We start from the raw sequence: 143,543 nt of genomic DNA on the forward strand, positions 1-143,543 counted from the left end.
CCTATCTATTTTCAGCATCAGCTCCGACCTTTCTTTTTCTGTCTATGGCTCCGATGTAAGCGCACTACCTACTCCTAAGCTGCGGGTGTTTTTTTTTTTTTTTTATATGCAAAGACATGAGGCTGTATAACGAAGGCTTAAGATACCTCCTACATTCCGAACTTTTGTTGATTTATTTGAAACTTCATAGATAACATGTAAAAATATTGAGTATTGAATCGTATCGAATCGTATCGTGGGGAATTCTGAAGTATCGAAAATAATCTAATCATTGGCTTAAGAAATCGATATTGTATCGAATCGTCATGAAGACTCCGATTTACACCCCTAGGCAGCTGATAGTTATGACTTTGGGACAATCTACTGCTCAACCATTAAAAATATGCGCAAAAACATTGCATTACCCGTCGAAAGCCCAATATCCATTGTCGAAAGAGGCTGAGCAGGGGATAGAGCCCGTATTCAAATCATTATTGGACAGGGGAGCTATTGTGCGTTGCAGTTCCTCCCCAGTTAACACCCGTTGCCCGTTAAGAAGTCTGATGGTACTTTTGGTAGATGGTAGATTTGTGCAAGATTTAAGACTTGTTAACGACGCTATTCACCCGAGGCATCCTATTGTGCCAAATCCTTGCACAATTCTCTCTAGTCTGCCATCCACTGCGAAGTTTTATTCTGTAATTGATATTAAAAATGTGTTTTTTACGATAAGAGTACATCCTGCCTCTCAATTTTGGTTTGCCTTCACCTTTAAAGGTCAAAGGTATACTTGGAGTCGTTTGCCTATGGGATACACAGAATCACCTTCAGTGTTTAATGAGGCATTAGTGGCCTGTCTGACACAATTTACTCCACTGGCAGGAAGTACTGTTATTTCTTATGTTGATGATTTTTTATTAGGAAGTCCATCAAAAGAATCATGCCTGATTGACACAGTGGCATTGCTGAAATACCTGGCCAGTGTGGGACTTAAAGTCTCTTAAAGAAAAGTTGCAACTCTGCCAAGAGCAAGTTAAGTACTTGGGTCATATACTTACTCCTGGCTGCAGGCCCTGGATGCGTCACGCATCACTGCATTTACTGGCTGTCCGAGACCCAGGACAAAGCAGCAATTGTTAGGCTTCTTAGGAATGATTGGTTATTGTCGTGCTTGGATTTTAGACTTCTCAGAGAAGGCACAAACTCTCCGAACGTGTGTAAATGCTTGTAAGAGTTTGACTGACATTGTAAATTGGACTGACGACTGAGACTGCTTTTGTGATTTTGAAACAAGCTTTAGCTTCAGCTCCAGCTTTGGGAATGCCTAATTATGATCTTGATTTTCATTTGTTTGTGTGTGAAAAAGGAGGTTACATGTCTGGGGTATTATGTCAGTTGCATGGTGGACAGTATAGACCAATAGCCTATTTGTCAAAGAGACTGGATCCAGTAGCAAGAGGCTGGGTGCCTTGTTTGAAGTCTGTTGCAGCTGCTTCAAATGCAGTAATGGCTTGTGCGGATCTAGTATTAATGCATCCTTTGACTGTTCATGTTCCACATGACGTGGATGCATTGCTTTTACAAGCAGACATCACATCTGACAACTGCCCGCCTCCTCTCGTACCAACATGTGTTATTGACTTTAGCACGTCACACTTGTACGTTGTACCACCCTCAATCCATCGACATTATTACCTACCGCGAAGATGGTGAAAGCCATGATTGCTGTGATGTCATAACAATTTGTATTAAACCTCGTCCTGATATATCTGAGGAACCCCTTACTAACCCTGACTTCATTTTTATGTCGATGGTTCCTCATTACGCTTGGAATCTGGAGAGGTAGGGAGTGGCTACGCTGTGGTGAATCTATTTGAAGTGGTTGAATCTTACTCGCTCCCTCCAACTTTTTCTGCCCAATCTGCTGAGTTAATTGGACTTTTTTGAGCTTGTGTGTTGGCAGCTGGAAAATCTGTTTGCATATACACTGATAGTCGTTATTGCTGGGGAATTGTTCATGACCATGGAGCAATATGGAAAGAAAGAGGCTTTCTTTGTTGTACGGTAAACCTGTACAACATAAAGAGTTCATTGTATTGTTGCTGGAGGCAATTCAGCTTCCTTCTGCTTTAGCAGTGGTTAAGTGTGCAGTGCATATTAGAGGCGCTGATGAGGTCAGCCTTGGTAATGAGAGGGCTGACTCGGCTGCTAAAAGTGCCGCGAAGGGGGGAGTTGAGAGGAGGATACCATCAGAGTTTTTTTAAGACTTTCGAACAAAACACAATTGTTGACAGATATAGTGACATCAGGTCAAGCTTTAAAGGAAGCACAAAAATCGGCAGATACAAAAGAAAAAAGAAAATGGAAAAATTGTAAAAAGAATAATGATGATTTGTGGCTACATACTCCAACAGGCAAGCCTGTTCTACCAAAATCATATAGTTGCTAAAGTCACTCATGGTTTAGATCATGCGAGTTCAACAGCTATGGTAAAAAACAATAGAACAACTTTATTTTGCACCAGGATTCACCACCGCGGCAGCTGCTTACTGTGATAGGTGCATTACCTGTCTTAAACATAACACCGCACCCAAAGTGAGAACCCAAGGAGGGCATCACCCACCACCATCAGACCCGTTTGAATATATTATAATGGATTTTATTCAATTGATCAATTAACAAAATGCAAAAGTTATGAATATTGCCTTGTAATTGTAGATATGTTTTCAAAATGGCCAGAATGTTAATGGAATGTTGAAAGATAAATTGACTAAAACAATGGGATGGAATTGGTTGACTGCTCTACCTTTGGCTCTCCTCTACCTCAGAGGCTGTGCATCAAGATCAAAAGGTTTAAGCCCATTTGAGATTTTGACTGCCCGTCCCATGCCAATTCCAGGTTTACCTAATCCTAACCTAATGTAGTTGGTACTTTGTCTGGTTACATGCGAGAACTGATTGCTGCTCTATCTTTTGTTTCTTAACAGGTGCAGTTGACTTTGCCTCAAAGTTTTCTGGATACTTTCTGGATACATACCCAGTGGAACCAGGCTCTTGGGTGCTTGTTTAGGACTTTCGAAGAAAACGCTGGAATGAAGAACGGTGGCGCGTATCAAGTTCTGTTGTCTACACCCACCGCAGTGAGAATTGCGGAAAGAGACTCTTGGATTCATCTGTCACACTGCAGAGTGGTGAAAGAACCGGAACATTATCTCAATGGATTGTGACTTTATGCTTGAGGTTGACCAGTGGAGGTTTTGGCAAACTTCGCCAGTAGGCCTTTGGATATATGTTCCATCGGGGATAAGGGAAGTGTTGCAAGATCCTGCTGTTTTAACCTGCATTACAACTAGAAAGTATTCAAGTCAAGTCAAGTCAACTTTATTTCTATAGCACATTTAAAAACAACTGAGTTGAACCAAAGTGCTTACAAACAAACATAAAACAATGACAATGGTACAACAACAATAATAATAATCACATAACATGGGGGGGAAATAAATAAATAATTGAAATAATAAACAAATTGGTCAAAAAATAAAGAATAAAGAGTGTGTGTGTGTGTGTGTGTGGGGGGGGGGTATTAAGGTAGATTAAAAGCTTGGGAGAAAATGAAAGTCTTTAAGTTAGACTTAAAGCAGTCAATGGTTGGAGAGGACTTAATATGTACAGGTAGACTATTCCAGAGTTGGGGGGCAACAACAGAGAAGGCTCCATCACCCTTAGTTTTAAGGCGTGTTTTGGGGATATAGAGAAGATTCTGAGATGAAGACCTAAGTGATCTTGGAGTGCTGTAAGGAATTAGTAGGTCACCTATGTAACTAGGTGCCAAACCACTGAGGGCTTTGAAGACAAAAAGTACAATTTTAAACTTAACTCTGTGCTCCACAGGTAACCAGTGCAGCTTAGCCAACACAGGAGTTATATGCTCACGTTTCTTAGAGCCACTTAATAATCTAGCTGCTGCATTTTGATCTAGCTGAAGTCTGTTGAGAGTGGAGTGGGTCAGGCCTGCATATAAGGAATTACAATAATCTAGTCTAGATGTTATGAAAGCATGTATAAGAGCTTCAAGATCGGAGAAGGACAAAAAGGGCTTCAGTTTTGCAATGGTTCTTAACTGGAAAAAGCTGCCTTTGACCACACTATTTACTTGCTTATGAAAATTTAAAGAGGAGTCAAAGAAAACCCCAAGATTCTTTACTTCACTGTGGCAGTTTGCAGAGAGAGGTCCTAGTGCATTTTTCAAGATAGAAACATCGCTTGGAGGGCCAAAAATAATTATATCAGTTTTACTTTCGTTCAGTTGAAGAAAATTTCTTGCCATCCAGCATTTGATGTCACTGAGACAGTTATTGGACTGCAAATGAAGGGAAGTATACTCTGATTGTTACACATTTTACTAAATACACATGTGATGTCATTCCTTTGAGGGTAGGGAAATCAATTAGTGTGGTACACCAGTGTCCATTTAAATTAGTGGATTCAACCATCCATCTTCCAAAATCAGTGGTGGAAATTAAAAGTAGAAAAAAGATATCAGTATACACTAAACTAGCACGGTTTTATTTCCAGTTTAGCTAGATATTTAATCATCGCTGGACAGTGACCTGGGAAGGTCCTAAAAAACCCAAGCCAGCTCTGCTGTTGAAGATAGAATAGAGCTTTTGTTGTTTTGTAACTGGGAGTAGAGTGGGGCTAGTGTTGCTATTCTGTGTGTTCTTACTGATTATGCCCACTTCTCCAGAGGAGGAGATCTGTGGTTCTAATAAAGCCTGTGAAGTGGCTTTCCAAGTTAGAACAACTGTAGCAGGGACGAATGAGACCTGCTGGGTGTGCCAAGAAAAGTCTTTTCAAATGCGTGTTTTTCCCTACAGGACTTCTGATGATTCTGCATGCTCTGCATCGACTGTGTACTAGTAAAGATTGCCTTAACATAGTAGGTGTGACAGGGATAGAACAATTTATAGGTGGTTCGTCCTTGAATATTATGTTAACATGAATGGATTCTGTTTGGATAAATAAAACTGGACAAAAGATTTGATAGAATGATATTAAATTGTGAAATGAGTTTTACCCTGATATGATGACCCGGAAATGTTTTTGGACAATGTTATTGGAAATTGGATTTTTCTTTTTTATTTCTTTTTGAGTACTAAAATTTCGTTGTGGCCTTAAGCCCCAAAGGGGGGAAATGAAGGAGAAATTTTGGATTACTAACATTTTTTTATATTCTGTATATGCTTTCTATACATTCAATACTGTGCATCAACTTTGCTTGGTCTGTCATTTGCTCTCTCCATGTCATGATTTTCTAATAAAGGTCATGCGACCTCCTTTGTCACGAGTTAAGGGTATTCTGCCTGAGGCAGTAATATTAGCAGTGTTTCCCCTACAATGTATTCATCAGCGGCGCAGCGCCGCTCCTGGAAATCAAGCGCCACTGCAAAAAAAGTTGCCTAATTAAAAAAAAATAGACTTAAGTGAACTTCAGGAACAGTTGCCGTTCGTTCAGGTTTTCTGTCAAAAAATAATAGTAGGCTAACGTTGAAGGCGCAGTCAGGATTCCACAGGAGATCATGTTTGTTTGTGTTTATGTTTAAATTTATTAGCAGACGCAGTTTTGTGCAAAAAAAACGTAGCCTACATTATGTTAACCAAGGAACCAAATTAAACACGCCAGCGAGATAGCTCGCCCCTACCTTCAGTAGCCTGTTCCCAGATAAATTCCACGCATTGTTTCGTTTTTGTTTGATACAGGCAATGCTTTCAAGCCGTGTTGCTAACATACCTAGGCTGTGAAACTAAGGTCTAGCTAGCCTATTGGTGGGTATAATTGAATTTGAGTAATAGGTTACGCAACCATTTATATCTGAGATAGTTCATAGGCTAATTCCTGTAGAGTTCACCAAAATTATAGATATTATAGAAGACACTTATCTGCTATAATCCAAGATAGATTTTCTTCGAGTTTTTGAGCATTTATTTTACCAAATGACATGGGAAACATAATTCATATCATCCACATATTCTTATGCACCCTGCACAACAACCCTACTAAGTTAGCTTAAAACCGTGAGAATCAAGCAAGCCGTCACGGCATTAAAGTGACAGGCACTCAATTCGACTTGCACAACACCAATAATGACATAAAAGAGAAGTCTAAATAGTTTGTACAGTGCTGTGCAAAAGTTAAGACACTCATGCTGAAATTGACTAAAGGGATGAATAAAAAACATACTTTGCCTTTTGTCTTAATGGCTTATTTTTTTTAAAAATAGGACATCGATTATTTTTTAATGTATCATGTATCGTAAATAAACAAATGTTATTAAATAAATGTCTTAACTTATGCACAGCACTGTATATTCTAAATTGTAATAGTTTGTACAGTGGCCTACAGTGTAGTTGTACAGTGGCTAATTACTAATAATGTAAATGAAAAAGGTGAAAGAAAAACATGAATATTCCTGTTCAAGTACTGCAATAACCATGCTTTGTAAATGCTTGAGTTGATGGTTAGCCTATGTCATAATTTGTAACTCAATCTGTCAGTTTCTTTCACAAAATCCACCAGAAGTCACCATTTAAGGAGTCTTTTCTTTTTTGGGGGGGGGGGGGCTTCCTACGATCAACAGCACCGCTGCTGGAAAATGTTTTAGGGGAAACACTGATTAGGAATATCCCGACAGGAACTAGACTATGGCAAGAGAATGCTGAAGGATGTATATGTATTGTATTGACCAATTATCTACTTACTTGGAGTAGCCACATGACTTGCGTATGGCGCATGGATCACATGCTATGTCCAATTTTCTGCATGTATGAGGATTTTTGGAAAAGACCATTGTACTCATGTGATTTACCAATGTAATTAACATGTATAAGATGGGGCTTCGCCCTAGAGAACTTTGAGTAGTGTTACTGGAACATGCTGTTGCTAGTGACCTGCTCCCGGTATCGTGAATAAACCTGCAGTGGTTCCTCACACCTGAGTATTGCCTGGATATTTTTGACCACACTACAGCTCCTACATTTTTCTCAGCGACTTAGGGAGACGTGTCCCTCTTATGACGTCAAGGGATTCGTTTGGGGGGAGGGGGAGTTTTAAGTGAGTACTGAAAATAACAAACTTTTTCATCTTATATTCTGCCTTTAGGTATCGAAAAACATACAAAACAATACATCAACTTGTCAAAGGTGTATTTCCCCTAATTATTTTGTGTTAATTATAATTACAAATTTAACCTGACATACACACTTTAACTAAGATGTAGTGTTGAATCAGGCTCCTCAACACCCAATAAATGAACACCGAAATATTACACCACCAAAGAGTTACCCTGAACACAAGCTGTAGTTAAATGTAGAGAATAAACTCCCAAAATCTAACACTTTAACACTTTTTTGTTTAACTCCAGATTTTTGAACTCCAGAAATTTGCTGTGATATTGATCATCATTAATCATGAATATTAATCATAACATCAACAGAAGATTAAAATAAAGAGGTTAAAATATACTCAACGATAATTAAATCTCATACAGTATTGGTAATGCATGAGATGGTTTAGGTCAGTAAAGCTCACAGAATAATTAAAATAGCAGATTATATAGTAAAATAAATATATTCTTATTTATATCGTATTTACAGGCCATCAAGATTCATTTTGATCCTGTACTGGATAGCCAACAGGGACTTCTTGCAGCGGCCACTTGTCCCAAGTTCAAACTTAGATGGCTGAGAGATGAGCATAGGAGAGAGCATGTGAAGGAGCTTCTGATAAGAGAGTGTCGTAAAGTTGCTCCTGCAGCTGACAATGCTAATGTGCCCCAACTTCCAGCCAGCCCAGCTGAAATGGACTTTTTTGATTTTGAGAACCAACCCACAGAAAGCTTCTCAGCAGAGAAAGAAGTAACTATTTAAGGTCTGGGTATGAGCTTGAGATTCTAAATCAGTTCTAGGGCTGTAACGATACACCAACTTCACGATTCGATTTGTATCACGATTTTTGACCCACGGTTCGATACGAATCTCGATTTTTCTTTTTTTTTTGGGGGGGTGGCTAGACATTTTTATTAAATAACATTTGAATAGCCTCCTTTAGAACACCAGAGGCTTACATATAATATATCTATCATTTTATATCCTGATATAAAGATATTTTTCTGAATGACTGATATTTATGACAGAACACTTTATGCAGATTAGCCTATAGCCTAAGGCCTACTATTTTTTATTACAACTCTACCTCTTTAATTCAGCTGTCTGGTTGAAGCCTGGAAATATTGTAAACAAAGTAGCATAGTTGGCTAGCTTAGCCTATCATAGTCTACTGATTGGACTGTTCAGTTTCCCCATGTGTGTTTAAGTTTCAAGGTAATACTTGTTCTCCTTGGGACAGGCCCTTTTGGAAAACGTTGGTATTGAGATGATCAGTCAACTTCAATGCAAGCGTTTTAAAAAAATATGTGCAGCATGAGAGGGAGGGAGTGCGAGAGAGAGCGGGGCAAGGAAAGGGGGTTTACTTCTATACGTAAGGGATAATGTATAGAACGCCGGTCATTACTGTGAAAATAAGTCCCGACAGGGCGAACCGGACCCCGACGCGCAGCGGAGGGGTCTTGTTCTGCCCTGAAGGGACTTATTTTCACAGTAATGACCGGCGTTCTATACATTATCCCGCTTATTATACGGCTACTTGCCAAAACGAAATAATAAACTCCCCACGATAGCACTTTAGCCTACATAACCTAGCCTATTTGTTACCGTTCATCGTGGCATTTGCTGAGAAATAAATAGTTCGCAACAACACACGCTGCTGAACTTGAATCAAACATTCTTTAGAACACAGCTGATCAACCGTCTGCTTTCACGTTTGAATGAAGTTCCAGTCCTTGCGTAGTGATATGAAAGACGTATCAGAAGCACAAAACCCGTTGCCATTGACAGCGGTCATTCTTGTTTTCAGAGGTCCTTTCCCAAGAAATAATGACCGCTAGAACTTTCGGAAATCCCATTCAAGTCAATGGAGCATTCTACTTGCATTGTGAAGAGCCGTATAATAATGTTTGGTAAAGTTGCACATATAGTCTACAATGAAAGCAAGGAGAGGTATGAAATTATTATTTATTTACTTATTTGTTTGTTTTTTGGACAACGTAGGCTACTGATAAGTAAAGCGGGAGATGTGGGTTGCTTTTGAGGCCGCGTAAGCTGCAAAGCACTTTGTGAAACAGAAAGTGTGTGTTGCGATTCTGCCTTCACACCGCGACACAGTATTGTGGATATGAATGTCGCGATTTCGGTTTCGAATCGTATATCGTTACAGCCCTAATCAGTTCCCAAACCTCAAAAAGATGTACATGAAATACAACTCTCCAACTCCATCCAGTGCACCAGTGGAACGGCTAGAGTGGTGCTTTACTAGGGTTGGGTATCGTTTGGGTTTTATCCGATACCGGTGCTAAATTGATACTTTTAAAACGGTGACGGTGCCGAAACGATGCCTGAACCGGTACTTTGTTTTTAAAATGTTTTAAATTAAAATGGTCTAAAAAATAAATTGCTTTTTTTTAAATTGATGGAACAAATTTGAACATGAAATTGAACTGTTATATTCAATTTACTATCAATATCTCATTGCTACTACGAATAATACATTTAAATGTTAAAACAGCTTGCCATGCATGCACACACAATGGTAAGCTCTGATTTCAAGTTTCCCCAGTGTAGGCGGTTTGCCATAAGGTAGGCTATGTTAAAACCGCTTGCCATAAAACTGCCAGGTCATGGACAACGGCAAATCCACGTTGTTATTCGATGCAGTTACTACCGTTTGTGTCGGCACCGGTGCCATATTAGAACCGTGTTTCGGTGCCCAACCCTATGGCTTTACCCAAAAAGGAACAGGCTCTCTGATTGGAGGTTTGAAAAGCTTCTGCTGATGCAGTATAACCACTGTTTCACTCCGAAAGAAAACAAAAACAAAAACATAGGGCCTTGTCATAAAATGAGACTGGACTAACACCTGCAGATACTCTACATACATACAAATCACATACGTAGAAGCAAATCTCAATCTCACACACACATAGAGGCAGTCCCTTCCATACACACACACACTGACATTCACATCCACTCAGAGAAACACATCCTTCTACACACACACAGTTCAAACACTCTTCTTTGACATTAGAACAGCCTAAAGGTGGCATGCAACAGCATTTTCTGTTTTGGTAAACACATTACTCCTCTCTGCACTGCAACTGTTAAAAGATGTAAATGTTATAGAGACTTTGGTTTTAATTATTTTATTGCTGTATTTTATTTACATCTATTCGAATGAATTAGTATACACAGCAAAAATATTTTTATTTTATGTGCTGGAATATGCAGATATAAATTAATCAACAATTTTCTTTAAATCAGAGACTTGCATTTAATTAATTTGTTTTCTTTGATGCAATGTGCATAGTTAAGATTGAAACTAATAAAAAAAAGTTTTAAAAAAGCGTATTCAGGTTGTGTATAGCTAGTGTGTTTTTGAAAAGTAACTAAGTAAAGTCATTATTAAAGTAACTAATTACTTTTGAAAACTAGATGTACCGCAGAGCGGTACAAAATATGACCGCCGCCCAGTCCAGAACATTTTTTCCACAAAAAGAAATCATGCTGAAAGGCCTATATGATTCTAACTGTCTCACTAAATTGCATTATCAACACTCAATTCTCACTGGTATCTGCTAGACAACAAGTACCAAAACATGATTAGTTCATAGATTTCACACACTCTAAAAAATACTGGGTTATTTTCTCAACCCAAACGTTGGGTTGAGGCTGTCAGGGCATTTTGTGGGGTTGTTTTTACTCATGTTGGGTTATTTTCTGTAACCCAGCTTGTTGGGTTGATAGTTTAGGACAGCGCCCCTCCTCTCTCCCACCTGACGTGGAGTACACTACCCAGCACCTGGGTGACTTTAACACAGCTGCATAGTTATTTGAGAGTTCGAAAAAACATCGTTATTCTTCCAACCGTCCAGTCCACCAGCTGTCAGCAAGCAATGGAAATCTGGCGATTTCGTAAGGTATGTATCTTTAACTTTTTTTAAAATGTTTTATCCAGACTGATTTTAAAAGTCCACCCAGAGATGTAGACGCTACCCTTCATGATATGAATGGATATTCTGCCTGCCAATTTCGTTCAGCCTCAAACAGGTTAACAATTGTGTCATTCATGCTAACTAACGTTAGCTAACATTAACTTACAATTACTGTTCATGTTAAATATACACAAAGACAGACTCATAAAAACATAGTTCTTTGTTCACTGGGTATGAACTGCTGACAGAAACAAAACGAACTTTTACAACGAACTAAAATGAGCATACTAAGCTGGTTGACATTAGCAGACGATATAGCTAGCATCAATGCTAATTAAATATGCTTCGTGGTGGTTGTAGCCTAGACTACGGTTGCAGCTAACGTTTGTCAGCTAATATTAGCCAACACAGTTGAAGGTAATGTTAGTCTCTTCACAAGCCACACATACGGTAATAATAATGGCAAACAACATCTTATTAATTTATTCAGGGTAGCTTCATATTATAGCCATGTAACTTAACGTTACTGGGTGTTTTTGGTTGTAGCAGAGAAGACGGTCTCTGGTTGTAGTAGCACTATCAGACGTTTAGATAACGTTATTTAGATAACGTTAGCTGCTACCCGGTAGTTAGCATCTAGAACTAGAAGCTACAAGTTATTATAACTGCACAGGTGGTCATGGTTTCCGAGTGTGTTGCGCTAATATTTTGTCTCCTGGTGGATTTTTAATGTTTGTCAACATCATTCAATGATAATGGTTCATGAAAATCTTGAGATAAAGTTCTGTAAATAACAGTGATTAATGCACTCTTTTTTTTTCTTTGATTCACAGGGGTGATCCCCAAAACGGACGGTGGAATCTGCCTGCCTTCATGGAAGTATCACAAGCTTTTTCTAGCTATCTGTTCAAAAAATAAACTGCCAAATAAATAAATGTCGAACTGTTTTATTTCATTGCATGGCTATTGTTGCCCATTGGATGGATTTTAAAACATTATATTGTAACATTAATGATTTGCAAACATTTATTTGAATTATTATCAATTAATAGTGATTGGATTAAGGAGAAAAATAAGATACTTAGAATAACCCATAAATTAGGTCAGCATAACCCAGAGATGACAGTGAAAATAATATAAATCCTGGGTTGTATAAAATAGCCTACCCAACAATTATGTAGGTTTAACCTAACAGTTTTGTTACGATAACCCAATGTTTGGGTTAGACTATCAACCCAACTCATTGGGTTAACCGAACAACCCAATTTTCGGGGCTAATATAACTCAGTGCTGGGCTCGACCACTATTTACCCAGTGGATGGGTTGAAATTGGGTTGTTTTTAACCCAATGTTTTTTAGAGTGCATGTAAAATTCATTTTATACAACCCCTTCTCCATCTTGCCTGTTCATAATTCTAAGAAATTCTTGATTGTTTGTGTTATGTTTATGTTATGTGCGTGGGTGTGTGTGTGTGTGTGTGTGAGTGTGTGCCTGCGTATGTGCCTGTGCAAGCGTACATATGTCTACTGTGTGAGTATGTGTCATACACTCTAAAAAATGCTGGGTTATTTGTTCAACCCAAATGCTGGGTTGAGGCTGTTGGGTCATTTTGTTTGGTTGTTTTTACTCATATTGGGTCATTTATGTAACCCAGCACTGCTGGGTTGATAGTTTAGGGCTGTGCTCCCTCCTGTCCCCCACCTGACGTGGAGTACACTACCCAGCACCAGGGTGACTTCAACACAGCTGCATAGTTATTTGAAGGTTGAGAAAAAAAATCGTCAGGCAGGCAGGCATATTCTTTCAACCATCAAGTCCAGCAGCTGTCAACATGCAATGGAATCAGGTGATTTCTGAAGGTATGTATCTGCTTTTATTTATTTATTTATTTATTTTTATTCATACGGATTTTAAAAGTCCACCCAGAGACATACCCTTCGTGATATCAAGGAATATTCTGCCTGCCATTTCGTTCAGCTTCAAGCAGGTTAGCAGGTGTCATTCCAGCTAATATTAGCTACTGTTAATGTTAAATCTACTAAAATACAGACTCATAAAAACATAGTTCTGTATTCACTGGGTAGGAACTGCTGAACAGAAACAAAACAAACTTTTACAACGAACTACAATTAGCATACCAGCAGCTGGTAGGTAACGTTAGCAGACTTGGAAACTTTATGCTAAGTAAATATGCTTCGTGGCTAACGTTTGTCAACTAGCTAACACAGTCGAAGTAGTCTCTTCACAACACGTAACTTACGATAATAATCATGCCAAACAACATCTTATTAAATCATTCAGGGTAGCCTCATATTATAGCCATGTAACTTACTGGGTGGTTCTTGGTGGTAACATTAACTTGGATTCACTAACTGAATAATTTGTTAACATTAGCTAGCTAACGTTAGCACTGCTGAACTTAGGTTTGTCAGCCTAATGTTAGGCTAATGCTAATGTTAGTGTTATCAAGCTCATCTGACATAAACGCACGTTTTGTAGGCTATTAGCTATTAAAACAACTCCATAATATTAGGTGGTCATGGTTTCCGAGTGTGTTGCACTAATAATTTGTCTCCTGGTGGATTTTCATGTCTGTCAATATCATTCACTGGTAATGGTTCATGCAAGTCTTGATATAAAGTTCTGTAGGCTAACAGTGATTAAAATGCACTCTTTTTTTCTTTGATTGACAGGGCTGACCCCCAAAACGGACTATGGAATCTGCCTGCCTTCATGGAAGTATCACATGCATTTTATACTAGGCCAGGGGTGGGCAAACTTTTTGGCTCAAGGGCCACATTGGGTTTTGAAAATTGGCCGGCGGGCCACACAAACCCCCCCCCCACGACACACGCCTAAAAAAATACATTTTTTATAGCCTATAATTTAGTATGAAAAGTATTTGTTTTAAAATACTGCTAATTTGTTTTAAAAATACTGCTAATTTTATGCTGTTAAACAAATGTATAAATTGTACACTATCGCTTTAAGACAGTCGCTTTAATTCACGTTTATTTCTCAATGATCTTCTGCCTGCTCCACTATTGCTAGTGCTGTACCTACGGCTGGGCCCTCTCACAGTTTTTAAATGGTCAGTAGTGGGAACTACTGTTGCCTTCATGATTTCCTTTTAAAACTTTCTTATAAGGAGGAGATATCAATTATCAACAATCACAAGCCAGCTGGAACCTGCGGCTCTCTCTCCCTCTCGTGAGCGCAGTCGCGTTCCCAATTAAATGGATTGCATATGTTCACGTTAGATCTGCTGCAAAGGAGATAACTAAGAGTTAAATTAGTTTAACATGATGTTATCTCTATTTAACATGATGTTTTGACATTGACATTGTAAACGTTATCTAAGGAGAGTGAAAAGCAGTTTGCAGTGAAGCTAACCAACGTCTATCGCAGGAAAAAAATAGCGAGCAGCCTGATAACTAGCCTAAATGAAATGCTCGGCGGGCCGGATGAAAGTGCTTGGCGGGCCGGATCCGGCCCGCGGGCCGTAGTTTGCCCATCCCTGTACTAGGCTATCTATTCAAAAATTAAAAAAAAAACTATCAAATAAATAATTGTGTTGAACTGTTTTATTTCATTGCATGACTTTTGATGGCCATTTAATATAGACTGTTTATATCAGGCCTAAAGCTGTTAACAGAAGGTGTGACTTTCAAGTAAGTAAATACAAACTTTGAGTTATTAAAAGTTTGTACCAGCAGAGTATTTTAAAAATCAACCAGTAGTTTTTGGCGATTTGGTTACATAACCCAATCATTACATAACTTTAACTAAACAGTTGTGTCAACATAACCCAACATATTGGTTAAATTTCAACCCAGTTGTTGGGTTAAATTTAGTAACCCAATTTGCTTGGTTAAGATAACCCAATGCTGTGTTGGACCCCATTTTACTCAGCATTTTTTAGAGTGTACATATGATTACTGTGAATGTATGTGTGTGTGTGTGTGTGTGTGTGTGTGTGTGTGTGTATCTGTTTGTGCACATGTGTGCACATGAAATGGGTTAACATGACCCCTGGAGGCAAACATACGGAAAAAAATGGTCATCCTAGGCCCTACAGTTCTCAAGATATTCACAGAGAACTGTGTCTGCCCTACCCTCCTTTCGGGGGGTCCAGTCCAGCTGGGGGGCTACAGATCAAAACGAAAAATGACGGTTCCATGCTATCCATGTGGGGGTACATGCCCACCAAGTTTCGTGTACCCCGGTCTTTCAGTGTCCCGGGAATCCTTGTTGGTGTACGTCACTAAATGTACACATAAATTATTTTATTGTAAAGCCCCCCCATGAACGAAAATACACAAAACTTGGCATGCATTCGGAGGGTGTCATAATGATCCAACACTTTTAATTTCGTGCAGTTTTGACCTTGTCAGCCAGAGATATTGTGATGAAAACACCTAATTTTTTGCTTTTAAATTTTTAACTAGGTGGCGCTATACATGAAATAAGTGGTAATGGGATGGGTTGACATGCCCCCTTAAGACCAACATACATAAAAAAGGTGGACCTCCTAGGCCCTACGGTTCTCGAGATATTCACAGAAAACTGTCTCCGGCCACCTACAGGCCAGTTGGTGTATAGTAACATAAATTAATTTATTGTGTGGCCCCCCATGAACGGAATTCCACAAAACTTGGCGTGCATACAGAGGGTGATCCTACACTTCCAATTTCGTGCAGTTTTGACTATGTTAGGTCACAGATACCTTCAATTACAACACCTAATTTTTACTTTTTTGTGTTTAACTAGATGGCGCTATACATGAAATGAGTGGTTATGGAATGGGTTGACATGGCCCCTTGAGATCAACATACAAAAAAAAAATGGTCCTCCTAAACCCTACGGTTTTCGAGATATTCCCAGAAAACTGTGTCTGCCCTACCCTCCTTTCGGGGGGTCCAGTCCAGCGGGGGGGCTACAGATCAAAACGAAAAACGATGGTTCCATGTGGGGTTACATGCCCACCAAGTTTCGTGTACCCCGGTCTTTCAGTGTCCCGGGACTCATTGACGGAAATTTGGGCATGCGAAAAAGAAAAAAAAAAACTGACTAAACCTATATGACCTTCGCGGCGGTCATAATAAGTAATCAGTAAAGTAACTGGATTTCATCTTGGATCAGTAAACTAATTACTTTTTCCAAGTAACTTGACCAACACTGCCCATCACTGTGAAGCACTTTGAGTGTCGTGAAAAGCGCTATATAAATGTAATGTAGTGTTGTTTATCTACTCCCCAAGACTGTGGACCCACACTGTTTAACAACACAGAGCACCCTATGTTAAGACCCATCACTAACATGACTCTATGATATTAGTACTCACCAGTGCAGGTCTCCGGAAGCCAGAAGCCCGGGCGTGCTGCATTGAAGGCCTTAAGGTAGTCTATAACAGACACATGTACACAGATGGCAAACAATGACAACTCAGATCTATGGACGTTGCTTTATCTGCCCCCCATGACTGTGGACTCATACTGTTAACCAACACAGAGCACCCTGTTTTAAGACCCATCACTAACTATATTAATACTCACCCGTACTTCATATGGAAGGAAGTGACATAAATGGTTGGTAAATTTTGTCACTGGCCAATGTGATTGGATACGCTCCAGGTCAAGAAATGCCTTTATGGATCACATTCTGTAACCCTTTTCAGTTGCTATTCCAAACAACTGACAGCCATTTTTCTGTTGTTAATCTCCTTATTTTCAAAAACTGTCACTGAAATGTCAGACCATACATCTGAACTGAAATGTTTTTTTGGCCAAAATCACTGAATTTAGCCGTCACTGCAGTGTTTAGCCACATTTTCTATCCCCTCAGCTTCATCCCACATCTGTGATCTTCGATTGAGCTTGTCAGTATTTCTTTTTTCCATGGACGCATTGCTGAAGAATGGAAAGAATGTGGACTAAAAGTGTCTGATTTGACCCTTATATTATGGACACTTTTTTTCAAAATTAAAAAAAGTTCTAGATTTCCCACAATCTTCCACCCTTCCAGTCTGTTTTTTTTTTTTGAAAGGTCTGGTTACAATATGACAGTATGGCAGCATCAGAAGGAAATATGGTTGTACATGGTGGTGCACACAGTAAAAAAAAAAAAGGTTTCGGTATGACCGACAACAAAAGGGTGCAACAAACCTTCACCATAACATTATTCATTTATCACCAGCTAGGTACTATTCTGTAAACAGGGTGTGCTGTGCTGTGGTTGTACACAGACTCCTGTTGGGGGGACACAGGAAGTTTTCAGGGTTCTAGAGAAAACGCAACTTATGCTTTAACCTGGTGTCATCATTGTCTATATTATTAGACATAACCCTAACGTAACATGCCATCAGAAGTGAAGAATTTGAAGTCGAACTAAACCTGAATGTTAAAGAAAACCAGAAAAAGAAGGAAAAGGGAAGGCAATTGTGAGGAAATACACAAGTGGCGGCCTTGCCCGCAGTGCCACAGCTAGCGTCGCCAGGCAAGTTCGATTTCAGCAATGTGAATGAATGGCCGAAGTGGAAGAAGCGCTTCGAGCAATATAGAATAGCGTCATGAGTGGATAAGCAGATGGACGAATTTCAAGTAAATGCACTCATGCAGAAGGAAATGGAGCCATTCATAGGCAGCAAAAAGTAAGATGGAGTCACTCCCATATGTAGAGATCAGGAAGGATAGCATTGGCTATTGGCAGGGTTGGGTCAGATTACTTTGAAACGTAATCCATTACTGACTACAAATTACATGGCAATTTTTGTAATCAGTAACGTAATCAGTTGGATTACCAAAAACATGTAACGTAATCTGATTACTTTAGGATTACTTTTAGATTACTTCAATAAATATGCCCATTAAGTAAAAGACACCACCACAGAATTGATGAAAGATGCACAACTCAGCTTAACCTTTATAAGAGCACACCTGGACAAAGAATTTAGCCTTCGCTGGATTTTTTTGACCCAGGGACATGGCCTGAGATTGGCATAAAAAAGGGAAGCTTTAAACCCAAATGACACCATGTCCATTTCAATTGTGGGGGTGAGAAAATTATTATTTTGGGATGTTTTTCAACCAGGGGGACCTGGTGACTTTCTCAAAGTGAACGTTAACACTAAAACAAGAGGCTAGGAGGAAAAGATCTGGCAGTGTGCCGAGAGACCTGCCCCAATAGTATGTAAGTTAGTAAGTAAGTACAGTATATCTTTTGATTGCGTGAGCGACATTTGGTCTCTGCATTTATCCCAATCTGTGAATTATTGAAGTTGAACCGGCAAGTCCAAAGGCTGAAGCCCTAACCAGTAGGCCATGGCTGCCCCAAAAGGTAGCATTTGAACAATAAACCACACAATGATCCAAAACATACAGCCAAACAAGGCAAGAAATGGTTAACAGAGAACAATATCAACATTTTAGAGCCAGTAGGCCATGGCTGCCCCAAAAGGTAGCATTTGAACAATAAACCACACAATGATCCAAAACATACAGCCAAACAAAGCAAGAAATGGTTAACAGAGAACAATATCAACATTTTAGAGCGGACCTCAATCCGTCAAAAAAGTGAGCACAAGGCCAAAGTGATGGCAAATAATCGTTCCTGCCTCAAAACCCAGATTGCTGCTAAAAAGGCGCAGTCTACAATCATTGTGGAGACATGAAGAGGCTTAGTGGGTATTATATGAACCATTTTGAAAGCTGTGGTGGTAAATAAAGATGTTTCCAGTGATTGTTTAAAAAGGGTATGAATAATTTTGAACACGCAATTTTTAATAAAAATGTTAAAAAAGATAAAAACATTTTTTTTGATTCCATGTTTTTACCACATTGTCTTGCAACCTTTTGGTATGTGCAAGTGTCATTTTAATTAAGAACAAACATATTGGTCAAGAGAAAATCAATATTTGCCAGGGGTATGAATAATTTTGTTCTTAACTATATCTTAAAAAAGTCTAAAAAGTGAATACCCGAATGAACTGCTTGTCAAATTAAAAGATAGCTAGGCTTTCCTAAAAGAATTGCATTATTTGCATGATAAAATGTAATCAGGTAATCCCTAACAATGTAACTGTAATCTGATTACACATTTTTTTTATTGTAATCTGGGTTGATTATAGTTACTTGATTTTTGTAATCTGATTACGTAATCCAGATTACATGTAATCCGTTACTACCCAACCCTGGCTATTGGCCACTGGCCTTAGTAGCAAGGTTGATGCAAAAATGACAACTGCCCTAGCCAAATGTGCATAGTAACAAGCGACATCCAGTACCCTCCAGAATTATTGGCACCTTTTGTAATGTTGACTAAAAACAGGTATAAAAAATAATCTTTTGATGATTTATTGTACTCTCACAATGAAAGCAATGAGGAAAAATACACCCTTGAAGGGAAAAAAAATATTCTGAGAAAAAGGAAAATCTCTAGCCTAGAAATCTAGACGCACCCTAGCGGCGGCAAATTAATTTGCTCTTCCTGTACGTCTAGATGTATTTGCCGTTTTGCTCTGGCCACGTCATCCTGCTCTTTGTTCTGATTGGTCGTAGCGCTGGCCTATTGCATGCCTAGGCAGTTTGAAAGACAATTCTCTGCCCGCCCCTTGGAATGGGTGAATGGGTCGATTCCAGACTATACATTTCAATGATATAGGATGGCCCGCCAGGCTAGAAAATCTCATAAAGAAATAAATATTTTTAACGAAAACATGTTGCTCACGATTATTGGCACCCCTAGAAAAATCTTAAATACAGAATCTAACAAAAGCATTTTCCTATCTAATTTCAACTTATTTAAGTTAACCAGAGTGTCTGTAAACTTTCAGAAGTAGTTTATGACTTTCTTTTTCACTAAGGTATGAAAATAAAGTGACAGATGCTAAATCCTCTAGTCATTTTTCAACATCAGAAAGACAAGAGAATACACATTTAAATAAAAAGAAAGTGTGTTGACATTTGTAAGTCATGGAATGTCTATACAAACTGTACTTTGTTGAAAATGCCTATATTTACAGTTAAAACAATGATTAAATGGTTCTAATCAACTGGAAATGTGACAAACATGCTTGGACAAAGACCCATGGTTATCTTGCCCCCACATAAAGTATGGAGGATGGTAATATAGGCAAAAAATTCCATGAGAACCACTATTGGATACTTACAGACAAAGGTGTCATCTTGGGGTCACAAAGTCCCCCCAAAAATATTCAAAAGTGGCCTCATTGCTAATAGTTTATTTAGAGGGCATGCTGTAACAGGTTGTCCAGTAATTTAATTACCAATGTAAACGGCAGGAGTTACTAAATGGTATAGTGGTTTTGTCTGGAAATGTGGTCTATTGTCAGATGAAATGAAAATTGCGCTCTTTGGCTAGAAACACGTTAGGTGTGTTTGGCATATATAGAATGACTATACAATAGCCATCGGGCTGTGCTATTGTGGGGCTGTTTTTATTCCCAAAGGCCTTGGGAATCTAATTAAGGTGCATGGTATCCTGCACAACAAGAAAAACCTGAACATTTTCAAAGGAAATCTGTCAATCTCTGACAAGACACTAAAAGTTGGTCATGATTGGATCATTCATCAGGTCAAAGAACCAAAACAATCGTCCAGATCAAAACCAATATGCTTTACTGAACGCAAAATCAAGCTCTAAACTCCATAGAAAAATAGTGGGGTGAGTCAGAGGAGAATGCACAAGTGTGCATCTAGAAATCTGGACGATTTGGGGAGATTTTGTAAAGACGAACGGTCTAAATCTCTTGCCTTGTATTCTCCAACATGGGGTGTCATAGGTGAATATTACATGCTGTTTTATTGGCAAAGGGAGGTTTACAAAGGTATTATAAGCAGGGGTGCCAATAATTGTGAGCAACATGTTTTTGTTAAAAATATTTATTTATTTATGAGATTTTCCTTTTTCTCAAAATACATTTTTCCTAGAAATTATTTGTAACTAAAAATAATCTGTACAAGTAATTGTCGATATTACAAATATACCCTACTGTAGCTCTTTCCACAACAACACAACGGGGAAAGGTTCTTTGATACAGGTGTTTATTTGGACACTGGATACACCGAAGACTCCACACTCACCTTCACGCCATGAGAACCGTTAGTAATCACCAATAACATCAGTTACATCAGTGTACAGTGCACAATTGTAACAAAATGATACAAAGAAACAAAGAAAAACAATGTAAAACAAAGTAAATACCTCGTTGGCCGCTGGTTATTGAAAGAGGTTGAGCTTACCTTAATTCTTGTCTTGTGGCTACAAGTATACAAGTATGGTTGGCACTTTATACAGTAATATACAGAATGAATAAAACAAGTATTGCAAATAAAATTAAATAAACAAAAGGAAATAAATACCTTGTTGCTGGTAATTCTTGTACAGGGTTAGATTAAGCACTATGATGCTTCAGATGCTTAATGCTGAATAAAGGCAGAGCCTAACTTAAATGGCCTGCCTCCACTGTGACAATGGCAATTAACTATGCGTTCTATCAGTAGCCAACATAAAGATGCGCCTCACGCACAGAGTTTATTCGGAAACAATAGCAGGTTCGAATGCAAATAAACATGTATATTCCTTGTTGATAAGGAAGTGGAAGCTGATTACAAATGCTATATTGAGGCCAGATTCTATTGAATTATTATTGACATAACAAACAGAATATAAAATATCAACTTAACATTTACACCTACACTTACAAATCTACAAATGACTATCTAATCTAACAATGACAGAAATCTACAAATCTATTCTACAGGTACAGATCGGATTTACGGCTACAAATCATCCTATAGTTACAAATAACAAATATTTTACCATTACAAAATTATTCTACAATCAATATTCTTTTCTTTTTTTTTTTAAAGTATATTTTTTTGGCCTTTTTATGCCTTTAATGATAGTGACAGTGGGGAGTGACAGGAAGCGAATGGGAGAGAGAGCAGGGGTGGGATCCGGAAAGGACCACGGGGCGGGAATTGAACCCGGGTCGCTGGCGTACGGTGCAGGTGCCCCAGCCAGATGCGCCACAGCTGGGGCCACAAATCAATATTCTACACACAAACACTATCCTACAGTTACAAATCTTTTCTGCAGGTGATCTTTTTCACCACCTTAGGAATGAGAGGCATCTCATATGTATTGTGTTTGTGTATCAGGATTTGTAACTGTAAAACTGGTTTGTGACTTCACAAAAAAATAACACAATATTTTGTATTTCCCGTATGTCCGTCACTTTCAAATATATTCCACAGGTACTAAACCTTCCACAATAACTGAAAAAACACCACTACTTATGGTGCTGGGGTGATTTGGGACTGGTGCTGGGGTACTGGAGCGGGTTGCACCAACAGGACTTAGGACCAGTCTTAAGCTTAGACTGGCGTAACTCAACGTTCTATGTCTAAAATGATGTTGCGCCTGTTGCACCACGCAGACTTGGGCTGCTCTCTCTAAGTCTAGTCTTAAATTTTACGCCCTGTCGAGAGGAGACTTATGTTAAGGCGGAGACCGTTTTCTGTGTTGGTTTCTGTAGCCTAATTTTCACAAAATCATTGAGTGCAGCTTAAACGACAACAAATTGAAGTAAACGATAGCACGTCTTATTTATACTGTACAATGGCCGTGCTTTAAGGGTAAGAGACAGAATGAAGAATGATCTACAACGACGATGAATTAATTCAAAGGTTTCGTTTTAGTAGATTTGAGATTTTTTTTGGTGTGATTGGCGTGCATAAATCTACAGCTTGTAGAGTAATTTGTAGGGTAGGCCTACGTCTCGCTGGCACTGAGTCACCGTCTACCATGATACGTCAACTTACCTAACAAGGCCGAGGCAAGAGCTGTCAAGCAGCGTTTCCGTCAGGCCTCTTCTGGCATTCCTGATATCATCGGCTGCATTGATGGTACCCATATTCATATTAAGCACTAGCCTATCAAAATACGAATATCTTCATCAACAGAAAAGGCTAGGCTATAATTCATTAATGTACAGCTCATTTGCGATGTAAACTACCAAATAATCAATTTGGTGGTGCGATGGCCTGGCTCAACTCACGACTCAAGAATTCTCTGGGAAAGTGAGCTATTCAATTCATTCTTGCGATTTTTTCTTCACTTCTTTAACTGTACTGAAGTCCGCAGAATTTTCGAGTCTCTTTTTTTCGTTTGTTGGTTATTGTGTTACTTTGTTTCAAAGTTAAAATATATTTAGTCATACTGCTCAATCAATGTTCTTATTTCCGAATCAGAGAAATTACTCTTTTTTAGCTCCATAGCTAATTAGGCAAAAAAAAGTTGCAAACTGAATGAATGAAAAGTAATAAATGAGTATCCTGGCAAGGCATGTTCCATTCTAGAATTCCACGGGCACTTTCATGAACGTGCACCGTTGCGGCCATACTTAGTTAAGACAGGTCTTAAAGACAGGTCTTAACAAAGACTAACTTAGCACTTATGACAGGCGTAGCAAAAACTAGTTGGTGCAACCCACTCCTGGTGCTGGGGTTATTTGGGATGTAGTTGTCGGGTCGTCATTCCATCATGTGTTATGCTGTGGATACAACAGGAGTTTCCATCTGGGGTGCGTTTCCCAAAACTAGTTGCTAACCAGTTAGCAATTTAGTTGGTTGGCAATGGGAAATTGCATTGCAACCAACAAAGTTGCTGAATTAGTTAGCAACTCTAGTTTTGGGAAACGTGCCCCTGGTCAGTATGTTGGGTTTCGACCATCGCTTGACTGACGTGGGACACATGACGGGCAACCAACTCCTCTTTTGAAGCCTCAAACCGATGACAGGTCAGGAGGGATGGGGATTTTTTGCATCTCCTCTACAAATGGTGTAGGGTCCTCAAAAACCTCCTCAATCACCAACCTCATCAGTTCTTCCACATATTCTAGAAAATATTAGTCATATATTAATCTTTTTTTTCATATGTTAAGTGTAACCACAACACTAATCTGTAAATACCGTGTGTATGATTCATATATTTAAAAAAAAAAAAAAACTTACTGTATTTAGAGTCTGTTTTTACGGGCTTTGCAATGCCTTCCCCTGTCTTGGACTTCGGAAAAACAAGCTTGTACACAGCCTGTCCAGCAGAGGTCACAGCTTGCTCCTGGCCGGCATTTTCATTATAGTGCATGGCCGCTAGATACAGCCTATTGTGATAGAGAAGTTCAGTTATACTGTGGTTGACCGTCATTGCACAAGAATGCCATTAATCAGTAACTTTGTAATAAATAAAATAAAACAAAAACAAATGATCGTGTACTACCTGCACAACATTCCCATGAATGGGAAAACCACATTCTTGGGTGCAAAACGCAGGATCAAGCTGTGGAAGGACTCCAGTGTTGAGGTCGGGTGATGGTGGCTGAGCTTTTCCACATCTTTGAGAACTCTCTTATTGTTGAGAATTTTTTCCGCTTTGTATAGCGCCACTGACCCTTGAGTTAAATGGCAAGAAGTTTGGGTGAGGTAATATCTTTTTAAATTATTTCAAAAATGAATGGTCACATTGGGGATTTTTTTGATTAATGTTAATTTAGCACATACCAGGTTGTAGCCATTTGTTTGGATCCTTTGAAACTCTGTCAGGATGTAAACACTTTGGGAAAAGGGGGTCTTCATGCACATGAACATTTTGAAGGTGGTTGAGCAGAGACGTCCACTTTGCCACCTTTTCTGGTCCTGTACTTGAAGAGGTTGCACACCAGTAAACATGGTTTTTTATGCTAGGCAGCCACCTCTTCAAAACATTACAGTCCTTGTTCTGTAGTTTCTTGGACAAACCTGTTAAAGAAATAAAATACACAATCATATAATACTCAAGACTTCATGATTAAGTGTTACAGTGACTAAATGTACAGTGTTTGTTTGACAGCCACATTGTATGGGGGGAAAAACGTTTAACCTTTTTCAAAGTGCCACAAGTTATAGAACTGTACAATGTTTCGTTCCCTCAGATATTTCTGTATCTGTGGATGACGATCCGTAACGATGTAATCAACCGCCAACCCGTTTGATTCCAGAAGATCTAGGCATCTTCTGAGTCCCTCTTTCTCCATGTGGTAACTGCCACCTACTTCATTGCTCTGGTGGTTAATGGATAAAGTAAATAAATACATAAATAAAACAAATTGTGAGGCTACACACACACACACACATTACAGATGCAGTGTTTCCCATACATTGAATTATTTGTGGCGGCCCACCACAATATCAACATTGACCACCACACATTGATTTTCCAGGTTGTACTAAATTGTGCTTAAATCTGGTTAGCATCATAACCACGCTGTGCTAATTTGTTAAAAACTGTTGCATTCAAGTTAATTCTGCAAACCAACCACCACAAATGGAATTCAATTCTGTGGGAAACACTGAGATGCATCAACATACTGCCATCACCGCAAAAATAACATCCAGAAAGAGAAACCCACTTGAACAAGCTGGATGTCCATAATGGTGTTGCTCTCCAGGTTCATCAGAGTGTAGCTGCCAAACTTTGCTGAGTGCCCTAAAAATGCATAAGAGAATACTAGCAGGCATGCAAACTGGTCAGGGGTGAAAAAGGTGAGAAGGACACGCGAAGTGACAATAGTGCATAGCTTCCACGGAGTATGAAATGGCCCAAAACCAGAGATTTACAAAGAAAACAAACTATAAAATCACTAAAAAATTTGTTGTGGCCAAAAATATCATATGTATGATAAAAATAAGTGAATATAAAAAAAAAAGTGTCTTCTCCTATTTCTCCTTAAGTGTGAGGGGCCCGTTGCACTGTTTGGCAGCATGATTCAGCATGGCCCTCCTCTCCTCCTAAGCAATCTACATGAGTTTTCTTTCTTTCTTTTTTCTCTGTGCCTGAAGTTCAGACATTTCTGAAGATTTCAGGCCTATTGGACATGAAGACATAGTAGGCATAGTATTAGAATAAAGATGATAAGTTTGAATATTTGTTGAACCAAACCAGGTGAAACTTGCTTGAGACACACACTATTTCAGACTAACATTATATAAAATAGGGTAGACTAGACTAATTTGTAAAATCGATTTGAAATGTTTTAACTTCCTATGGAATGGGCATTTCTTGTGAAGCCGTGTGCAAAAGTAAATCAAAATAAAATGAAAAATGAGTCATTTAGACCAGGGGTTTTCAAATTGGGTGAATGTGAGCCTCCCCTTAGAGTAGGTAAGGACAGCCGAGCCCCCCCCCCCCCAAAAAAAAAAAAAAAAAAAAATCCCATCTGCCTGCCCTAACCCACACATGCCTCTGCAGTAGGTCTAAAAGGCATCTTTTTTGTGTTCCAAGCAATGATGACTTTCAATAATTGATTGAAGACATTTTATTTCCACAACTTTTGTGCTTTTGTACTTTTATTTCCACAACTAAAAAGTGCATTCATAAATGATTATTTGCAACAGCAAATAATTTCCAAACTCATGCAGGCCTAATTGAGGCTTCAAATTACTGAACATTAGTAGGCCTATCCACAATTAACAAGTCATGCTTAACATAATGTAATCGGCGCCAAAGATAGGCTAAAACTGACTACACCCGGCGACTGAAGTCGGCGCGGTGTGCCTGGGCCTTAAGCGCACTTGAAGGAGATAAACACTGTCTCGAACAAATGGACAATGGACAGCTCTCTGATCAATAAAAAACAACGCTTTTTGTTCACGGAACACGTAACATTTAACGGTCAACTGCATTGAAGGCATGTTTTCAGATCGAACAGATTTGCATATTTTCATTACACATTTTTTAACGATTTCAGCCACAAAACCTTAATAACAAACCCCGACCAGGTGAAACCTAACTTTAAATATTCAGAATCATATTTCCTACGTTTTTTGCTGGGTCCTGTGACTGTCTCCTCCCTTAATGCTGACTTCTGTTGACTTGGGACAAGGAAACGATGCATTTTAAGCCCAATACACGCACGCACAATTACCGATATCAATAGAGCGGCATACAGATGTGTACCGTTATTTTTTCTTCGCGTGTCAGGCCTCCCTTGTGGCTCTTTGGCGCCCCCCAGGGTTTTGTAAAATGCCCAATGGAAACTCCCCATAGGACTTTTGGTTACCCAAAATGCATACTGACAATAAAAGCCTTACTGTGTGGTTTCTGGACTATTTGGATTGTTTGTCAGAGGTTCTGATGGAATGACTACACTATGGAATAATTACAGAAATGTCTTTGCATTTTCTTTGTTGGTTCAATGGGTGTGGATAAGATGGATTATACATCTGCACAACAAATATTGGATAAAACAATGGATAAAAATATGGATTCCTGTGACTATTTCAATACCCAATTTGCTGCATCTATCTTATTGATAAGGATACACAATGCAGCTCGAAGGTAGGGAAGCACCGGAGGGGGAGGAGGGCAATTTGATACAATTTAATTGAGACATAGTAAGATTAATCTGATAATGTAAAGCACTATACAGATTGTACATGAAAAAGGTTGTCATATATGGATTCCCAAGTGTCCAAGCTTTCAAATGGTGTAGAACATTACTATGCTACATAGCAATATGGTGCAATTGATTTATAATGTTGGGGGAGAGGGGGGTGGGTGTGTTGTGGAGGGCACACTGTTTCATAACAAGTGTTATCCTGCAGCCTAGGTTACTTACAGATTGTGGCATTGTGCTAGTTAGTTTGTTTAACCAACCAATAAAGTTGTGTTGTGTGAATAGTGTTCACACTACATGTTAAACTGTAGCCTACCCTATAGGCACAGGCTACTTCAGATCAGGTCACTGAACGTTTCTTAAAGACATGTCAATCAACACTGATTTGGTCTCTGAGCAAGATCAGTATAGCAAAGATCAGTATAGCAAAGGCTAATGTGAATAATTGAGTTAGATGTAAATAATTAACGAGTTACACGTTTTGCACAGCCCAGTTTAGGAGACATTTAACTCTTTAGGTTATTCACATTAGCCTTTGCTATACTGATAAGGTCTGTGTATTTGCTTCACCTTTTGCTGATCTAGACCAAGTACAGCACGTAACCTATTCATCAAATTAACTCGTTGTGTCTATATTTCTGTCTCGCTAACTTTAACAACATTAAAACAAAACCGCCAATGCTACGTTGCTACACTAATCTCAACGTCTTTTGCTAACAGAAGTTGAAAGTTTCAACTAGCCCACCTGTGACATCTCTAGGCACCTCTCCTCGCCGTGCTCACATTCCAGCTGACATTTCAGACGCATCTAGACCTATCTGCGTTCACAAAAGGAGGCTATACCTTGCCTCTGCAGCAACAAGCTTCCACTGATGTTTAGTAAACGCACATAGCCTAACATTCGTTGCTGAAATTTGTAATGGCACTCTGGCAACACCAAGATGTGTTTGAGTCTGCACAATAGCAAACTCAGCTCACGTTGACCCCCCCCCCCCCCCTAAATATTTTTTCATCGGTTCTGCACAAACCATGTAAGTCAGTCATTTTGGATTCAAAACGGCGAAATTCGCCGAAAGGTGAGGAGTTTGCATGCCTGACTAGGGCTTTTCAGCACAACTTCAAGGGATATATTGGACGATTTTAGTACAGACCAATGACTCTGTTCTGTCCGAGGTTCTACTTACCTGGCAAGTCTGCCCTCATATCTCCTCCCAATGCAACCTTCCCACCCTGGTGTAATTGTTGATGGAAAAGATTCTGCTGATCCATTTTCCATTTGTGAATAATAGCAGGCTCCAGGTAATTCCTAGCATGTCTCCTGAAGGTGTCATACTGGAATATCTGGAGCTGCATGGCCTTGAATACCTTTAAATGAAAGAGAAATAAAAAATGTTATAGGTAAGTCTATTGCTGGAAAATGTAATAAGATATACTGTGTGTTAACTGCAATAGATTTACCTTTTCCATTTGGAAGAAGGAAGAACCTGTAAAGTATGTGGCAGCTGAAAGTTGTAGGTTGCCAACAGGGGTGCTTCCAACTATGGGCTGACTCTCCCACTGTCTGAAGTAGTTGCAGTGTGGACAACACTGAGTCAAGGCCACATAAGTCCCCATTCTTCGTCGTTGGACATCACAGTTTCTCTTGCACACCGGACAGTTTTCAAATAGCTGTTTGAGGCAGCTTTCAAACACAATATACTTTGCCTCATCATAGGTGACCTGTGTCTCGAACCTAACATAACAGAACAATATTAAATATACATTTTTGCTCAGCAATATTTCCTCAACTCTTATGAACATAAATAGTATTGCGTAGCCAAATACACAAAATGTACAATATAATACACAAAACATACAATGCATCCGATTCTTCTGTAAGTACTGAATCTCCCGGGGTGTAAGTAGAGTCCAGCTCCATATGATATTCATTTGAGGTGTCACCCTCCTCCAACTCAAGTGGAGGCTTCTTTCTAGATTGCAACCCAGGACCCCCCTTTATTAGTGTAGAGGTCACTGGTAAGTCTGGAAAATGTGAAGCTGTTCCAGTGCCAACACTGAGGAGAGGCACTTTTGTCTGGATGCCTAACAATGACAGAAGAAATACATATACTTATGGTTATTTCTATGACATACAATTACTGTTGAATGTTGATTAATTTGACATTTTGTTTATTATTGATATTCTCCTTAATGTAGTCAATTAAGTATTCTATTGTTTTGCATTTGTATGTCACTTTGGACAAAAGTGTATGCCAAATCCCATAACGGTACTTTTTATCAAATACAATACCTTTGCTTCGAATGTGTGCCACCTTCAACGATCCCCAGGACAACTGTGTGCTAACAGATTTCATATTTAACGGCACACATTGTGTTCCCATAGATCGTGTTTCCACAGAATTAGTCTGGGCTGCTGCCGAAATGATCTGAGGAGAGTCGGTTTGGCATCCAACATGATGGAAAGAGGGGTGTGGTGGCTTGAGGTCCTGCTGTGATGCACCCAAAATCGGTCATGAAAATGTACCTTTATAATTTACCAGATGACAACAGTCAACGACTGTAACACTAACCATTGCCGTTAAGATCAGTAGCAGTTTTCTGCTACTGCCTCTCGTTAAAATTGTACCCCATAGCTAAGAAATGTTTACAAGTTGCTTGCGACGCCGCGAAAAAAAAACAACCCTTGAGCTAACATACAGCTTGCAAGATGAGCGTTCCATTACCTCAGCTCACACACCACTGCTTTGTTAGCTAAGCTAGCGGTATAATTTCGCATTTTGTGTGCTCACTCATAGTTATGGTTATGGTTATGGTTATGGATTTAGCAGACGCCTTTGTCCAAAGCGACATATAAATACAAAACAACATAATAATATTTAAAAATGAACAGGGAACAGATTAAAATCTAGGTCAAATATAGTAAGGAGAATAGTTGTAGTACACAATAATATCAATTCAATCAATAGCCTAATAAAAAAGCAATGTAAAAAAGGGGAAAGGCAATAATAAAAACAATAATGTCAATTCAATCAATAATATAAAACAATAACATGCTAAGACTACATTAAGGAGAATATCAATAATAAACAATAATGTCAAATTAATTAACAGCCCAATTAAAATAAAACAACATTATATAAACCATAACACATAAGCGCTTAAACAACTAAGTATATGTTGAATAGGAATGTCTTTAGACCCCTCTTAAACGACCCAAAACTACCACAGGAACGGAGACCACTGGGCAGTTCATTCCACCAACATGGAACCACTGAAGAAAAGAGTCTGGAATTAGACCCAGTTTTTATGACTGGTCGACACAACATACGCTCACCAGAAGACCGCAGTGGGCGGTTGGGGATGTAAGGCTTGATTATTGAATTAAAATAACTAGGAGCAGATCTAGTTAGTGTCCTATAGGCCAAAGTGAGAGATTTAAATTTAATTCTGGCTACTATAGGGAGCCAATGGAGAGTAACTAGGAGAGGAGTTACATGTGTCCTCTTTGGCTGATTGAAGACCAGGCGTGCTCCAGCATTTTGAATCAGCTGTAATGATCTTGTTACACAAGCGGGTAAGCCAGCTAACAGTGAATTACAATAGTCCAGCTAACGGTGTGTTTCCACACAACGAAATTTCGCGTCGCTCTCATTGAGGTTGAATGGAGACGAAATTCGCCCTAGTTGGGCGAAATGAAAGCGAATCGCCGAGGCAGGCGAAACAAAGTTGGCCAAAGTTTAACTTTATTTAAATGAGGACCAATCGAGAACCAATCAGGTCCGCGTCTTTGTGTTTGGAGGCGGGAGTTACAAAAAAGTCTGACCAAGATGGCGGAGACTACCTGAGCTGTAACACGAACATTTGTATGTGATTAAAATGTTTCTACACGAACATTGGCACTTGTATCAACACGAATTGTGGTTTATATGCCACACGAACTTAGTCAGAGCACATACACCACTAAATAGACCACTATATATGTTAGTTTAAGCACTCGATCTTTTTAGCTAGCTGACAGGCGAAATGCTAGTATTTTAGGACATTGGATTGCATTGTAAACCTAGCTAGACAGCTAGGCTACATGCTGCAACACAGGTATGAAATATATTATGTCTTTGTGACCTTGTTGTTTCTATGAACATGAATTGTTGTTTATAGGAAACATCAACTTAGTCGAGGCATAAAAACCCCTGGATATCTTCATTAAGTACTTAAACGTTTGAATTAGCTGATTAGCCTAATTAGCTCGCTTGCCACCACTGGCTAGACACTGCAGTCTAGGTTAGCGGTTTCGCCGTCACGCCCCCGAGGCGAAATTTCGCTGGCCGAAAATCGCGAGGTGTTTCGCTGTGTGGAAACACACCGTTAGAGATGACCATGGTCTGAACAAGAAGTTGTGTGGAATCTTGTGTCAGATAAGGTCTAGTCCCTAACTTGTTCTAAAAGTAACGTTAACAAACGAAAGCACAAACAGTAATGTTTACTTACATGTTGTGAGGATATATCTTCTACCATTGGGCCACACAAAGTTGGAACAGCCTCTTCATTCAGAGCTAACAGCTTCGAAAATCCAGCAGTGAACAACCCCAGGTTCTTGAAGCAGTTGTCCGTGAAGTGGTTGGGACACAGATAAATGTTTGGCAAAGTCGCAGGAATAGAGTTAAAAATAAACTCTAACCACTGGGTATGTAGTGGCTCTACCTTTGGTAAACCATACAAGGGAGATGGCCCTTCACAACGAAAAAAACACCTTCTAACCATGGCTATCTGAAACGTTTACTTGTTGTGAAAAACAATGCTGTACTGAACGAACGTTACTGACTGAGCGAGTGAGGCGGACCATAGACTGTTCTATAGAGTCTATGAGGCGGACTAAAAAAGGAACATCGTGACGTAGAGAAGTACCGGAAACGAATCCACAACAGAGAACTGGTCCATTTCCCGTTCGCGAACCAACATTTGAACTGCCTGGTCATTGCATTTCGACCTATTTTTTACAGTCTATGATTTCGACCAAACAAAAAAGGGTTCGGAACGTGGCACTTTGAAGCTTGAACCTTGTTTTTTCCTGCGAACTTAAGTGGGCATGTCACTTTAAACTTCAGAGGGGGAACCATGAGGTTTCCTTCCTTACTAGTCAACTATATTGCTCTGAAGACGTTGACTAGCATTTTAAAAAGCTAAGTTCTGACGTTTTTACGGGACAACTGTTCATATAATTCTCCCGTTTATGCATCTTCTAACTTTTGTTTTGCATGCAACACCCATTGTTGATAATGCGTCCTGTGTTCAGTACTTAACTGGTGGAAATGTGGGCTTGTTCACTAGCTAGCACCAAGGTTCAAAGAATTCTGAACAGAACCGGTTCAAGAAGGGGTTCGCTGTTGGTTGAAAAATGCCATAGAGATATTTCTTAAGAACCAGGTAGCCTTGAAATGCTAACGCTAAAAACTACAAGCTACTGTGTGACCACGTGGCTGCCGTCACGCTCCTACTACTGTGCGCGTGCGCGAGTGTGGATAACGGGAGCAGGGCAACTGCAGACAACAGCTGGTTAGCAACGGGGACGGGTCAACATCATGGATGAGTTTCAAACAGGAGAAGAGGTAGCTAACTTTTCCGTTAACAATAATGTTAAATCACAGCATTCTTGGATTCACAAAGTCTGATTTACGAGTTCCGTTTACTGTTAATATAAGATACCTGGCTAGCATGAATTTGGATTTGCAGATCAACCAGGCATAATAATTTACCGTTAGATGTTGCCTATTGTTTACGTTAGCGGATTAGCTTCCTAGCTAGCTAGCTGTCAGCTAACGCCAACACTTAATTAACCTGGTCATACTTCATTTAAATAAGTGCATTTGTCTGGCCACACTTAAACAAGGACAGTATGAAATAGGCTATTAAATTGTGGTTTGTAGTGGCCAACATTTGTTAGAAAAACTTAACGTTAGGCAGCTAACGTTATAACTTATACCATGGCTGGGTTGGGTAACGTTAAGGAAGGGTAACTTAACGTTAGCTGTGTCTTGTGTGACCTCCTTAATCATTGCCAAGCAAACGTGCAATATCATGCGGCAGCGAAACATAATTGCTGAACTTTATGTAGCTTTCCAGATTAGATTTGTTTTTCTAAACTCGGTCAGCTATTGTAGTTTATGTTATTTTAACGTTAAGTCAATGCAAAGCCAAAGTCATCTAACTCTAACGTTACTGCTGCTGAATGCTGATATGTTCTCTCCCAAAATGTTATCTGTATTTTGTTTTGACAGACAACCTTTATTGTGGATGACGTGAGCACAATCATTAAAGAGGTATGTTGTGCGCCAAGCATTAAAGAAGAGTTTCTTATTCGTTGTCGTTCTATGCATCCCCTGTTTTGATGTTCTGGTGTTCTCCCTTGCAGTCTGTGGAAGCAGCAATTGGAGGCAATACCTACCAGCACAGTAGGGTGAACCAGTGGACCACTAATGTTGTAGAACAGTGCCTCAGTCAACTCAGCAAACTTGGCAAGCCTTTTAAGTACATTGGTATGTTAATCAGTTCATGTTTTGTGTAAAGAATCTCTAGCTTGTAAGTGTCTTTCTTCCACCCCAAGACTATGTAGTAAGGGTGGACGATACAGCCTTAAAACTATATCACAATATTTCATGGTAATTTTTTGCGATAACAGTATAAATTATATGAATAGTACCATTTGCCACAAATCACATCAGCTTGCAGTCTTGACGATGGTGCAGACACAGACACACACACAAAATGACCATAATCAGTGATCAACTCTTCCTCACATACGGTTTAAATTCTGCCTTCTGCTATGCTGGTTGACCTAGTTGCTAGCTGCCCACCTTATGGTGCATAAATGCAATGTCATCAACTGTATCATTAATATCACTCTGTGACATTCTTGAGGCAGAATTCCTCTGGTATAATGATACGATATGGCCCATCACTACTGTGTAGGCTGAGTGTGGTCTGAAGGACTGTGGTAGCAAAGTTAAGGAGCTGGACTAGCATGCAGTAGCCTGAAAAGTTGTGGGTTCAATTCCCGACTTCCACCATTGTGCCCTTGCAAGGCACTTAAAGGAAAATTCCGGTATTTTAGCACTTTGAGTCAGAAAAGTCGAGACAGGACCAATCGTCAAATTTCGTTGTCCACCACTCTAGTTCATCCAAAACAAACCAGAAAAGGGACTCAAAGTGCTAAATACCGGAATTTTCCTTTAACCCCACATTGTAATATAATCCCAATGTAATCCCTTGTACATTGTTTTTTTTTGTTGTTTTTTTTAATAATCGCGTCATCAAATAAAAAATAAAAACGTATTTGGAGATAACAATGTTTCAAACAGACAGCAGCGATATATGTCACTTTGAATAAAAAGTGTCTGCTTAACGAATACATGTAAATGTGCATGTTGCACCTACTTACCCATATGCAATGTCCATTGAATTACTTCTAATTGTACCTCATGATTTTACCAGTGACGTGCATCATTATGCAGAAGAATGGAGCAGGATTGCAGACAGCCAGTTCATGCTTCTGGGACAACAGCACTGATGGTATGTTACAGATGGCCATAGATCCATCAGACATTTTTACTGAATTATGTTGTGGCTACTGAATGACCTCACAGTATGAATATACCACAATAAACAACACATTGAAGGCTGTAATTAATAGTGTGACTGATATAAGAGATGCTGAAATATCAAGCAGAGGTCATGCAAAACATGTGGATGTACATGGAGGATGCTTGTAGTACATGCTATGTCAGCTATAGGGCTGATTCAGACTGGCTGCGTGGCATGAATGTGACATGTCTGTTGAGCGTCAGTTGCGTGGTGGCTGCGTGGCGTTTTCTGTGTCTTTGCACACCAAAAACATGTCTGACGATGCACTGCAGCGGCCCCTCTGCCTATTAAAAGATCTCTTCACTCTCTGATTTGATTGGAAACGCTTCCAATGCTTGAAAAATAGGCGTCTATTTCTAGCATGCACACTGAGACGTGCGTGTCACGCAGGCAGCGTGCAAGCTCTAACCTGTTAACGTAGGAGCCGAAATAAAAACGCGCACGCTCACGCCACGCAGCCAGTCTGAATCAGCCCTTAGATGAGTACTATTCAATTTACTTCCGTCTAAATATATTAGTGCAGTTTTACTATTCCTTTTAAATGAATTTCAATTTTCTTTCTCCAGGAAGCTGCACTGTCAGATGGGAGAACAAGTCGATGTACTGCATTGTCAGTGTCTTTGGGCTTGCCATTTAAACACTACCTTTGCTAGATTACTGTATAAGTTATCACCTGGTGATTTCTTTGTGCCTACTGTTTTCAAGCAAAATCCCTTTGGACCAAAGGTTTTCCACCCATGTGAACCATTGTGCTGTTTTTACTTTTCATGAAAAATGCAAATAAATTATTTCTGTTTTCAGCTTCCTGATTTTAGCTTTTCTTTTGAGAGTAGCTCATTTGCCACATACTCCTTGATCTTTCTCAAACATACTTGTGGGATTTCAATTTCCATTATATTACAAATAAACATCATTCATTACCCTTTGTGGTAGTACAGGCAACACTGGAACTACTTATACACAAAATGTGTAGTTAGAAAAAATAATTTGTTCACACTCCTCAGTACAAGCCTATTCAGGCAAGCTTTTTAATATTGAACTTTAATGACTACTTGACATCACAGAATTATATTTACAAGTGATTTTATTTTACAAACTGTAAGAAGAATAAGCCTTTCAGTTGGTGATTAGTATCCCTTATTTCCTTAAAGCCACCTAACTAGCAGCCTTCGTACCCATGGGGAAAATGGATAAACAGCCACACGAAGAATGTTTTTCGTTTTAACCAAGAACCTTACAGACAGATCAGAGGTCTAATACTGTGCAAAATTTAAAGGAAGGCACGTTCATTTTTTCCAAAATGTATTCATTTATATTTTCTACTTTATGATAACTAATGTATAGTGGTGTACTGGTTATCTTGGATACAGGGACAAATCCTGGTGGGCTCCAGCAACTGAGAACCATCGATACACAATCTATGAAGTTTTTCCCTATATACCTCAATGCAGGCTATCTGGCTGGTGTTAGCAGAGACAAGACAAGCCTGATTTCATTACCAGTACACCCCTGTTAATGTATATAGAGTGACAAAAAGTAAAATATTTGGTGGTTTACATGTCTTTAGATACATATTAACAGTGTTCATAAACGTCATCAAACAGGTCACTGTTAGTGATGAGGTCTGATGGTGTACTATATGAAAATAAAAAATACACAAAACATCACAAAGTCAGAAATGGGCAAACAGACCTTACAGCAGAATCAGGAGTTCCCACATACAGCCTGATATACACAAAAGGACAAAACATTCAAATCAAAAGTGCATACAAATCTGGAATGTGACATCACAAGCAAGAATTTAAAAAATAAATAAAATAATTCGGTCAACCCTTGAAGCACATTAGGCCCAGTTAGCGGCAGAGTGAGAATTGGAAGAATTCCTGGCCAGCCCGTAACGTTTTGAGGCCGGACTGATTACTGTGACTACTTAAAAAGGGCATGATATCTGTTGGTATAAATTAATTTTTCGCTGCGCCCTACAGCAGTTTGGTCTGTGATTGCAGACCCTCTCTCACTTCCTGGGCCTCTCCTCACAGCTCTGGTAGCCTAATAACGTGGTAAGAACAACGATGACCTGACATGCAGGTTGGGAGATGGGTACCGACTACTGAAGATTTGACATGTCTAAAGTAGCCCCACTCGGCCCAGTAGAACAGATAAGCCTGTTTTAAGTCATATATAAAAGGAATGAATTGGCAAAACGTACACAAACATTTACACCAAATTATAGATTTACAACGTTCTTCCTGGCAAAAAGCTAATTCAAATTTACATCCAGATATAACTAGATATTCTGGCATAACTGAAAACGAACTGAAAAAACACAAGACTTCTTCAAACCCTCTGATGTTTATCATGAGAGTAACTGACATAGATTGCTGGAAGTGTCTTTGGCACATATATACAGTATGGGGAGTCATCCTCTGGAGTTCATATGCATTACATTAGAAGCATGAGAGTTCAGAAAGGATCATTTAAATTGCCATCAACATTACCGATACTTTAGAACCCTTCAACCCATTGATTTATTTTAGTATAGTGTTGACGTTAGTTTTTAGCACTTCTGTTCCGTTAAAATGTAAAATCAAAACCGTAAGCATGATAGCAATAAATTGAAAATAAGTTTACATTCAGTCAATACCACAAGGAGGGAAAAACTCCTTAAGCATGTTGTTTTGTTTTCTTACATTCACACAAAACTTGTTTGTTTTCTTTGTTTAAAAATATATATTTATATATTATAATCTTTTCAAAGACTATATTTACACTGTATGGTTCTGCAGATGTGCAGTCAGATAGTCAAAAATCATGAGAAACCACAGAATGGATCAGTCACTGTCACTTTCATCTTGGTACTTCGAAGTGGCTTTGATGGCACGACCATTTTGAAGTGGCATCTCTTCATAGTCGCTCCTTCAAAACAAATTTCAAAAAGTAAACACTCAGAAATGCACACAATGCAACACACAACTGAGACTGCATTAGGGGTGGGCGATATGGACAAAAAATATCTCGATATTTTTTGTGATTTTGACGATAACGATAATTAGGCGATATCCTTTAAAAAATTGTTTTGTTAAAGTCTGAGTTACTTTACAGCTCATTATTTATTAATAGAATCATTACAATAATAACCAATAACCTAACCTGTGACTTCATAGGCGGAGTTTGACATTCGAGCCAGGGGGGGGCAGACAAAAAATAAATAAATAAATAAATGTAGCAGCTGAGACTTGGGGAACACAGCATGAGCACATATGGAGAAAACAAATATGCTAAATAATGATATATATAATTACACTGTAACAATTTAACAATTCGTCCTCATGAAATCCAATGCAGCACGGTTGTCTTGAAACGCAATAGACAGGGGTGTCGCCTAGCAGTTGAAAACATTCGGGGCTTAGCCCATAGAGTTGCTGCTCACTTTTGATAAATTAATCCACCGCCTCTAGCCTCATTTGCCCCACATTGATTGAATATTTTGTACAATCATATTTTGTCAATTAAAGAATGTAATGACCTGTTGCCATCTTGACACTTCTGTTTGCTATTAAAAACGAACTATATAGCCTAGTGTAACGGATGCCAGCTAGCTTAGCTGTGCTTGTGGAACGTTGGTAAACCTCCGACGCCTCAAGAATGCTGCTGGCATGCGAGCCACCTAGCAGAGTGGAGTTTGAAATAACAAGATGCATCGGTTCATGCATGCTTAGCTTAAGGAGAACGAGTCATTGAAAACTCAAATTCGATTCTACAAAGGCAAAGTAAGTAAACTGTAGGCTATTGAGTGCAGGGCAGACTTAAATCATAGCGAGAACTCCAAGAATCAAAGGAAGTGTTCACCTACAGTCTGATGCCTCTGCAAAAGCAGAAACGAAGCGCAATCACAGCATTACGTTAAGACATGTTAAGAAAAAAAATATTCATATTTTGCTGTAATCCAATGACACGAAAGAAAGTAATCCACATCGATCAGTAGGCATAGATGCACTAAAAAAAGTAATCTAGCCAGGCCTACGCGCGTCACATTCACCAGCCAGTTCCAAACAGGTGAACAAGGCTTTGCCACTTTGCTGTTTAAACAAAGTGGAATAAAAAGTCCAAATCTACACACAACGCAAAATCAATTAGTAAGCTGACAGGACATTTATATACATGGCATTTAGGCAACCTTTATTGCAACGTTGGCACGGCAAGATGTCCATACTAGTGCAACAGTAATTTTCACGTTTTTTGCGTCCTTCGTCAGGTTGGCCGTAATGTCACTTTTCAATGTAAAGGATCGCAAGAGAAGAAAACCTGGCTGCTCCCGTTCTCTATTGTTGTTTTGTGTTATTTAAATTATTTTAAAAATATCTGGTCATGCCAGACGTATTTCACTAATTTTTGAAACAATGCAATTACCCGTTTCCACCAGGGGGGGCAGTGCTCCCCCTGCCCCCCCACTAACTCCGCGTATGTGTGACTTTTTAACCAAATCAACCAATGCATTGTCACTCTGACACATTTCCAATAGACCTCTCCGGAGACCTCCCGTCTCCGTAACTTCCGTATCCATCCAACTTCCTGGCGTCGATTGTCTATGGGAAATAACATGGCGTTTCGAAATATCATACCGGTAAAACATCTGTAGGTAGTGAAGTAGAAAAAGCTGGTGGGCAGATTGGCCTACACACTTCTGCCATCTAGTAGGCCAATCTGCCCACCAGCTTTTTCTACTTTGTCACCTACAGAGTTTGACAGGTACAATCTTTCAAAACGCCATGTTATTTCCCATAGACATTTGACGACCGAACGTTGGATGGATACAGAAGTTAGGAGGCGGAACTTATTCTGGAGAGGTCTATTTTGCCCCCGCTTGTGTGTGTGGCAATGACATGGTCTCAGCTACATTAGAGAAGATGAATAGTTTCCCAAGAGAAAGTCTGAAGCTGAAGTTCCTTTCAAACCTTTACATAGGATTCACTGTAAAACTAAGCAGACCAACAGAGTACATCTCAGTTATTTCCTTCTGTTTTGTTTAAGAGCAATCATGTAGGCTAGCATTCCAAGTTACAGAATAGAAACTAATGCGTTAGCTTATGGCTAATGTATATGAGAAATCCCATAGAGATGCTAACGGTTAGCATAATCGGTAAACGTAGCTATTTAGAGCGAACTTCAGTCCATTTACAAAAGAGTTACATGAGAATAGTTATTTGTTTACAACTGACGATTAAAATACTCAAAGGCTAATGTTTTCTCTACATATAATACCGTGTAGGAAAAAACGTGACTGTCTCATCAATGCTACTTGAACAGAAGTAGCCGCATAAAATCCCAAGTAGGCTACTCTTGCTGCACAAAATAAACATTAGGCGTGCGTGGGACAACGTTGTGACCCACCATAGATATATACACTAGATGTCGCCTTCTGCTTCTCAGCATGCGTCAACACCGCCGCCATCTTGGTACAGGGATCTGAATCGCTAAATTAGTTCTCCTGTATTGTCAGCGTTACCTATTTAGCGACGTTTGGCCATCCCCAGCGATAGAAAACCTTTTTAGCGATTAGCGACAAATTTGGGAACTTCTCACAACGATGGCAGATCGGCTTCTTTGTTGTTGAAACGTAAGAAAATCACCTTTCTCATGGCTTTGTCATTTATGAATTCAGCTACATCTTGTTTGCCCATGACACTGACCCATGATTATAAAAGTAACGACTGGCGTAGCCTATGTAGTAGCAGAGGTAAATGTTCTACAGATCTACAGCAACTTCTGGTGAGATTACAACTTACATGAGTAAACGAGACGAGGGGTATGTGGCCTCAACCAGAGCCTGTCTACGAAAAGCCTGTTTACTTTCATTGTATCGAACCTGGTTGCAGTTTACTCATTGTTCCTCTAGGGGCCGCCGCTAGCTAGTGCAGAATGAATGGGACTCTATGGGGCTAGACGGGTAAAATGTATCTTTATTATCGTCTTAAGCCTAGTTTACTCTAGACTCAACCATAAATACATGCCTGTCAGTTGGAACAACCCAAAAAACTAGATGATTGCTTGAGATTTTGACGATTTATGGTGATTTTATTTTCGCTAGATCTTTGCCCAGATTGAAACTAATGCATTATAGAGGAGTGGATCACTGAAGCAAGATGGCGTCTCGATTGACGCATTCGTTCCAATCATAGATATATACACTAGATGTCGCCTTGACTACTGCTGTTCATTGGAACGAATGCGTCAATCGAGACGCCATCTTGCTTCAGTGATCCACTCCTCTATAATGCATTAGCGTCAATCTGGGCAAAGATCTAGCGAAAATAAAATCACCATAAATCGTCAAAATCTCAAGCAATTATCTAATTTTTTGGGTTGTTCCAACTGACAGGCATGTATTTATGGTTGAGTCTACAGAAAACTAAGCTTAAGACGATAATAAAGATACATTTTACCCGTCTAGCCCCATAGACTCCCATTCATTCTGCACTAGCTAGCGGCGGCCCCTAGAGGAACAATGAGTAAACTGCAACCAGGTTCGATACAATGAAAGTAAACAGGCTCTTCGTAGACAGGCTCTGGTTGAGGCCACATACCCCTCGTCTCGTTTACTCATGTAAATTGTAATCTCACCAGAAGTTGCTGTAGATCTGTAGAACATTTACCTCTGCTACTACATAGGCTACGCCAGTCGTTACTTTTATAATCATGGGTCAGTGCCATGGGCAAACGAGATGTAGCTGAATTCATAAATGACAAAGCCATGAGAAAGGTGATTTTCTTACGTTTCAACAACAAAGAAGCCGATCTGCCATCATTGTGAGAAGTTCCCAAATTTGTCGCTAATCGCTAAAAAGGTTTTCTATCGCTGGGGATGGCCAAACGTCGCTAAATAGGTAACGCTGACAATACAGGAGAACTAGTTTAGCGATTCAGATCCCTGTACAAAGATGGCGGCGGTGTTGACGCATGCTGAGAAGCAGAAGGCGACATCTAGTGTATATATCTATGCGTTCCAATGAACAGCAGTAGTCAAGGCGACATCTAATGTATATATCTATGGTGACCCACTAGTGATCACGTGACACTTGCTCTGCTGCAGCCAGGGGCTTCTCCCGCATACACCTCCTGGGAATGTAGGAGTCTTCAATGCGTGATTGAGTGTTTTTCCCCATAAGTAATTTAAATACTCGATAATGTCAATTTGCACATTGTTAAAACAACAATCACGATATTATCGCAGACGATATATATCGCCCACCCCTAGACTGCATCTTTAGCGTGTACATTATTAGAACTACATTATGTATTCTTATTCAAATGTTGAAATTGTGAGAACCTACCCATAAATGACCTCATCTTCAGAGTCATTCAACATGGAGAATGCAGGGTTATCCTTCAGCTGGGAGTCTGGAAGTACAACGAACAATTGAACAAAACACACCCTCCAAAGAAAGCAGTCAGATGGCTGAAATATGAATTACATGCAACCATATGTTTTTCAGTGAACCAGTACTTACCATACATAGCATTCTTGGATGGAGAGTACACAAAGGCTAATGTGTACAAATAAAAGTTGAGTAATCCGTAGAAGGATAAAAACTCAGCAGGTGCAGGACGTGTTAAGGAACACAATGTAGAGGTCAATAGAGAGAATTTCATAAGCTGGCTATAGCAAGATTCAGAGTAAGAAATGTATGGCAATAGAGGTAATGAGAACCTTAACACTTTTTAACGCTGATGTGGTTTAAGATCAAGTTTTCCCAACCAACATATTTTGACAGGAAAATGTCTTCGGTGTTGTGAGGGATGCATACAGCAGAAATAAAAAAAGGATATAGTTCTGGTAATGGGTGGACAGCTCAGCCACAAAGTTGTCTTGCAGAGCTTTGGCTCCAAACCTCAGGTAGAGGATAGCCATGCTGGTGGAGAGAACAAGGACTGTTAGATACCAACTAGCCCAAACTACCATTAGTTCTGTTCTTACCAGGAGAAAACGGTTTGACTAAGTAGATAGTTACAAACAGGGAGAAGAGAAGAACAAAAGCAAACAACAGGAGCGTACCTAATCATCAGCACAACAAACGTCAGGGCAGTCAGGAACTTCAGACGAAGATCTGTGAAAATAAAGATGAGCCATTAAATGTGCGTTTGTATGTGTGTGTTGACAGAATATATATATTATATATATATATATATATATATATTTATAGTCTCTCTGGTAATTACCTGAGTAAGGCATGTGCTTCAGCTCTGAGCACGCCCTGACCACCAGAAACACAAGGTAGAGAACATAAAGGACCACGACCAACAGGAAGAAAATCTTCATACCCTGTAAGTAAATGTATAGAAATTATAAAGTCAATGTAGTGGACACAAATTTTCTATGTGGCTAATGCCCAGAAATAAACACAAAAACACATCAAAAGGTCAGAGAAAGGCAAAGCACTAAGTATCCATTCAGCCGGTCTGCTTTACCTGGAAGTTGTCGATATCTACTTTGTATTGGTATGTGGGATCCTGCAGTTCATTCACCCTGTAAAACAGAAGCATCTCGATTTCATATTTTCCTTCATTTGGGCAATCACTTCTGATAGCTCCAACCAAAAATACACACAGCACAAGGCTTAATTTTAACAGACTTACGTTTGCCAGATACCCAGTGTTACAGCTGACAGCCAGATTAGCCCAACAATGAGCATTTTGGGCAGGTAAAATGTCAGGCACTTTCTCTCACCCTACAAAACATTAATTTAAAAAATAAGATGAACATAAAGAAAGCAGGGCAAATGTACTGGTCACTATTATGGGTAGCTGTTGTAAAATGTCTAGAGATAGGGTTTAGGTCAGGTCATCTGGTGGCGTGCTGAATAAATACTACGAGGATAGGGGGCGATCAGGTAGAATACCCACCTGGACACGTATGCCATGATAGACACAGAGCCAGAAGAGCAGCAGGGCACAGAGGAATAGGGCCTGGAAAAAGGCATCCAGGGTCCCAGGGAACCAGCTGTTCACCAGGAACGATAATGGGAAGAAGGGATCTGACCTCAGCAAAAACGGGAAAACAACAGATACAAGCAGGGGAGCATGGGAATAACACCGGGAGAGAGTGACAAAGAGGGGAAAAAATAGGCGTTTCATTAGTATGGCTAGTGACAGACACTGTTTAAATATGCTGTAATAACATTTTGAAAGAGATAAAATGAGCTGCTACACGGATTTAATTAAATGCGTGAGATTCCGACTCACCATTATAAAGCAATAACAACGGCAACAGAATGGACATCCACTTCTGCTCAATTCCCCAATCCCTCATGGAGAACTTCCTCAAAGAGTGGGCAAACATGCACTGTGGAACCAAGAGTCCAAAACAAGAGCTTCTTTTAGAATGATAGTTCAACAGTTCTTGAATCTTAAATTTCCCCTTGGGGATCAATAATCATTCAATCTATCTATCTATCTATCAGTGTGACTTTGTATATCCACACAAATAACACTGAGAGTATGACTTCCAGAAAGTTCTGTAGTGGTATAGACATTGAAACCAAGTAATAAACACAAACTACATATTATCTCTGCTCTATCAATATGATGGGTTAACAAATTTGAAATTGTTATGTCCTGTAACCTTACCGTTACCATGAAGGTCAAAACGACAAACACAAATCGAAACCAGATTTCCCCTTGTGAAAAGGAAGGGTTGTACCTCTTCCACTGTGAGAGAGACACACACAAAACACACAGAATTTAACTAGAAGCAACTGATTTAAAATAAATAAAAAAAAACAGCATCAGCCAAGGCAACTGAGAAGCAACACAGAAGATCATCAAGAGTATAATGGGTTCTTATGAGCAGACTCGGGTCTTACCATAAATGTGACATTTCGGATACCATACGTGAGGTTCTCCAGGCCTTTCAGAGCCACGTTCACCTGGTACTGGGTGTAATTCAGGTAGCCCAGGTGCATTACTATGATCTCATCACAACCTCTCTGTGGCTAGAAAAGGCAAGTAAGGGAGCATTAGTGAGTTACTGGATTCTGGCACACAGAAGCTTCATGTGGGCTTGAAGGCATTTTAAGTCACATTACTTAATTATTTACCACTAAATCACGGGGTATACTGGGCAAAACTGGGCAAATTCCTCAGGAAACATCACAAAATATGAATCACTGACTGCTAAATCATACATCAAAAAGGGTTTTGCTTCCATAACTAATAATTCTGGGATGATGAGTGTTATGCTGTCACTGCAAGTACTTTGCTCAGGGCAAATGTTTGCCTTCCTTTTCTTAGCTTGTAACCTAAGGATGCAGCAAACACTTTTCCCTAGAGTTGAAGTTAAAAACGCAACTCCTACGTAATTTATATGTAGCTGTCTACTAGAGGTAGACTATATAGGCCACCGTGTGTGTGTGTGTGTGTGTGTGATGGAGAGTGTGTGTGTGTGTGTGTGTGTGTGTGTGTGTGTGTGTGTGTGTGTGTGTGTGTGTGTGTGAGTGAGTGCATGAGAAATAGTGTGCGTGTCGAAGGACCTGTGTCCCTGTTCCAAACGAATGCACAGATGCAAATTCAACTTTTCACACTCTACATTCTCAAGACTTTCCAAGTCCAGATTATACTCAAATCACTCAACATACTCAAACAAACTCTAGACAAAAATTCAACAGGGAATAAAGCACATCTTCTACTTTCCATTCACCCTCAACAAGGTTAGCAGAACCAATGCAAATGTAGATGGACAAACTGGACACATTTCTCAAATTCCACTCAAAGCTCTCTATACAAAGGTTGAAGTTTTGAGAGTCACCAAGCATATTCCTGCTTAACAAAAGCATGCCTCATATTAGGGCTGAAAAATGTGGGGAATAAATCTAATTGTGAAAATTTCCTCAACAGGTATTGCGATTGCCATTTGATTTTGCGATAGAATTTTTGAAAGTCAAGCTTCAGTTCAGTGTTCTACAATCACAATAGTTTGGCCACTTGGCATGCCTAGTGCATGAGGAGCACAGCAATCCTGATTGGTGAGCATCACTGTCTGTCACACAAGGAGGATGACATGAACATAAAAATCATAAATGTGACCAGATTAACCATTGGGACAGAGTTGCAAGCTGTATGATTAATTACCACTTACATTAAAAACAGATTAGCTAATTGCATGAGTTTGCAATTTGATTAAAAGCCCTACATTAGTCATACATCCTATAATAGTCACACTCACAGCACAGTGCAGCATGCGTAACCTCTGGTGCACGTCATCAGTGATATGCATCACGCTGGCATCCTGCATGACTCCTTTTAACAGCACATTGATCTGGAAAGGCTGTTTAAAGTCTGCCACTACAACAAAAAACAAAATAATAATAATAATAATAATAATACACAGAAAGGTCAACAGAGGAGCCATCATCAGACTGAAAGAAAATGTATTTTTTATTATACAGCACTTCTGCACATAACATAATCATATACCAAATTCATTAACAATCAAATGGGGGGGGGGGGGGGGGCTCACCGTCACCCTGGGACACTTGGATGGAACAGGTTAGCCATAACTGTTGGTTGTATGTGGAGAGTGGTGGGGAATATAAACTAAACGGCCCAGTCTAAAAGAAGAGACATTAGAATGTTAAGTAGTAATTTTCCCCGTCCACTACTACAGGCCAAATCACACAGACACACACTCATCACTCATTCCGTGCCCAATGACAATACAGTCACCCTTAAGTACAGATTTGAAATATAAGAGTGTTTCACCTTTGAACCGTTTGTCGCTGCATTGGTAAAAACAGGGTATTTTGTCTCTTCTATGATTCTTGGGCCTACAAGGGGTTGATGAAGGCAAACAAATATACCATTAACTTGACTATCTAATACACTGGCTCTGAACCACATTGTATAAACTTATATTATATATTACCAACTACTTTACACTTAAAATGCCATACATTCATCTTTCTTCCGGGTAGCACGATGTGTTATTAACATCCGACAACACCTACCTGCTATTCCTATGAAGACTGTGAGTCCAAAGCATATCAAGAAAAACACGAAAACCAACACGAAATGTCTCTTGGAGAGTGTGTATAGCCGCATGGGGGCGAGCCTAAAACAGGAGAGAGACGGAGAAATACAGTCAGTGAGGCAACCGTGCATTGGATCATTTGGAAAACACGCACACCCTGACAAACTCAAGAAAATAATAAGACAACCCACATAATCTAAACATGGTTTTAATGATGCGTTGGCTTTACTGATACCGTTACCATCCAGAAATATGAGGTGATGTGAGTTGCATCGCTGAAACACGAAACAACTTGCAATGTTTTTTGTGTTTGCGTTAGCTTCGCTAAATTAGCTGCTAACCAGCTGTTCCATTTCTTGTTAATGCATCCTGTAGGCTAACGTTACCGCAAACTGTATAACTTTGAGACTAGCTAGCTAACGTTAACAGCCAGCGCCTCGATGAGAAATATAAACGACAAGCATCACTAAACTACTGGCAGTGTTTTACATAATAGCAGTAACATTAACGTTAGGAAATTAACAAGAACAATACTTTTCAAGCTTTCCTTTCGACACTGATTACACACGGAGCAGGCAGGTTTTCTTTAGCACAACGTTAGCACATCTGTAAGTTAACAGCTGTGCCGTTATAGGCCTTAAATGTTTAGCAAGACAAGGCCCCGAGTAAGAATAAATACTTTTTACTTACATATCCATTTGGTAAACTTCGCCGGCAGGGCGAAATGTTTTTTTTTCGACAGCTGCAAATCACTTCTAGACACATCCGTATACATCAGACTATGCGACAAAATAAGCGATAACTACGTCATTATTCTGGTCTGAGACCAAGTCACGTGATATTCGCAAAGGGAGGAGAAGAACCCTGGGTGCGTTCATAGGCCTACATCATTGGATTATAAACTATTTAACGGTGAATTAAAAAAAAAAACGATGAATTAACGGTAAAACTAAAAAGAAGTGGCCATGTGAAGTTGATAGCACGACGTGACTATGTTAATCAGACTGAACAGTTCAATAACGCGCAATCTGTAGGTTAGGCCTACTGTCTAACTGAAAAAGCACTGAAAATGTCAAACTCGAGCCATGAACCATTACAAACCTGTCGAGTTACGAGTTTTCAAAGGTGCACAAGTACATAATACGTTCACAAAAATGTAGACCATCTGCCTAGGTTGCTAAGAAGTAGAAGATAATGAGAACACTTGTAGCAGTGGTAAGGGAAATGCAAACATTTTCACCTGGACCTAGTCAGCCAACAGGCTACGTAACCTAACCCAGACCTAACTACGGTCTAGGCTATATGTAATTTCACGAAATAACTGTGCCGCCATGTTCACCACATCACCATGGTTGCTGAAGATTACATTTTGCTAACATAACAGGCCTATTTATTCGAGAAAAGACAAGCCGAACAGTAGGCCTACATGGACAATTCCGGTCTTTTGATGGTTTAATGTATATCTCGATTCACTGAGAGATCATTAAAATACTCCATCACCCGTATATGACCTACCTGTAAAACCGATCGTCTCTGTACGGAGTTATGTCTTCCATTAGTTCATTATAGGCCTCCTGTATCTTCTTGCAGAAATATTTGAAGTCGCTGTAAAGCGGATTCTCAAAGTTGGTGTAGTCGGTGTCCATGACTATCCATAAATGGTGACAAGTGAAACACAAGCCTTCCTCTATTTCGCAGCGAGTCTAGTTAACTGATACATCAGTCTTCATGCGTAAGGTTTGCATGGAAGCAATCCGTAACGACAGGGAACTGGATGCGAGTGCCACGTGATTTCAGCACCTTGGATAGAGACGACCGCTATTTGTACACAGCTGATATCGTCATTAATTTCATACACTGAGTAGGCTACCGTAAATTCGTGTCAGTCTAAAAAAGCTTCAATTAAGATACGATAGCCTACTATGCCCACACTTAGGAATATATTCAGGCTACTGTCCCCGCAGTTTAGGACATTTACATCACACGCTGCCTCAGGAACACAAGTCGCAACATGACAGACAGCCAGACTAGCCACACTGCACTGGCACGTCTCTTCTTGCTACCATCTGGTAAATGGCTCGGGGCTATCCCCACATTCACCATGACTTTCAGGGACAGCTTCTATTCCCATACCAGAGTTTAATTCACAACACATTCATTAACATGCACCTCTTACTGCCGTTTCTGTTACATGTATCCATTTATATTGCATTGTATTGTTATCTATTGCTATTGCATGGTTAATATAATGAATAATTAGATTAGTTATTATTAGTTAATTAATAAAAATAATAAGAATTAGAATATACACACACATGCCAGCAGGAACATAATTAATTCATTACACAAGAAGCCAATCCATCCATTTTATTTCTTCCAAACCAGCACAAAGTTTTGAAATGAGTGACATATACAGTGTAAAATAATTTACATGGCATGCCTGGCTACCTTCCACAAAACATTCAGTCACCAAATTAGTCTCCCATTTTTTTCAAGTATTTCTTTTTTTTTAATCATCGTTGCCTACAACTATGTGTACAAAGCATATCTGTTCAGTTAAACACTTTTCAAAAATGCTACACCTTCCCATACAGTTAATCTAAACCATTCATCAGGAGTTTAAGATCATTCTCCTCAAGTGTTGGAATTAGCACATACAGAAGACCGAGTGTTACACCATATCAGAATGGAAAATGTGATGTCTCCTTGCATGAACAGATGAGCGAAAACAAAAAGAAACAGAAACGTGCATCTCATTGACAAATAAACCTCATATCTAGCATGGGAAGATAATGAGAAGGACATGTACTTAACAGATTCATCTGTGTTGAAATCGGTTGACTTCACAACTGTACACAAACACATCTGACATGATACGCGACCTATACTGCACTTGACTATACTCTATTAACATATACAAACTCATTCCCTTCTGTAGCCCACAGCCATTCTGAAACACAGCACCTCTATCCCCCTTTACAAACACGACAGTAACACATCTTCTCAATACAAAGAAATGCTCAGCAACATCTACATAACTTATATACAGCAATGGGAGTAAAATGTCCTTAGTATAAATAAAAAAAATTACAAACCAGCACTGCATGATGCGCTATTTCATTTTACCCCCACCCTGCACTACAATAAATGTGTGCAAGTTTCTCAGGAAAACATTAACGTTAAAAGATAGGATCTTTCAAAATATTGCACAAACAAAAATAACACAAAAGAATTTATGAGCGTGTTCCATTTTGGCTTCTCAACTCAATAACATTTTTTTTGTCATTCTCAAAACAGTCATGCTTCCATTTAATGCACACCAAAGACACATTTTCCTGGCATTACATCTATATGACACCATCATTGCCTTCATACACATAATGAATGCATGAATTACCTTAAGAAAATTTAAACAAGCTCTTGTGGTTTAATCAATAGACAAGTAAGAGCTGAATCATTTAACCCAATGACTGCTCTATGAGATTGAAAAGTGGAGGAGGGGTTAGACCAGAAGAGCAAAACGGTACAAGAGCGACAAAGAGAGGAAACAGTCACCTGGTCCCATCTAACAGCATTAAGCTTTGGCACACAGACTTTTTTAGGTTTGGAGGTATTAAAGAGCAAAAATGTAAAAATAACTGTACTAATAACTGAATCATATATTGCAATCTAGACTTCATATGCGGATGGCAACAATTATATCCATACAAAAAAACACACACAGAGAAAGACAAACACACACACACACACAGTGGAGTTATGGAATACAAACCAGAAATCCCACTGTGCAAAAGCAGGCCAATCATGTCACCTGCTCATAATACTGAAACCTTTCATGGTTATCACACCATGTCAGTTCAAACCTGCTCGCAGTAACCAGCAGGCTACCACATCTCATAGCACAATGCCAGTCCACTTGACTTACTCAACAAATATGCAATCAGATTATAAGATCCTACATAGAGGCTTCATGCACTTGACTCAACACCTCCACTGAACATAAGGCTACTATGTCTCTAGTTGTCAGTCAGTGTACTTGCACAAAGAAGCACTTATTTCAGGGTGTTGGACACATACAGCTTGTTGTTGTTTCTATGAGGGGTCTACATTGTAATGCATGAAGTTTATGACAAATTTGTTATAATAAAAAAAAAAAAAACACATGAAATGACATTTATGAGACATAGAAAAATATCCATTGTACCTTGCTTAAACCAGGCATTAGCTTTACCTGCACAACTTACTTCATAGAAGTGATGGGTCATGGCTAATAACGCGCCATTTTTTATTTTACTTTTGAGAATTTTGAATACTCAGATTTAGTGTGCCATTTTCAGTCTCAGTAACTGATGCCCAAAACAAAACATCTACAAAGGTGGTGTAAACAAGGTACAACAACATTGTTTGACACACCTACATAAATATATACAATTACAATTATAATGCTGATAGTGATGACCACAAAGTGTTATATAGGTTATAATAATTAGGAGAAATAATATTATCCAACATAGACGGGGGTACAAATGAACAAGTATTATGTAAAGGATATGGTGTGAAACAAAAAAAAACAACAAAAAAATCACCCTGAAATGTGATTGCTGCACAGTTTTTTTGCCTTTACCAAACCATACCTACCAGAACATTTCATACATAGCTCATTCAGTCCCATTTTAAATCAAGTGATAATCTTTCATTTGACCGATCACAAAACGTGCCACCAGTGGAAAACCAATCAAATGACTAAAGGGGATTTATGACCTAGTTCAAGAGACAAACCCTCACTTACTCTGAGTTCAACAGATGTAGATATTTTGTGTAAATGTACTGTTCCTTACACACAATATCACTTACACAACTTACAGCAATTGATTTCAGTGCCCAGTAGTACCTCTATAGTCTGGAAAATCATGGCCATTTTCCAGAAAGCAAAAAGGTTTCAAGTATTACTGTTGCTTACTTTTAAAATTGGACAGACACAAGCACAAAACAAAAAGAACTCTGAGATGTGACCATTTCATCAAGAGAGTAAAGTTCATGTAAGGCAGTCTGTTCGGGGACAGGGGTGTCGTTTCTCTTAGCCTCTATAAACCAGAGGAGTGTTGGTTTGTATTAAAACAGCAGAACACCGAGCTCCTTGTCTCCAGACGAGCAGACATCTCCTGCCAGTCTGAAGAGCCACTCTCTTCCTCCAGGGGGCGCCGTTTTCAGCTTCCCCTATTCTGGTGGAGGCTTTTCCAGAGCTCTTTGTGGTGGGCTTCCTCGGACACATTGTAACCGATTGCTAATCAAACTCAACTCAAGTTAAGAACTGTCCCACAACAGAAACTCTTCTTATAAAACCACAGAGAGAGGGAGACAAGCTGATCACTTCAGTCTCTGGGTGACGTTGGCCAGGGCCACTGCAAAAGCTTGCACAGCAGAGAACGGATACTGAAAGTCCAGTATGTAAGCGTTCCCATCAATCCTTCCAAATTGCATAACCTGTACAGAGACACAAAGTTGTATTAACAACAAAAAACTGAACAAGTGCATAATAAAACTGCAAGTGTAACCCGTTTGAAGAGGGGGAAAAAAACCTTGCCTATGGGCACAAAACACAGCTGAAGCCAGAGTTTTACTCAGCTCTGCCTACTTTTTTACAAGATCCTTGCAGATGAAAACAGTATTTATTTTATTAAACTATCTTCTTTCAAATAAGAGTGTCTTACCTGTCTCCCCTCAAGCTCAATCTGAAAGTTCTTTGCCGACTCCTGAGTAACTCTCCCGCCAAAATCCAGCTGGTAGACCTGTGTGGCCTCGTTCCACAGTGGCTGCTTGTTGGCCATAACATAGACGAAGCCTTGGCTCCCCAGGCTGCGGTCCTCCTTTTCGTTGGCCTTGCGGCACTTAATCTCATCCAGCTCGCAGGCCCCTGCTCTCAGGCTCCTCTTGGTCTTCCAGCCCTTCTTGCTGTTCTGGCTCTGGTTCAGAAGTTCGTCGCCACTAATGAAGAGCTCTGGTTCGCTCTCCGAGCTGTCCTGGAACTCGTTCGTGGTGGCTTTGCTCAGCTTCTTCGCCTTCAGTTGCTCCTTTTGGCCCTTGGGCTTCTTTTTGTCCCGCCCACCCAGCCTGGGACTCGAGATGAGGGAGTTGAAGTCGCCGAGGGCCCGGCCTCCATCTTTCTTGGACTTGCTGCCGCCTTCTGTGATGGCCGGAACGTTCGTCTCGTCGGCGCGACCGTTGTCCAGCCTCTTGCGACTCTTCTTGCCGAATTTGTCGGCTCGCTGCGGCACAGGGCTCTCGTTGAGCGACAGCACCTCCTGGAAACCTTCACCAGTCTCGGCAGAAGCCTCAGAGGATCCAAGGTGCCCTTGCAGGTCCGCGGTTTGGGATGGGGGTGGCGGTGGAGGAGGGGAGAGAACCTGCTTCTCCATTACCATATGAGAGGCTTTTGGAGGGAGGGTCCCTGCTGGGCTCGACATGGGTGGGCACGGGTTGTAGGTGCCCCATGGGTGCAAGGCAATGGGGGTCATGGGGACTCCTGCACAAGAGTTTGCGCTAGGATACATCGGGGGTAGTGGGCAGCAGGCCAGACTGGCAAGATTTTGTGCATAGCCTGGCGACAACACCAGTGGTGGCTCTTGCTGGGAAAAGGGCACAGGGGCTACCACTTCTTTGGGGGAGCAAGGCCGTGGGGACGCCTGCATGGCCTGAAGCTGAGCCCCACTGTAACCTGTAGCTGTCGAGTAGGGCAAAGTGATCGGATATCCCCCTGCCAACTGGAAAGAGGCGGCATTTGGGGAGGTGGGAGACTTAGGGGAGAGGACAAAGGGCACCCGAGACACGTCAAGGTGTTGGGCAGGGCTGAGAATGAGGGGAGGTGGCTTATGCGAGCCCGGCGGGCCAGGCGAAGGAGCCAGGGTGGCGGTCCTTTCCTGTGGGATCCAGATCTCCTCGGTGGCCGACGGGTCCCACTGGTACGGGGGCGGGCGTTTGACAGTCAGTGTACCCACTTCGGTACCCACCGCCAGGTGCCTCAGTGACTGACTCAGTGCCTCGTCCTCCGTGAAGGCAGTGTTCACGTAGTCCGCCCTATCTCGTCCAACGCCACTCCCGCCACCCGTCGCACCGCCACTGCTGCTACTCCCATCCAAACTCAGCAGGTTGTAAGACGACTGAGAAGGGAGGGGCGAGGCGCTGTTCGAATGCACTATGACGGTGCTGTGTGGTGCACCACTTCCTGTGGGCGGAAAGTCCTGTCGGATGATGGTGCCGCCAGCAATTCCGTTGCTACTACCGGCGGCCCCACTCACGTTGTTGTTACTGCTGCACTGGCTACACGTGTAAAGCGCCGTGGGTACGCGTTGCTGGTAAGTGGCTGTGAGTGCGCTGCTAGCTTTTGCTTTGGTGGGGAGAGTGCGCTGAGGATCCAACATCTGGGACACTTTGAGTGCAGCCTCGCGGCTGTTCCGCCGCAAGGTGGCGTGGATGAGGCTGCTGTCGAGCCTCTGGCCCGGGGTCCGCCCTGAGTTTGTTTGATTCGCTGGATCTGGGTAAGGGGGTGGGTCTCCGCTTGGTATGGAGTATCTGGGCACAGTGAGGCGATTGAGGGTGGCGGAAGCGTACGGGAGTTGCACTTTCTTGCCATCGGCGGACGCTGCAGAGGCGGCCGAAGCGGAGGAAGAAGTGACCCTGAGGGTGGCAGAGCTTCCTGGACCCTGCAGAGTGTAAACATTTTGGTTGCACACGAGCCGCGTGCGCGGGCGGCAAACCTCCTCTACGTTTCCACTGCTGTCAAACGTTGTGATCCTCTCGTAGCCCAGCGGCGTCGGGTACTGCACCCCCTGGGCGCCGGGAGGGTACAGCGTGAACTCCCCTTTCTTCAGGCACAAGTCCACTGGGGGCGGCGTTCCACTCACCCCCCCTGCCCCGCCAGAGACGGCCGACCCGGCAGCCGAGGCGGCTGAGGCAGCAGCTGCAGCCGCCGCAACTGCGGCCGCCACCGTCCCCGGGTAAGGGGGAGGCGGGTTCATTTTGCTGAGCTCCAAGGGAGCACTGAAGACCACAGCATCACCTTCAGCCAGCTGAGGAGTGGAGCGTGTGGGTTTGATCTTCAACAGGTGCTCGTGCTCCACTCGTTCGACAGCCGTGTGGTCGCTGGGAGAGTGAGGCACCTGTAGCATCACCTGTTGGAGCTGAAGGAGTGGACCGGGAGACTGGCCCTGAGGTAGGGGGTTAGGTGGGATCTGGATCTGAATGGGGTGCTGCTGCAGCTGCTGCTGTTGTTGTTGCTGAAGCTGCTGTTGCTGCATCTGTTGGTGTTGCTGCTGCTGTTGCTGTTGTAGCTGCTGCTGAATCTGTTGCTGTTGTTGTAGCTGCTGCTGCTGCTGTTGCTGCATCTGTTGATGTTGCTGTTGTAGTTGCTGTTGCTGCATTTGTTGTTGTAGCTGCTGCTGGAGTTGTTGCTGCTGAATCTGCTGCTGATGTTGCTGCAGTTGTTGCTGCTGCATCTGTTGATGCTGTTGTAGTTGTTGTTGATGCTGTTGCAGCTGCTGTAATTGCTGTATCTGTTGTTGCTGTTGTATCTGCTGCTGTTGTTGCATTTGATGGAGATGCTGCTGCATTTGTTGATGCTGAAGCATCTGATGTTGGTGTTGCTGTTGCTGCTGAAGTTGCTGCTGTAATTGTTGATGTTGTTGCTGCTGCTGTTGTTGCTGTTGTTGTTGCTGTTGTAGCTGCTGAAGTTGTTGAATTTGATGCGGTTGAAGTTGGTGGTGGTGCTGCTGCTGTTGTTGCTGCTGCTGCTGATGAGACAGCGCTGGACCGACCAGAAGCCTTCCGACCTCCAGCCCCCCAAAGATCACCTGACCAGGGCTGGAGTATCTGGTGGGAACAGTGTACTGAGCCGTCAGCACAGAATCCTGGCCTTGATCAGATGCTGCTGCTGCCGCCGCCACTGCTGCTGCAGTGGCCATAGGATTGGTCAGGATGTCCAACTGGACATTCTGATTGGCTAAGAGTGACTGAACCAGCCCAATGCTTTGGGTTGGAGACATGGCTTGAGCAGGGCTGTGAATGGGGGCAATGGGAATATTAACAGTGCAAGGAGGGTTGTCGTCAGCCACTCCTGAGGGCCCGGTAACAGGGAGGTCATCTTCATCCTCGCTGAAGACGTTGGGGCTGAACACTGGCAGATTGATGTAGTCCATGGAGATCTTTCTCACCTCAGGCAGGTAGATGGTCATTTGACGAGGTTGAAGATGAAGCAGGCTCGTCTTGTAGATGACTGTGGACCAGGACAGGGTGGCAAAACCACAAAGAAGAAAATACATTGTTATGATTCCCAACAAAGGCAACTGATATACTGAAGATTCATGACATAACGGACGGAATCACTCTTTGGTAGGAATTTTACCTGCGCCAAGATTTGTTGGCAAGAAAGTGGCAAGCCCAACAATTTTGAACTTGGTTCCCCATATATTAGATGTCACCTGAGCAAGGTAATTATGCTGAAGAAACAAATAATCACCAGTTATTAACAGTCAAAAACACTTCCAAACAAATATTTTGGTATTGCTCTTTAACCACACCTCAGTAACCACAATGAAATCTGTCTTTAAGCTGAGACACTGCGATGTAACAAAGTCCATTCACAGCTACAGGTACCTGTGTGATGTCATCAAGTGGAAACTCTCTGCGGGTCAGGCTCGGAGAACCAATGGAGGGTTTCCGGATAGGTAACCGTGGTGATCGTGATATTTCCTGTGTGGCACGGGAGAGCTTTGGGGACTTTCGGGGATCTATATTGATCCTGTTGGTAAAGGGACACACTAAGTCTCTACAGAGAAGGTAGTAGACGGAAAAAGAGGTTGAAATCAAGGTGCAACAGGCATGCAGAATACCTACTTGTACTACCTACGACATAAAAGTTCAACATACGTAGGACAACAAACAACATAACATAATTTGAAATGAAATAGCAAAATGAAGGTTGGAAAAGGTTTTAAGACACAGAAAATCACAATTGCTTTTGCCCGATTTGCAATTGATGCACAATTGCATGATTTTAGCTTGTTCTTCACACTGCCTTTAAAACGAAAACGTGAAAATGTGAAAAAAAGAGCACAAGTGTGAGTAAACAGGCAGGAGACTTTAGTACCGCGGTAGTTTGGGTGACTTGCTTCCCCTGGATATCTTTGGTGATTTCTTGCCCACCCAGTCATCACTAAGCTCAATGTCACTGGAGTCGGAACAGTTGCAGCTGTCAATCATGGAGGAGATCAAAGTGTTTCCATAGACTTCATCTGAATGAAAGAACACAGAGCCAAAGTCAAACCACTGCCATGGTAAAGATAGCAACTCAACCTTGATTCGTTTTCATCTATATATTTCCATGATATTATTCTTATCATAGTCACCTAGACTAATCTTACCCATTTAAAGATAACTTTCATTAAATCACTAGATTAAAAATTGGAATTTCATTGCACAAGTGGACAAGGAATAAAAACAAATAGTGAAGCATTCCCACTTTATTCTGACCTCTCTTGCACCCATGTTCCACACAACACCCACCGGTCTTCCCATCGGTCTTGGGGTCCATGATGACGAATTCCGGACGGAGCTTGCTGATCCTGCGGCCCTTGAGGATGGGCACGAGGCCACCCAGATACTCCAGGTAGAGGGTGTAGCAGGGTCCCCCCACCTCGGGGTTGTCCTCCGTGCGCTTCATGGTGCAGTGCAGGCGCTCATTCCCGGACGTGGGGTAGCTGACAAAGTCCCGCATGTTGTTGGGATCAGGAATGGGGGGCTGAATGGACACACATCATGAGTCATGTGAACTTCAGACTGATCAAGTGCAGAGAAAAGTGAACTCAATTGCAGCATTACTGAATAAATCCCATTAGATTATCCTTCGTTAAATATATTAATATATAGCTGAATGAGGGTGTTCCATGGAAGTCCTTTAGAGCAGGGGTCCCCAACCTTTTATGTACCATGGACCAGTTTGATTCCTATTTTTTTTTCACGGACCGGGGGGGGGGGGGGGGTTCGGGGGTTCCATGTTCCATATGTGTTGTGTATGCATAACTTGAAAAGAACTAGCTCCAGTTATGTAGGAACAGTGAAGGTAACGATCTCTTGTGGAAAACGTGAACTTGAAGAAGTGAAAATTGAACAATATGAACTATGAATATTGAACAACTTGAAGCTACATCTATAAGTGTGAACATGCTTAACAAAATATGGGAACAAAACATGGGCTATGTGCGCCGCGGTGGGCTTTGCCGCGATTATGGACACGTACCAAATGCGTCATGTGAAACGCCTGTGGGCGCATTGGAGAAAGCCATGAGCGTCCCTCTCGCACAATAAAGGTGTTGAAAACGGCCAATAAACTCCTCTAAGCAGGCAATAGATGGCATGGGCATGTCACATATTATTGTCTTTTTGATTAGGCCTACCAAGCACATATTCACGTTTAAATGAAGGTGGATAATTTAAAACAAAAGCAAATTGTCCTGAAAGCATCCGATATGTCGCCCTTGGATTGAAAGTCAAAACTTTGAATGCGTCTTATGAAGCATTGGAGAAAGCCATGAGCGTCTCTCTCGCAAAATAAGTATAGGTATAAGTATATATGCTCTTTTGATCCCGTGAGGGAAATTTGGTCTCTGCATTTATCCCAATCCGTGAATTAGTGAAACACACTCAGCACATAGTGAGGTGAAGCGCACACTACCTGCAACAACAGCGGGGAAAAGATGGGGACTAAACGTGCATTATGAATATAATCAGTGGGAGCCCTGTGCTTGTTTCCCTGCAACAAGAAGCTTCCATCTGGGGTGATAGAAGACAGTGACACCCTCAGTGTGTTTGAAATGTCCAGTCGATTGCGCAATTTGGTCTTAGTTGCAGTCATTGCCGAAAACCCGGCCTCGCATAGATACGTGGTGGGAAACGTTTTCAGCACTTTTACGGCTATCTCGGGATATTCTGCTTTGGTTTTGATCCAAAAACCCGCCAGAGAGGTTTCCTTATACACACTCTTAAGACCACCGTCATTTGCAATTTCGATCAACTGCTCTTCCTCCTGCGCTGACAAGTTAGGACTATTCGGGATATTGACATGGGTTGCGGACCCACTGCCATTGCCAAAACCCCCACTACTGTTTGGAACATATCAAATACACCCCGGTACACTCGTCGTCCCCACAAATCAAGTTTAACTTTAAATGCAGCGACTTTATCTGCCAGTTTAAAGACAGTCGTCATTCTCCCCTGGAGTGACAGGTTGAGGTCATTAAGCAACCCGAATATGTCACACAGGTAATCCTCATCACTAAAATGTGCAGCTAACGGTGACTTTTTTCTGTAAGAAATCTCTGCAGCGGCTCTCGCAACTCTGGCCAGTGACCTGCTAAAGATGCTTGTTTTTTGTTGTTCATTCTAGCAGTTTAGCTAACTTCGTGTGACACTACCGTTCACCAAGAACTGATCAAGTGAAGTGAGCTGACCTGAGGCTGCGCAGCGCTGAAGGCAATTACTGTATGTAAAAGTGTGGAAGGCGGGACAGACAGACGTAAGAAAATAGACCTTGCATAATGCAAACATGCGTGCAATCAAACAACTGCATATAGGCCTATGCCATGTAAAAACGTGACATTATTGCATATTAAATTTAGTTTAGTTTGCATGCATTTTTTTTTTTAAACTCATGTCGTAGGCTACGGCCCGGTTAGGAATGTCCTGCGGCCCGGTTGGGGACCGCTGCTTTACAGGATTTCTTTTGCAATTATTTTGCAACGTCATATAAATGAAGGAAGGAAGCAGGAAGAGGATGTAACCAGTGACAGATACACCCCAGCCATCCCTCTCAGGCACACGTACCTTGATGGTGGGTGCAAAGGCGGTGGTGACGTAGGTTCCGAGGCGGGAGGGCATGGTGAGCTTGGCCACGTCCTTCTCCTCACGCACGGCGCTGGCGATGCCCTGCTGGCACAGCAGCTGCAGGCTGGCCACACGGTGCTCCACGCGCACCACGTACAGCGCCGGCCCACACGCCAGGAACAGGCGCGAGTCACGGTGGCCCCAGCACAGCGTGGTGATGGGGCGCTGAGCGCAAACAAACAAAAACAAACATATACATTACATACATCATTTTATAACAAGTTTAAGCCTCGAATCATACACACAACACACACAATTATATTTAACATTTTTGATTATATTCTAATCAAAACTGATCAAAGCTATACAAATTTTGCATTGCTTTTAGGCATTTTACAACCACTTACAAAGTGATAAGCTCACACACCATTGCACAATTAATCCTATCCAAGCGAACCACTAGGTATTACTAATGGCTATGACAGTCTTCAGTGACACACGAGATTCATTCACCTGTGCAGGTGTGTCCAGGGTGTAGACGTGCTCCCCGCGGACGTTGTAGAATTTTACGGTGGCGTTCCTTGCCGAGGGAGCGCAGGCAGGGTCAGAAGACACTACGTGTCTCTCCATCCCAGCCACAGCCAGCAGGTCACCTTGAGAGCACCACTGTACCACGACATCTGCAAGGGAGCACACACACACACACACACTCAGTTGGATAACACTCATAACACAGGGTTTCTGACGATTTCACAAAGTCATGTTTGAAATGATAAATGTGTACTGCAATAAATTATACCCATGTTTCAAACTTTGAATCAGTCAGTTCTATGTTGATCTCCATTTTTAGATCACAAATGTTGATGCAGGAGTTATCACCTTTTAGCCCTGAGCGGATGTGTATGGGGGAGAGGTCGTCATAGTTATTCATCAGGTTGATGTCTCCCGAAGTGAAGCAGACCGTTAGCAGTGGCCGCAGGCAGTGCACTACACAAAGAACAAGACCAGGAACCATTACATTACATTACGCTGACGCATTTTTAACCAAAGCGACTAACAACATGGTAAACAGTTTAAGTTTTAAAGCAATTCTCTCAACAATACCAAACACCTCAGCCAGAACAACGCCAAAAAGACAGTGGAAATATTATTTTTTTAACCTGAAGATTTTAAAACCATTAGCAGGACATTGGTCATTACCATCCAAATTACCCACCCAAACCCAAACCAAAATCCCATTCCCATAACGCTAGGAACCGGTCATGTGATTGCCCAGCAGCATTGATAAAAGGTTTTATGCTATGTATCATCAAATCATGTATTCTTAAGAGGAAAAGTCATCCATGCTTTCTCATGAAGTGCTTTAGTCACCAGCAGTTTGCCACACCTCAACATTGCAAAATGTTATACAAAGAAAAATAAATTACTGTAACTCTTAACTCATACTCAGAGCTCCAACTCTAACCTTGGGCTTTCGTTGCTTAGATTAACCATGTCCACTCTGATCATGCTTCATAGTCAAGAGACTTACTCACAGATAACAGTAAAACCTCATCATACTTTATCAAATTCCCTAGAATTGTGTACACTCCCTGTCTGACAATCTGACACATGATGGGGGGGGGGGGGGGGACTTGCTCTTCTCTGTAAGACAGACGACATTAGGTGTTTTTCTATGGGGAATCACCCCCTACGCAGGAGAATGTAAAGACCATCCACACCCCCTTAAACACACACACAAGTGAGACACACCCCACACACACACAAAAGAGTATGCCAAACAATAAGATAACCATCCTGCAAATCACATTGCATATTCATACCACCCTCTGACTTCACATGCGCCTCATTTGATCATCTCAAGGAGGCCACCGGTCGTAAACGTTGTGCATAAAATACAGGGACACTGGGACCCAAACCTGTGAAGCTGTGAGGGTTTGACCATGTGTGGTCTGACAGTGGGACTCGCGGCAAGCTGAAACCGGTCTCATGGACGATGAGGAATGCTGAGAGGGTATACAGATAAACATTACAGGACTGATGAACCATCATCAGGTCCTCTTCATTTGTTATATGAAGGAGATTCTGAGCAAAGAACTTTGAGTCATGACTCCTGACATGGCATGCAATGACGTTCAAAGGGCTCCTGTTACTATGAAAACAGGGAAGTGAATGGAGATGTGAAATAAGCATACAGTATCTACTGCCTCTAACAGACTGCTGCTGCAGAGCTGCCTTGTGCACCAGTGTTTACAGCTCGTCATGAGAAAGCAGAAAACACACAGTCTTCTACGTGTCATCCATCCTGATTACAACAACAGTCTCAGACACACTGCACACAAAGGACAAGCACATGCACCTTGGGGGACTTGATTTTTGTTTTTAAAGAGGGGTGCCAAGGCCAAGTTAAACTAACTATTAGGGTGGAGGAGGAGAGGCATAAACCTTCTATTTATTTGCTAAATGTATGGATTATGTAGCCATAGTAACAGGGAATGATACTTTTTGGAGAAGTTTATGGAACCTGTACCTAAAGTAATGGTGCTGGTAACAGTCTTCCGCCAGTCATCAATCCTGATTACAGCACCACAACACCGCAAGCACACTTCACCCAAAAAGACAAGGATGCACATACAGTCTTGATTTCCTTTTAAGAAGGGAGGGAGTGATACTTTTTGGAGAAGTTTATGGAATCAGTAGCTGAAGTAATGGCAAAGAGCATGTGGTGACGCAAGCCCAGCATGATGGCCGTGACGTTCATGATTCTGGCAACTACCAGCTGGCCAACAGCAGGGGCCTTTTAGTGGCGGTCACCTAAACGCCACATGTGCGCTTTTGTCCTGCTTTTCATGCCTCACCTATTCAGGCAGCTTTTACCACCTCCGTTCAAACCAGCACGGCATTCTTACAAAGTAATAGGCTCTGAAAATGCTCACTCTGAATGACGGGGGTGGAAACCTGAATTGAAAGAGTTTTCAGAGGGTTAGGCAGTTAGGATAACTATAAGAGCTAGTCAGGATGACCTCGTATTGTCTTTTTGTGCTAAGTTTACACAAATACACACACAATCCCAAGTCTACGAGTTCAGACTCACTCACACACACATGCTTCAAAGCGGCACTTCTAATGCTCATCCTACTTCCAGACTCAATATGCATGCAGTACAGTATAGTATAGTATAAGTATAAGTATATATACTCTTTTGATCCCGTGAGGGAAATTTGGTTTCTGCATTTATCCCAATCGGTGAATTAGTGAAACACACTCAGCACACAGTGAACACACAGTGAGGTGAAGCACACACTAATCCCGGCGCAGTGAGCTGCCTGCAACAACAGCGGCGCTCGGGGAGCAGTGAGGGGTTAGGTGCCTTGCTCAAGGGCACTTCAGCCGTGGCCTACAAGTCGGAGTTCGAACCGGCCACCCTCTGGTTACAAGTCCGAAGTGCTAACCAGTAGGCCACGGCTGCCCAGTACGCTGATGGTGCAGGGGAGGCAGTTCAGAACACAGCAATAGTACCAAAAACTAGCAAGGAGTGCCAGATGGGCACCGCCCAGGTTCCATCTGCGCTGACCACGAGACAGGGCAGGCGAGTGGGAAATCAGAACAGCTGGATAAAGCTTTCGCAGTACTCTGGCCCCAGGGGAGCATCACTCTGCTCCAGATTAACTCGGTGGCATCAGCAGCGGCAGCAGTGCTTATTTTAGGAGGGGGGGGGGGGTGTCTAGGATGGATTAAGGGGGCAAGGTCAAAGGATAGGGGACGTGGGGACACGTGTGTGTGTGTGTGTGTGTGTGTGTGTGTGTGTGTGTGTGTGTGTGTGTAGAGGGGGGTGTTATGGGTCCATTGTAATTTTGAGTGCTCCTGGTTGTGGCTGGTTGTGCGTAGACCTGATCCTAACAATGAAGTGAAGCTGGTCTGAACACTCTAGAATGCACAGTTGTTGGATGCTGGAACGCTGCGTCTTGGATGGAATCAGAACCCACTAACCTCTTCAAAATAGAAAAGTGCTATTTAGGGGACAGGCCTCAGGCACTGTGAGACTATTCTTAAGAAGCTTTCAGGACTTTGAGTAGTTCCATCTACAAGGCCGACCAGATCCCTTTCCAGGAGGCATTCTGAATGAGGGGCTGAGAGTGGCTTCAACAACACGCTTAACGGATAACATGTTTCACTACAGCAGCCAATAAATGATTTGGAGTGAGAGAATGTCGATGAAAAACTGCTTAATCAGCAATAACACGGGGGGGGGGGGGAGAGAGAGAGAGAGAGAGAGTGAGAGTGAGAGAGAGAGAGAGAAGGCAGAAGGACCCTGGACAATGACGCTTACCCTGTGGGGGAGCATAATCATCTGAATCGGTGTCGCTCTCGCTGCTATCCTCCACCAGGAAGTTGGGGTAGTTCCAGGCCATGCTCACGATGCCGTCTGACTCGTGGAGCAGGATGTGGGCCAGCATGCGGCCGTGGCAGTCCATCACAATCACCTGACCATCAGCTGTGCCAAACAGCACCTGCAGGGGGCAGCGTAGAGCAGGACAGATGAATCAGAGCCTGGATATGGGCCTAGGGCAGTGTTTTTCAACCTTTTTTGGGCCACAGTACATTTTTTACATAAAAAAAAAATCCCACAGCACACCACCAACCAAAACTGTAGCAAAATTACACACTGTAGCCTAATACAGCAAGTCTCCCCATTTGTTTACAGTTCAGAGTCTTTTTTTTCCCTTTTCAAGTAGGCTAGGCCTATTTATGTATCACAGTTTTACGTTTTTTCACCCATAGATATTAAAAAGCTAGATACGGAATTGTCCGTTGAGTTCTATTAAGTGGCATAGACTACATGATCACGACGGTCATATTGCTGGGGGCAAACACTTATGGGCAACATTTGCCGACAATCAAGAGACACCTGCCTGATTTCCAATCAGAGACACCCGTTTCTCCATTGGCCTCCAGTGATTGTTGCCCCCACCATGATAGCAGCACTATTTACGTACCCTACGTTCTGGAGCCCAATACGGTATCTCTAATATCTATTTTTCACTGCCACTTTTTGTGCGCATCACTTAATTAACAAGGTCATTATTGCACTACCTACTGTCACCCACTGACATGAAAGACTATTTATTTACTTAGCAAGTCACTACATTGCAGGCACAGATGCTCAACAATGGCATAGCCTACTATTTGCAACAACTAAATAATACATGTTTTTGGACCGATGTGAAAGTGAAATTGGACACGGCACACCTAATGATCTCTCACGGTACACTGGTGTGCTGCGGAATGCGGTTGAAAATCACTGACCTACAGTATAATAAGTGTGTGCTCTTAGTGGCCTAGGGTATAATAAGTGTGTGCTCTCAGTGGCCTAGGGTATAATAAGTGTGTGCTCTCAGTGGCCTAGGGTATAATAAGTGTGTGCTCTCAGCGTATTACAATGAGATGTAGGAGGCCTGATTCATCATCAGAATTCATTCAAAAGGCAGACTCATTGTAGGCTTGTGAAATAGTGGAATAATGCATTTTATGAGGTAGCAAGTTAATTTTGCAGTACAAATATCGAAAGGAAAAGCAATTCAAGCTTTGGTCACATGTAGTACATACAGTTTTAGTACAGTCCAAATGACAGTATCAAATGAGAAATCTCAAATCCTAGTTATAGCTGCACTCATGTTTGATGTTATTACAGCTTAACTACATGGGCTGTAACAGCAATCACTGCTTACGGATACTGTGAACCTGGCACTCTTCCCCATGGCTCGTTTCTGGCACAGCTGTGCCCATCGTAGGTTTGTCAACCTTTAGCAATCAATCCTGCAGCAAGGAATTGTACGGAAGCGCAGGACCTTTGCTGACTGGAGGGTTTAAGAAAGCAACAGCTAATGAAACAGGGCTGTTGGGATGGTGTGGGATGGGGTTGAGGGAGTTGATCTGACGGGATCCATTCTGACAGAATTCTGACAGAGAGAGATCAGAGGCCTGGCTGACACGTCTCACTGACCGACAGAGACTCTGACTGGGGTGTGAGTGCAGTGTAGGCGTCCAACAGACATCACAAACGCCAACACACACCAGAGGCAGAATGAAGAAATCCAAGATAAGTGATAAAGCGAGGTTTGACATAGCGTTTTCTGGTCATCCTAGCTCAACTCATTTCACTAACGCCAATCCAGGATGAGTAGAAGCGACTAGGACAGCCAGGTGTAAGTAATTCAGGATACATGCGTATTCCCGTTTCTGCCCCAAAGAACTCACGGTTGGAAAAAAAAAAGACGCGGAAAATAGCGTCATCCACACAAAGTGAACAACCGCTTTTGATATAGACTAACAATGAAGTAAAGTTTTCCTTTTTTGAATGGGGAATCATGGCTATTTCTGTAAAACAGCGGGAGTAGGTGTAGTAGACTAACTGAATGCAAATTTATGTATGCGCCCACGTGTGAGTGCTTCCTTGTCTCGGCACGCACGTCATTAAGACAGCGCTTGCCACTGCTAAGATGCACATAGTATGACTATATACACCTTTATATTGTCTTTATTACCAAATTAGTTGAAAACACCTTTGAAAAAATGCCCCTCCACTTCCAATCACGACTAGAGTAGGCTATTCGTAAAACATCTATCAACAAAAGAAGCAAACAACAAGTATGTTAATAACTAGATGTACCGCAGAGCGGTACAAAATATGACCGCTGCCCAGTCCAGCACATGTTTTCCACAAAAAAAAGTCACGCTGAAAGGCATATATGATTCTAACTGTCTCACTGAATTGCATTATGCACACTCAATTCTCACTTGTATCTGCTAGACAACAAGTACTAAAACATGATTAGTTCATAGATTTCACATGTAATATACATTTTATACAACCCCACCCCCATCTTGCCTGTTCATAATTCTGTTTATGCACATGTGTGCATATGGAATGGGTTTACATGACCCCTGGAGGCAAACATACGCAAAAAATTGGTCATCCTAGGCCCTACAGTTCTCAAGATATTCACAGAAAACTGTGTCTGCCCTACCCTCCTTTCGGGGGGTCCAGTCCAGCGGGGGGGCTACAGATCAAAACGAAAAGCGATGGTTCCATGCTATCCCTGTGGGGTTACATGCCCACCAAGTTTCGTGTACCCGGGTCTTTCAGTGTCCCGGGAATCCTTGTTGGTGTACGGTCACTAAATGTACACATGAAATATGTGGTAATGGGATAGATTGACATGCCCCCTTAAGACCAACATACAAAAAAAAGGTGGACCTCCTAGGCCCTATGGTTCTCGAGATATTCACAGAAAACTGTCTCCGGCCACCTACAGGCCAGTTGGTGTATAGTAACATAAATTAATTTATTGTGTGGCCCCCCATGAACGGAATTCCACGAAACTTGGCGTGCATTCAGAGGGTGTCATAATGATCCTACACTTCCAATTTCGTGCAGTTTTGACTATGTTAGGTCACAGATACCTGCGATTACAACACCTCATTTTTACTTTTTTGTGTTTAACTAGGTGGCGCTATACATGAAATGAGTGGTTATGGAATGGGTTGACATGGCCCTTTGAGATCAACATACAAAAAAAAAAAGGTCCTCCTAAACCCTACGGTTCTCGAGATATTCACAGAAAACTGTGTCTGCCCTACCCTCCTTTCGGGGGGTCCAGTCCAGCGGGGGGGGGCTACAGATCAAAACGAAAACAGGAGGTTTCATGCTATCCATGTGGGGTTACATGCCCACCAAGTTTCGTGTACCCCGGTCCTACAGTGTCCCGGGAATCCTTGACGGAAATTTGGACATGCGAAAAAGAAAAAGAAAAAAAAAAAAAGAAAGAAAAAAAATCTGACTAAACCTATATGACCGCCGCTTCGCTGCGCGGCGGTCATAATTATAAGGCGACCATAATTAAAATAACCATATGGTATTAGGCAGACAATCTGTTGTGTTTTGCGAGTAAATAGGCTACATGTAGCAAATAGTATATAAATGGAATAAAGCTCTTAAAAAATTCACATGGAAATCTGATTTGAATGACAGCTGGCTGAAACAGAGACTTTCTAATGAGGAGACACAGCACTCAAAAAATCCTCCATAGAAATGCATGGGGTTAGTTTGTAACGCCAATATGGCCGTTGTCTATACATATCCCACCCCTTCCTCGGCAAAACGTCGACATGTGAATACACTGAGCCAATCATATGGTGTGTTGTGAAGACATTGTGCCAATCATGTGCAAACATTTTTTTTTTTTTTGCCAATCATGTGTTGTGAACTCGCCGCTGGAGCAAGGTTGGTGTCGTGAAGCCTTGCGCACGCGCATTTCTGCCGAATAGGATGCCCGATGAGTGCCCAAAAAGCGTTGCAATATGGCCGCCGAGTGGAGGGACTTGCCTAAAAGGACTTTGGCTGAACCAATAAGACAAAATAATTAACATTAGAATTAATTAAGCCTGGCTGTTAGCCTCGTCGGGACCAGGCTAGGTGCAGAGAATAAATCCCCTTGGTAACTTATGTGCCATCTCTTTTGTGAAACCAAGTCAAGTCTAAATTCATGCAGGCTAACCAAAAAATCCCAGCTTAATCCTTTATCTAGGTTTCGTGAAATACCCCTCTGGCCAGACACACAACTAAAAACAACACACTACACACACTACTAGGCCAGCAGACACAACAAAAACACACACCAGGCCAGCAGACACAACAAAAACACACCAGGCCAGCAGACACAACAAAAACAAGACGCACCAGGCCACAGCAGGCCGGAACACAACCCTGAGAACATTCCAATTCTAAATACATGGTTGCTTCTGCCATTCCTTTGTGATTAAAATCCATTTGTATTTAGTACTCAGAGAAGATGGAGAGGAGCCTGCACACCTGGATAGATTATACTGCAGGTGCAGCTATTTCGCAAGGAAAACTTCAGAGTAACAGAAAAGTGCAACGCTGCTTACTCCAATAAGCCACCTGTACCGTGGGGTAAGCAGTGTTGCATTTTCCTTTTAGTCATTTAGTATTCAGAGACCATGCAAGTAATAGGCTCATTTAGCTCAAACAAGATCATTCTCTAATCTTGTACAATCAAGATCATCCTCTTATCGTTCTAGATCTATACCACCGTCTCGTCTCACTAGATTTATTCTTATTATCTCATATTGCTAAATCTGGATCACTGCCTCACCTCATTAGATCTAAGCAATTCACTCTTCCCTGTAAAACTGGATCATTCTGTCATCTTGCTAGATCTTCATCATTGTCTCATCTTACTAGATCTAGACCGTTTCCTCATCTTGCTACAGCTAGATCATTCTTCTAACACTGCTGGGTGCGTTAATGTCGGACTTCTAATCTGTTCCCTTTTAAATCTTATGTTGTTTTTGTATTTGTGTGTCGCTTTGGACAAAAGGCGTCTGCCAAATCCCATAACCATAACTTCAGCAGTTTATTGCAAAACTATCCTAACCTAAAACTCTTCTCTGTTCCTCAAAATCAGATCTTCAGAAGGATGAGCATCTTTTAAAGCATCTTTGCTACTACACACTGCAACACAATGGCTAACATTGGAGTACTTCAACCATACATGTTTGAACTGGAATACAATTCTGAAGAAGATAAAGAGCGAATTTTACAAGGTCCCCTACAAGTTGGAGTGTGAAATTGGTAGGATAAAGTGGTTATTCCATTTCTTTCCCCTTCAGTAAAGTAACAGAAATGTAATAGTAAAACAGGCTGGCTTGACAACATTATTAAACAGCTAATTGTGATGCTGTGAATAATGTTTACGTAACATCTAGCAAGACTAAAAACATGATTATTATTGAATGGGGTCTTCAGTGGAGAGAAATGAAGGGGGGGGGGGGGGGGGGGGCAGTCTGCAGTTTAGCACCTGCCCAGGTCAACTCTAGGCGGACAGGCCTCTGCACTGCCTTACCTGCCCAGGTCAACTCTAGCCTTACAGGCCTCCGCACTGTCTTACCTGCTGGTCATCAGGGGTCCAGATGCCACAGGTGATCTGACTCTCCAAGTTGATCTCGGACGACCAGTGTCTCTGACCGCTGACAGATCCCACCAGCACGAAGCCGTCGCGGTAGGAGATGAGCGCCTGTGTGCCATCATGTGACCATGTGAAGTCGCTGACCTACAAAAGATGAAGCGCAAACAAAAGGCTATACTTAGAGGCATGGATGTCCGCCTTATGATGCGTACAGCGCTCTCACTGCGAGGACGTGGCTTTGTGGTTATATTAGGAACCTCATTGGGAGCGTTCTCCGCAAAATGACAACATTCTCTATTCTGACATGGCACCACTGGAGAAGGCTTTTGATCAGCATGCTGCTCATAAAAAGGATCTTTCTTGGACTAATAAAACTTAAAGTTATTTTGGCATGCGAGGAACAAAAACTGCGGCTATATTTAGCCACTTGCAGTGAAATCCAACCAACATTTAGCATGACATCCTTTTTTTTTTTTTTCAAATCTCCATGAACTTTAACCTTTTCTCAAATATAAGGCCTATTTATAGATTTAACAACGCAAAATGAGACAGTCTGTTGGAATTTAAAGGGAGGAGAGACTTGGGCGCTGAGAAGCCATAGCTCACTGTGACACCGTGAAGTCCTCCATGACCTCTCAGACCTCCATGTCACTCAGTCAAGCCAAAACAAATAAAGCAACATCAGAATAAAGGAATCAGATGTCTAATCCCTTGTTCATATTCTAACATGAAAAAAGGAGTCGTAAGAGTCTAAGCCGATTTGAGTGAGGACACTTTCTAGTAAGTCTTTTAAGTGCAAAAACAAAGAATTACAAGTATTTTAAAAGTGTTGTATAAATCTGTGTTAGTTGTACTACTTATACTTAAGCATTCCATAATCTAACATTACATATCACATACATTCCATTAGTTCTTACATAATCATAGTAGGCTTAGCCTCGACCTCATTTGAACCTATTCAATTCTAATTAACATAAATCCTTACAGAGCTATACATCATTTTTACTCCGCTGGGTGATAAATGGACTGACCGCTCAGAATCAATGTGTTACTTCCTTTTCGTGACACCACATTAAAATGGGGGGTGGGGGGTGGGAGGGGGTTTACCTGAGCTCCACGGTCGTTGACTAGCTCCACAGACCAGCGGCCTTCATACTGGATCCACACGAAGATGCCTCCATCAGTGTCGCAGGTGGCCAACTTCTGGAAGGGTTCGTTCCAGCGGACTAAAACCACCTGTTATGGCAACACACACACACACACTTGGTTAGTTATGATCTTTAAAATCTCAAAATGACAACTGGATTCTTTAATAATAGTAATAATAATAATAATAATAATAATAATTATATCAGTTGCAGTGAGAAAAAAAGAATCTTCAGGGGAAAAAACATAAAATTATAACATTTATGAAACCTTAAAATAAAGCCATTTGATATTAATTAATGTCTTTATTTCACTGTATGTGTAGCAGGGCTGATGGTCGATTGTAGTAGAGCAGTAGATATGTTAATGGTCATCAGTAGCCCATCATACTAATGAGAGTAGTGATAGGCTAGTCTGCAACAGCACTGGAGGCACGGTGGACTTACAAGAACACTTTTCAACAAATCACTTTTGTCAATGAACAAAGTTTGTTATGAAAAACACAGGGGGCTCATCATTCACAAACTCCATGACCTCACCCACAGCCCCCTGAGGGTGGGTAATGATATGTGGCAGATGTCCGCCAATGCCCGTGGTGCCAATGTCCGCCCTCACCATCCCCACACTCAACCAGTCCCTCTTACGTTGCCAAAACAAACCAGAACATAGAAACACACTAGGAGGCAACAACTGTCTGTAATGCTGTCATTCAGAGGCATTACTGTCTTCTGGGGGCTCATACAGTGTAATGGCTGAAGCAAGGTCCCCATCTCATTTTCACTGCACCCCTCCAACTTTCCCTCCCACCATCGCTTTTCCAGTCTTCCACATCCTCATTCAACAGATTCTCTCTCCTCTACCCATCTGTCCATCACACAACCTTTCCCTCAATCAGGGTGTGGTTGTCCCCACAGGTCTCCACGTCACGAAAGAAGCACCACACACTTGGGCCATGTGAGTTCGTCCTGCATCGTGCTGGAGTCTGACCTACGCCTGAGCCAAGGGGCCCCGTCACGTGGCGTTGAGAGGAAAGGGGTGGGGTGGACTTCAATGAGCAACTGGGGTTTTAGTTGGGGCTTAAAATGACCAGCAAGCCCTTGCTGTAGCTTAACTCCCTCCAAAGCACGGGGATTAGAAGGGGCCTCCGCACACTGCCAACAACTCAATCAGAGGCGTCACAGCCGCCACAGGCCCTGAGAACGCGAGGGCTCAGCTGTGCTCCACCCGTGACGCCGCACCACCGACCACAACATGTGTGCGTGTGAGAGAGAGTGTGGGTGAGAGCAGGGCCGCGTTTGGGCATTGGGCAAAGGGGCTGCTGCCCCGGGCCCCGGCCACTAGGGGGCCCCGGTGCGGGACATTTAAAAAAGAAAAAAAATGTCTTATCGTCACCTGTCTTTGCCCGTATCAATGCATGCTATTACAGACAACAATGGCTTCGCATGAGACAATTAGGAAATATGAAAGCGGAGCTCGAAAAAAGAGAGAGCGGCAGCCAGACGTTCTCAGTAAGGCGCGCCAAAACCCAAGTACGCACTGTGCGTATCATCAGGCTACTCAACAACGAGAGAGAATTGCCCCTGTGTGTGTATTCAGACCAAATAGGTCTAGGCTACCATAACTTCCCAACTCTGCACAGTATTCCATTAGGCTATTTACAATTTTCTGTAAAGTAAAGTTTGTAAACACGTTATCAAAATCAACTTAATGCAGAACTATGCACGCGTGCACCTTTTGTTTGAGCAGGAGCCTACATACTCATGCTACAGAAGTTGTCGGCTAGCTTGTTGTTTTCTATTACTATCTATGCTGGTTATCAGCACACAATGTTATAAGCTAATTCATTAACTCGAAACTCATCATGGATATAGCAAGTTTTTTTTAAACAACGAAAACAGAAAGGATGGAGACAGCAAAGCGAGGAGTTATTTCAAATGGGCAAGCCGCAAGCACAAGGTAGGCAAGATTATTGTGCTTGTCAAAATGGCTAGCATTACCGCTGTTTAAAGCCATTTACGTGAACGTAGCCTTCGCTAGAACAAAACTAAAGGTAACTTTAGCCTTTATAGGGCTATACAAAGTTGTCCAAATAAATAGGTTGTTGTTAGGCGTTGTTGTAAAGATATTGCATGTGGAGGTCATTAGCCTACTATGTAGGCTACTTTTTAACTGACCAATGCAGGAACCTAACCGGGACAAATATTATCAAAGCATTGAAAGTTAGGTGGGTGTGTGCGTACCATCGCATTTATTCCTGCAGGCGCCCTGTCCACTTTTTTTCAAAACGAGGATCAAAATATTGATAAGTCCACGTCTAGGCATACTACCCCTGTCCCTGACAACGTTACCGTTGCTCCAACACCCCCCTTGTTTGTATTTGCTGTGGTTGGGCTGTGTGTGTGAACTAGACTGCGTGTTTCAATGTATTTGACGTCATGGCTGGCTAGGGCTGTGTGTTCACAATGTACAGACAGCGTGTTACAATGCATCATGATGTGGCTGTGTGCGTGCACGCCTAACTCTAGGCTACAATGTTTCATGAGTTCAGAGTTCGGGAGTTGCACATTTTAGGCTGACCTGGGTACCACTGGCAGTTTTTTTCAAGCCTTAGTTTAAGTAATATTTCATGGTTAATTTTTTTTATGCATTGCCCCATGTTTGTAGGCTACTTGTTTTTTGTATGTTAGTACAATTGTATGTTGGTTATACAGTTCCACAATATAAATGCAAATTTAATTTTTACATTATCTGTCATAATTGAATTAATAATAGTAATATATATTGGAAAAAATGGGGGGGGCAGGGGGGTGGTCTCGGGGAGGCCTCTGCCCCGGGCCCCAGATGACCTTAACCTGGCCCTGGGTGAGAGAGAGTGTGTAAGTGTGAGTGTGAGTGAGAGGAGAAAAGGAGCATGTCAGCTTTTGCCAACAGGATGGGTTGAAAAAATTAAAACATTTTACATTACAACTTCGTACAACAACCTGTATCTCTAACACTTTTATTCAGTTTTAATATTTCTATTTCACACCAAGGCATTCCAAGATTTCAAACTCCCTGCACCCAACAATGATGATGCTTGGGGTGCTAATAAACTTTAAAAAATGCAATGCAAAAACTGCTCGGTTCTGTGAGCACAGATGCATCCAACAGGCTTTCATCAGCATTTGATTGTATTGTACTACACTGTTGCCTTAAGGAGTGCAATTCATCTAGATTTACGGTTCTTTCCATACGCTATAATTTGACTGTGCTAAGGCAATCTCAGAGCTTCCATCTGCAGGAAGACGCACAACACTACACACAGAGACAATAACGGAACCTCCTGCTGAAGAACGCGTCTTTTTTCGGAACACAAAGTTACAACACAGGGTGACGTAAAAAAGGTATATTTACTGCCCCCCCCCCCTTCCCATCCCCAAACCCCACTATCATAAAGCGCTCGGGCTTTCCAACAATCCCCTCCCCCACACAAGCCAACATCCACACGGCCGCCCACACACAGACACACACAATAGAAAGACAGCGCAGACGCTTCCTCCTGCGGCGTTGGACACACGTTTGGACAGGACAGAGAGGGATGGAGAGCGATGGAGAGGGGCGAGAGAAAGAGTGAGAGATAAAGAGAGAGAGAGACAGAGAGAGAGAGAGAGAGCGTGAGAGATAGATAGAGAAAGAGAGAGAGAGAGCGTGAGAGAGAGATAGAGTGAGAGAGATAGAGAGCGCGAGAAAGAGAGAGAGCGCGCAAGAGATAGAGAGAGAGAGAGCGCGAGAGAGAGAGCGAGAGCGAGAGAGAGAGAAAGAGAGAGAGAGCGCATGTAAAGGCTCACTCTGCATAGGATCAATCTTGTGATATCTGTTGTAAACCTGCCGAGGCCAGCAAGAAGGCCTCTCGCCTTCAGCAACCCCTGATCAATATTCAATTACCTATTATCACTTCAACAGCATTGCTCTGGCCTGTTGCTTCCTGAATCCCAAGAATGACCGGCGCTATTAAAGCTAAGGCCTAAATCCTCATGCCGCCGCACAGCTGCATGCATCTGGTACAGCAGGCCCCCTTCTGACAACTCCCAACAAAAGGTTAAAAAGGCTAAAGGACTTCAAGCATGACATCTCATCCTAAAGGGAAAAAACCCAACAACGGCAGGCTAAATATAGGCTCGGCTGTGGCGGGATTAAAAAGCCGTCCTCACCAGACACCTTTAAGGGGCTCACAGCAGTCCCCAGTGACAAAGCGGTTCTTAGGATCCGGTATCACATGGACGGCCACCAGACTAAAGAGCCTAGGGCATAAACCGCTGCCGGTAAATGGAGGGACAGTGAAGCCAGGGACAGTGAAGCCAGGGACAGGCCAGGTAACGGACAGGACAGCAGTGTCCAGAATGGCCTGAAAAGACAGGACGATCCAAAGACGAATGGATCTGAAGGGTCTGTGGCTGTGTGATTTAGCACTGCGACGCTCAACATTACCTTCCGTATACGTATACACATCACACACACACACACTTCTGACCAGAGCGTATACACACACACACACACACTGGGAGGCTCAACATAACCTTTCGTATATGTACACACACACACATACACACACTTCTGACCAGAGCGTATACATACACACACACACACACACTGGAAGGCTCAACATTACCTTTCGTATACGTATACACACACACACACACACACTTCTGACCAGAGCATGTATACACACACACACTGGGAGGCTCAACATTACCTTTCCATTTGCACAACATTCAGACACAATTAGGGGTGTCACGATTCTCCAAATCCTCGATTCGATGTAATTTTCGATTTTAAAGTCATGATTCGATTCGATTTTCGATCTTTTTCAAATATTACTATTAATGCATTCCTTATATGTTATTTACTCTTTTTGGTCTTTTCCTTTTCTTTTTCAGGGGGCTTTTATTTTGAAACCGCTTTGAAACCGTTCCAACCGCAAGGTTGTAATGTAAACAGAACTAACATTAGGCTAAAACAGAGACGTGAACATATTGAAATGAAACAACACAGAATGTTAATTTGATTGTTTCAGCACACTCCGAAAAGACCCAAGGTTAGTGTTCATGGAATATGTACTTATAAATGTGCATTTTAAGCCTTAAAGTAACTTTGGACTGTAATTAGACCATCTTTTCACTGGCTAAGTTGAGTGGGCTAAATTAGTTTTAATTGACGTGAATGAACGAATACTTCCACACCGGTGATTTCAAAGTAGCAAGAGGGGCTTTGATTTCGGTAGGTTGATGTGTAGGCCTATATTTTAACTGGCTGCAGCGATCGGAGTGTTGACGCTGCAGTTCAGCACGTGCATGTGTGTTTGTGCGTCTTGGCATACATGCTGGACGTGACATTGGGGGTGTGGCTGCATCGTCGATTCTACTTTTAAGTTCGAAGTTCGAGATTGAGATGTAATTTCGATCGATTTCGAAATAAAATCGAAATCGTGACACCCTTAGACACAATGGGTTCATCATAACACGATACGTTCTTTAGAAACTCCTCTTTTCATGAAAGCCAGACTAACTTGAGACATGACAAGGCTCGTACTTCATGTAAGATTCCATCATTTTTTATGTCTTGAATTTCCCCTTGGGGATCAATAAAGTATCTATCTATCAGAGTGTGTCTTTCTACCCAGCAGCACTACAATTATTGGACTAAACACAGTGGGGCAAGGGGGGGGGGGGGTCAACGAAGGACGATGTAGGAGACCAACAGGAGGGTTTTACCATTCGCTGCGTTTACCGATAGGCCTTTAAATCAGGCCTGGAACTCAATTAGTGAAATTTGCTGTTCTAGGACATGAGGGCTGATTTGCGAGCAGAGAACCTTCTGCTAAAGAGTGTGTGAGAAAGAGAGAGAAAGAGAGAGAAAGAAAGAGAAAGAAAGACCAGATAGAAATGAACAGATAGAGACAGAGGAAAAGGAACAGAGAGCTGTGTTTCTGTGTATGTGAGCCGGAGAGAGGAGGCAGACTCAAACTCTTTATTAAATATCGACATTGACAATTCTCTCTCTTTCATCCATTGTAGACATCCTCTGACAGGAAATGGCATTCCTGGGCCCCTTGTTTCACATGAGACAGAAAAACATCATAAACATTCTTTGCCGGGAGACATTGTCCCAGGCTGCACAGGTAATGCTGTTTTTAGTCAAAACCAGTGATAGCCTACTATATACACTTAATAGATACACCTATATGCATCTCCAATTCTAGGGAGTTTTTCCCTGCCCCTCATGGGCCCTCTCTGAATGTTTAACACTCTGTAAAGAGCCATGAGACAATGTTTTGGCGCTCTATAAGTGAAATTAAACTGAAAATTGAAATTGAAATTACTAGTGTGGCTCACTTTGGCTAACTGACACGTGTCACAGCTGTTCATATGAGCCCTGAGACGATTACAAAATCATTCATATTGTGAACTAATGTGAACTCTACCCAGTCTGAAATGATATTGAGATGCTCCTGTCTGTTTTGCTGATGTCAGGAGTTTCTGCTTTGTCTATTTAAGTTCCTACAAAAAGTGGATAAAACCTTGTGTGAACGCACGGAGAAGAAGCCAAAGCTGGCCGAGGCCAGCATTGTTGTTCCTCAACACGATCAGAGGATACTGTACGTACTCTAATGATAAACCAGTTTCATGAGTTAATCAGATTACTGTCCGACACGAGTCTTAGTGTACACGACTTTGACCTGTGAATGATACCGCAAGTCTGCGATTCAGTGTTTAGGAAAACAAAGGCCACCTACAGGCCAGGACACCTGTATCAAGAGTGCTTTTAGCATGTGTCATCGGGGTTAAAAGGGGTAAAGGTCGCTAACACACACACACAGAGACAAACACACACAGACACACACACATGCAACTGGGAGATGAGTGGTAACCCTTACGTAACATAATTACCTTGAGTACAGATTTAACTCCCAAAGCTGGGCAGCCTGTGTGATATCTGACCAGAAATCCCCCTGCCACCTGCCCCCATAGTACCATCGCAGTCTCACACAGTGCTGCCCCAACTAGAGACCTGTGCCCACTAAATATCTACTAAATGCACTCGGGCGGTCGGTAACACGTGAATGAGCACACCGGCTCAGTCTCCTCTAACTGCTATGGGGAGTGAGAGGACAGTATGCGGCTTTTCAGTGGAGGTAAAATAGCTTTTGCTACATCATTTATGAAGCGCAAAGAAACTTTGTTGTTTAACACTCAGGTAGATGGAAACAGAGGAAGAGGGTTTACACAAAAGTGGGCCATCGGAGAGAGGCTGTGGAGGACACAGGTAGGCTAACAAACAGGCTTATGACACACACACACACACACACACACGTGAGCACAACATACAAGAATAGCATACAAGCCATTATCCTTTGTGGGAACCTAGCCTAAAATGAGTACGTGTGTGTGTGTGTGTGTGTGTGTGTGTGTGTGTGTGTGTGTGTGTGAGTGTGTGTGAGTGTGACAACATGAAGGGAAAAGGGAGAAGAGCATATCCCGAGAGCATGTCTTCTGCACCACCACAGGCCTCAGGAAAGGGGTGACCCCTCTAAACATGACAGGTGCTGAGAAGAAGCAAGCGCAGTCACATGACCGGACAAGAAGCCCTCTTCAAAGCCAAAACTACTGGGGGATTGTGCAGTGAGAATCCCAATCAGGCCCCTGTGAAACCTGCGTTGTGTTGTCCAGCCCTGCACCTGCCCGGGGTCGAACCCTCGGACTGGGAGGCGGGCAAGCATAGGAGGCCAAAACCCACATCTTACACCTGCACACAAACACACACACACACACACACACAGAACCATGAGGCCAAAACCCACGTCTTACACCTGCACACACAGACACACACACACACACACACACACACACACAAGCATAGAAGGCAAAAACCCACATCTTACACCTGCACACACACACACACACACACACACACAGAACCTTGAGGCCAAAACCCACATCTTACACCTCCACACACACACACACACACACACACACACACACACAGACACACACACACAGAACCATGAGGCCAAAACCCACGTCTTACACTTCCACACACACACACACACAGAACCATGAGGCCAAAACCCATGTCTTACACCTGCACACACACACACACAGAACCATGAGGCCAAAACCCACATCTTACACCTCCACACACACACACACACACACACACACACACACACACACAGACACACACAGACACACACACACAGAACCATGAGGCCAAAACCCACGTCTTACACCTCCACACACACACACACACAGAACCATGAGGCCAAAACCCATGTCTTACACCTGCACACACACACGCACACACAAGCATAGAAGGCCAAAACCCAAGTATCGGCATCGGGAGGGTGGTTAACTTACTGCACAGCTACTAGACCACACCAGCTGGCTACCATTACACCTGCACGCACCAGAGTTTCCGCTAGAAAAAAATGGTGCCGGTCAAAGTGACCGGCAGAGGTTTCGTTTTCCGGACATTTTGATGATATGCCGGTCAAATATCCTATTATCCCTTCTTAATTAGTCAAACTGAGGAAAACTGGAGACAGGCAATGTAGCTTAAAGAATTACATAATCTGTATAGAATGCAACATGTTCATTAGCCTAACTTAAACATGCCTAACAAGATCTAGCCAGTATCTTTTCATGGACAGCAAGAGTCCGCTTCGTTCGTTGTTTTAAAAAGGCTACGTTGTTTGTTGCTGCTACCCACGTTATCTGTGGTGACTGTTTAACTTGCACAGATGTGCACAAGAATGAGCGCTCACACCACTACCCCCTAATGCTATGCCTCTTTATTTGATAACAATAAATTAAGAAATGTTTCCTATTCTGGGAAATGTTTAGTTTCTTTTTCTTTCGGCCGCGGTTCAATGATACCGTTTAATTGTGCCAGAAATGATCCGCGAACCAGTAATCGCCTCATCGAGGAGGCCCTAACCCTGCAGATCATAGACAGAGAACGCATAAACCTACTGTATGCTTTGGGTAAAGAACACTTTGCATGTCTAATGTACACGGAGAATGACAGTGTCTTGGAGCGGCCGCACCCCCCGCAACTCCACTTCCAATGTCACTGATTCCGACAGATACGCCCGACACTTCTGCTTTTTATCTGGTGGTGGTGGAGTTGACCGGACATCTGAGGCTTCAGACGTTACCAATTTATCATCATCCATCGCGTCTGGCCTCTGAAAAAACGTTTAAGGCTAGTCTGCCTGGGCCTGGCCATGTTTGAACCGCCTCTCATTTGTTCGTTGTTTAACATGGACGTTTTAAGTGTGTGCTTCCTATTTGAAATGCAGCATAGGTTATGAGTGTTGTTTAATAACTTTCAAAGGGTAGAGCCTGTTCATTTAAAAACATAGCCAGGGGACGTATAATATAGGCTTAGGCCTACATATTAAGGCTTATTCTCAAATTCAGATTGCGTTAGGGGACGGGATTATTAGCCAATTTCAATCTGACAATTTGACCGGAGAGATTTAATTTTGTCGGACATTTCATTTTTTTTCCGGCCAATGTCCGGTAATTACCGGACAACGGAAACCCTGGCACGCACACACACAAAGACACAGGCGCATACACACACGCGCACGCGCACGCACACGCACACGCGCACACGCACACACACGCTATTGGGCCCTTGCTGAATACGGGATACATAAACACAGGCAACATCAGTCTAACCAAGGCCTCACAGTGCATTCAGTAAAATTGAAATACACCCTACAATGTTGTAAGTGCTTGCTCTTGTGTTTAAGGCCTCATTCTGTGGTAACCTAGACCTGAACCAAGGCTGTACTGTGCGACATACATTTTCTACGTGCTACAAAAAAAAAAATCAGTCTGTGTCACGGATAATTTACCAGCATAGCACTAGTGGGATACAGCTTTGCGTTTGATATACATTGCATGCGTGTGATAATAAGCTGTTTGTTTGTTTGTTTGTTTGAAGTATGTGTGTAAACTGTCAAATTTTAACTCACTGCAGGCTTTACACTCAGCATACCACTGGTCTCACTTAGTAGTACTTGATTAGCCAAACATGGTTCCAAAAAAAAGCTTCACAATACTTTCACTAGTACTGTTTTAGCCACAGACCTTCAGCTATCTTCTGTGGGCTACGCACTGTCTGTGTATGGGATGGTTTAGTGATGCATATCATGGATGTGCGATTTATGACATGCCAGTTAGCCTGTTCATTTGCACTACTGGTTAGATGTAAAACTGTAGCCTATTTTGTTGTATTGGTATTTTACTTGGGCAATGAAAATTGAGTTGAATCTACTCTAATCTTAAACTTGGAAATATAAACTGTTTTTAACTAATTAACTGACTTCCAATGCATATTTAGAAGCTCTTAAAAAAGAAAATCACTAAAAAAAAAAACATAGCATGACCTCTCCTGATGGCTATTATGTGCTACAATCAACCTCTGTGGCACCAGTGCTATGTGCAAAAAAAGTTAAACATAAAGTACAGCGTTGTGAACACTGCCTACTCGTGCATTTACTCAACTTCACAAGATTCCAATCGGTCATCACACAGAAGTGGTAAGTGCGCCAATTTCTCTTTCTGGCCCTCATTGACTCGCTTTCTTTCTCACGGATCTTATGTGCGTGCATTCGCCACAGCCACCCACTACATACACACAGAGAGGGAAAATAAAAACCCAGATCTTTGCGTTTTCATCAGATGGGATGAGCTACACTGATAGGCACTCCTCTGGGATTATGGATGATTTCAGGATTAGACAGCGGGTCAAGACACATGATTGCTTTTTGTTTATTTTTATCCATTTTATTTTTAAACGTTCACATTCTAAAAAGCATGTGTAGCACAATCTGAAAGCAGCCGGGGTTACATAACTGACAGAGTGAGTAAGTGTATGTCTCTGCTGCTACAGAAAATTGCACATCACACTGTCAATTAGAACTTCCATATCCTATTAGTCTAGCCTATGTTAACCCCCCCCCCACACCCCCCACCACCAAAGGGGTATTATAATAGCAGAGATCATCATAAATAAACAGATTGCGATTTCAGACACACCACTCCAGTTCACTTAACCATAGTGGCCACTGTTCGAAAATGTATTGTGTTGTACAACAAGCAAATCTAATCTAATCGGGCACTACCATAACACCAACGCCATTCCTTGCTTGGACACCCTTTGAGTGAACAACTCATTGTCTGCTGTATCTCCGCATTCACTGCTTGACAATGTGGAGAGTGGCACGCATGCAGGCACTCACTCAGCAAATGGCAGAAAAGTGCTCATGGAATCTCTTCAGAGTGCACACTAGGGTCAAATATTAGAAAGTAGCTTTGAATCAACATTTATTTTAATAATTTAATACTGATTCATGAAATCCAGAGATCAATGCTTTAATGCACTGTAGTCCTCCACGTTTTTCCTGTGGAGGCTTGCCTAAAACAAACATTTAATGAAACTTTTTCGGGTTTAGTTCTTAATGTAAATATTTATATTTCTAATAATGCACCATGTTAGAGGGCTTATTGTACAATGTCCAAGCCACATTGGTTGTAACTTAAATATCTCTAGCGGAATCAAATCATATCTTAAACTGAATTGAGATCTTGTGAATCAGAGTGGAAACGATTCAATAAATCTGTGCAGCACCCAGCCCTAGTCCATGTGCACACGTGCACACACACACACACACACCTCAGGCCTTTTCATTCACCTCCATCCAGCCAAGGCTGGCTGAGATTCAACACACTCATCCCTTCATACTGCCCCACCTCAAAGAGCTCTTTACCTGTACCAGGAATAGATGCGCACAGCCCAAAAGCACTGCCCATTCAGCACATGGCAAAGGGCACACCCTAGCAATCCTCCATGGCCATCAAAGCAGCGTTAGGCCATAGAGTTCTGGGGCCGTATTCACAAAGAATTTTAAGGCTAAAAGTAGCTCCTAAGTGGCGAATTTAGGAGCAACTCCTAAAAATAATGGGAGTGTCACTCCTAACTTTAGGACTCCTACAGGGCTCCAGACTAACTTTTTGCACTGGTGCGCCTAACTTTTTTTTCTTAGGTGCACCAAAACAAAAGTTAGGTGCACCCAAATTTTCAACCACTTTTTTCCCTTAATTACTGTCCTAGGTTGTCCTATGACTTATGATTTACAATTCTACAAGAAAAGGAACTTAATGAAGTGTTGGTGCTTTAAGTGCTTCACTGAGCTGAAATGTAAACTTAAAACATATCAAGATTAATTAAATAAAAATAACAGTGAGTAAATTAACAGTGCACGTCTTTTAAGGGCTTCAAATCTCATGGCTCAATGTCTTACATACTATCCTTCATGATCTTTAGGCCTTGGCTAAACCAGCTCGCCATGCTAGCATCTTCCATAGAAATGTATTTGAGCACAATTTAAAGAGATGTTCCAAGTAGCCTGGGGGATTTTTATGTGATTTTTCAATGATGATTGCAATAATCATTTGACAGCCCCACAATGCAATTTACTTTTTAATTTTAGTATTTTTACATTTTCAATAAGAACATCACTATGGTTAATGCAGTAACGAAATGGTAGGCCTATTATTATAGGCTATTGCAATTGACTTGCCATGCTCGATCTAAATGTGTCCATTCAATTCACCGTACACAATGACCACAGTTATACATGCAGGGAATATTCGGGCTTTAAATGTAGCAGAGATATTCGGTTTGCGCCAAATACCGGATTGAATTGATTGATGCCATCAGAATGAGTTTACACAACTCGCGCGCAAAAAGAGTATTGCTGTTGAAAACCGGGTTACTCCCTGCATGTAACTGTGAACAATGACGCACTCCTTTTCGGCGATATCTGTATCTCTGTCGTTCGGGAAGGCCTTGTATGCATTGTTCGCAATTTTAAGACGTCTTTTAATCTGCAATGACTCCTATAAATTTGGCGCAAATGGCATTCCTGTACGTCGGGTTTACGTTCAAACTATTTTTCTGATGAATAATTATTTCGGACTGAACTTGGTGAAGGTAAGTTTCACTAGGCCTATCGTAGGCAACAATAAACTTGATCATCATCTCGGGCTCGTCTAATCGGTTTGCTGCTGCCAGCCGCCGAAAGGCAGTGGGGAGAGGGGACATTTATCTCGGCCTATGTGACCACACTGTAATGCACATCTACAACTACATCCACACTGTTTATCTGACGGGTCACTGACCTCTCTCTCTCTCTGCAGCACGTACGCATTTTCAAATTTACACACAGGCACTGGGCCACGGCCAATCAGAGGGGAGGTCCCGCCCTTCACTATCTGTGATTTGTTTAAACCACGATATTGGCCAAATATGTGTCTGTTATTGAACCAAAGGTAGAGTTTCAATGCGGACACGTTTTCCTCTCGAATAGCTGATCGCACTGGTGCGACCTCCGATTTTTTTAGTCGCACTTTTGAAAAATTAGGTCGCATATGCGACCAAATTGGTCGCACTCTGGAGCCCTGTCCTAATTTTTTTCACTAAAAGTAATTCACGAAGCATTTTAGACCTAAAAGTAGCACCTAAGTCTGGGACACCTTAAAAGAAGTCAAGAGGACTCCTAACTCACTAAGACCTATTCACAAACAGCTTTTTGCCGCATTTCACGTCGCGATGTTTTGAAATGCGTATGCGGCAACAGGAGCTTCCAATCGCGAGGGAACAATTTTGCATTGTAGGCATAAAAGGGATGCAATAACGCCACCAACAACAACCAAAACTACTCATTGTCAACATGTAAATTAAATGTAACGTTTTATTGTGAATCAAATTAAAATGTTCTCCTCTTTACAACGTAGGCATGGTGACAGATTCATTTAATAATGTTGCAAAGATAGGCTACTGCATCAATCCGTAGGCCTATGTTTCATTAGGCTACTAGGCTATTTGTTTTGCCTTACTCTTTATTCATTTAGGCTAGGCCTTTTTATTCAGTTATTCATCATCTTCCGTCCTTCGCACTACTTGTGTAGCGCACGCATTCTCAGACCTGTCACCTGTCACTCATCATCGTAAAGGAGGTGTTTGGAATTATTCCCGCGTTGCAATCATCAGCCAATCAAGGTGGTCACTTCAGTCAAGCTCGTGCATGAGTAATGACGTCATCCATAGCAACGAAGACTCACTCTTAGTTTAGGAGTTGTCATTTTTCCTTACTAAGAGTAGGTCTGAAAGGCTTTGTGAATAACTTTTAAGAGAAAACTCCTAGCTAAAATCTTTTAGTGCGATTTAGGAGTACTCCTAGTGGTAAGATAAAAGGCTTTGTGAATACGGCCCCAGGTCTACAACTAGCAAACAAACTAGCCTACCTAAAAAGTGTACAAAAACCTTTCAAATACCACCAACCACAACCCAGATGGCATGAATTAAAGCTTGCTAACAACTAACTCAGTAGCCTTTTTCTGCGATACTGATGGCACAGTCTTGCTGTGAAGGCCCCACCCCCCCCTTTTTTTTTGCTGGGTGCTCCTTCCCAGCCCCACAAAACAGCTCAGTGCATAACCTGGCCTAGCAGTAGACACTGGTTTGTCCTTTGCATGACCATATTCCATCAAAAAGAATTTGAAGATGGCACCAAAAGGTAGCTGCTTGCAAAAACATCCCTCAGAAATTGGTAGATTTCTACACGGTGTTACTTAAAATGCCCATAAGCTTTTGCTTCTACAAGGCCATGATGAATTTGTGTTTACTCTGCGTTAGGCTACATGATGATTGCGCTCTGCTCATGTGCATGTAGTTTCCCTGAACCAGGTCAGGCCCACACAGGCTACAGCATCTTGAACATGGCTAATTTCACAAGCGTAGAAAGAGATTAGCACAAGATGACAGCAGTTTCACAGACACTCGCACTGCACAGGGTAGTTTAACCCCTTGGTGCATAACATAGATTTCGGGAGCAGTTAAAAAGACTGCATTAGAGGGGGCTGCACAGATGAGCGAGTCGATCTGTCACCAGGCTGACAGAATTCATTAGGCAGAGTAATTTCCAAACTGTCACGGCGGGAAATGACGTGGGCTCCGCATGATTGATTTCTACATTCTCCACCGAGCACCTTGCTCGTTCAGTGCCACCTGGGACACCGGCACAGAAGTGCAGCGTTTGATCAGCCATGCAGGTAGAAGAATGAAGCGCTGTATTTTTCATTATGTAATTGACTCCCCATCATTACTTTCCATTTCCACATCTCTGTATGTGGAACCAATTCTACTGATATGGAGAGTGTGATTGCAAGTAATATTTCAGACAAGTTTTTAATGGACTTTTTCAAGAGTCAACAATCGAACTATTTCTTTTCAGCAACTGACACTACTCCATGCAATACTAGAAGCCATATGTGCTCTAGTGAGTAAAAAGTTTACAATATGTCCTGACTCCTGTCATTCTTCTGCCCCATAGACACTTAGGATACATCTGAATCAATATACACCACATTGTATGTTTCTTTGATACTATTGTAATGATACATACTGTATAGGCTAGGGTTTCTCAACGGGGGCGGTACCGCCCCCTGGGGGGCGTTCGTACTACCTAGGGGGGCGCTGGGAAGGTGAGAGGTTTTTTTTTTTTTACATTTTAAACTTTCATGGTTTTCACATATTTTTGGTGCAAAAATAGGCTACCTGAAATAAATAGGCTATTTTCATTCATGGGTTTCTAACCCCTCTACCGTCCCAGCTACATTTTACTGTTTATCTATCTATGCTCAGTGGTCATACAGTGCAGTTCGGGCCTGCACACGCCCGGACTCACTTTCCCCAGCCCCAGCAATCGTCATCTCTATAGCCCGTTTTCCGCTCGCTGTTGTTCTGCAGCTGCTCTGAGCGTAGTCTCCACGAAAAGACCGTTGCTAATCCGTTGGATTGTTACATGATGTGCACTTGATTTTTGTCCATGATAAAATGACACATCTTGTTGCCTACATTTAATGTTCCTATTGATTTAAAAAAAAATACAACCAATGCTAATGTGGTAGTTTTTTTTTTTTTACCCAACCAGTCTCCTATTGCCAGTGATGCCAGTAACGCGTTACTTAGCAAGGCGTTAGTCTATTTTGACCACTTTTTTCAGTAACGAGTAATCTAACGCGCTACTATTTACAAACCAGTAATCCGATTAAAGTTACTTATCTAAGTTACTGTGCGTTACTATTTTTGTCATTTTCCTTAATAAAAAGATATATTCTTTGCTTTCTTCTTGTCTTGGGGATTAATGTCATGTAGACTATGCTCACGTTTTCAGCATGAGGACAATTCACGTGCAGCGACACAAACGTAAACAACAATGGAGGGAGAGAGAGAGATGCACATTTCATCAGTCATTACTTTAAGTTTGTGTCAGCTAAACATGACAACATTAAGGTACATTGTACATTCTGTGCTGGCGACAAAGTGCTGTCTAGCTAGACATCCCAAGTCTCCCGAAGTTTTGGGAGTCTCCCACATATTGATAGCGGCTTCCTGACGCCCGCAAATTACATAAAATCTCAAGGAACCTAGAGCGAACAAGAGCACGCAAGCCAGACCGGACTTCAAATCAAAGATTCTAGAATCTTTGCTTCAAATCGCGTGTGCATATGAGCTTAATGCGCACACAACGGAGAGAGAGAGGAGTGGTGCGTTTGTGCCTGAAGCGCATCCAAGACAGAGAGCATCCTGGTCTGTTTTGCTAAATCAACCAATCAGTTTTCAGTGTAAGTGTGCTTATATCTCTTTTCTCCCAAACATAATTAATCAGTTCAGTCAATGTATCTAGGAACAGAAGCGTCATGGCAGCGTCAGTGCCCCTCAAAAAGGAAGATTTAAGACCCATTTCACATCAGACTACACAAAAGTGTACCCAATTGTCTCAAAAGATTAAAACATAATGATAATCTTGCACACTGCACTGTTTGTAACAGCGACTTTAGCATTGCTCACGGCGGGTTAAATTATTTGCAAAAGACTTGTTGAGGTGAGTTAAACAAGTGTAATTTAATTTGCATATTACTCAGGCCTATACAAGATGGCTAGTTGCCAAGGCTACATGAAAAAAAAATCTACATATTTTACTATAACAATTTCTATCAATAGGCCTTCCTTATTTGGTGTACTTAGACATTATTGAACAAACATCTGAATTTCAGTATCTAAATAGGTTAGGTTGGGATGTCTGCTATACATTGCTGTTAAAATGCACTTCCAGTATAGTGAGTATTGGCAAAACTGGTTATCATTTTTATGTTGAGAGGTGTTGTCGGTAAATAAAGTGTGGAATACCTGCAGGAGGAAGCCTGTAATCTCTCACATGTGCGCTGCAGAGATAAGCCAAGCAGAGGCTGTGCGGTGAAAGTAACTAATAAAGTAACTTGTAATCTAACTTAGTTACTTTTAAAATCAAGTAATCAGTAAAGTAACTAAGTTACTTTTTAAAGGAGTAATCAGTAATCAGTAATCAGATTACTTTTTCAAGGTAACTGTGGCAACACTGCCTATTGCTTCTAACAGTGGGCTAAATCTGCTTAATAATAAAATAGGCTCATAGGGACATTTTGTTATAATTCCAGAAGAAACCAAAACAGCACAGAAATGGGCTCGTTTTGTTATTTAAGCAACATAGCATGAGTGTGAGTGGCCTATAGCCCACCCAGGGGTGTATTTTTTTTGTGTGTGTGTGTGGGGGGGGCGCCAGATGATCAAAGTAAGGTCAGGGGGGCGTTTGCTCAAAAAAGGTTGAGAACCACTGGTATAGGCCTAATATGATTTTTTCATCAAGACTGTATGATACATTTCTGTATGATAGCCTGCTTATTTTTCTCTTGTACTTGGTCAGTGGTTGGCTTGGAGCAATCAGAAATTCGCTACATAGTTGAATTGCAATTCAACAAAATGAATAAAGACAGCCACCAACCTCGCTGTTGTGTCCCCTCAAATTGAAGTTTATTCTCTGAGGTGTCGTCCTGTCCCTTCTGCAGTGGCTTGAAGTAAACGTCACTCCTACAACACCCCGGCCATTCCCCGTCGCGAGCCAGCCCTCCTCATAGTAGCGCTTCCGACACACCGGCTTCTCTTTCTCGCTCTTCGGCACGCGCCCTTTCCAGGACAAGCAGAGGATGTTCGAGTCGCTGCAGAGCACGGGGCCATGCTCGACCGCCGCGAACATTCCTGCCGCCAACAAACGGTTCTCCGATGTAGTAGCAAGGTGTTTCACGAGTTTTGTGCCAAGACACTTGAAGTGTCAGTGCGGGCTAGGCGCAAATGCTGCGGTCTGTGAGTTCATAGCACAAAGGCCACTACTCTGGAGTCAGCGATCCAATAATGATATCCAAAATAGGCGATGTGACCTTTTGAGATGAACTTCGTGTGGTTTGGAATCAGGGATATCCGAGTGGCGTTGCCAAAGTGATCACCTCAAATGTTCCATGATTCGTTTGTAAAATAATGAACGAGATGACATGCATAAATGGAAAAGGCACGTTGATCAAGTCATTTCTAAGTCTACAGTGAATAGATTGCTTGGTTTGTTTGGATTGACTTCAAATTTTTCTTCGTCGTAGGCTATCCTTACTTTTCAATCATCCGTGTTAACTCAGTCATTAATGTTCAACAGCAGTGTTTTAAACCACCAATGCAATCGCCCATCAACTTAACGACATAATTAAAAAGGAAAAAACTTCACCTTGCTCTTGTCACCGGCGGCAAGGTGTATTTCTTTAATACCCGCGATCGTCTACAGACATCCAATTTACTCCACTTAGAGGCGCCGAGTCTATGCCCGTCATTTCTGATGCCTTCTCTACAGTGTCAACATAATCCCAGACATCTACTTCAATCATCTGACAGCAAAAGCCGGCCTGTGGTGCCAGTGGAATTGGTAGCTACTTTTATTTTTCAGCGATGTCCGAACGAGTTGAAAGTGAAGTCTGGATGGGTAATCATCATCTGTCCTTCCGCGGGAGAGCGGAACCCGGCAACGTCATTGCGTCATTGATTTTCGCTCCAATCAGCGCCGGGAATCCCTTCAAAGATGGAAGCCCAGAAGCGCAGTGACATAAAAAAAATAAAAAGAAAGAAAAAACACCGACGTTAGGTGGACCATCATGCACACGAATAACAGAAAATTGGCCTTTCAAATGTCACAAGCTTACGATAACCACAAAAGGAAACCTAGTTTACCATTTGATTAAAAAAAAAAAAAAAAAGGAAATGTAGGGGCTCGGCTCGGCTGCTGTTCAAGCAGTCATCAATTTTATTTTCCTTGCTAAAAGTCTAAGTCTACACATCTACGGAAAGCCAAGGTGTTGACAGTCAGGCAACGAATAACAAAGTGAAAAATACAATGAAATTACTACTTTAAAATGGCTGCACATTGACGAATCTTTTAGAAATGCTGCTTGACAATTAAAACAGCACAAATACTAGTAAGCCTAATAATAAAGCATACCTGGTGAATCCCTTCAAATAATGTGATTAAAGCTTACTAAAACGTTCCCTTTCCCCAATAAACAACTGCTGGGCTATAACATGCAGTAACAGATCATGTCTTACAATCGTGACATAGCCTACACTGCACCCCTTTAGCTATATGATATATGATAGGCTACAGCTTTATCGCAAGTCAATTAAAATGACCATCTTCAAATCACAACTAGCAAATGAGCAGACTAGCAGCTATAACGTCCATTTGGGTCATTCAGACATGACATAAAAGTTGGCTAGTATGCAATCTCCACTACAAATACATAGTCAAACGACCGGAGTGCCACTGTTGAATCATTCCAATTTTTCTATCCACATCTAAGGTCAGACAACTTGACAATTTCTACTACAAATATCGGCCCAATGCCTAGTATTTTGATTCATGTAAACAGCTCAAGTTAACCACTATTGTACAATTCACATACAAATCGTGATGCATCTTCCTATGTTTTATCACCTTCTCATTATAGATGTATCTGCTTTACAACATACAGAAATAACGTTATATTTTAAAGCAATTTGATATCTAACGTTATCGTTAGCTTGTCTAATATGAACGTTAGCCAACATTAGCAAGCCATCATTAACAATAATATGCAAGCAAAACGGTTATTCAGTTGCAAAGTGACATTAACAGGAGTCTAACTGCAGTCATATTAGTAAATTAACACATTAAGTTCAATTCACTGTGCGTCAAAATCGAAATTAACCGAATCTGAAACGTGATGAAAGGCTTACCTTTGTCGTTCAATGTTTGATAGCCTGAGCCACCTCACTTTGCAGGGCCCGAATGCTGGGTCACGTGATGGTCACATGATTCCTGTCTTTTGCAGCTTTCCTGTCAGTGTATGAGGAGAGACAACCAAGGCCGCCCCTAACGGGCAGCCTACAACTTTGCACACTTTGTAGACTACACAAGAAAAATACACTGCTTACGTAAATGAGGGAATACTTGCATATTTGATCTCAAGGGGCGAAATCTTCAAGTTGAAAGTCTTACAAGTCTCACAGTGTTACAAAGTAAAAATGTTTAAAATCACAGACTGATCCAATTTGCATGAATTTAATCATGTGAACTTATGTGCTTCAGTTAGGTTAGTGAGGTAAGGTAAGTTTATTTATATAGTGCATTTCTAAAAACCCAATTTTTGCATTTTTGCAACCCAAAGCACTCCACACAAAGACATCAAGACATAAACAGACAAGTTAAGAAATAATTGACAATAAACAGAAACAAGATGCCCGAAGGAGCAGCATGACTCACCAGCCTACCCATAAAGCACAGACATCAAGACAAACAAACAAATTAACAAATAAAAAAAAGTAAATATAGCTGCAGGCAGTAATGGTGGACCTGATCACCTGCGGTCTGCGACCCATGACATTATGGAATCCAACATGCACTCACATGTGGTGCATGCGTCAATATGCAATATGCAGTGCAACTATTGACAAGTTATCCTAAAAAACCCTTTCAGTCTATACCCACTGGGCATAAGGGGCGCTATGGAGTCCCATGGGCCACATTTGGGCCCAAATCTCTGTCCCAGAGTAGAAACTGGGATGGATGATATGGTTGCCAAATGTCATGATTTGTCGCCTGTGGGAACCAATAATTTCAGCCTACTTGACAGGGGGTGGGGGGCATGACCATAATATAAAAGGACACCTGTGAATTCATACACAAAATGTGAAATGAATCTAATGAAACTTCTAGGAATTGTAGAGGTAATACCATTGAAGTGAAATAGCCATTCTATCTGTTGTCAGATGGTAGACATGTATGTTGACATGTGAATATCATCATTACCATAATAATCAACTAGAAATTCAATTCCAAGAAATTAACAGTGCATGCAAATGAAAAAAAACAGAGACAGTTGCTAGGGTGTTGCTAGGGTAATCATAGTGGTTACTATGTTATATAAAGTGGTTGCTATGCTGGTTGCTAGGGTAATCATGTTGGTTGCTAAGGCAGTTGTTCGGTTGACATTACGGTAGTGGTTGGTAGTTTGTTGCTAGGGTAGATATGGTGGTTGTTATGCTAAATAATGCCGGTTGCTAAGGTTACTATGTTAATATGGCAGTTGCTTGGATGACACTTTGGTAGTCATTGCTAGATTGTTGCTAGGGTACTTGAGATGGTTGCTGGGGGTAGATATGGTGGTTGTTATGCTAGAGCAGTTGCTATGCAGGTTGCTATGGTGGATGCTAGGTTAGCATTTTTGTAGTGGTTAATAGGTTGTTGTTAGGGTAATTGAGATAGCTGTTAGGCTTTTCCTAGGGTAATCATAGTGGTTACTCTGCTATAAAGATATGTCTATGTTGGTTGCTAAAGTAAGCTGTGGAGGTTCCTAGGTAGTAATTGAATTGGATACAAGGAAGTTTATTGTCACATGCATATAGTTACTGGAAGTAAGAAATGCAGTGAAATTATGTCTGGTGTCAGCCTATTTGTGCATTTATGGGGGGGGGTAAAAAGTGCAGTAGAAGAGGGGTTTAGTAGCATGGGCGTAGATTTAGGGTGGGACGCTAAGGACTAGTCATAATCAATATTTTAAGATGACAAAATTGTACCCACCAATAATTTAGCAAACTTATTTGTGCTACTGATCATTCTGACCGCCAGCACAACAGTACAAGAAACGTCGTCATATGATTTGCTGAAAAATAGAGGGGGAGGGGGAGGGGGAAGACATCTGACATGCACGCTACAGTAGGCCTAGGCTACACGCACAGAGAGTGACAAAGCACAGGCTACTGTAGGCTACTTGTTTGCACCGGCAGTCAAGCGAGCGGAAGTTAGGGCTGTCTGCCAATACATAGCCTATCCCAAAAAAGGCCAGAGTAAAACATTGTGATATTCCCTTTGCCCTTCATGTTTGCCCCTTTTGTGGTTTGTAGATCAGCTATGCCACCCAAAAGTCTAGGCAAAATAATTAGCCATACAAACTGGCAACTAGTGACCAGGCTTTCAAATGCGGATTTTACTGTGTAAAATAGCATAGCTGTTAGGATATTACCCAGGATATTGTCACAGCTAACCTAGCTTCTGTAATCTTTCAACCAAAGTTAGGAGTCATGTTGAATACATGGATTTCTATGCAACGTCACAAAAACATGCGTGCGCAACCAAGAGGCAGAAAGCACCATAGAACAGCATAGAGCAATGCAAAAGAGCAGAAGAATAAAATGAGTTTTTGTGCTGAAAACTGCACCAATTCGAAATCACGATGGTTAGAGAATGTTAAATATGTTCAATATCCCTAACATAATGCATGTCTTCGCCAAAAATGACAAAATACGATGTTATATTAATAATGCAAATGAATCGCAAACTTTGAAATATAGTCTGAAATTAGATGTTATTATCATTGAGACAACAGGGGTATACTAAAAAATCCGATTGTAGCTTACAGCAGCCGACTATTTAGGTTAAGTTTATAATGTTGTGGACGGCCACCAAGCGTCTTCTGCCCCACGGACTGCGCGCGCATCTAGTTTTGTTGGTAAACGGGAAACCCGTGTATAAGGGTGTGCCGCACGGACAGTCACATAGGCTATAATCAGGTCACCATCACTGACTGTTAGGTTAATTGGGCTACCAATCTTGCAGTCGCAATAAACAATTGATCCGAGACATTTTCCTGTTCCTATATTCTGTTTATGTAGGCTAATGTATTTGTGAATGTAGCCTGCACAATGCAAAGAAATAAAAGATAAACTGGTGCATTTCCATACTCATAGAAATTAAGACACTTATCTCTTCTATGATCTCATCCCAGAAAGATTTTCTTTGACTTGTTAGTTTTTTAAACGTTTATTTTATCTAATGACATAGCAAACATGATGAATTGAATCCACATATTCTTGCACTTGCGAAACTATTTTTCAGCATTCACGTTCTTCTTAAAGTGACAGACACTCAATTAGATTTACACACCAAATGTGATGATATAGACAAGTGTTGCCTAATAATTTAAATATCAATATGATATAATCAAATTACTAAATATGTTTAGCTATTAGTAATCATGCAGATCATAAAATACTATACATAATTATCAATATAAATTTATCGTTTATATGAATTCCAAAATATGAAAAAGAAACCTATGACAACCATCACTTTCTATGTGTGTGTGTGTGGAGGGTCAATCAAATTCTATGATTGCCACTGATGTAAATGATCTCACAAATCACACAAACCAAATCAAATTTTAAAAAATTGCAAAAGTATCGAAATCAAGATTCTTCACTTGCTATTGGTATTGAAACAATATGTTGGTATCGTGACAACAGGAGTTGTGGTTGTGTCCCCACCAAAGCTGAGACTAAACCTACGCCCTTGTTTAGTAGATTAAGTGGCAAGGGCTGCATAAGAAAGGTGGGGGAGGATTGGGATTGGGAGGGGGGGCACCAACAAGGAGCACCCAAGAGCAACAGGGGCAAGGGAAAACTCCCTTACCAAGGAAGAAACCTTGGGCAGATCCACGGCTCAAAGGGCTAACCCAACTGCCAGGGGTCTTGGCGATTAGACATTGTTGATAGACAAATAGTTTAAGGGATGCATGAATGGTTTGAAGTAAATGGATGGAGAGAAAGTTGGTGCCTTTGTAGGTCTTATAAAGGACACTATGTATTTTTCTTGTGGTTGCTTGGTAGTTACTGTGGTTGTGAAACATTGAAAAACATTACATGGGCAATATGTAGATTACCTATACATTTTATGCTGCTCTAGGAATGGGACTTGCAGCATGTGCTAGGATGGATGGATGAATATAATGATATAGATGGAGGGATGAGTAGGCTGAATATTTGTAGTTCCTAGTTGGAATGGAGGACACCATTGAATATAATCCTACAATACAATATGGCAAAAAATGGCAATTTCCAAAGCAATAATATAATTATACACAAGCATGGAGCCCTTGAACAGTCCAAATTGGCAACTAGTTTATTTTATATCCTAGCTGTAACGTTATATGAGTTTCACAATAGTGTTTACGGTGGTAGACGTTGTTTAAATATTAGGCCTAATCGTGATTGGCAAAAGACGGAGATCAACATCGGAAGTTGACATTGATTCAGTGAAGTTATAGTATGCTAGCCTAGGCCTAATGTTAAAGAAGCACTATGCAGGTCTGGTTATTCCTTTGCTGTTTCTGGGTTTTCGCCGGATTTGGGCTCACATTTTTCACTACACAGCTCCCCCTGCAGCTTCGGTGAACACATACAGGGCTCACAATATAATGGTTGAGCACACATTGTTCAAGAAACTATCAAACCACATTACAAAGACGAAGTTCACCCAAGGGTAGGCTACTTACAATTTCAACAGTAACAAAGCGAAGTCGGCGTCCGTTTTGCAGTCTTCTTCGAAACTACAATCTGACTACATTTTCGAGGTGCTATTGGATACTTCCGCTGAGTCACATCCGGATTTACCCGGACCGGGTTCAGAAAGTTGCATATTCGTTTTTTTCCGCGGAGAAGCGATAGGGGGAGACGAAGCACCCACCAAACGACCCGGAAAGTGTTGTAGAACCATCAGAACGACTCAACCTGCATAATTAAGGTCATTTTTGCTAAAATTGTTGCATAGTTAATGTTACCAGAACGAATTAACATGATTCTATGCGCAGATATCCGCTATGACAATAGCCTAAACTTTATTTAGCTAGCGACATTACTATCTAGGTCTGTCCCATAGGTCTGTCCTGAGGTGGTCAACACTATTTTCATTCAAGTAGTAGGCCTATGCCTGGCTTGATAACGTTATTTGTTTTAGTCGGAAAACGTTCGATTTGGTCAGCGCATTCTATCATAACCCCACACCGGCAGCACAGCAAATTACATCACTTTGTAAAAGACAGAGTTTTTTACATAATTATATTATTTCTTTTCCTTTTGCAGAATTCTGCAGAATTGACAGACATCATTGGGTTTTGGTAACAGTGCTTCTCCTCGCAATACTGCTCCCACTACTAATTTGGAGGTATGTTTACTTTTTTGCTCATTGCAACAAAGATATTTATAAGGGTAGCACTCCAAACTCTTTTATAGGCCTACCATTCTGTAAAATAGGAAAAGTGTAAAAGCAATGGCATATTTTGTGTATGTCAGCGGTACAGTGTGCCGGTACAGGTTAAAGGTGCTGTCGGGTGAACAGCGATTGATGGAATTGGCCACCGTTGGATGTGTCAACGCTTCTCTTCTGTGACCAAACAGGTCTCCACCGTTCCTGCCTAGTGGCCTGAGAGCCTGGGGTTGTTGGAGGTGTTAAGCTGCTGGCTATTAGTCTGATCAATGAGTGTGTTCTGGAAGTATCTGGTCAACTTCCAAAGAATTTGGCTAAAGGAGCAAATACTCTTGGATTTTGTCTAACTGTTTCCTGGCCTCCTTAATAGGGGCCTTGGGGGGCGACTACTGCTGCACAATTTTTTATTTTATTTTTATTGAAATCGCAATTTGAAGTAATGCTATAGCTAATTGCAAAGGTTACAGTTGTACAGCTTACAACTCTGTCCAAATGATTAATCTTGTCACATCTATGAGTTTATGTCATCCTCCATGTGTGACAGACAGTGAAGCCCACCTAACAGGAGTGCTGTTCTTAGGCATGATCACCAATCAGAAATGATGTTCTTATCATGCACTAGGCATGCTCACCAATCAGACATGCTGTTCTTCTCATGCACTAGGCATGATCACCAATCAGAAGTGTTGTTCTTCTCATGCACTAGGCATGCTCACCAATCAGAAGTGCTGTTCTTCTCATGCACTAGGCATGCTCTCCAATCAGAAGTGCTGTTCTTATGCACCAGGCATGCTCTCCAATCAGAAGTGGCCCAACTTAAAGCGAAATTTTGAATATTGAAATGTATCATGTAAATCTCATCAAAATCAGTAGGCATATTTTAAGGTCGTTATGTATTTTGTATTGAGGGGTTGTTTGTGATCATGTAATAATTTTGAACACATACTATACTTCCATTAACCTTACGTTACTGTGACTTATTTAAATGTACACTTCAGAATCCAGGCAACACTGACCAGAGACCTGCACACCTTTGGATGAAGAAGGCTACATATATGAACCATTTCTTGTGTTGGAAAAACAGGAGACATAAAGAGTTCTTGGTAAGTTGTACATTGATTTAATAGAATAAATAATATGTTTTTGTTTAGATAGATAGATAGATAGATAGATAGATAGATATACTTTAATTATCCCACAGGAAAATTCAGTTGTTTCAGCAGCCTTAAGAACATACAGCAAGCACACATATAGTCCACATACATAAACAAAAAATTACTTTCACCCACAAGACATAGCATGTGGTAGCTGTCAAGGTACCATACACATCCAAGTACCAAAGTGTAACTGCCTAATAAGACATAAATCAAGACAATTGTCTCCATATTAGATATAAAAGATTAAAAGATAAGTCGTCTCTCTCTGCTGAAAGGAGAGTCATTGTACATTGCTGTGGGTAAGAAAGTTTCCTTATATCTGTCTTTACTGCAACTGAGTTGGCAAAACCGCCAACTAAAAACACTTTGTTGTTTTGCCAGTGTACTGTGTAGGGGATGTAACATAATTTGTAACATCTTAGTGCACACATTAAAAGACTTAAGCTTCCTCAAGAAATAGAGCCTGCTTTGACCCTTTTTGTAGACAGCCTCAGTGTTATGCTTCCAGTCCAGTTTATTGTCTATTAGCGTGTTTCCATCCAACTCATGCAAATTAGTGATGCGCATCCGTGGTAATGCGCATAAATTAAATGTCACAAGGGCGCGGGAAGGGGGGTGCTGAGGGTGCTGTATTATATATATTTTTTAAATAATTACTAATTCGCTGTCTGACATTATTTATATTTTTGAATATGAAATGATGAGTCAAATAGCAAAAAAGGGTTATGGATAGGTTCGAATATAGGCTACTAAAAATTAACAGTTATAGAGATCAACGTGAACGTGAGTCAGTTACTGTAAGAACTGTAGCGTGGTTTCATCTATGTGATAGCGATCAAGTGTGTAGGCCTACGGTTGATATAGGCCTACATATTCTATGCGATTTACACGTTTAAAAAAACCATGGATAAGATGAAAAAAAACTTTAATTGTATTTTACAGTTTTGCAAAAATAATAAATGCATAGCTAGTGAAATCATTTCACTATCCTAGTCGCTAAGATAGAAATTATTAGAACACATACTTGCTGTGGAGACGACACACTTTAGGCTATTCAGAAATTATTTGTGAGATCATTGCAGCCTGCTTATTAGCCTATATTTAAAGCCTAACATCTCTGGTGTGGTTTTGACGATCAGAAAAGTAATTTTCCTTAGCTTTACTGAAATAGGCTAACGATGTCAAGTGCGCTTCTGTGGGGTTAGGGTGGGCGCAGTGGACTCGGAGTGCTGTCGCGGAACATGGAATTTGTGGCTATTGTCGGACATCCATTATTTTTGTTATTCAGCACCCCTGGTCAAAAATAGGTTCCCGCGCGCCTGATTAGTCAGCGTTTCCAACACCTATTGATTCTAAGTATTTTGGGACACTTTGCCTATTTTGAGTGAAATGGACCCCCTCCTCTTTGCAATCAGAATAGCCTAGGCCAGGGGTGGGCAAACTTTTTGGCTCAAGGGCCACATTGGGTTTTGAAAATTAGCCCACCACCACCACCACAACACACACATAAAAAATACATTTCTTATAACCTATAATTTAGTATGAAAACTATTTGTTTTAAAATATGAATTGCTTAAAAATACTGCTAATTTTATGCTGTTTAACAAATGTATAAATTGTGCACTGTCGATTTAATACAGTCGCTTTAATTCACGTTTATTTCTCAATGATCTTCTGCCTGCTCCGCTATAGCTAGTGCTGTACCTATGGCTGGTCCCTCTCACAGTTTTTAAATGGTCAGTAGTGGGAACTACTGTTGCCTTCATAATTTCCTTTTAAAGGTTTCTTATAAGAAGGAGATATCAATTATCAACAATGACAAGCCAGCTGGAACCTGCGGCTCTCTCCCTCTCGTGAGACGCGTTCCCAATTAAATGGATCGCATAATGTTCACGTTAGATCTGCTGCAAGGAGATAACTAAGAGTTAACTTAGTTTAACATGATGTTATCTCTATTTAACATGATGTTTTGACATTGACATTGTAAAAGTTCTCTAAGGAGAGTGAAAAGCAGTTTGCAGTAAAGCTAACCAATGTCGTCTCTATCGCAGGAGAAAAATAGCGAGCAGCCTGATAACCAAATGAAATGCTCGGCGGGCCGGATGAAAGTGCTTGGCGGGCCGGAGTTTGCCCACCCCTGGCCTAGGCCCTATAGGCCTAATTCATTCCTTCATTTTGAAAATATTTTGTTTAATATCGATTAGAAGGAGAAGGCGGAGAATGTTTATATTGCGCAATCGGGTGTTGGCAGCTTCCCATCGCATTTTTTTTGTAAAATTTGGCACTTCACTGTAGAGCTTAATTTCTATCATTTCACGCGGGCTCGGGCTGGGCTTGGGCTTGCGCGGTAGGCTAAATGAGCGGTCAGGTGATGCGTTTCGGTTAGCTGCGAGAAAGATGCAGAAATGGATGCTTAGGAGGTGAAACAGAGGCTGGCCTCTTGTGACTAGAGTTTTAGTTGCACCGGCAAAGAAAGCAAAGTCTGAGGTGTGAAAAAGTTTTGATCATGTGCATAATGAGAATAATGAGCCAGTGGTTATGTAAAATCCAAAGGATGCAACATTTTGTAGAACGACAGGGAATTCGTCGCTGATAAGGCATGTTGATCAAAGCTGTCAGTGCCCATCAGGATCACGTTTGTTAGGCTACAGCAACAAAATCAAACCCTGCAAAGGTGAAACAAATGGTTACGGAGAAGAAGTGTGTCAGCTTTCGCTGTAAAGACATTAGGCCTTTCAATATTGTAAATGGCGAGGGGTTTGAAAAGCTGGCGCAAGAACTAATTAATGTTGGGGCTGCGTATGGGAGGGTTCCCGCAAACTTCAGAATGCTGAGAGGACTTGGGCTATTTTATTTCTTTGTTCCAACTTCCAAGTGGCCTAGGCTACGTTAGTCATGAATAAATGATGTCAAATGTTACTCATTCTTGACAAAAGGCAAAAGAGCTGTGTGCGTGCGGACATTTGAATAATGTCGGGCTGTAAACGGGTTCAGGCTTTTAAAAAGCTGTCAGTCTCGGGCTCGGGCTGATTTCTGTGGGGCTCAGGTCTTGTCGGGCCTAAATTGTAAGGCCCGATTATAGCTCTACTTCACTGACCAACAGTGGGTGGAGACCTTTAGATTCACAAGTCAGGGTTTGAAGAATTATGACGAATGATAGACCTGCTGTTGCCCCGAGTACTCGTTGTCGGATGCCTATCCCAACAAACAAGCCATCGCATCTATCTATCCATAAATTGCAGGAACGTCTGTCTGTCTGTCTGCGTGTCGTTGGTCCGTTTGATTTCAAACTTGGCAGGTGTCTTGCTACTGGCATGAGTAGTGTCTTGCTACTGGCATGAGTAAGTCCAGTGCATAGTTTGACATTGTTTGGATATAAAAAGCTAAATATATCGTTATATGTCGGTAAAAGAAGCACACGTTGGCTTTCTCCGCTCTACCATAGCCACCCTCTCACACAGCACTGCGCGCAGGACCAGAAAGCGGAGATTTGGCAGCACTAAATCACGGTTAAAATGCAATGTTTGATTATCATCTCTGACCTCAACAATAAAGACTTCCTGTATGTTTGCTTGCATAAAATGATTACACGGATTTTGCAACAACACGCCAACAAACACGGGTATGTAGTGGCTATTCAAAATTACATGAAAAGTATGTTCAATAAACTGACGCTTTGAATAGCCCAGGCTACATTGGACGTGAGACTTTGAATAAACAAACTACATTTCCATCTGCAAGGTCCAAAATTGAAACAAGCGATAGGCTAATGGTCCCGAATTTAACGTTTCAGAAGACGTGCCACACAGCTAGACAACAAGTGGCAGACAGAGCAACGTCACTTATGCTACCAAACACTGCTTTTGAGTCACATCGTTGCAAATGTCAAACAATCACAAAATGGCTTCACTATCAGGAAAGTTATGCAATAAGCTAGGCCTATAGCCTTAACTCAAAACATTTGTTATGCCATTCTGATCTGTAGAAATCACATGCAGTCATGCCTAAATTCTGCTTACTGCACATTAATTAAAGGCTAATATATTATAATATTCAGTATTGAATGCTTAGCTGGAATGATGTTTTTCCCTATCATCCTGTTGTTAAAGCAGGCATACCTGCAGGCATGTAATCGGGCTACAGGTTTTCTACAGGAATGGCATGTTTGAACGGGCACTGCACTAGTTGTATAAACTTGCGATGTGTGCCGATCGAGTTGTTGGCGAAAACACTGTGCACCGATGTGTGTATTCAGTTTGTTTTATTCTACGGAAACAAGCAAGAGAACACATCAAGTTGCCTAATGTTATAGGGAAGCGCCAGAGATTGCTGAGATTCTCTGAAAGTTTCGTCATATGATGCGAATAAACCGTTTCCATCAACTTTATTCGCATTATACCTTATGCGCATTGAGAGTTAATCCACCCCCTTCTAGCGAATCAAATATAGATGTGCATTAGGATTTTTGATGCGCATTTCACGTGTTTCCAACCGGGATTTCTTATTCGAATAGATTAAATGCGCATTAGGAAGTTGGATGGAAACACGCTATATGTGAACCCCCAGATATTTATAGTTCTCCACCACCTCCACCTCTTCACCCAGGACGGTGATGGTGTTTGGCTTAGTCCTGTTCCTGCTAAAGTCCACCACCATCTCTTTGGTCTTTGATAATCAGTTGTCTTTCAAATTCCCTGTGCACGCAATAGGACAGCGCTATGCCCATGCGTTTTCCCACCAGCAGAGCTAGTGGGCTAGTTCAAACTTTTGCCAACTTAAAAAAAGCTTAACTCGTGTCACACTGTTCGCCAACAGCAACATCCATCTTCTTTGTTTTCACCGTTGCAACTCTGCCATCGATCATTATGTTAAGCCCGCCTAACGACTCTATACACGATTTGATTGGCCTGATAGAAGTTTAATTTTTCGAGCTCACAAGCCAACGGAGAGTTGCTAGACTAGCCCTGGAAGCAAATGTAATTTGCATACCTGCAAACTAGTCATCTTTCGGCGAAAATAGCCGTTTTTTAATCAAAATATATCATTCACGTGAATCGTGTAGATCCGAAGAGTTTTTTTTCGGGGGGGGGGGGGGGGGTCAACTTCCCATAGTCTGGAGTGAGACTATCGTCGATTTCATGCGAGATTGATAGCCAAGTGATTGGCCTCTCTTTGTGCTATTTTTTAAGACCTACCTATCAGTTGTTTCTGAGGGTGGGCTTTATCTCTCACTTTCTGTTACGCACAGCCTGCCTGCTATGGCCTGCAGCAGCGATATGACCAAGGAAAAAAAGAAAATGTTAGCTAACAAACACGGGCCACATGCTACACTCTCTCTGACTATAAACTCAAGGTAAAACATCATATTGTTAGGATACTTTTCTCTTGCCCTCGGTGTGTTAAAGGGACACCAGGCAAGCTTTTTCTCTACGAAACTCCCCCTCGCTCGGTCTGAAGCTCTTTTCCTTTTCTTTGCGTCTTCCGTCAAGGGTTTTCGCTGCTTCTTCGCCAGCTCTGCCATTATACACACGTTTGCAACAATCTCTAGCGTTTCGTTAGCCTGCCTCCCTGTGCTGTAAACTGATCCTGCTTCGGTCGGCGGGTAGGATACACCGAACTTGCAAGTGGAATATTCTTCCTACAGGCAGTAGGGGCGGCTTACCGACTTACGAAGATGATTAATTAACACGAAAACATTACCTGGTGTCCCTTTAAATGAAAGACTTGCTGAGGTGAGGTTAACAAGTGTTTACTCGCAAATTCACCTTCTCGCAGCTGGCCGTTTTGAATTGCTTTGCGAAACAAAACGACTCTGCACTGAGTGCGATTGTGAATTTAGCTTGGCTTAATAGCTTAATATTGTCTTGGAAAGTTATTGCTTGTTCACGAGTTATTTCATTTAGCATTATATTTTCCATGTGTCGATGATGGTTAGACGACGTTCTCATGGAGCGCAGACCTTTCCAAGGCCAAATTTGCGGAAATATGTCACCTTTTTCAACCCTTCTGAGTTTGCAGGTATGAATTTGCTGCCGCTAGGGTGCGTCTAGATTTCTAGGCTACAAATGTCCCATTTTTTAGTGCAAAGGCACTTCTATTTTTTTTTAAAGTATTCCCTAGTTTCACTTTCAATAAAACCTACCTTTCGCTCCTGCAATCCTACTTTTTTCCTTAAGTTATCTTGATTGTATCCTGCTGTCGGAGGCAGGCATGAGCTTATTTGATTGGTTGTAATGCAGACCTGCGAAACGAAAGTTTACCTTAACCATCAGCATCACCTAACAACTACCGGCCACGCGCAGCAAGCATGTCCAAGAGAGTGAGTGCGTGCGGGTAGGCAACAGATTGGAGAGGGTAGCCTAGTAAAAAAAAAAAGAAATTTCAGTTCGATTTGGTTTGATAAAATGGGGCGCGAGACGGAGGAGGATATAGGCCTACAATCAAAGTCAGGGCCAGCGGCAAAGAAAAAGAGATACACAGTAAGCCTACACAACGCCGACAGGGTGAAAATGGGTAAGTTTTCGAAGTGGGTAGGCTAACAACCTAATATTATGCATAGTATTGTTAATGGTTTATGGATTAGCCTTATATCTTAAAAGAGCTGGTGAAAGGGCATTATAAGAACCGTTTAGACTCAGCAACCTTAAAGTGACAATGAATGCACCATTTATAGTTAAACAGTATAACATTTGCAGCATTTGTTAATAAATTATTATTTAAAACTAGCCTGGAAAATCCAGACCCTGATAAGATTAAGGGTCTGGCAAAAAGCAATGCAATGGACCAACTCAAGGGGCGGCAACAGCATGCATTTAAAAATCTCACTGCACGCAATTGGATAACACTAGACCATGTTTACTCTGAATGATTTCGGACTTCGACGCAATCGGATAACACTACGACCAATGTGTACTGTCCTCCAATGTTGCAGCGCTGTCTTCATCAGTTTAGCTGGTTCCCCAGAATGCAAGGGGAAAAAGTAACGTGCATCATTGCTCTTTGCCAGAGTGCAAGAATTCCATTGTGCTCTCGCTTGAACTCTGGATTTCCAGGGTAATTTAAAACCAGTAATAGGCCTAGTATAATTAAAGGCATTTAACATTAATCAAAATCATAACTTTTTCTTGGGGGGGGGGGGGTCGGCTATGAATGTCCCGGATTTTCACAAATCAATTGTGGCAACCCTACTGAGCACTGCGAACGGTGAGTGCCCAGACTAGTGTTAATTTTGTCACCTATTTTTAATTTAGTCTTAGTCTTGTGACGAAAGTCTTTGTCATATTTAGTCATTCAAATATCATTTTTGTTAGTCAAGTTTTAGTCGACTAAAAGTCTCGTCATTTTAGTCTAGTTTTAGTCAAAAGAAAACTAAAGGTATCTTAGTCTTAGTCAGTTTTAGTCAACACATTTTAGTCTTTTTTTATAACAAATTATTTCTGATTACCATTTGAGTCAAATAGTGTTTCACACATCTCAATTTTCCAACAATATTGTGTCCACAGGGCTACTCGTCTGTTATAATTACTCATTCTGATTTTTTGTCAGTTTACATACTAACTAGTTAAATAGTTGACATTACATGATGAACATTTTCGTATGGACATTCTGGTGGATGTTAATTTGTATGAGAGAAGCTTCAACTTCTGGGTATGTAGCATTGTGGCATAAAGCCTGGCAGAAATCTCCAGTGTTCTTGTTCCATGTAGTTTCGTGTTGCAGCCACAGGGTTGCAGCAACAGCACGTAGACTAGCCTACAGGAAAGCTGTTGCGTATGAACTCATTCGGAATATTTTGAAAACGTAACAGCTAGATATTCTGTCTTCTCATTTTGTAGACGAAAATTAAGAGAGATTTTATCTTAGTTTTTATTTCATGCAAAACATTTTAGTCTCGTCTTTTTTCGTCAACAATAATGCATCTTAAGATAGTCTTAGTCAGTGTTTCAGGACATTACTGCCGTCTCGTCATCGTCTCGTCTTAGTCATGAAAAAAAAGGTCGTTGACGAACATATTTCCTCTCGTCTCGTCTGACGAAATTAACACTAGCCCAGACCCTACATTTTAGGGTACGTCTACATGAAACCACCGGGTGAATTTTCTCTTACCGCTTTCACACCTTTAACGACACTGGTAAAGAAAAAACTTGCGTGCACACACAGAGGTGTAACCGGCTAAATGTGCTGTAGTGCATATGCCAGACCAGTCGATGGCACCGCTGTGCAGAAGCTTCACGATAATTTCCCGTGAATCGCGTAGAAGAAAACATTGTTGAAACAGTTTGTTAAGCCAGAGAATGTCTAATAAGGGCTCTGCCGCCACCTTGAGGGGAAAGTCCGTAGGAGTCTTATTGCTGTGTAACACGCTCTGGAAATTCACAATTTCGTCGCCGTTTAAAAAAAAAAAAAAACATAGTCCAGTCCATACAACTTCATTTCAATTTCGAAAGAAATACTGGACTATGTTTTTTTTTTTTTTTAAAACGGCGACGAAATTGTGAATTTCCAGAGCGTGTTACAACACACTCAGCAATAAGACTCCTACGTACTTTCCCCTCAAGGTGGCGGCAAAGATGGCAACATTTCCGTAAAGGTACTGGCTTGATGAAATTCATTCTGGACTCTCTATTCGACCTCATAAAGACCTCGGGATACTTCGGTTTGGCTTTAGGGACCCTCTACTCACTACCACGTAAGTGTTATGTTGTTTGGAACTGTAGAAGAGGTACAAAAATAGCGTTTTGTAGCGGCGCAATTGAAATGCCCCGCTCACTTCCAGGCTACGAGTTGTGACTGAAAACGGTACAATCGAACTTTCTCAAAACACATCCGAATGACATAATTTTGATGTCAACTCAACGTATGTATCCCCAATCATCCGGAAATCGATCTAAAGTGCATTTTACTCCGGATAATTCCTTTAAGCAGTCGCATGAAATAAGGAGACTACAGACAATTCGGTTTTCAATTCAACTGTTAAACTAATAAAGTTCATTTTCAAGTCGAGTGCCGTGGCTGAGTTGAGAGGGGGCGCTATGTCGTCATAAAGTTGCCGGCTTTGCACCAACAGGCGTCTACACAGCGAAAGTTAGCCGGCGGTTTCAAAAGTTCCCACTTTTGGACTGTACAAGGTAAAAACCTGAATGTAATGTGCTTTTATAGGTTTTCACATATAGGGAATTCAATGCCATGCTCAGATTTAAGTGATACACACGTTTGCACGATTTAACTGATCATCCACATTTGGATGGCCATAATAAGTGTGTGTTGTGTTTGGGCCACCAACATGCTTTCTTGGCAAGGGACGCCCCCCAGTCGTGCATTAATTGTTTTATTATGGCTACACACACAAGGATAGCCCGGCGTCGTTTTTTTCTCTGGTAAACGTGCGGGTTCTCCTGTTTCCGAGGGGCCGTCAAGAAAGATGGCCCCTCGGCAGTCCTCAGCAGCCTCACTGTTTCTCTTAGCACAAGGCCTGCAGTTCCCCAACCTGCTCCTCCTACCAGTCCGTGTGAGCTGGAGGAGGAAGATGAGGAGGCCATTGTGGACGTTGAGACTGTTCTCTCGTCTGAGGGAGAGGAGTTACCTTGTGCACAGCCCTGTGCAGCCAGCCCGGTGGGAGGTGAGTCTGTTTGAGGAGGTCGTTGACAGGGCATCCAGAGCTGTTGATATTCCCCTTCCAGAGAAGCCCCTTGCCTCTGCGTCTAGGTTCCACAGAGACATGACTGAGCGCCCAGTGGCGGCGCTCATTCCCCTCCTACCAGACTTTAGTGACTTGGTCTGTCGCCAGTTTTCCTCCCCAACTACTTTTCGTAGGTGGTCTGGCCAGGCTAAGGGGCTTTCCAACATGCACAGCGAAGGGCTGATTGGTTGTGGCTCGCTCCTCCCAGTGGATCAAGCTTTGGAGCCCCTCTTCTCCTCTCCCAACTCCCTCTTTGGTGGTCCCTCCTGCCTCAGTGCCAATGGCAGGACTATGGAGGCTCTGCTGGGTAAGCTGCATAGGCCCATAGCGATGCAAGTCCGCCTGGCTAACACAGTGGCCATTCTTGCAAAGCAGTGTCGGTGATCCCACTCTTTTGAGAGAGCTCCAGTCAGCCTCTGTGTGCCTCGCTGCAGTGTCTAAGGAGCAGGTAGTGGCATCAGGCCGCTCCTTGGCTCAGTTCTGGGTAGCTAGACGCCATCTCAATCTCAGCTCCAGCAGGCAGACAGAGTGACACCACACTGTTGCAGCAGGCGCGTGACAGCTGCCGCTGTGCAGAAGAGGTGTCAGGGTCTCTTGACAGTCGTGCCAGGGGCGCTAGGCGCTCTAGGGCATTCACGCCTCAGCTAACACCTACCTTGGGGCATCCGTCTTGGGGGCCGACTGATCTAAGGCAGCGGCTTCAGGCATCCCAGGGGCGGGGTACCCGCCCACAAGCTGGCCGGGGGGGGTCAGCGTGCTAGTGGCCGTGGCCCCTCCAGGCGCCTTGGTCGTTCCTGACAATCTCCGGGCTAGCCAGCCGCGCCTCTCAGCTCTATGCAGGAAGGTTTGGCTGGCCTTATGAGCGGATCCATGGGTGCTCTCCACCATGAGCCATGGGTACCGCCTGCAGTTCAGGACCAGACACCGTGTGGGTTACCTTGGTGAGCAGTACCATGCACACTCAGACCTTACGTGCAGAGCTGTCCACCCTCCTGGACAAGAGGGTGATAAGGGAAGTCAGGAGTTCAAACCCCCAAGCGGGGTTCTTCTCCCGTTAATTTCTTGTACCCAAGCGCACAGGGGACCTTCGTCCTATTTTAGACCTCAGGGGTCTCAACGTGCACCTCCGGTCCCTAAGGTGCAGGTTCATCACAGTTCCGAGGGTGCGGCAGGCCATCAATGCAGGGGACTGGTTTGCTACCATCGACCTGCAGGATGCTTATTTTCAGATACCCATCTGGCCGGGGCATTGGTGGTTCCTGAGGTTTGCGTTCGAGGGTCGGTCTTCGAGTTCCAAGCCCTCCAATTTGGAATCTCTCTGGCCCCCCGAACCTTCACCAGGTGCATGGATGCAGTTCTTGCACCCATGAGGCAGCGGGGGCTCAGGATATTAAACTATCTAGACGACTGGCTCATCTGTGCAACCTCAGAAGTGCAATGCCGCCTACATGTGGCCTTGCTGTTGAAGCATATTCAGGACTTGGACTTGCGCCCCAATCCCAAGAAAAGCAGGCTCCAGCCTTCCCAGGTCACCACCTTCCTGGGCATGGTCCTGGACTCCAGAAGGACATCCGTGACTCTCTCACTGGCGAGACAGCAGTCTTTCGCTGCACGTCGCTTCACGTTGCACGCCCAGGTTGAGTGGAAACTGTGCCCTCCCTCACATGCTCCCAGTCCAGAGGTGCCTGTTGAGCCTAGGCCTGTGCCCCCAAGGGCCCTCCCATGTCAAGGTGACTGTGTCTCGCAGGCTTCACAGGGCCCTACACTGGTGGAGAGATCCCGCCAACACCGAGAGGGGGAGTGCCATGGGACTGGTGATTCATCGCCGGGTCGTATTTACAGACGCATCCCCAGTAGGCTGGGGCACCGTTCTCGATGGTCAGGGCATCAATGGTCTCTGGACGGACCCTTGGCTATCCTACCTAGGGTTGGGTATCGTTTGGGTTTTATCCGATACCGGTGCTAAATCGATACTTTTAAAACGGTGCCGGTACCGAAACGGTGCCTGAACCGGTACTTTGTTTTTAAATTAAAATGGTCTTCAAAGTGGGTGCCGGGGGCCGCGAGGGGGTGCCAGGGGGGCCTCAGCAAGTTGGAAGGAAAAACAAAAGCAACAAATAAAAACATTTGAAAAATGTAAAATATACCTATTACTATGAGGGTTGTTATACAATGCTATTATAATAATGTGAGGCATATCTGAACATTATATTTCCCATGAATACTATTCCCATGATACTATTAACTGGGAATAATAGTAGAGTGATAGCTCTCATATACAGTAGCAGAAAGCCCCAAATACAATTTTTACACACTGTATGCTCCATCGTGAAATGCTTGTGGCTAAAATAATTATTAGGATTAGCTTAATGTATTTTTACATTTGCCGTAGTATTGTCGATGGGTTTAATAACACATCAAGGGGGTCCTTGGCCAGAACCTAGTGGTATTTGGGGGGCCTTGTCGTGGAAAACTTTGGGAACCCCTGGTCTAAAGCATGATTTTGTTTTGTTTTTTTTAACTGATAAAACAAATTTGAACATGAAATTGAACTGTTATATATTCAATTTACTATCAATATCTCATTGCTCCTACGAATAATACATTTAAATGTTAAAGGAGAATTCCGGTGTGATATTGACCTAAAGTGTATTGAAACATGATACCGAGTGTGAACGTATGTCTCATAGCCCATCTCGGCTTGTCCCCTGCACTCCAAAATCTGGCGCTAGTTAGCCGATGCTACCAACATCTTTTTCATTTGTGGTGCTTCGGCATCGGGCTAGCCATGCAAATAAATCACTGTTTTACACCATTTACGAGGCTCAATGTATCTCCACACTTTATTGGTAGACTTCCGAGGGCCCTGACATTTAAAACGAGACATTGAGAACTTTGAAAAAGCACTGGTAGTTTACTTACAAGACGATTTATACAGACAGTATCTTCACGAAGTTTAGCGTTTGCAGCCATCTTGAATTTAGTCACGATAAGTCGAGCTACGAGTAAGAATGAACAGGTATGATAAGGGATCAGATTCAGTGCAGGGGACAAGCCGAGATGGGCTATGAGACATACGTTCACACTCGGTATCATGTTTCAATACACTTTAGGTCAATATCACACCGGAATTCTCCTTTAAGACAGCTTGCCATGCATGCACTCACAATGGTAAGCTCTGCTTTCAAGTTTACCCAGTGTAGGCTGTTTGCCATAAGGTATGTTAAAAACAGCTTGCCATAAAACTGCCAGGTCATGGACAACGGCATTTGCATGCAAGCTAATCTAACAGGGACTCTACTTTCCAGTTAATTCAGTGTGTTCTCAAATGCTTCAAGAAATTTCATGTCTTCTTAACCCATAACACGCAATAGTTTTGAACATGTTAGGCTACATGTCGGTGTTGAAGTGTTTAGATTCCCAGCGCAAGCCTAGGCATTTTAACCGCAACTATGGCTATGCGCTAACACCAGTCAGCTGAGTTTAATTAGCGATAATGTACGGAGATGGTTTCGTAGCCTCCAGCTCAGTGACATCAGGTATGTAACCTACATATTTACGTTTTTGCCAGCTAACTTTTAACATGATCTTCATATTCATTGTGATGCTATATGGGCCTCAAGCACATGCAAGAATATCATGCTATTATGTTTAGAACACACCGTGAAATAAAGTTTTCACCTTACAACTTTGCTGATAACATTTCAAATAAATGCCAGTTACCGCATTAGCAAGGATATTGTGTAAGGTATACTGTTGATGTTGTTTCATAGCCTTTTTCTTGTGTGTAGTTAGGCCCACTGCTAAATTTTGACAGGAGCTTGTGATATCGCTTTAAAGTAGGCTACTTGGGCTCACGCAAGCTGTCAAACACTGTCCACTCCCTATGTGGTGCACCCCTCTGGTTTATATATCCAGTGTTTATGTTAGCTAACTGTATCTGTATGTGTTGCTATCAGAGCAAGACGTTAGAGATGGCACATGACATGCAGTGATGCCTCGTATAAAAATAAATAAATAAAAACGCTATTTAAGCACCGAAATGAGGCACCGAAATCCACGTTGTTATTCGATGCAGTTACTACCGTTTGCGTCGGCACCGGTGCCATATTAGAACCGTGTTTCGGTGCCCAACCCTAATCCTACCACATCAATGTCCTGGAGCTGAGGGCCGCTCTCCTCGCCCTCCAGCACTTTCTACTGTGGCTAAGAGGCCAACATGTGATGGTGAGAACCGACAGCACGGTGACTGCGGCCTACAACAGACAGGGGGGCTTGGGGTCTCCAGGTCTTTGCAGCCTGCTGACAGACCTGTGGCTCTGGGCTCACCCCCTGTTCAATTCAATTGAATTCAATTAAAAAAACTTTATTTATCCTCGAGGGGCAATTTTCTCTATGCAGGCATAGTGACATATGACATAACACAACATATAAGACAGGACAGACAAAGAAAGAATAGGACAGACATGAGTGTAAGGGGGGGGGGGGGTTAGTCCCAGGAGATGGAGGAGGAGGGGGCTTGGAGGGGGCTTGGATTTAAGTTCAAACGGCGAATAGCCTCAAAAGTAAAGGTGGCCTTCCTCCTGTTAGTCCTAGCCAGAGGGCAGCCATTCAAAAACCCTGTGTAGGACATGGGTAGAGCCTTCTAGGATGCAGTTGGCTTTCCTTAATGTTGCCTTGTCGTGCAGTGATGTCAGAGACTGAAGAGGGTGGCCAATGATTTTAGAACATGTGTTCACAATGCTCTGGAGGTGTTTCTTATGATTGACTGAGAGGGAGTGAAACCAGCACATGGATGAAAAGGTTAGTATACTTTCAATAAAGTGTTCACTCCAAAGGAGTAAAGCTTCCTCAAGAAATACTGCCTCTGTTGACATTTTTTCATAATCACCTCCAGGGTTGGGTAGTAACGGATTACATGTAATCTGGATTACGTAATCAGATTACAAAAATCAAGTAACTATAATCAGCCCAGATTACAATAAAAAAATTGTGTAATCAGATTACAGTTACATTGTTGGGGATAACCTGATTACATTTTACCATGCAAGCAATGCAACTTTTTAATGATAGCCTAGTTATCTTTTAATTCGACAAGCTTCGGGCTTGCCGGTTCGATCCCCGATCAGTAGAAAAAATGTGGGCGGGGGAAGTGGTTGAGCACTGCTCTCCCATGCCCACATCCACGGCTGAAGTGCCCTTGAGTAAGGCACCTAATCTGATCTAGGCCTGATCTTTTCCTCCTAATCTTAATGTAGCCTCTTGTTTTAGTGTTACCGTTTACTTAGAGAAAGTCACCAGGTCCCCCTGGTTGAAAAACATCCCAAAGGAATAATTTTCTCACCCCCACAATTGAAATGGACATGGTGTCATTCAATCTCAGGCCATGTCCCTGGGTCAAACAAATCCAGCGAAAGCTAAATTCATTGTCCAGGTGTGCCCTTATAAAGGTTAAGCTGAGTTGTGCATGTTTGGAGAATAGTGATCCATGATCACATCCATGACTAAGTGATCAATTTTGGGATGGGGAAAATTTCAACCACCAAAATACCACCCCCAAAGTGGAGAATAGCTATAGAAATGTATTAGTTTTGGGTGTTTTTCAGACAATGGGACCTGGTGACCTCAAAGTAAATGGTAACACTAAAACAAGGGGCTACATTAAGATTTTTGGAGGAAAAGATCAGTTAATTCACACAGGAATGCTTTACTCAGAGCAAAGAGATTTCTTAGATGTAATAAAATAATAAACAGAAAAATAGAATGAGAATTCTTTCATCAATTCAGTGGTGGTGTCTTTTACTTAAGGGACATATTTATTGAAGTAATCTAAAAGTAATCCTAAAGTAATCAGATTACGTTACATGTTTTTGGTAATCCTGATTACGTTACTGATTACAAAAATTGCCATGTAATTTGTAGTCAGTAATGGATTACATTTCAAAGTAATCTGACCCAACCCTGATCACCTCTGTATTAGAGTCAAAACGCAGTTTGTCATCAATGATAGTGCCCAGGTATTTATATTCATGTATAACTTCCACTGGTTCCCCATGGATTGTAGTTGCAGTCCTGCTTCCTCCACGCTTAGTGAAGTCAATGAACATCTCCTTGGTCTTTGTAACATTTAGCTCCAAAAATGAGCTATCACACCATTACACAAACTCACTGAGGACAGGCCCGTGATCTTGGACAGAACCATGTAGCAGGGAAAGGAGAACAGTATCGTCAGCAAACTTCACTAGGTGACTTCTACAGTCATCTGTGTACAAGATGAAAAGTAGTGGTGAGAGGACACAACCTTGGGGTGAGCCAGTGGACGTGTATCTGATGTCAGAGAACCTCTTGTTGACCAGCACCGTCTGTGTTCTTTGGGTCAGAAAGTCTGTAATCCACAGAGTTAGCTGATCCAGGTTGAAATAGTCCATAAGTTTTTTAGCCAGCATGTGAGGTTGAATGGTGTTAAAGGCAGATGAGAAATCTGCAAATAGGAGCCGGGCAAAAGAATTTGGTCTTTCTACATGTTCATGGATGGCATTCAATATGTATATTTTGGCATCATCCACCCCTCTTTTGGCACGATATGCAAACTAAAGAGAGGATCCATCTTTGAAGCTGTGGCACTGATAATGTGAGCTTTCACAATCCTCTCAAAGGCCTTCATAACAAGGGAGGTGAGGGCTATGGGTCTTAGGTCATTCAGGACCTTAAGGCTACTCTTCTTGGGAATGGGAATGATTGTGGAGTGTTTCCATGAGTGTGGGACATTGGCAGTAGATAGAGACCTCTGGAATATCTGCTGGAAAACTCCTCCAAGTTGCTCAGCACAGTATTTCAGTGTGTAACCGCAGATGTGATCTGGACCAGGAGCTTTCTTGATCTGTGTCCTCTTCAGACATTCCACCACAGACTCAACAGTGATGGTGATGGGGTCACTCGGGGTCAAGCTACTGATGATATCCGCCAACTGAGACTGGTGATCTTTCTCAAACCTGGTGTAAAAAGAGTTAAGCTCATTCTGTTCAGCTCTCTCAAACAGTTCATGTGCCGGGGGCCTTGAATGCTGCGGCCGACATCTTGTCAAGTGGGGGCCCACATCCCAGAGAGTGGAGGCTCTAGTTAGCTTCTTCCTATTCACAAAGGCTAACTAGCTAACGTTTTTTTAGTTTCTTATAATATTGTAGCGTGGCTCGGACATGCTGACAGGGAAATGTGTTACTGTTATGCTTACCTTCATGCAGTGAATTATGGGAGAAATGTATGGCTAAGATACTGGGTAAGCTTCCTAATGTTATGTGTTAATCACCAGTGAGTGACTTGTTATGTATGTGTGTAAACTAGCCGGCTGTTGTGTTGTCGGGATGAAATGGTTTATGTTATGGGATGCCACCCAGGTTGTGTAGTATAGCCACTGGGTATCACAATATATTAATTATTCAGTTAGCCTATACATACATCTTTACATGCTATTACAGATGTATTATATGGTCCTAAACAAATTGTTATGATATTATGTTATAGTTTTACTGTTACTGCTGAGCATCATGTGAGGCGAGCGACATAATTCACAAGCCTCATTCAGGGTTACATATGGGTATGTATCTAGTAGTAACAGTTTTAAACATAGGCCTTTAGCTTAAAGGAATTATCCGAAGTAAAATATAACTTTAGATCAATTTGCGGATGATTGGGAGTACATACGTTGAGTTGACATCAAAATCATGTCATTTGGATGTGTTTTGAGAAAGTTCGATTTTACCGTTTTTAGTCAAAACTCGTTAGCCTGGAAGTGACCAGGGCAAGTAATTTCACCGCTACAAAACGCTATTTTTATACCTCTTCTACAGTTCCAAACAACATTACACTTACGTGGTAGTGAGTAGAGGGTCCCTAAAGCCAAACCGAAGTATCCCAAGGTCTTTATGTGGTCGGCTAGAGAGTCCAGAATGAATTTCATCAAGCCTGGAAATACTGGACTATGTTTTTTTTTTTTTTTTAAACGGCAACGAAATTGTGAATTTCCAGAGCGTGTTACTCCACACTCGGCAATCGACTCCTACTGACTTTCCCCTAAAGACGCCAGCTGCAGCAGCAACATTTCCGGAAAGGTACTGGCTTGATGAAATTCATTCTGGACTCTCTATCCGACCACATAAAGACCTCGGGATACTTCGGTTTCGATTCTTCAGAAAGCCATCAACCTGTTTCATGGTCCTTTTTTTTCATGAATTATTCATTATCTGAGACAACAATTTTGACCATGTACATTAATTTCAAGCATTTTCTTTAGTCTTGATCTTAAATCTGAGCATGGCATTGAATACCCTATATGTGAAAACATTACATTCAGGTTTTTACCTTGTACAGTCCAAAAGATAAGTGATTAATTAGATTTTGACCTGGCGGCGGCGGCGGCCATATCGGATTTCTCCATTTTGGGGCATTATGGGGCATTTTTGAGCCTGGCATACAGAAGATTTGAATTCAGCACCCTTCAAACCCCCTAAAAATGTTGTATGCCAAAAATTAACATGATTTGCCTTCGGGACTTTAAATAAGCACATTTTCCAAAATCCTGCCTAGTCTACTTCGGAAGCCGGTTTCAGTCTCCTAAACTGCCGGTGTCGTGTACACGCAAGGCGTAACCGTTGACAAAACCTCACCGGTTTCACAAAAACCGGCGTCGTGTAAACAGCACCTTAATGTGGGTCTGGCTCGTCAGGCTAGTTTTTTATATGAAAGATGTCGATTGTTTTAGATAAAAGTAGCTTGTATATTTTAACTGGTTTAATTTCTAAAGTGTATATGTAAAAGCTTGCATATTTTTAAATGTTTTATTTGCAAGGTTGTGTTTGTTAGATGTCGATTGTTGTAGATAAAAGTAGCTTGTGCTTTTAATTATTCTGGATGTGTTTTTTCCCCCAAATACTTTTGGTAGTTAATGGGCCACATGTGGCCCGGGGACCCAGCCGACATTCAGCCAACACTCAGCATATACTGTGGGCTAGTACAGGCCTGGGGACCTAGCCAACACTGTGTAGCCCGCCGGCCAATTTTCAAAACCCAATGTGGCCCTTGTAAGTCTGAGTGAATTAGCCTAGAAAAGGGTCAAAGGTGGAAGTAAATACAGCAAAAGCATATTTGGTATCATTTGAATCGTAATTTTTTGTAGATAAAGAATTTGTGGTGCCTACAGCACAGATTTGTACCGAAAAAAATATATAGGGCTTTGAATGAAGCATGGCACAATGAATTTTGGGCCAAAAACGTATGTTAGTACATTTTGATATTAGCTGATATATCTTAAGCCAATTGAAAGATATTCATCAAACTTGGTCTACTTACCCACTATAAGTTGTCAAAGAGCTGGCAAGACAATTTAGGTCTTGAGGTCAAAGGTCAAGGTTACAAGGGGTCACACAAATAACTCACATGCAGTATTTGGTTCACATCTCCAAAGCAGTCTGATGGATCTTCATTAACTCTAGTACATTTATTGTCTATACAAGTTAGATGAACTTAGGGACTCAGGGCCATGGGGTCAAAGGTTAAGGTCAGTTTCATCCCCTGACATACAAGGTTATAGACGGTGGAGACATGCTAATCAACATGCCATGTTCAATTCAATTACATTTTTAAAGGGGTGGTTTAGGATTTTAGACAAAGGACCTCATTTCCAAGTTAGCATGTGTGATATTTATCAGTGGAGACCGTTTTTAACACGTTTCATCCAGTCCTTCTAGTTGCAGAGTTTGTAGGTGCTAAGCTAGCGCAAGTCATCAGTATGTGTTAGCCTGCCACTAAAAACAGTCTTACTCACTCCACAGTACACCCAGGCAAATACATTATAACGGCAGACAAATAAATTATAACAGCAGACTGTCGATGTAAATGTCTGTGTTGATAGTTTTATTTCTAACATTATTCTATCCTTGCATTTCAATGATTGCATAACATTTTGAGGGACTAGTTTCTTAGCAGTGGTTAGTAGTACTGCGCCGAAAAGTAAACAGAGAAGCGCACTCCAATCAGGATACTGTCGTGAAAAATGTCTACCCTGGAAATCCAGAGTTCTCGCGAGAGCACAATGGAATGAGCAATGATGCACGTTACTTTTACCCCTTGCATCCCGGGGAACCAATCAAATCGGCGTATCTGATATATGTGGGCCAGAGGCGAGCTAAACTGACGACAGCGCTGCAACGTTGGAGGTCAGTAAACATTGGTCATAGTGTTATCCAATTGTGTCGAAGTCCGGAATCATTCAGAGTAAACATTGGTCTAGTGTTATCCAATTGCGTGCAGTGAGATTTTCAAATGCATGCTTGGTGCCGCCCCTCGAGTTGAGCTATTACATTGTTCGTGGCCAGACCCTTAATCTTTCTAGATTACCAGGGTCTGGATTTTACAGGCTAGAAAATGTCCACTTCCAAATCCAATTGTCCAATTAACAATTACCACTTGACTATTTAGTAATTTAGCATTCTGGAACAAGGTGTCCGAAGGAGACAATGTAGATAGAAGATTTTCCGAAGACTGTTGATCTTTATTCACCGTATTGCAATGATAGTACAGCCCAACCAAAGTCCAGACCAACCATCAAAGCAATAGGGAGGAGATGTCATCAGCTGGGGCCCCCGACAAGATCTCCCCTACGGATGGCTATACACTATATTTTATACTCCTCAGCCCTTGAGAAGTGCCACCCTCTCACGCAATTTCCATCAACACCCTTCACCAATCAGTACCAAGCAGGGTCGCTTACATTCGTGGAAACCATCTTCCCATCATGGTTAAAACTATATGCAAACCTATGTAATGCATAGGTAACATATGTAAAATAGTGTAACCCTAAGTTTTTCTGGTTCCTTTCAGTTTGGTGGCCTTCTTATCTTATTCTCTTTCTAGCTGGACAGGCCCCAACTCATAAGGCACAGTGGCCTCCTCATCCCTGTCCTGTCCAGTCCTCACCAGCTTGATAACACACCCCCTCTCCCTTAACCATGTAAGGAGGAGATCCTCTCATCCTGGTACCCCCAATACTTTTCCACTCACCCCACTCCTCTGACAGTTGGTCTAGCCCCCTTGGGGATCAATAAAGTATCTATCTAGCCTACACAAGATACAATGACCTTACACTGCTCACAGCAAATGCAGTGGCATTATGACTTATGACACTAATGACTACATTCTTCTAAAACATGAAAACCCATGCAATAGTATAAACCTTTATGAAATCCATGATTACATCCCTTCACATCCTGAAAACCCACCATAATACCTAGTAGAATCCTAGGTAATATCAGTCCGCTGCTGCCGTTGCTTATATGCCTACTACCAACTTCAGGGAACAAAGTATAACTATTGCAATGCGATGCAGGGGTAGTTTTTATTTCTAACACTATTCTATCAACATAGATATTTACATCGATTGTCTGGCGTTATAATTTAAGTTGGAAATAGCTCAAGATGACAATGTTTATCAGATGTTTGACAGAAATGGTTTGGATTTAATCTAAAACTTCTGCTCTTCAGCTTGTCTAAATGAACTACAATGTTGTTATTGATGTACTGAATGTTATGTAATACTACTTTGTTTTTTACTCCAATATAATTGATTTAAAACAGCAAATTATTTTGATTTTCCCTGGTTTCAGAGAGGCTACTACTACAATACTAAAATAAGATGTGGAGGTTGAAACAACTGTTTTTATACAGAAAATAAAGTTTGTTTTGCTTTAATAAATGTCTTAATCTTTTTTAATGTCAATTCAGATAGTTGATATATGCCTCAGCCACCTATAGCCTCATGACCTTTAACCTCTACCTGTGACCCATGATCTTTAATGCCTTGTCAGTTAATTTAGGCTTAATTAACTGTGTTGGGTTTAATGAGGATCCTTCAATCTGCTTGAGAGGTATAAAACAAACATTGCATGTCAAGTATGACCTCACGTGACCTTGACCTTTGACCCCAAGACATTAAACACCTACTCATTTAATCAAGAACTTATGGTGAGTAAGTACACCAAGTTTGGTAAAGATCCTTTTACCAGTATGGGAGATATCAGCTAATATCTATGTGATAATATGCGATTTTGGCCCAATAATCATTATACCATGGTCCATTCAAAGCTGTATATCTTTTTTCTGGTACGAATCTGCGCTGTAGGCACCTGAAATTCTTAATCTACATGAAATTACGGTTCGATTGATACCAAATATCCTTTTGCTGTATTTACTTCCACCTTCAACCCTAATTCGCTCAGACTTTGAGTCAAAAAGTTTGCCCACCCCTGCCTTAATCCCATACATGTCGTTTGGCCGTCCTTTTCAACTCACATCACTATAAAATCCCATAAAACCGGACAAAAAACTCGATGGACGGGGCTTGCGATGAGTCAATTGTGCATTATTATGTCATGGTTAAAAATCCCCCTGTATCAGCATTTCTTAACCAGAAAACGTTTAGCAACAGCTGACGTCAAAATTACAACGCATGACTTCCATGAAATGGTATAGGCTACTTTTAGTTATCTTTGTGCATGGTACTTTGTAGTGGCGACTTAAGTTGAAATCTTTCAATCGTTTCTAAGCATAGCCTACTAAACACATAAGTTGTCTTTGAATTCTGTGATAAGAGTTTGATTCCCATCTTGCCTGAAAGGACTGTTCTTCACTCATTCAGGGAAACAACAGGCACGCGTGCACACGCAGAGGAGGAGCCCGCGACTTCTGTACCGCTCTGACGGCGCAACTACGTGATAAGACGGCCAAGACTATATGGGGCACAAGTTCTTTTTAACCAAAGCGACTCCCAATAAGGGAAACAATCAAGGTATAGTAGCTAAGGACAAGTTAGTGCAGCAGTGAGTGCTTCAGGCTACAGTCAAGTGTCAATTCTAGAGGCGGACATCCCGGGTTGAGGAAGTGCTAGTAATCCTCGTACCGTAAGGGAACGTAGGCGTATCTGCAAACAATGTATTCTAAAGGTGTATAATTTAATTAAATGTACATATTTCTGGGACTTTCTTATTCACTCGTTCAAATGTTCCTAAAACAGCAGAGTTCACACAGTTCTCACCAGGTGAGTGAAAGAATGGTCATTTCAGATGTTTTTTCCAGCACTTCATAACACTCTCATAGTTTGAGAACTTTAAACTATTTGTGATATTGCTTGTTCACACTTGTTAAACTATTTGTTAATTGCTTGTTAAGTTCAGAGTTGAATAAAATATACTTTTAGGAATGCTAAACTTTAGGAATTCTTTTTTATTAGTATTATTTCATTTGAGCTCTTTCCATGTTGAATTACATTTTATATTGATATGGCATGATGGCAATACAAAATAAACAGCTAACAATGGTATTAGATTGCAATAGCCTATGATTAAATATATATCTTGCCTGTGCCTGTTGAGGTGTCCACGACCATGGCATCCTTGACAGGGACAACAAGGAGGTAGACATTGTGCGGACATTTTTGCCCATTAACAGACCCCAACTTAGGTAGACTGCTGATGTTCACAGCACTAAGGTATTTACTGTTACTGACATACTCCGAATCTCTGGCTCTCTCTTAGAGCCAGGCATAGTGAGCTGGCCCTCCGAAGAAAAAGTTTGGGGACCACTGTCCTAACCGGATGCGATGCGAACATTAGCGATAAAATCAGTTTAATTTTATTGTTTCCAATTGGAGTGTACTGACTGCAAGTGACGCGAGCAGCGTGATGCGTTTTGGAGAACTTTTCTTGGACGCCCAGATAGACAATAGCTACATCATAGGAGTGATTAACGTCAAAAAATATAGACTGGAGTAATTCAACATTTGACGCCTATGTTTAGTGTTCTAAAGACGTCAAATAGCCCGTTATAGTCACCCAATTGATAGTAATGAGCCAGAGGTGAACACACATGGATGGCTATAAAAACTGCGCTTTCAATTAAATACGACAAAATACTTATAACCCTTGAGCCAGCTCCTTCCTATGTGATCTCCCTGGCAGTGTGTGTTTGCTCCTCCAACAGCATGGCATACCTGGTTACTGCCCAAAAATGTCCTTAAATGGCCATAAATGCCCGTATGTTTGTGTGAAAGAATGCAAGAGGGGTGATATGAGATGTAAAAAGGGAAAATGATTATAATGATCTAATGATTCATCACCGCAGTATCATCAAGGCACCTCAGGCTGAAGCCACTCGAGCTAGGTAAAACCAATTGTTTTCGGGGGTTTTTCCATACCGACAGTACGGTGACCTCGAGAAATAAATATCTGTAAAAAAACTTGCCGGATTTCTCCTTTAACTTACTCAAGTCTGTCATATGTGCAGGGGCCCTGCTAGATAATTTGGGCCCTGTGATAGACAATAATTCTGGGCCCACCGATAATATATTGTAGCCTATTATTATTAGAGGGGGGGGGGGGGGGGGGCGCTGTCAGTGCTGGGCCCTTACAATCATTCTACTCCACCCGCCAGCAGCACCCCTGCATACGTGAGTCCCCAGACTGTGATACGTGAGTGAGTCCCCAGACTATTCACAAAGTGAATGAGTCTGGGTTTAACCAGGCTAAGTTATAAGTATAAGTATATATACTCCTTTGATCCCGTGAGGGAAATTTGGTCTCTGCATTTATCCCAATCCGTGAATTAGTGAAACACACTCAGCACTCAGTGAAGTGAAGCACACACTAATCCCGGCGCAGTGAGCTGCCTGCAACAACAGCGGCGCTCAGGGAGCAGTGAGGGGTTAGGTGCCTTGCTCAAGGGCACTTCAGCCATGCCTACTGGTCAGGGTTCGAACCGGCAACCCTCCGGTTACAAGTCCGAAGCGCTAACCAGTAGGCCACGGCTGCCCCTAATTTGTAAGTTGTAGCCTATCTGCTCAAACGACCTATGGATCCTTGGTTATATTAAAGAAATCTATCATCTTTGTGTCAGTTATTTCCAGCAAACCAGAGGAATAGGGCCTATGACAGTAGGACTAATGTGGGAATTGTGGTGTGTTCATTGATTGCCAAATTGTAGCCTACACGAGTTGCAAGCACTTAGCAAATTCTGGTTAGTATGCATAGCCATGTTGCATTCCATGCGACTAAGTTCATAATATGAATCACTAGTGTAGGACTAGAAGGCTGAGTGGCCTATAGTGTATTGGGAATGGGTATCTGCTGCCAGTCAATCTTTTGCATATCTCTGTACTACAGCTTACTACTGTACTCTTTCATCTGAAGAAATGTCTTTTATCTTCTCATCTCAGAAAGACATCCAGGATTTTCATTTGTGGTACCACCATGGGGAATGACCCATCCCTCTGTTTTTTCTATTGATTATTAAATTAATTATTATTTTTCTTTTTTCAAGTGAAGGCATTATGGCTACATAGTTCAGTTATTGCTGTTTCAGTACACCTGCCTTTTTATGTCCGGATTGTCTGTTTCTTTTTCTAAAATGACTGTGTAATGAAAATGAAAAATGTTCACTGTTTCTGTCTTCTCTTTTTTGACAGACACTTGGGCAGGGATTTTGCTGCCCAGCAGGGATGATGATGTCACTAGCTCTTTACTTTTCTATCCTTTTTCTTCTGGATGGGAATTTGGGATCTCAAGGTAAAAGCAACTGCTGCTTTTTGTTTCCTGAATCCATAGTTTCCTAGTTTAGTCCTCCCCTAGTGAAGTATAGGTATCCTTGAGGTAAAATGCTCTTTTGTGTCAAGAAAGACCTTTGTCGTCCTCAATATAGAAATCATGCAGACCCCAAATCATAATAAACTTTACTTGAAATGAAATGGCAGTTTGAGAGCTACAATGAATGTTTTGTATAGAAAGGGATCACAAGAGCACACACAAATGTTGAAGTTGCATGTCTTTTTTTTTTTGTTCTAAATAGCGCAGCAAAAACCTAACATTTCAATGGTTTACATTTTCATCCGTGTCAAATGTTTTGTATGTTTGAACTATTTCAGTAACTTCAACAGCTATGCAGTACTACTCTAGACAAGACTCATGGAACCTTTGTGAACCTTTTCTTGCATTTATGTAACATCCTTTCACGTGTCACCAGTCAGGAGCAGTATTTGTTATATTCCTTCTTTTCCCCACCCTTTCCCCAGCCATTTCAGATAAGAGTGTATATGGCACGAAAGGTGGGTCCATCACGCTTCCAATGGATCAGCTCCCTGAGGGAACAAACATCACCTCAGTGATCTGGAAGCACAACCAGGATAAAGCTGCAGAGTGGTATGAAGGAGAAGAGGCCCCAACTTACTTTGGCTTCTTTAACGCCACAACTGCATTGGATATGGAAACCTGGGCCCTTACCATCTCAAACCTGGAGCCACATTTCAGTGGAAAGTATTCAGCTGAAGTGAACCACAAAGACCCAACTCAGAGTATGACCCTTGCTGTTATTTGTAAGTAATACCAAAAATGGTCTTTCTTGAAATTAATTGGAATAATGGAATTCACAGGTGATTTCTAGACAATGCAAAGGCTCACTGAAATCCATTTGACTCTATCTACCACCTTCTTACCACAGAGGGTGAAGCACAGTTGATTGAAATTACAATTGTGATTACAAATGCAATTTGATGGTAATTTTGATACCATAGATTTAAAAGAGACCCAGTCAGACCAATAGTATGAAAAATCAGGAACAGAGTTTATTTACAATGATGAGCATCAAGGGAGAGACAGCATGACTTCACCTAAAGATCCATCAGCTGCTCTAACTAGACAAGGAAATAGTTAGGGTTTAAGTATCCTTCCAGGCTCACGGGAGATGGCGTTGGTCATCCCATCTCACGTGGACTACACTGAATCAGACCCTGATTAGTGGCAGCCTGGCAATCCGGAGCAGATAGCTACTGACGCAGCCATGCAGAACAGTGAAACACTGCAAAGTCATAATATTCCTGCTTATCTCTAAACACAGTCACACACAGATATACACAGGGACAGTACAGATATCATACAGTCATTACATAGAATCATACTTTTAGTATCAAAGTGACCCACTAATGAGAAATGCAGAACATTAAACCACATATTGGAATATTGGACATAATGCAGAACATTAAACCATATATTGGAATGTTGGACATAATGTTCTATTCCACTTTCTCTCAAATGAAAGTAGCATAATTATGCACCTGTGAAAACATGCACAGAGTGTTTGGGACAAACAGTGTCAGCATTTTAGAAGTAACATATTAATTATCTGTGTGTTTAGACAAAGAAACACTAAAATGTCCACTGTAACTCAAATGTTTGTCCATCAGTCTGTCAGACAGAGCTCAATCAAGATATATCCAAAACATTTTTACAGTTATTTAAAAGTGTCATGGCTATTCAGTGCAAAACAAGTTACACAAGAATATTTTTAGATATTGGTGTATTTGCAACAATAACCTTAATTATGCATATTATATCCCATATACACATAAAATCACTAATATTTCTTGCAGTGCAGACTGTGTAACCATCAGTAGGATTTAAAATACTTCAGATAAGATATGTAGACAGGCGATCTAATACTAAAACTAGCTGTTCTTATGAATTATGGTTTGTATATTATGGTATTTGTTTATTTTCATTAGGCTATTGATCATTGATATTGCATTGACATTATTGTTTATTATTGCTATTTTCTTTAATGTACTCTTACCAACATTTTAAAACTTATTTTTGCATTGTTGTTATTTGTAAGTCGATGTGGACTAAAGCCCCTGCTAAATCATATAACCATAACCTTTGTCTTGCTAGATTCCAGAATTTTCCTTCAAGATTTGCGGTTTATAAATCAGACCTGCTGATGAATTCACTTTATTCTACAGGTGCTGTTATGCATAGAGGGATAGGAGAGTCCATCACTCTGTCTGTAGACAAATCAAATGTACACACTGTTCAGTGGATGCACAACAACACAGTCATTGCTCAAATGGATAAAGGGGAGCCACCAAGCTGTCTTTATGACAACATGGCACTGGACAATAAAACATTTGGTCTAACCATATCAGACCTTAAGCTAAATGCTACAGGCATATATGAGTTTAAAGCGGACGGCCTTGACACAACACTCTACCAGATTGATGTATTTGGTGAGTAAGATTTGTGAGCAGACTGGCTATCCCTTGAGTGCTCTTTTCCAACATTAAACAATGACCGTAAAGACTAAGTTGAAAGTTGATGACGATGGATAAATACCAAGTCTTATATTGTGTTGCTTTAATATTAGAAGTTCACTGAACGTAAGTCTAGGGAAACTTAATTGCATTAAATAATTGTTACATTTTTGCAGATCTTGTCCAGAAGCCCATTATTATACGATACTGCAACTCCACCAGCTGTACACTACACTGTACTGGGTCTAATAACACTCGGTACACCTGGACTGATAACAAAGGACATAAGGTGTTTGGCTCTGTTTGGGTTGTGGAGAAGAGTGAACACCTGGATGTGATCTACACGTGCAATTCCAGTAATCCAGTGAGCTGGAAGATTAACAGAATCTCGGAGAGAGATATTTTAGGTTGGTGAAGAGATTATGTCTGATTTTGAGAATGCCCTTGGATAGTTTTTTAGAATATCATGGGGAAAATGTAAAGCCTGCCACACACCAGCGTTGAAATAGGGTTGTCAGTGCATTCTATCATAACCCTGCACACCGGCAGCACAGCAAATTACATCACTATATGTAAAAGACAGAGATGTTTACATAATTATATTATTTCTTTTCCTTTTGCAGAATTCTGCAGAATTGGCAGACATCATTGGGCTTTGGTACCAGTGCTTCTCCTCGCAATACTGCTCCCACTACTAATTTGGAGGTATGTTTACTTTTTTGCTCATTGCAACAAAGATATTTATAAGGGTAGCACTCCAAACTCTTTTATAGGCCTACCATTCTGGAAATAGGAATCGTGTATTTTGGGCAATAAGTAGCAATGCCATATTTTGTGTATGTTAAAGGTGCTCTTGGGTGGACTGCGATTGATGGAATTGGCCATAGCTGGATGTGTCAACGCTCCTGCCTAACTGAGGGACTGCTATACCAGCCAAGGGTGTCTCCGCTTCGGTGGTCATTGGCTAGAAAGGTCACCGTTGCAGCTCCCCAGCAGTGGCCTGAGAGCCTGGGGTTGTTGGAGGTGTTAAAGGGACACCAGACAAGCCTGATGCCTTTTCTCTACGAAGCTCCTCCTAGCGTCTGTACGTGTCGATACGTGTGCGAGCCCTCGCTTGCCCTGAAGCTCTTTTCCTTTTCTTTGCATCCTTGCTTCCGCCAAGGGTTTTTCGCTGTTTCTTCGCCGGCTCTGCCATTATACACACGTTTGCAACAATCGCTCGTTAGGCTGTGCTGGGGATGCAGGATACACTGATACACTGATACACTGATTTGCATTGAGCTCAATGAGCATCAAACCAGCTAATAGGCTAACTGAAATAACACCCATGCCAATCTCTAGGTATGGTGAAGGGTATGTGATGATGTGGGGCTATTTTAATTCCAAAGGCCAAGGTAACTTTATCAGGATGCACAGTATTCTGGATCCATGAAATAACTGGCCTTTAAAAATACAAATCTGCCTGTCTCTATGGGAATTTAACATAGGGGGGCCAATACTTATGACCCCTGTATTTTAAGGAAGAACATTTATTTATTTATGATACATTATTCATTCACTAAGAAAATTGGTGTCCTTAAAGGTTAGATATTTCCTCATTTTTCACTTAAGGCATTAAGATCAATTTCCAAAAGATGATTTTATATTCCTCTTTTCAGTCAACTTTAGCATGGGTGCCAATACTTTTGGCCAGCACTGTAAAACTGTTTAGAAAGTGGATTGTTCCTATAACTACGTTCCTGTAACTACTTGGTGGGAAAGTGGCTCATGTCCCCTCCACAGTTAACCCTTGAAGACCTGGGCTATTTCCAGTGTAATTGTACTATCCTTACTACTTAACATCTTATGTTGGTCATTGTAAGGGTCATCTATACATGCTATATCTTGTTATTTTTCTGGACTGGATTGTTTTCATGTTTTTTGAATTCATGTCACCAGGAAGTGTCAGTAGAAATATCTATCAATGCGTGTAGGTGGGATTGCCTGGAATCTGGCAATAAAAGACTCATGATCTCTGCATTTGTGACCTGAAGTAACCTGTGCTTGCATATGTGCAGATGTCATGTATTATTTTGTGGAGGAAGAGTTAGACTATCTCATGTTGTTGACCATTTAGGCAAGAATAAATGAACAAACCTTATAGAATCAGCTTGATGAGAACCGTTAAGAACCAGAACTCTGCTCTGTCAAACTGGGCTGAAACCAGCGTCTGTTTAGGAGCACAAAAACACATACATATTGAAAACACAGTTACGCTCTTGCAAAGGCTATTGATAGATTTCATTTCCCTTCTATTTACCATTAATAAACTGATTTTGCACAATTTCTTCAGATATGATGTTAATACATGGGGCCAAGCTATTGGAATTAATCTTTTCTTCATTCTGGCAGATTAAAGCATGAACCAATTCTAATTCATTGGGTTAATTACCTTGAGACATTGTTGACCAATTTTGTTTGGTACATACAGGATATATTTAAAGTCTTGTTGAGTAGCTATGTGATGCACCTCATTTTTTCTCACATGAACATTTTAGGAATAGATGTTTTTAATACTCTGTCCAGTAGGAGGCAGTAACACGTAGGGCGACTCGTGAATGCACAAAGCCATAGGACCTTGTTATGTTCTTCACAAGGAAAAAAATTAACCAAGAATGAAAAATAATGGTATCTGGTAAAGAACTGGAGAGGGTTGAAATCTTTAAATACCTGGGAGTCTGGTTTGATAAAGGTTGACATAGACACAACACATCCAAAAGATGGTAGATAAATGTAAAAGGATACTAAATGTGATGAAGTGTCTGTGTGGGGTAGATTGGGGTGCTACAAGGTCAGCGTTAAAAAAAACATCTGTACATGCCTAATAAGATCAGTGTTTGACTATAGCTATATAGCATATGGGTCAGAGACAAGCAAACTTGATGGTAGCACAATCAAGCAATAAGGATAATCAGTGAAGCAATAGAAACTTCTCCAGTAGCTGCAATTCAGAGGTGGGGGAGATGCCCCTGCATTTGAGGAGGGACCGGCTGGCACTGGTATACTGGGCAAATATCAGGGGACATAAAGAGAACCACATGTCTCAGACAGTCTTAAGGGAATATATGAAAAACAATGCAGATATGGATGTGAAATACGGTAAAGCAGAGATAAAAAAGTATGGCTAAAACCATTAAAAAGTGGCAACATATCTGAGACAATGGGTGCACAGGGTCAGGGAGACATCTATATAGGGAAGGTGGGAATATACAAGGGAAAGTGGGAAAAGACACACACACACAGGTCTAGACAGGAAGAAATTGTACCGACTAGGATGAGGCTAGGTCATACAAAGCTGAATAGCACACTGTTTTTAATGAGAAAACATGTTGGTGGAAATTTTGAGTATTGCCAGAGCCATATACCTGAAACTGCATGTAGTAATTGACTGTCATAAATACAATCTGGCTACTTGTTACTCAGCAGAAAATAATGCGTCTCTAGATATTAAGACCTTATTGCAAAGAAATTCAGGGGAAATCTTTGATTTCTTACTTTCTTTTTTGAAAAACACAACCCTTTTTAAAAGGATATAAACTTTATTTTATTTGTTTGTTTTGCTTGTTTGTTTGTTTTATAAAACAGTACAGAATAGTCAGTGACTCCTGTTCCTCACTCCAGTCCAGTGGTGGCGGTAATGCACAAGAAATAGTTGCCAACTGCCAATAAAACAAGAAGAAGAAGTAGAGAGAGAGAGAGAGGAATTCTGGGATATCAGTCATGGCGGCTCCCATAATAATGCTCGGGAGAAATGCTGGGGCAGTTGCGAGGACAATTTTCAGGACATCACGGGTAAAACACACGTTAAAACAGTGAATATAGTGTCCTTTCATGTATTCCAATGTTGTTTTTACTGAGTTTTGTTTGAGGCGATGTTTCTGTGTCATGTTATGATTGACTGGAGTTAGACTGTCTAAACAGTGAACACTGACATCTCTATCCATCGTAGGCATTACATCAAGTGGGCATTTGTGGACTATATGACAGACCAGCTATTTTCAGGTTTGTATTTACAGTATCTAGGTATTGCTTTAAGGGTTGTATTTGTAAATATGACTTGCCGTCATTATAATTATTGACATCGAAGGATAACTATGGATAGATAATATGGTTAAAAATATATATATATATTCCGAGGAAAAAATTCGGTATTACGATTATGCAATAACTTTTAAGTATCAGTAGGCTATTTATTTTTAATAGCAACGAAGAATTAACCTATCATACTGTCCGATGAAACAACCCTTACAATAATAAACTGCAGTTATGAGAAGTAGCCTACATTGCAGAACAATGATCTGTCCAAAACATTGCCTTCCTTCAGTAAAGTGCAGTATCATGCGACTTTTTCAAGTTCGATATTGCATTTCCAGCATATGCACTGCACATAATTCCTCTAAAACTGTTGTTTTGATGTTCAGAAAACTATTCAACCATTCAAATGTTACATTTGTTAAAACATTCGAATGTTTATCGTATACCAAGATATGATTCTTCATGTGAATTTGCAAGTTCACGATATTGATGATATTGTGGCAATATTGTAGTGTATGTCACATGTTAAATGTTTACCTACCATTAATGTATAGTGTGCATGGATATCATTTTCTCTTCAGCCAATCATGCCGTTTGCTGTTACCAGCAACTTTCCACATTGCCAGTATCCTCAGAAATGCCCCCGCTGTAAGTTCCATTGACTAACTGGCTTCAGTGATGTTAAATGCCAGCTGTAATATTCAACATACCTTTTTCATACTCACTCAAAGTAGCCTGGCATATGTTAGTCATATATATATATATATTTTTTGTGTGTGATTTATTCCTTGTAAGATCACAGTCACAGATGAACCAGATGCCCTCTATCAGAAGGTTGAAGTGCTGGTGAAGGGCCATGACAAGGCTGTTCTTGACAGTTATGAATTCTTTGCCACCATGGCTGCCAAAGAACTGGGCATTGGTCTCAGCAAAGTGTGAGTAGAAAGCTACACCATGGCATTTTCTAATACTAATTAAAGGAGAATTCCGGTGTCATTTCCACACTTTAGGTCAATATCACACCGGAATTCTCCTTTAAGTTAAAGTTAAAACCTATATCCTATAATGGTGAATAGGATTTGTGATGATATAAAAACACTGCTTCTTAGTATTAAGTCTTCAAGTGATGATGTTTCATTAGGTATGCTATGATCAAAGTATAGCATTGAGGTTTTTAAAATAATTTTTCTGCGTCTTGCTTTTTTGGTTACTTTGTAGGTATGAGCCACCCAAACACATTGAGAGGTTAACATTGCTGAAATCTGTGCACATCTTCAAAAAACATAGGGTTCAGTATGAGATGAGAACTCATTTCAGATGCATTGAGGTGAGTGGATAATTGCATCAAATAGGTGTGTGTATGCGCGCCTTTTATTGATATGTAAGCTGTATTCATATGAATTAGTCCTCTGAGGCCAGTTTTCTCTTATTGATAGCTGTCGAGAATAACAGGATCCACAGCGCAAGTATACTTGGAATACATTCAGAGGAATCTCCCAGAAGGTGTAGCCATGGAGGTGACAAAGGTAAGTCCAATATTGCCCAGAGTTATGTTTATGGGAGGTTATGTTTATGCGACATATTGTTTAAAAAAAGCAATTCCTTAGAACTCCGTAGTCATTCTACAACTTATACTATCTGTCTGTGGCCCATAGACTGCCATAGAGAAGGTTCCAGAACATATCCAGAAGCCCATGTGGGATGAAGTCCCAACAAAAGAACAAGAACAAGAACAAGCAAGCCAGTGAGTGGAGAGTGAAGAGCATCAGCAGAATGTCTCAATCCCTTCTTACCTGCTCTTAAGTTTGAAGAGTGGCCTCCAAACCTTTAGTCCAAATAAGCTGCATTTTGTGGCATTTGGACATTTCTGTGTCATTGTCAACAGAGAAAGTATAATGCATTTATGTGTATTGCAGAACTGTTCATTTGTTTTAATATAATTTTCTGTTAAATATTTGTTTTATTAAATCATTGAAGAAAATACATTAGTCTTTGGTCTGTTCTTATTGACTGCTCAGTGGTCATCCTTTGATAAATATCTACAGGAGCAGAAGCAATATGCTGTATGCCCCATGCAGTTTAAATATCTATTGCATGTAATAATTGATCTCTAAATCCTGCTCGTTTCTCTCATAGTGCTGTAGCTCCCTCTAGAGGTGCAGCTTTGCGCCATATTGAAACAGTAGGTTTTTTATTATTATATTATTTCAGAAGATTTTATGTTTCAAGTCATTAATTCAGTGTTTCAAGTTATTAATGTTGAACGAACCATCTAGCTCCAGGTTAAGTAAATCTGTATGATACTGACCGGTAAGTGAGCTCAGTACCTTTCTGGAAGCCGAAATCTTTTTAATTTGCATGTTGACATTTTAATGAAGCTTAAATGAACTGTCGTTCTATTGCCAAAACGGTGTTTGATAATAAATTCAGGACCATTTTAAAAAGAACGCAAAAGGCAGTTTATACATGCTTATTACGTCTTTCACCATGTTCCATATTTTAGCAATGCGAGGGCAAGATGTTATATTACAGTGCTTGCTAAGGACTTGATGCCCCCCCCCCCCCCCCAACTGTTGATGAGCTGGGCAGTCTCAAAGATCAACCCTCATGAGGACTTAACAGAGGCTGTCGAATGGGCAAAACAAAGGTCACATACTAATCCAGCACAGGAAAAACCCAATTAACGCTTGCTCTAAAGAGCCAAAAGTCTACACTGATAAATACAGACGTAGGTTATCAGGACCCAATAAACCTATACTTTTGTGTGAAATAGAGAATCACAGGATATAAAATGCACAAAAGATTCCATCCTTGCACAATCACAATTGAAATATTGTTTAACAAAATATAAATACAAAACAATAAATAAAAACAATTGAGAGGTTTATAATATATTTTAATGAGTGCAAAGAACAAAGTACAAAGTAGTGCCTCTAAGTTATATGAAAATCACTAAACAAACCCGAGTCTCCATTTATACGACTTTCCCAAAAATACTGTCCTTTTGCCGTCTTCTGCTCTCTGATTTCAGCTCATCTGGAAAGGCTTCCTGCTGCCTGAGCCCTCTGGCTGCATATGAACTCATGCATGCACTATATGCAGTGCTATGAGTGAGTCATTTTTGATGACTCACACTGAGCAGAGCTCTCACACAATTCACACTAAAGCTACAAGCAGGATGTAATAACTCATCCTTTTCCCTTATTGCTTTTATCTTATATGAGATATATGACACTTTTGCAAATATCTCTTTATCATTGCTTATGAGGATAAATAAAAATAGCTGGAGGCAGTAAGAAGATAGGGTGAATCATTCATTTACATCTCACTAGTTAGCCCCTATACTGTTTATGAGTATACAGATACACCAAGCCTGCAAAACAAAGAAAGTCACGCTCTGGGGATTAAACTTGCTGAAGAGCAGAGGTTTGTTTCTCACCTGGACAGTGTTAGTGGACGAGTGACCACAGTTGCACGTCCCTGGGAAGGGGACGTGGAAGAAGAGGAGGAGGGGGAGAGAGAGAGGAAGGCCTGCTTCCGCATCGCACCGCCTTGGAAAGGGTGACTAAGTGCGCCCCTTCAGGAGACAATAACAATCAGTCTGTCATCACTGTTAGAGGCAGCAGCACAGCCAACAGCAGAGAAGAGAAGCATTCAGTTGCAGAGGAGGGAAGATAACAGAAGAGGCTGAAGATCTTATACAAAAAGGTGCAACACCTGTTACGAGCCAATTGGAAAAGTCTTGTCCAAGGGGCGCTTTGGCTTGCTTTTTTTCAGTACAGTATATTACAGTTAGATTAAATATTATTTCTTGTTATTACTTTTGCATTGAAGTCATAGTCTTGAGGCACATATTTGGTGTATGCCGCTCCTGTCAGTAGATTAGAATACATGGACTGAAACACAAATGTGCCATAATACAGTACTGGTATATTCCATAATACAAGTCTTATCATATTGTGAGGTGTTTAACAGAGTTTTCTTAGGCCATATGATGACATATCAACTCCAAAGACCAATAAATATACTGTATGTTTACATTTCACAAGTATATACTGTAACACTTAAATGTAAAACATTAAAATACACAAGGCCTGTATGATTATAAATAGTTGCCAAAGTTTTTAGTGGCTAATGTATTGCTTGCATCCTTCTAATAATTCCACCTCCACATGAGATCATTCTTATTGCTTGGACAAGAAAAAAACTTTTTCCTCCTCATCAGAGGCATTGCACCTTTGCATGCATTTCCATACACAGGACTGAATTCAGATGTGTGTGTGTTTTTTAAAAAAAAAACACCATGAGCAGAGCGGATCACATCTTAAAGTATTGTGATGATTATTCACATTAAACAGTGAGATTGACTCTGGATGAAAGATCTCCTTTAGAATGCTTTGAAAGTCCAGCACACAGTTGCAGTTCTATATCTACTGTTTCAGAGTAAGAACTTTCTTGTCAATTTTAACTGTAACTGTGAATCACAATCCTTGAGCTTTCATAGAGTAATTGATTAATGCAGACATTAATATATCACAAATATCAATTTTATTCTAACATGTCACAGCCCTCTTCTTGTTCAATCTCTTGTCTCAGCCCAAGTAATCTTTCTTTTCACAAATATATGTAGGTCTGTGTATTTTGAAATCAAATGTTTCATATTCCTAATGGGTTCTTGGTCCTCCAACTTCACTTACAAATGAGGCTTAACCTCATATGTTGTAGAACATTATATCTAATGACAGATCATCTCTATAAGGAGTGGAAAATACAATATTTCAATATTATTATCTATAATATTCAAATTAAATACAAGTGCAATATGTACATTCATTGACATAGCTTTCAAATTGTGGTCACCGTTTCCTTAGTGACTTGTACTTGGTGTGAGTTAGATGTCCAAAGGACAAAGAACGGACATTCTTATGCTGGCTTTGAATAAACAGTAAAAAAGAAGAGTTCAGGATATTTTAACTTTATTTTTTTCACGACTAGGTCAAATCTGTTGTCCGTTTACCAAGCGTACATTCACAAATCCACAAGTGAAGGTATTATAACATTTCAATACTGAACACATACTTTACACTATTTTAAAGCAATTCAGTCCTTTGATTTGCCTTAAAGTACAAATGCATATATGCACTGTTTCGGCATTTAATGGTATTTCACTATTATATAATATTTCTTATATATTAACTCACTCCACAGTTTGGGTTGTTGAACACAAACATGAATGGTTTCATACAGCAATATTCAAATAACTTAAAGGTAGCTGCACATTAATGATAGAAAAGATCACTTCCATTGGATCAAGAATACTTCACAGAGTATGGTTTCACTTGTTGTAGAAGCGCATAAGAGCTTCTGTTGTGACTATGGTGCTAATGTGTTGCCTTGTGAAGTTGAAAAAGTACATCCATGCACTGTCACCAGAGGAAAGTTAAGGAGGCCCAAGGAATCCAGGAATACTGCCATAGGACTGAGAGAGCAGATACAAATGCTATCCTTTCATTTCTTACATTTTCTTACTGCTTAAAATCTTATGGGTTATAAACGACATATTTTAAGGCTCACAGGATAACCACAAACTGGACTGAACAACATTTAAAGGGCTATATTTCTTCATCCTTTCCAGGAAAGTCATTTTCTGGTTTAAATAATGTTTTCACATTAAAAAAAAAAATACTTCATACTTTCTCGCCAATTTGCTGATTCTCAAGGGAGCTTTCTCAAAACAAAGCAAACCTCTCCGGAGCAAACGGTTTCTTTCGGGACGTGGAACGTGGAAAATTTTGGCAGCTATCCAGTCCGAAATATGGGCTGTCTTTGTTTGTTTGTTTGACCGGCGCCCAGTGTTAAGGAAAAGCGCTCAGTTTAAACCAGAGTCGCGTTTTAAAAACGTCGGCCCCTCGGTGGGCCTGCCCACCGCTGACCCCTGCTGGGCGGGGGGTGAGGTGGAGGAGGGGCGGGTCCATTGTGGTAGCTGTATGAAAGGATAAAATCACACATTTGCATTCGGGTGGTCCGCTGTACCTGTCAATCAGCGTGTGTCAAAAGTAGCCTTGATACCTCACATAAAACACAGTACATGTTACCAACTACACTGCAGTCAGGGTGACTATTCATTTCTAATCAATTCAATTGTTTTAAATAATGATTCATGCACTACACTTTTCAGTACCAGTGTCTAGTTTTCATTAGTTCATAGTTCATAGTTTCATAGTTTAATCCTTATTTATTTCTGTTCCCCCCCCCACCCAATTAACCTTACTTCTTGCCCTTTTGATCCAGTCTCAGTCAAAGCACTGCAACATGACGGGGGGAGTAAAGAAAGAAGCAAAGCCATCTGTGCACATGTTGGAAGCAGGGAAGGGGAGAGGAGAGGAGAGATGCCGCATGGCGTCTTACCCTCGTGGGTGGAAGTGTCGCGGGGGGCCTGGGGGACCACTGTGGCCTCGAGGTGGAGGCGGCCGACCGCGAAAACAAGGGGGTCCATGAAGAGGGTGAGGAGGGGGACCATGTCTGTCAGTACACAGGGAGGATGAGGAAGATATTTGCATAAAGTAACTTGATAACTTTTTGGGAAATAAGCTTACTTGCCATCTGACCCCCTGAGTTAGATAAGAGGATATACAGTATACCCTTCTTTTCTCTACGGGTGCATTAACTCAGTCTGACACCGTTAGCCTAGCCCGTTAGCCTAGCTTGGCATAATTCACTGGAAGTGGGTCAAACCAGTTAGCCTGTAGCTTCCTCTTAGCTATAGGTGTGTTCCTTTAAAGTCAGACGTGGTGTCTGAGACACCCCCACACTGGTGGAGGTGGAGTAGGTCCCAGCATGTGCTGCAGTAATTGAAAACTTTACAGACCTTACAAGCTTACAAAGCTGCAACCTTGTTCCCCTGATAATGTAACATTGTAACATTGACAGATTTCCTGATCTCAAATAATTTACAAGGTATGGAAATGTTCTTCTCTGTCCCTTGAATGACACAAACATTAGTGTTGAAGAGTTTGGTTCCAAAATGCTGTATCTCCGTTTTATCTCCGTATATCTCCATTATATCTCTGTATATCTCCGCAGTTGTGGTGTTCCTTGGGGATCAATAAGGTGTCTATCTATCTATCTATCTAGATAAATCAAATAACAATACCCAAATACAGTTTTACTGAAATTACTTGGAAAACAAAATGTTAAAAAAAAACTATTTATGAAAATTCATTAAAATGGTGAATATAGCGTTTTGGAACGAAACTCTTCAATTTTTTTGGAGCTCGCCATCCTGGACCTGGAGAAATTCTCCCACTGTACCTGAGCATGGGGTGATAAGGTCTCAGGTGTAATGGAGGGGGGGGAGGGGGCGGGGGACCCAGACCTCTTGGGCCCCCTCTCATACCCCCCCTGCCTCTGAAGTCTGGATACGGCCGCATTCTTCCCATCCCCCTTCTAGGGACAGACAAAAACTTGTGTCAAAACAACGAAGGAAGTGAGAAGCTGTGGCTGCAGTGTGCAAAACAAGACAGAAAGGATGAAACGTATTGGCCATTAGAGGGTGGAAAGAGGAGGTGTGCTGCGTTTCTTGGTGTTTTATGCCCCAACGTTGTCTTCAAGGCAGCGCTGCCTGGACGGCACTAGGGTTAGGCAGGGGTTAAGGTTAGGGTTAGGTAAGGGGAAGATGGGTGAACGGTAAACTTACTCAAGGTACTGTCTGTATAAATCGTCTTGTAAATAAACTACCAGTGCTTTTTCAAAGTTCTCAATGTCTCGTTTTAAATGTCAAGGCCCTCGGAGTCTACCAATGAAGTATGGAGCTACTTTGAGCCTCGTAAATGGTGTAAAACAGTGAATTATTTGCATGGCTAGGCCGATGCCCAAGGCACCCCCATCGAAAAACTATTGGTAGCATCGGCTAACTAGCGCAGGGGACAAGCCGAGATGAGCTATGAGACATACGTTCACACTCGGTATCATGTTTCAACACACTTTAGGTCAGTATCACACCGGAATTCTCCTTTAAGTCAGCGGTGGCAGCGCTGCCTGGAAGACGACGTTGGGGACATAAAACACCATTAAGCGTGTGCGGCAGTGTGTACCTTATGGGCCCAAATCCATTCATCAAGCCCTCGTGTCCTCGACCCCTGCCGCGCCCATGGGGTCCAAACGCCTTCATCATGCCACGCCCACCGCGGCCCATTCGGCCACCACGTCCACGACCTTTCACCCCGCGGTCTCTGTGAAATAACAAATGTATTGGACTTGTGTAGGGCTACTAGACTGTTCTGAAGATTTTGAACATTATGATATATATAGCATATATATAACATTATAACATCATAATATATATATATATATATAAAGCATATATTACATAATAAACAAAACAAAATACATAAAATCCATATTGTATTTCATATATCATAACGCATAGGACTCTGAAATAGTGTATGAAACACTTTTATGTCTAACCTGTTTTTCGTCTCATGTGCAGTTTCCTCTGTGGGGGCAGCTGGGATGTCTGTTTGCTCCTTCACTTGTTCTGTTTCAACGTCCATCTGTACACAAATACAGTGGCGTAGATGCCTTAGGTCTGACTAACTGTGCTTTACTAAATGTTTTCTTCAGAAATGGAGAAAGCATACAAAATACATTTTATTATATGCTTCACGTTTTATTTAGGTTTTCAGTCAAGGCCTTCACCAAAGAGCAGAAATACTATGTCAAATCGCAAAGCAATTTGATTGCACCAAAACATCAAATTATTACCATTTCAAATGCACACTGACATCGCTGACAGAGAACTGGGGTCAAATACACAGATTTCCTTGTTTCACAACATTTTTTTTTCATGTCTTTGTTTCAGTTAGGTGCACTTCAGGGGCAGATCATGTGTTGAAATTGTTGAAATTGTGGACTGGAAAATGTATATACTGTACATATAGGCTAATAAGAATGCTGGAATGTGTATACATAAGAATGCTGGAATGTATACATATATAGGCTAATACGAATGCTGAAATGTATACACATACAGTATAGGCTAATAAGAATGCTGGAATGTGTATACATATAGGCTAATAAGAATGCTGGAATGGAGGAGGAAGTAGAAGATGTTGTGCTCTTAGATGAGGGGCGAGTCGGCAGAGGGGAATCAGGTGAAGCGATAAAGGCAATCAAAATGACATCAGTGTGCATGCAAAAACACACATACACTTAAACAGCATACAAACACAGGCTCTCGCTCGCTTTCTCTCTATCACACACACACACACACACAGAATTATCTGTAAACAGTGACTCTGACTGGAGGGGGAAATACAAATGAAGCATCCTGAGGGAGGTAATCAAGCAGGAAGAAATGCCAGCACCGATCTCGGTTAGAAAAAGAAATCTGTATAATTTTCCTGCTGCCTTTTACGCTGGATGTATATGTTTAATTATGCCATTTGATTGGTTAAACTATACACCGTGCTTATAACAAGTTTATGCAGTTGAACTTTTCATTAACCCCACTGCCTGAGTCATCTCACCAAACTAGTATTTAGAGAGATTCAAAAGTCAGAAAGAGCATTATGTTGAGTCCACAGCCATCAACTCAAGAGTTCAGTAGACCTGCTGAGAGCTGAGAAGCTCTCAACACGAGATCACACTTCGCCAAAATATCAAAATGTCCCAGTGGAGGAAAGTGTTATGTTTTGTAGGCCACCAAGTTTTGTAGACTTTGGTAGACAGGGTTAATTCTACGAAATGAACGCTGAGTATGTTCCAGGGACGCAGGCCGTCCATTAATATTGATATTACGGAGGATCAACCCATCTGTTGATTTGTGCTCTGGTTTGTTTTATTGATACCTTAAGATATATTTATTTTCTTGGAAAGCCGTTCTTTGATACAGAAAGATGATAATAAAAAATGTAAACATTCAATCATAATTGACCGTGGATTCATTTTATACTAGACCTGTAGCCTATATGAATTCGAGTGTAGGCTATTCCTTCCAGTGTTTCTTCAGCGCGTCGACATTTACTGGCATGGCTAAAACGTTACAGGTAGAACAGTGAAATGGCATAGGATACTACGGGAAAATAAAATTGTTGCCACCGCTCTAATGTTGCGACTACGAGACTGGAAAGTAGCTACCGTTGGAACAGATGTCGTGATTTGAAGTAACGGAACTTAAGTATTTCGCTGAGGAGATATTCCAACAGAAATGGAACGCTCATAAACGCGTAAAAGCGCCTTTTATGTTATGATATGGAGCGTTAAAATAGTCTGGAATGGAATGCCTTGGCATTTCAGTCGACCATATTTGAAGGAATATAGTGTACAGGGATACTGATTAGATAGAAGTCACAGTGTCTGCGCACACCTCTCACATGTAGGTTAATAAAAAAAATCAGATTCTATCAATGTCATCCTTGCGGTTGACAAAAACTGCACTCCAACCTAGTACAAAATAGCGAACGGTAATATGATAAATCTTACCTTGGGGTGCAGAGGGGACAGCGTTTAAAAAATGACAAAACCTTTGCAAATGTGCCTGTTCTATAAAACTTATGAGGTTATAAACATTATATAAAAGAAAAAATATATACCCTATCGGTTAATATGCTTTGAAATGGCGGCGTGTGCCGACCAATACATCCAGCTCAGATTTCTTTGTCAAGAATACATTGTCGCAAGGGTCACGCCCACAGGAAACTAAGTCGGGATGCGGTTGGCTACGGGCAGATGTCATAATGGCCACAATGTGATTGTGGCATTGTTATTGGTGGCATAAACGCACTGCTTTTGAATCCATGTTTGGAATTATTTCAATCCACAGGCTGGGTGACTGGAGTACGCGCAAACTGAACAGTCTATTCTTGCAAAATAAAAAACTTCGTTGTCTCGGAATGAAGGCACATATGTGGTATGTTAGTGCGTGTCAAAATTCCTTTTTACACTGAAGACACCAAATGGTCGCTATTAAAAGTAATATTTTTATTAACACTGAACAATCCACTAAATCAATCACAAAATAGTCTACGGACGACTGACACATCTTCAAGTGCCAAATAACATTAAAACATTATTATTTACATCAGGTGAGGGATGATATTCAGCAAAACAAATTTATACAACATTGAATTATCATCCCATCCTTTACCACAACAACAATAAAGAAAATACGACAAATCCATTGCAGAAAGATAATTTGAAAACTGGACGTCATTACAACGTCAAATCATTCCAAGCATTGCCAGAGGTCACCAGAGCGCACGAAATGACGCATGATTTATGATATCCCAAAGTTCTATTAAATAGCATACAGTTGCTTCTGGGTGTTTCCATGGTAAAGCAGATGACCTCCAAAGAGATTACGAATGGTTGAGAATATCTGAAAGTTCCTTTATGTACTCAATCGTGTACTTCAGTGTCTGGATTTTAGTTAGCGGCTGACCTCTACGGCTATAATCAGGTGGCAGATAGTCACGGAGGTGATGCAAAGCCTCTGCCAAACTTCTCATTCGCATCTTCTCCCTCTCACTTGCCTTGACGCGCCTTTTTGTCGACATCTTGGATTTGGATGTTTTCTGTGGCGTGCGCTGATCTGGACTGTGTCCCAACAGCGTGTAGGGGAAATTGGCGAAATGTTGGTCTCCACCGGCACTCCCAGGCATCTCCGGAGAAGAGCACATCGAATCAAGTGATGATTCCGATGACGAGGCACAATGTACGGTCCGCTGTCCACTTACGAACGCGCCGTCTCCGTTCTTCCATTCCCACTGCTTGAGTAATTTAGCCGTAAGGTCGTCCAAATGCTCTTTCATCATGACCGGAGTATTCGGCTGACTGTCCATGGCGTTCTCAATCAGCGGCTCATCTAATCGAACACAGAAAGCCTGAAGTCTATATACTGCTGGGACCCTCCGGCGATTTATGAGTTCACAGGTACGGCAACAGTTCAAAGAAAAGTTAAGTGCCAAACAGCGACCTTTCGAAGGCCGTCGTTCGTTGACACCAATGTGCGAATGAGACGCAATAGACTACTAATGTGTAAAAGAAAGAAAAATAATTGGATTCCCTTTTGTGGGAAATCACTCTTTAAGTCAGTCTGACCACAATTATCAGTTTGATGCGACCAGAGACAAAAGACAGACGTTGCACCTGGTAGTTTAGCATCTCTGTGAGATAACAAGCCGCATGTGTCAGGACCCAGTCCATAACATGTGTATTACACGTATTACACGTAGTCAGGGATGGATTACTGCACGGGCCTACCGGGCCCAGGGGCCCAAGGGGCCCTGAAGCCCAAGCCTTTGCATGGAATCATTGCCTCAATATCAACAAATCAGGATGCATAGGCTATGAATCTGATTGAATTTAGTATTGACCATCCCCAAAATGCACCAGAATACAGGAAATCACATCAAACAAATTAAAAATGTTCTGGGGGAGGACCCCCAACCCCCACACATATACGACAATAAGTGGGGGGCCCTTAATACATCTGGGCCCAGGGGCCCGAAAGCTCATAATCCGCCCATGCACGTAGTAAGCACGTATTAAGCATCTTTGCAACACCAAACTCATCTTTAAAATATTTGCCAAATAAGGTAGGTGATATACTTTACTCTTGCAACTTTACTTAATTCTTGAAAAACAAAACCGTTTTGATTTATATATATTTTTTACACAGGGCATTTGCAATGACCTTATTTAAAAAAAAAATCCTTTAATAATTACAAGTTAAATAAGCCCCCTGTGAATTTGTAGAAGAAGAGTGTCAAAACTCACTGAACTCAACTCACAAAACTGAAGATGACCTTGAAGCTCTGCAGTGTTACACAGGTAGTAGGTTCCCCCTCATGAGATGCAGCTGTCATGTTTCTGCGTGAACAGACACCCTTTCATGTTTGCAGAAGGTGTGCAACAAGCCACTAATGATCAAGGGCTACCAACACCAGTTGCCATAAACCCCAGCAGAGGCTGTGATACCACCACCACCACCCTCATCTCCACCTCCACTTCCAAGAGGAAACATTGTAGACATTCACATAATTTAGGCTGCTGGGGCAGCTGCTGCTTCCAACTGCTGCCCATGCTTGAGAATGAGCACGGGTTCAGAACAGGCCTGATCCATGTATTCATCACCATGGGTGGCCATGCTCTTGACAAGGCAAATTCACACTTTGTGATTTAAGTTCACTTAAAGGAATTATCCGGAGTAAAATGCACTTTAGATCGATTTACGGATGATTGGGGGTACATACGTTGAGTTGACATCAAAATCATGTCATTCGGATGTGTTTTGAGAAAGTTCGATTGTACCGTTTTCAGTCACACAACTCGTAGCCTGGAAGTGAGCAGGGCATTTCAATTTCGCCGCTACAAAACGCTATTTTTATACCTCTTCTACAGTTCCAAACAACATAACACTTACGTGGTAGTGAGTAGAGTGTCCCTAAAGCCAAACCGAAGTATCCCGAGGTCTTTATGTGGTCGAATAGATAGTCCAGAATGAATTTCATCAAGCCAGTACCTTTTCGGAAATGTTGCCATCTTTGCTGTAGGAGTCTTATTGTTGAGTGTGTTGTAACACGCTCTGGAAATTCACAATTTCGTCGCCTTTTAAAAAAAAAAAAAAACATAGTCCAGTCCATACAACTTCATTTCAATTTCGAAAGAAATACTGGACTATGTTTTTTTTTTTTTAAACGGCGACGAAATTGTGAATTTCCAGAGCGTGTTACAACACACCCAGCAATAAGACTCCTACAGCAAAG

General features: G+C 41.5%; 6 protein-coding genes and 1 long non-coding RNA gene across 10 annotated transcripts; 3 read left to right on the forward strand and 4 right to left on the reverse strand.

Moving 5' to 3' along the window:
- Window positions 1-24,194: 24,194 nt before the first annotated feature.
- LOC143109897 (uncharacterized) lies at window positions 24,195-24,874 on the reverse strand. Its single transcript, XR_012983996.1, has 3 exons — window positions 24,663-24,874; window positions 24,382-24,553; window positions 24,195-24,265 (listed from the first exon to the last, which is right to left on the reverse strand). It is a non-coding gene; the product is annotated as an uncharacterized LOC143109897 (long non-coding RNA).
- A 7,590-nt stretch (window positions 24,875-32,464) lies between these two features.
- On the forward strand, window positions 32,465-35,973 carry dynlt1b (dynein light chain Tctex-type 1b). Of its 2 annotated transcripts, XM_076272252.1 has the most exons (5): window positions 32,469-33,141; window positions 33,811-33,852; window positions 33,945-34,068; window positions 35,024-35,101; window positions 35,740-35,973. In XM_076272252.1, the coding sequence occupies exons 1-5, from the start codon at window positions 33,115-33,117 to the stop codon at window positions 35,808-35,810; spliced, it is 342 nt and encodes a 113-aa protein (XP_076128367.1). In that variant the 5' UTR covers window positions 32,469-33,114; the 3' UTR covers window positions 35,811-35,973. The 2 variants fall into 2 exon arrangements, with proteins under 2 accessions (XP_076128368.1, XP_076128367.1); XM_076272253.1 differs by lacking the exon at window positions 35,740-35,973 and having other exon boundaries at window positions 32,465-33,141; window positions 35,044-35,099.
- A 199-nt stretch (window positions 35,974-36,172) lies between these two features.
- tmem181 (transmembrane protein 181) lies at window positions 36,173-48,856 on the reverse strand. Of its 2 annotated transcripts, XM_076272414.1 has the most exons (17): window positions 48,711-48,856; window positions 47,173-47,276; window positions 46,928-46,992; window positions 46,686-46,776; window positions 46,392-46,510; window positions 45,034-45,162; window positions 44,798-44,878; window positions 44,414-44,513; window positions 44,075-44,205; window positions 43,808-43,899; window positions 43,640-43,697; window positions 43,391-43,493; window positions 43,227-43,278; window positions 43,001-43,083; window positions 42,682-42,771; window positions 42,505-42,571; window positions 36,173-38,089 (listed from the first exon to the last, which is right to left on the reverse strand). In XM_076272414.1, exons 1-17 carry the CDS (start codon window positions 48,839-48,841, stop codon window positions 38,005-38,007), a joined length of 1,581 nt encoding a protein of 526 aa, XP_076128529.1. In that variant the 5' UTR covers window positions 48,842-48,856; the 3' UTR covers window positions 36,173-38,004. The 2 variants fall into 2 exon arrangements, with proteins under 2 accessions (XP_076128529.1, XP_076128528.1); XM_076272413.1 differs by lacking the exons at window positions 36,173-38,089; window positions 42,505-42,571; window positions 42,682-42,771; window positions 48,711-48,856 and adding an exon at window positions 47,886-47,984 and having other exon boundaries at window positions 42,854-43,083.
- A 691-nt stretch (window positions 48,857-49,547) lies between these two features.
- tulp4a (TUB like protein 4a) lies at window positions 49,548-91,518 on the reverse strand. 2 transcript variants are annotated; one of them, XM_076271645.1, is made up of 14 exons: window positions 91,445-91,518; window positions 89,139-90,246; window positions 71,165-71,293; window positions 70,040-70,201; window positions 64,399-64,579; window positions 60,948-61,055; window positions 60,582-60,748; window positions 60,069-60,293; window positions 57,753-57,987; window positions 57,337-57,481; window positions 56,844-56,988; window positions 56,593-56,686; window positions 52,907-56,463; window positions 49,548-52,679 (listed from the first exon to the last, which is right to left on the reverse strand). In XM_076271645.1, the coding sequence occupies exons 2-14, from the start codon at window positions 89,388-89,390 to the stop codon at window positions 52,563-52,565; spliced, it is 5,517 nt and encodes a 1,838-aa protein (XP_076127760.1). In that variant the 5' UTR covers window positions 89,391-90,246; window positions 91,445-91,518; the 3' UTR covers window positions 49,548-52,562. The 2 variants fall into 2 exon arrangements, with proteins under 2 accessions (XP_076127760.1, XP_076127759.1); XM_076271644.1 differs by having other exon boundaries at window positions 57,720-57,987.
- A 29,019-nt stretch (window positions 91,519-120,537) lies between these two features.
- On the forward strand, window positions 120,538-127,952 carry LOC143109692 (SLAM family member 5-like). Its single transcript, XM_076272494.1, has 7 exons — window positions 120,538-120,669; window positions 123,091-123,190; window positions 123,694-123,993; window positions 125,416-125,679; window positions 125,880-126,110; window positions 126,327-126,408; window positions 126,551-127,952. Exons 1-7 carry the CDS (start codon window positions 120,592-120,594, stop codon window positions 126,573-126,575), a joined length of 1,080 nt encoding a protein of 359 aa, XP_076128609.1. The 5' UTR covers window positions 120,538-120,591; the 3' UTR covers window positions 126,576-127,952.
- Window positions 127,953-129,454: 1,502 nt separating this feature from the next.
- mrps10 (mitochondrial ribosomal protein S10) lies at window positions 129,455-131,760 on the forward strand. Its single transcript, XM_076272180.1, has 7 exons — window positions 129,455-129,534; window positions 129,692-129,744; window positions 130,359-130,425; window positions 130,573-130,712; window positions 130,996-131,104; window positions 131,214-131,303; window positions 131,433-131,760. The coding sequence occupies exons 1-7, from the start codon at window positions 129,463-129,465 to the stop codon at window positions 131,523-131,525; spliced, it is 624 nt and encodes a 207-aa protein (XP_076128295.1). The 5' UTR covers window positions 129,455-129,462; the 3' UTR covers window positions 131,526-131,760.
- A 2,976-nt stretch (window positions 131,761-134,736) lies between these two features.
- On the reverse strand, window positions 134,737-140,393 carry LOC143109547 (uncharacterized). The gene is made up of 6 exons (XM_076272316.1): window positions 140,260-140,393; window positions 138,244-138,329; window positions 137,871-138,008; window positions 137,089-137,223; window positions 136,186-136,299; window positions 134,737-135,760 (listed from the first exon to the last, which is right to left on the reverse strand). The coding sequence occupies exons 2-6, from the start codon at window positions 138,327-138,329 to the stop codon at window positions 135,670-135,672; spliced, it is 564 nt and encodes a 187-aa protein (XP_076128431.1). The 5' UTR covers window positions 140,260-140,393; the 3' UTR covers window positions 134,737-135,669.
- Window positions 140,394-143,543: the final 3,150 nt, after the last annotated feature.

The sequence above is a fragment of the Alosa pseudoharengus genome, unplaced genomic scaffold, assembly GCF_046254945.1.
Source record: "Alosa pseudoharengus isolate Yale_2024_CS ecotype anadromous, Long Island Sound unplaced genomic scaffold, YU_APseudo_1.1 YU_APseudo_1.1_scf_7, whole genome shotgun sequence".
In the NCBI taxonomy this organism is placed as follows: domain Eukaryota; kingdom Metazoa; phylum Chordata; class Actinopteri; order Clupeiformes; family Clupeidae; genus Alosa; species Alosa pseudoharengus.

What these genes read in the sequence shown, in the direction of transcription:
- dynlt1b (XM_076272252.1), top strand. Translation starts at nt 33,115, where the DNA reads ATGGATGAGTTTCAAACAGGAGAAGAG. An exon ending in AGTTTCAAACAGGAGAAGAG is followed by an intron (nt 33,142 to 33,810) that starts GTAGCTAACTTT and finishes TTGTTTTGACAG; the next exon opens with ACAACCTTTATTGTGGATGA. An exon ending in CAAGCCTTTTAAGTACATTG is followed by an intron (nt 34,069 to 35,023) that starts GTATGTTAATCA and finishes TGATTTTACCAG; the next exon opens with TGACGTGCATCATTATGCAG.
- tmem181 (XM_076272414.1), bottom strand. Translation starts at nt 48,841, where the DNA reads ATGGACACCGACTACACCAACTTTGAGAATCCGCTTTACAGCGACTTC. An exon ending in ACACTGGGTATCTGGCAAAC is followed by an intron (nt 43,698 to 43,807) that starts GTAAGTCTGTTA and finishes TCTGTTTTACAG; the next exon opens with GGTGAATGAACTGCAGGATC. An exon ending in GAAGCACATGCCTTACTCAG is followed by an intron (nt 43,279 to 43,390) that starts GTAATTACCAGA and finishes TTATTTTCACAG; the next exon opens with ATCTTCGTCTGAAGTTCCTG.
- tulp4a (XM_076271644.1), bottom strand. Translation starts at nt 89,390, where the DNA reads ATGTTCGCGGCGGTCGAGCATGGCCCCGTGCTCTGCAGCGACTCGAAC. An exon ending in TGATTATGCTCCCCCACAGG is followed by an intron (nt 61,056 to 64,398) that starts GTAAGCGTCATT and finishes TTCTTTGTGTAG; the next exon opens with TGCACTGCCTGCGGCCACTG. An exon ending in GGAACATGGGTGCAAGAGAG is followed by an intron (nt 57,482 to 57,719) that starts GTCAGAATAAAG and finishes TCTTTCATTCAG; the next exon opens with ATGAAGTCTATGGAAACACT.
- LOC143109692 (XM_076272494.1), top strand. Translation starts at nt 120,592, where the DNA reads ATGTACATATTTCTGGGACTTTCTTATTCACTCGTTCAAATGTTCCTA. An exon ending in CTCGGAGAGAGATATTTTAG is followed by an intron (nt 126,111 to 126,326) that starts GTTGGTGAAGAG and finishes TTCCTTTTGCAG; the next exon opens with AATTCTGCAGAATTGGCAGA. An exon ending in CTCCCACTACTAATTTGGAG is followed by an intron (nt 126,409 to 126,550) that starts GTATGTTTACTT and finishes TGTATGTTAAAG; the next exon opens with GTGCTCTTGGGTGGACTGCG.
- mrps10 (XM_076272180.1), top strand. Translation starts at nt 129,463, where the DNA reads ATGGCGGCTCCCATAATAATGCTCGGGAGAAATGCTGGGGCAGTTGCG. An exon ending in CAATTTTCAGGACATCACGG is followed by an intron (nt 129,535 to 129,691) that starts GTAAAACACACG and finishes TATCCATCGTAG; the next exon opens with GCATTACATCAAGTGGGCAT. An exon ending in TAGCCATGGAGGTGACAAAG is followed by an intron (nt 131,304 to 131,432) that starts GTAAGTCCAATA and finishes TGTGGCCCATAG; the next exon opens with ACTGCCATAGAGAAGGTTCC.
- LOC143109547 (XM_076272316.1), bottom strand. Translation starts at nt 138,329, where the DNA reads ATGGACGTTGAAACAGAACAAGTGAAGGAGCAAACAGACATCCCAGCT. An exon ending in AATGGATTTGGGCCCATAAG is followed by an intron (nt 137,224 to 137,870) that starts GTACACACTGCC and finishes GTCTGTCCCTAG; the next exon opens with AAGGGGGATGGGAAGAATGC. An exon ending in CGACACTTCCACCCACGAGG is followed by an intron (nt 135,761 to 136,185) that starts GTAAGACGCCAT and finishes CCTTTCATACAG; the next exon opens with CTACCACAATGGACCCGCCC.